The sequence below is a fragment of the Gymnoscopelus braueri genome (genome assembly GCF_963280865.1).
Source record: "Gymnoscopelus braueri genome assembly, chromosome: 19".
Lineage (NCBI taxonomy): Eukaryota > Metazoa > Chordata > Actinopteri > Myctophiformes > Myctophidae > Gymnoscopelus > Gymnoscopelus braueri.
This window is the reverse complement of record NC_137621.1, coordinates 7,321,606-7,437,449: the sequence shown is the minus strand read 5'-3', so window position 1 is coordinate 7,437,449 and position 115,844 is coordinate 7,321,606. Positions and strand designations below refer to the sequence as shown.

General features: G+C 40.9%; 5 protein-coding genes across 5 annotated transcripts; 4 read left to right on the top strand and 1 right to left on the bottom strand.

Moving 5' to 3' along the window:
* Positions 1 to 4,262: 4,262 nt before the first annotated feature.
* On the top strand, positions 4,263 to 16,636 carry LOC308074178 (extracellular calcium-sensing receptor-like; the record flags this gene model as incomplete). Its single annotated transcript, XM_080413510.1, has 7 exons — positions 4,263 to 4,365; positions 4,520 to 4,659; positions 8,459 to 8,545; positions 10,427 to 10,705; positions 13,221 to 13,448; positions 14,549 to 14,672; positions 15,723 to 16,636. The coding sequence occupies 7 exons, from the start codon at positions 4,263 to 4,265 to the stop codon at positions 16,634 to 16,636; spliced, it is 1,875 nt and encodes a 624-aa protein (XP_080269636.1).
* A 1,641-nt stretch (positions 16,637 to 18,277) lies between these two features.
* LOC308074177 (extracellular calcium-sensing receptor-like) lies at positions 18,278 to 31,334 on the top strand (the record flags this gene model as incomplete). Its single annotated transcript, XM_080413509.1, has 6 exons — positions 18,278 to 18,380; positions 18,535 to 18,752; positions 20,348 to 20,434; positions 22,827 to 23,105; positions 30,207 to 30,330; positions 30,421 to 31,334. The coding sequence occupies 6 exons, from the start codon at positions 18,278 to 18,280 to the stop codon at positions 31,332 to 31,334; spliced, it is 1,725 nt and encodes a 574-aa protein (XP_080269635.1).
* Positions 31,335 to 38,066: 6,732 nt separating this feature from the next.
* On the top strand, positions 38,067 to 49,107 carry LOC308074176 (extracellular calcium-sensing receptor-like; the record flags this gene model as incomplete). Its single annotated transcript, XM_080413508.1, has 7 exons — positions 38,067 to 38,169; positions 38,324 to 38,592; positions 39,514 to 39,600; positions 40,516 to 40,794; positions 45,818 to 46,042; positions 47,980 to 48,103; positions 48,194 to 49,107. 7 exons carry the CDS (start codon positions 38,067 to 38,069, stop codon positions 49,105 to 49,107), a joined length of 2,001 nt encoding a protein of 666 aa, XP_080269634.1.
* Positions 49,108 to 55,190: 6,083 nt separating this feature from the next.
* Positions 55,191 to 81,678, top strand: LOC308074175 (extracellular calcium-sensing receptor-like; the record flags this gene model as incomplete). The annotated part of the gene is made up of 14 exons (XM_080413507.1): positions 55,191 to 55,307; positions 59,005 to 59,127; positions 60,183 to 60,269; positions 60,998 to 61,276; positions 69,538 to 69,648; positions 71,992 to 72,122; positions 72,358 to 72,538; positions 73,773 to 73,859; positions 74,366 to 74,551; positions 79,076 to 79,131; positions 79,213 to 79,345; positions 79,609 to 79,836; positions 80,551 to 80,674; positions 80,765 to 81,678. The coding sequence occupies 14 exons, from the start codon at positions 55,191 to 55,193 to the stop codon at positions 81,676 to 81,678; spliced, it is 2,757 nt and encodes a 918-aa protein (XP_080269633.1).
* Positions 81,679 to 91,607: 9,929 nt separating this feature from the next.
* On the bottom strand, positions 91,608 to 105,515 carry dcp2 (decapping mRNA 2). The gene is made up of 11 exons (XM_080414066.1): positions 105,246 to 105,515; positions 101,206 to 101,357; positions 100,728 to 100,855; positions 99,791 to 99,889; positions 98,815 to 98,967; positions 98,224 to 98,336; positions 96,796 to 96,900; positions 95,813 to 95,939; positions 95,026 to 95,097; positions 93,866 to 93,917; positions 91,608 to 92,517 (listed from the first exon to the last, which is right to left on the bottom strand). The coding sequence occupies exons 1-11, from the start codon at positions 105,296 to 105,298 to the stop codon at positions 92,384 to 92,386; spliced, it is 1,188 nt and encodes a 395-aa protein (XP_080270192.1). The 5' UTR covers positions 105,299 to 105,515; the 3' UTR covers positions 91,608 to 92,383.
* Between the last annotated feature and the right edge of the window lie 10,329 nt (positions 105,516 to 115,844).

The following is a 115,844-nucleotide window of genomic DNA, read 5'->3' as shown; positions in this document are numbered from 1 at the left end:
ATAGGTTAGGCTAGGTATGGGTTTAAAAGTATAGGTTTAGCTTGTTATATTTATTCATTGTTTTGCGCTGGGGTTACTTTTCCTGTTAATATAAGTTAAGTTTAATGCATGTACAAATGTAAAACATTTCATTATTCCTGTCCATTCTGAAAGAAACCAAAAGAACTAAGGTCAATAATAAAACTACATCTCACTTGTCAACATTATGTCACGGACCTTTCATTACCCCTAGACGGGATCGTAACAGAACAGAGACCACGGCGACCCGGCGACCTTCTGACCAGTCTCTCCACTCAGACACATAGAAATATATGGCAGGGATGTCAGTTCCTTCTGTCTTTTTCTCAGCTGTAGAAGTCTTGTCAGATGATTTGTCAGAAAGGGTCTTTCCAGGTTCCCATGCTTTGCTGTTGTTGTTCATGACACAAATATATTTTACGTTCGACATCGACATGGTGACAAAATTATTCTCTTCCCGTTCTATGTGGACTGTATGTCTTTTTGTATGTGTTCTTGTGTTTCATATAATCACCATTTCATATTCATTGTTACTCCCTTTCTCTCTCTCTCAAACAAACACAAACACAGCAGTTGCTCAGGAAGCAGAGTGGCCCTCTGGGAGCTACACATTTCCCAGTTCACTCCCTGTGTGTGTGTGTGTGTGTGTGTGTGTGTGTGTGTGTGTGTGTGTGTGTGTGTGTGTGTGTGTGTGTGTGTGTGTGTGTGTGTGTGTGTGTGTGTGTGTGTGTGTGTGTGTGTGTGTGTGTGTGTGTGTGTGTGTGTGCGTGCGTGCGTGCGTGCGTGCGTGCGTGCGTGCGTGCGTGCGTGCGTGCGTGCGTGCGTGCGTGCGTGCGTGCGTGCGTGCGTGCGTGCGTAAATGACCAAGATGAGTTTATGCCTTGGGCTTTTAAAAATGGTTTGGTTTTTGTGTGTGTGGGGGGAGGGTCAAAGGTTATGTCAAAGGATAGGAACTATCAAATATCAACCAATCAGAACGGGCGGATCTAAGTAACACCAATGAAGGACAAGGACTCTAAACCAAGTCCAATGAAGCAACTCACAAGTGGCTGTGACATGCAGGTCAAAGGTTATGGCAAAAGAAACAGTTCTGGTATGGAGGACTCCTTTCACACCGTTTCACAAATCACAGACTGGTACGGCCAAACAAAGATTTGGAATCAAAGAAATATCGTTACCTGTAGCAGTAACAGCGTAGCAAAAACATGATTATGCTATTAGCAGTTATAATAGCAGCAGTTGTAGTAGCATTAAAGGTTGTAACAAATGGCAGTAGCAAGCCATAGTAGAAGAACTATATCTGTTTAAAGCAGGGCCAGCCTAGGCAGCCATTGTTGCATCCAGGAGATGTGAGGGCAACTGCTTGAAAAGCTACAGAATCAGGCTGATTCTTTTTATAATTTATTTCAACCTAATACTGTAATAACAGTGTCATTACAGAATACCACACCAAACTGAGGAAAATACGTTAGCAAAGACATGCAATCGGACAGGTGTTACGACATCACAGAAAATACAGATATCGTTATATTGTCGGAATAAACCAGTGATATTACATACAGCCTCCATTTAAGACTATCAGAGTCAGTGTCCGTCCGATATTGTACAGGTTTTATTCCAAAATCGTCAAAAGTATTGTCAATTGATCGACCATCATTACCCCTCCTGCTTAACTGCCCCGCAATCTCCCTGTGGAGGGGGTGTGAGTGGTTTGCCATGATAACATCCAACTTCCTCACTACACACGCTTCCGCCACCTTCTCCACCTCATCCAAAGTAGCTCCAATGATGGAGTCAGCCTTCCTAACCAGCCACTGCAGGTTGCTTGTGTTCCCGGGATTAATAATGTTGGGGACCGGTGGTACAGGTACCGGTAGTCAGCAAGTGACAGCACAGTGCCCAGGGGAGCAACTACAGTATGTTGGTCACTAGCACTTCTGACTGACATATCTGCAGTCTCCCGTGCTGCTGTCTACCTGTAGGATAGTCTGTAATCCATGCCATCATACAATGGCGCTAAATAGCTCATTTCATATTTTAGGCCTAAAGGTCCTTACACACCGGGGCGAATTCTTCATGCGAATAAATACGTTTTTTTTTTAAACCTTATAATGTCAATGCAAGCGTCCACATCAGTTTCGCGAAATGAAAAAGTGTCTTTTAATTATTCGGAACGAGTCCCAATTTTGCGTATATTCGCCGGTGTGTAAGGACCAGGCATCGATAATTTTTCCTCAGATTTCTTACAGTGGTAGAAAACGCACCCCCAACATCCACCTTATGACAGGTTCACGCTGCACAATCTTTGCCCCGATTAAGCTGTCGCCGACCTATTTTGGCCTCTTGTCTGTCTGTCTCTCTCAATAGATGGATATCAATCCATATAGAATCTATAATGGAATAAAGGTCTATCTATATTATAGATAAACCTCAATTATGTGGGTAAATTCAGGTGTCATATTGGTGTCTCACTTGATTATATTGATAAAACCTTGTGCGTTTTTGTGAGCAGACGTTGCTAAAGCGAAAGTAATATAGTAGAATAGGAAAGAATAGAAATACTTTATTGACCCCTGAGGGAAATTGCCGTTGCCCTCATCAAGTAGAACAAACATGAAGACAATAAGTAAAACAAAATAAAATGACTTGGAATAAAACAAAATGCATTGGGTCTGGATCGCATCCTGGTGAAATCTTGCAGTGTGTGATCCCTTGTCGGCGATCAATCATATAATGTGAAAACCAAAACGATATTACGACAGCCAATTTGAAGAAAGAGAGTTGTATAGTGTGAAATGCATAAGGATCTGATGACTACCGGACGACTTTAAAGACGTCTATGGGAATTCAGAACGGGGGTGGAAAACCGCGAACCAGGTAGGATGTGTAAATTACGTCAGACTTCGGTGCTCTATAGCAACAGAAAGCTGTCAGTCGGCTTCAATTTCCTAATGGCAGGTACACACTGTACTTTTAACAAATTCCACGCCACAGACAAAGTTAAATCCGCTAAAATCGTGCATTCAACTCTTTGTAAAAACACAAGCGATCCGTCCGAGAGCAGTGAAGACCGCATGAAAATCCCATCCGCCATCTTGTAGTTAGAACGGTTTATGTTAAACAGCGATCAGCGAAGAGAAAAACTGGCAGATTGGTGTCAGATTTAGAATGGAAGTGGATGAGATCGGAAAAAACGGATCCCGGATAATTCCGTTTCCGGTGGTGCTACAATGAAATGTGACGTATCAAACGAGGCCAAAGATTCAAAAAAAAAATGCAGTTGGCGTAGGTCTACGCGACTGGCACGTGGCGGCTTTAAATAGGCTCGCGTAGATATACGTGACTGGCAATCAATGTGTTAATATCGTGTCAAAGAAGAACTGTGTTCCAAAAATAAACAAATGACCCCGGCGGTTTGACTCTTATGGATATGAAGCATCAACTGACGGTGAGAAAACGATAAAGTTGCTTCCGCCGAATTAGTTACATTTTTGCCAGAAACAGACTGTATCAAATATAAGTGACTGACTATCACAAACGATACAGAACCTCCTCCCTGACAATATCGCAGAGACAGTTTGTTTATTTTTGGACCACAATTCTTATATGAGACGATTCTAAGATGACCCAATGTTATTCTCCATAGAGAAATTACTTTACGAACCAGGGGATGAATGAGTGACTGGACTTCTGTATTCTATGGCTTAATGTGGATATTGCTTGGCCCCCTGTATTGCTGCTTGCAGCTATATTCATTATTATTAATAATGTTATTGTGAATATTGCTTGGCCCCTTGCCCCTTGCTGCTTGCCGCTATATTCATTATTACCATTAAGAATAATAATTTATTGTCATTATTATTATTGTTGCTATGTATTCATTTCATGACCTCAGTGGACGAAGCATTGCCCCAATGTAGCCCTGGTGAGGTATAGTGTCATGACACACAAACATTATTTTGATAGGACTGGATTGCTCATGTATGTTAAGCCCTGCCTCTGCCACATATGTTGTTGTGAAACATTACGTAGTGTGCTATGTTGACACAGGGGATGGCATAGCACTGTCTATAAAACATAGCAAAGGAGTGGTCAGACAGAGGAGGGCAGTCATGAGGGCTTCTCTAGACATACACCTGCTTTCATACCTGTACTTGACCTTGATATTGTTCTCTTCATATTCTGCTTTGACTTCCTCACCTTCCTCTTCTTGTGAGTTACAGGTACAGTTTAATCTCAGCAGAATGTATAAGGCTGGAGACATTGTTCTGGGTGGCTTGTTTCCCATCTACCACCAGCCTGTCTACCATGAGTCGTCTTTCACCTCCGAGCCACAGTACCCCGCTTGTAAAGGGTGAGTATCACACATACAATAGCAAGCATGAGAACAGGGAACTTGTTTAGATATGTAGTACCACATAGGATTAGTTGATGTGTATTTATACAAAGATAAATATTTAAAGTTACAGTAATATTTTGTGTGTTAGTTTTCTCATTCAAGGGTTCACATGGTCCCAGACCGTGGCTTTTGCCATTACTGAGATCAACAGAAACCCCAGTCTTCTACCCAACGTGACTCTGGGATATAGTCTCTATGACAGCTGTTACCCATTTGGAGCTGTCCCTGCAGCATTGAAATTGGTCAGTGGGAGAGAGAAGGTGTTTCAACTGAATGAGAGCTGTACTGGGTCCCCTCCAATGCTGGGCATGTTGTGTGGAGTAGGTTCTATTCACATCTCTAGAATATTAGGTTTGTACAGAGTGCCCATGGTAAGTTATCTACTTGAACCCACCTTTATCATCACCAATTTTATATATGTTCAATTTATGTTATTTGATTATTTACCACAATAAAATATCATCGATGTAGGACAGAAAACTTGTATTTCCATTGTTCATCTTTTTATGTGTGTTTTCTTTTCAAATGCCCTAATGTATTTTGTCCAATGCGATTCGACAGTTTGTGAGCTTGCAGATAATCTTTTATTTTATTTTATTATAACTGAATTGAACACAACTATTTTCCATTTGCTGAAAAGTAAAGTTGACTCGGACTTGGAAGGTAAAAGACCAACGAGACTTGAGACTCGACTCGGACTTGCTAGCCAATGACTCCCGACTCGACTCGAGACAAGATGACTCGTTTTGTTTTTTCCCCTATGAATGATCTGTGTGTGAAATGCGCTCTCTCTTTATACAAACCCATGCTCACTCTATCGCAAATGCCTCTCTCTCTTTATACAACCCCATGCTCACTCTACCGCAAATGTGCTCTCTCTCTTTATATAAACCCATGCTCACTCTACCGCAAATGCGCTATCTCTCTTTATACAAACCCATGCTCACTCTACCGCAAATGCGCTTTCTCTCTTTATACAAACCCATGCTCACTCTACCGCAAACGCCACCGCCACCCCCAGCGGGGTCATTTTGATTCTACGACGGCTGCCGTCTAGTTATCATCAGTGCCAGTGCAACCAGGTCTAGGAAAACCAGCCCAAAAGAAGCGAGTCAAGCGACTATGGGCCACATGAGCACTCTAACATATACATCAGCTATTTGAAAATAGCAGATCTACAAGCTCACAACGCCTCGCGATGCAACTATAGTCGTTCGTGTTTTGTTTATGACCCCAGCCAGCCACCACCCCAACAACAACAGTAGCACCAGCCAGCGAGATATACGTACTTGTAAACATGAAAGTCACTCACCACTGTCGAATTTACTTTATCCATGGTAACAGCAATAAAGTCTGTACGTAATCCATCACTTTCTCACGTTGCCACTTTTCCATTCGTCCGCAGGTTTAATAACTTTAACTTCACCAAATCACTCCCACCAAACTTGAATTCCATCCTTATTTTTTTCCACCATAAGTTTCTCTCTGCTATATATATAAGCTTAAAGGAGATGCCTTTATTCCACTGTGTTTTATTTTTTTTTATTTTTTTTACCAAGGAGTCAAGGACCCCTTTGCAAAAACAAAATAAAGACACGTGTAGTGTTGCCAGATCTGCTTATTATGCCAGATCTGCTTATCATTTCCCCGCAAGATTTTATTTGAAAATAGCAGATCTACAAGCTCACAACGCGTCGCGAGCTTGTAGATCTACTATTTTCAAATAGCTGATGTATATGTTAAAGTGCTCATGTGGCCCATAGTCGCTTCTTTTGGGGTGATTTTGGGCTGGTTTTCATAGACCTGGTTGCTTGTTTCTCTCACAGAATCTGGCAACACTACATGTGTCCTGTAGTAGTACTAGATGGCTGAACTGTGCCTGATGGAAAATAACGTAATATTAAAATACTACAAAACAAACACAGACACGTCAGGATTATAGGCCTAATAGGCCTATAGATAAATGCCATTAATGTATTTCTTTTCCTGCATCATTTCACCCACAGTTTATCCAATATTCATTAATAATTAATATAATTATAGGCTATTTGTCTTTGATTGACCCAACTGCACCCAAACTGCAAAATGTACTGTCAGTAAATTATAATTAATTGTGTGTGTGTGTGTGTGTGTGTGTGTGTGTGTGTGTGTGTGTGTGTGCGCGCGTGTGCGTGTGCGTGTGTGTGTGTGCATGCAGTTTTATGTCTGCTACACAGAAATGTCACACACCAACTACTCAGAAAGGCAGTGCCAGTTTGAGCCTGCCAAATGTTAAAAAATAAACAATTTTGTATCAAACATGCCATTTCTTTAGTGTAATTTAGCCTTTCCCTAGTTCTAACTAAATGATCAGACATGTAATGTTGTAATGGATAAATGCACAGCTTTATGCTGGTTTAATTCTTGACTTTAAGATACAGTTTCTCTCTTCAAGATATAAACCTGAGTGCTTTGTGGGTGGGCTGGGGAACAATAGTAGTGAGGGACTTGACACAACCTTGTGACTCGACTTGACAACCTTGTGACTCGACTTGTGACTCGGCTTGACTTGCCCACAACAGAAAGACTTGGGACTCGACTTGGACTTGGGACCAAATGACTTGGGACTCGACTTGGACTCGGACCGGAGGGTTGGAATCACTTGGGACTCGACTTGGACTTGGGACCAAATGACTTGGGACTCGACTTGGGACTCGGACCTGAGGGTTGGATTGACTTGGGACTCGACTTGGACTTGGGACCAAATGACTTGGGACTCGACTTGGACTTGGGACCAAACGACTTGGGACTCGACTTGGACTTGGGACCAAATGACTTGGGACTCGACTTGGACTCGGACCGGAGCGACTTGAACAATTGTCTACTATATAGTATTTTTCTACAGCTTGAAATACCTATTTATTGTAGGCATGTGAGCAGAGTGGTGTGGGCAGGTTTTCAACAGGTCTATGTTAGAGGTTTGATTCTTTGCCTAGAATTGGAGTCAAGGCCCAGAGTCGGGCCAGACTCGTGGTCAGATATAATATGTGTGTTTTATTGAATTTTTATTGAACGTTTTTTTTGTTATTTTTTTTATGAATGGGTTCGTAAGTAAGCTATTTGGTTTGATATATAGAATGTTGTATTTATTATATTGTAATATTTGAGACTAGGTCAATTGTTATGTTTTAATATGTGTGTTTTATTGAATTTTTATTGAACGGTTTTTTTGTTATTTTTTTTATGAATGGGTTCGTAAGTAAGCTATTTGGTTTGATATATAGAATGTTGTATTTATTATATTGTAATATTTGAGACTAGGTCAATTGTTATCGCCAGTGTTTGCAGTAAGACACAACACAGCTTATAATTTTTTTCTTCTCTTTTTCTCTCCCCGTTCTGCTCTGCTCACATGTTCTGCTTGTAGGGAACTGCTCACTCACTCCCAATGTTCTGCCGTAATCTGACGTCTCACTGCACTCCTTCTTCAGACTCTGTGTACTCCTTGCATTGGTGTGTCGCCCAGGTTGCACCTAAACCCTAACCTTTCACTTCACAAAAACTATGCCTAAACCTAACCTTATCCCTAACCCTAACCTCACAAACAATATGCCTAACCCTAACCTCACAAACACTATGCCTAACCTTATAAATGTTGCCTAAAAACCACGTTGACCTTGACGAAGCACCGGGAAAATAGAGAGTCCGACTCCATCTCTACCCCTAGCACTTCACTCTCCCTGACAACTTCTCTCGATTGATTCTATAGCGACCAAGATTGGGCTACTATGCACACATATCTTGGTCACAGTAAAAAGTTTCATGTTTTGTTTCTTAGATTATTTTTTTTCTTTACACAGATGCTAGGTTTATGGTTTACCTGGGATCCTAGTTTCCTGAGGCACTACAACACTGTCTCTCTGCATTCTATGTTGTGATTATTTACCTTGCTTATTGTAAGTCACTCTGGATAAGAGCATCTGCTAAATGCCTTGTAAATTAGGGACGTTTTCTCAAAACAATGTGGTATATTATAGAACAGATGTTTTGTGTCTCTGGCAGATCAGTTATATTGACACCTGCTCCTGTCTGAGTGAGAGAAACCAGTTCCCGTCATTCTTTAGAACAATCCCAAGTGATGCCTTCCAGGTGACATTTTCACAAAATATGTTGTTATCAAGTAATTCATGTTCCAGTTCCACACACTAGAGAAATACCTCCCTCTAGACACTAGGTAATACTGATTACACTCATTACTGTCTAGTGAGTGTAATCAATATTACATATTAACAGATGTGGGTAGTAATGAGTTATACATATATAAATTGTACTTGTAAGATATGTTTTAGTTCAGTATATTTTGTGAAGGAAATAAAATGCTTATATTACTTTACATTTTTGCCCAATGTAAAGGTGTTAAAGTAAAGATTTGCTAACAATTTATATACATTTTTCACAATTGTTACTAGCAGCAATAATATTTCTCTTTGGCTATTTTTAAGTAATACGTCTGTGTAAATTAAGCATGCACATCTTACCCTGTTATTATGCATTTGTATAACCGAAAAATAGGTGAAATTAAAAGAATAGTGTTGTTAGTAATAATAGTCCATAATTGTTATTGCTGCAGGAACAATTAATCACATTTGATTAGTATGTATGGGCTGTAGTGATATGTGGAATTCTGGGTAACAAAATAGTCATTCAGTGTAATGCCAGTATTTAAATAACAATAATAATACACTAAAATACAATAACTTTGTTCTGTTGACTAAGATGGACAAAAACAAATCACAAAGGTGGAGTTTTTTTTCCAGGTTTTGTCAGTGTAAGGGAGGACAAACAAAAAAAAACCTTCAACAACGTGTGTGTTGTACTAGTGACACATCAAATATGTGGTATTCAAAATAGAAAAAAAACATAAGTTATACAATTTCTGACTGAGTCTAAGCATTGATATACAACCTTGTGATTGTGAAAAAGGGGCATCATATTATTTGATTTAATTTAAACACACTGAATGACATTTTATGGGGTACATTTACATGAATGACAATAAAATAGAATTGCTGGCTTCATAAATATTATTAGGGAATAGGTGACACTCCAATAAACATACAAATAACTCATTTAGGGAATTGTAATTGCTGTTTAAAGGTTTTGATACCTAGAAAACATTATACATCTTTTACCCATACTTTTTACATACCTTTTTTAATTAAATGCACATTGTTTATTTAATTCTCCCAGAGATTTGCACATGGCTATGTTAGTTTATTTCTATTGCACAAGCACATATAATTTAAGTTCTGATTATTTCAAAAATCAGATTTTTTAAAAATAAATCAGTAGTATCTTTATTAGAAACGTTTGTACTTGTAATTACTTTGATGACTATATTTACTTGCAATTGCATATTTAATATTTTAAGGTAACAATACCTTTACTTGAGCACAGTTATTGACTACTCTACCCACCTCTACATATCACCTCTATTCACTTGTGAGCATTACTGCTGGAGCTGAAGGTCTTTGTATCAAAAGATAATGATTAAACCTTTTCATTGTGGAATCTGTGTAGCCTACATACATTTACTCAAATGCTGTACTTAAATATAACGTTGATGTACTTTTAATTTATTTGAGAATGTTTTGTTTTAATATGTTTTACTTACACCACTAACATTATATGTTTTAATCCACCACAATTATTTAACATCTTTAGTTACTTTAAAGATTTAGATTATCATATAACATGCATTAAGCACTTAAGCTCTATTGTATACATCATCTAATTGAAAATAGCCAATCTACAAACTCAGATTGCATCTAATCGAGACTTGTGAGCTCGTAGATCTGCTATTTTCAAAAGGTTTGTCAAATATCGAAGAATGTTAACCACTTTAAGTCTACATTGATGCTAATGCGCCGTTTACTTGTGACGGAGTGTTTTTATTTTGTGGTATTGCTGCATTTACTTAAGTAAAAAAGTATGAGTACTTCTTCCACCACTGCTTATCACTCCAATCAGGTGAGAGCTGTCATCCAGATTCTGAGACGGTTTAGATGGACCTGGATAGGATTGCTGTTTGTTGATGGTGAAAGTGCCAAAAGAATTGCCCAGTCCTTCCAGTCTGAGCTGGCTCAGTCTGGTGTGGGTTGTGTGGCCTATGTGGAGGCTTTGTCATATGACCTAAAGGAGAGTGACCCAGCTGACCTTCAGAGGACTGTCACTGTGATGAAGAAATCCACAGCTCGTGTGGTCGTTGCATTTGTAAATGGGTACCATATGTTTAAGCTCATGGACGAGGTTGGTGTCATGGTTCATGTTCATTTTGGGAGATATATTGAAGTGAAGAATATATAAAAAATAGAAATGTAATGCAATTATATTACTTTCTTAGGCTCATGAATTGAAATGCTTTTGTATTTAATTTTGTATAGAGTATTTTTACTTTTTCTTTGATCACAGTACTATATATATATATATATATATATATATATATATATATATATATATATATATATATATATATATATATATATATATATATACACACGCATACACATTTGACAGGTGGTAAAACAGAATGTGACAGGTCTGCAATGGATAGCCCCTTGGCACTGGGCAACCATGGTTAAGGTAATGCCTCCTCACTACATGCCGTACCTGAGAGGCACCCTGGGTTTTGCCATACGTCGTGGAGAGATACCAGGTCTCAATGACTATTTGTTAAATATACATCCTGACTACAGACAAGAAAATAACATGGTATGTGCTGTAGTATTTAAGCTGGAACTTTAGATTTTTAACCACTTGTGTCAGGTTCACTTGTAGGACAGATGACAGCCAGGTTTCACAATCACAAAGTTCTCTTCATTTTCACACAAAGCCATACAGGATCACATGCTGCTTGCCATGCTGTGGTTCTAGGTCTTGCGATCCTGTAGCTACAAAATAACTTCTACACAAGAAAGCAGATGGTAACCCTTCTGTCCGTACAGTGGTTCTCCCTGAATGTTTGTGGAGATGACTGATTAATCCTGTTGTGCCTCGATTTCCTCAATGCACAACAGGTGCGCAGCCACACCCAGCTCTTGGTCTTTTATCTTGTGCAAAGTATGTACTGTATGAATTGATCTTTAGTCTTGATGGTGTTTCGTCAGGTGAGGCAGTTTTGGGAGCACACTTTTCAGTGCAAATTTGCACCCCTTCCGTCAGAGTGGGTGGATGCTGGTGGACGGGTGTGTACTGGACAAGAGGACCTAGGAACAGTACCTGCCCTTTCGGCGACTCTTTTTGCCGATCCAAGAATCATCTATAATGTGTACAAGGTTGTGTATGCCCTGGCCCATGCCCTCCATGACATGTTGCAATGTGTGCCAGGAAGAGGGCCTTTCATTGGGCAGAGCTGTGCCAGTTTGCAGACAATACAGCCATGGCAGGTGGGATATTCATTCATAGTTTACCTGTTAATGTTCCTAGTTGGATTCAAATTTAGAATAATAAAGAATGTGTAAATATGACATTGGTAAAAAGAATAGGAAAATGGCATTCTGTATTAGGATTATAGTCTATGGGCCCTATTTTTGGCGGTGCCTTACCCGCACCCGCTGCCCATGAATTACGCACAAGGGAGCGGGCACTGTCCTTAAACGATATCTTGCGGCCACTATACTGCTATTCAATATGCCGACTTCGTTATTTGCGCCTGGCGGTGTGCCCATGTTGGTGTTCTTTCCCTAAAATGTCCATCTTGCCCAAACACGTTTGGGAAAGAGCATAATGGATTCTAAAACCACCCGCTGTGCCAAATTTGTTTGGTAGAGTGAGCGCCTGCAATGGACATGACGGTGCTGGGCACACAACAGCACAACATTCAGAGGTCTCCTTCTCTCCTAATTCTCCATGTATATATGTAATTCTCTCCTAATTCTCCATGTATATATGTAAAATGTTCCTATAATCAGCAGTGAGTATCAATTCCTTGTGTCAATTGTGTTTATATAAGATGCTAGTCTATCCTCTCAAAATACGGGTCGCGACCCAAAGTGGGGTCACGGGAAGGTGCTGTTGGGGTCGCGCGTTGGAATTCATTTCTTTTTTGTAAACAAAGAAAGCGGTGGACAAACGGAGAGACAGGGGATTTGTGACCAACGTAAGGGACGTCACCTCACGCCTTGATTCATGCAACTGACAAACCCCCAAAACTATAATACCTTATGTATAAATTGGCTTACGGGAGGACCGGCCGCTCATGTCACTGACTCAGCCATAACCATAAGTTCCGTCCGAAAACTCACAAATACATTGAGACCAATAATAAATAGCTTGAGAATATTTAATTTTTTAAATGTAAATACAAGTGTGAATATTATATTTGATCTTGATGTTCAGGCTCTGCTTATACATTACTCCCTGCCCAGCAGATTAGCAGACAGCCATTTAAGAGAAGGGAGGTATACTGTATACATCTACAAGCTCATAACATGTTGCATTCTGATGAGATGTGAGCTTGTATTTCAGCTATTTTCGCCATGAGATTTTGACTTACCCATGGCTGTGCCTTGGACACAAAATGTTTGAAAACATCTGGTCCCTGTTAGGACTTTGCACACAGTGCCCCGTGATGTGATTTTTATTATTGTTTTGTCCGTTTTTTTTAATATCTGAAAAAATTAAATAAAATAAAACATACAGGAATCAAACTGGGTTGAAAAAACTAAAAACACCACACACCAGTGGAGGGGCCTTATCTTGTTAGAATATGTATTGTATGCAGTAGTATCTTGCTCTTCATAACTTTGCTCATCACCATTTCTAGCTTATGTATTACATGGAAAAGGTCAACTTCACCACCTCATTTGGTGATGAAGTATCATTTGATGAGAATGGTGATGCTTATCCAATCTATGATGTCGTGAACTGGGCATTGCTCCCTGATGGAAGCACAAAGTCTCAGGATGTAGGTGTGTTCAAGAAGTCAGCCTCCGCGGGTGAACAACTCATCCTTGATGAAGACAGAATCTTCTGGAACTTTGAATCCACAAAGGTAACTTTTAATTTCTACAAGAGCTAATGTTGAACTGATGTAAACTCAATTAATTATCTCTGCTAGGCCACCAGACCACCGGGCGGGGGGTTATGTTTTCACCTCTGTCCTTGTGCGTGTCTGTCTGTTTGAGTGTGTGCAGCTAATCTTGGAAACTACTGAACCGATCTTTGTCAAACTTAGCACACATACTCCCAGTATTTTTCAAATAACCCTCTTGGTGGCGCTATAACATGCCACTTAATTTTGGCATATAACTTTTGAGCTGTAGGTCGTACAGTCAAATGTTGGAAATCTTGGATCATGCCGCAACTGCCCATATAGGCCCTTCCTCTTCGCCTTGCCTACTTGTTAACTAGTTAGTACGAACTCTGTTTTATTGTTGTATTGTTTTATTGGATCTTGTTTAGTCGATACACTTATTTGTTTTAGCTCTTGCTCATTTGTTTTCGCTATTTGTCTCATCTGTTTAAGAAAGTAGGTAGCTGATATATTGCACTTTTACCTTAGCGCTAGGTATACTCTTGGTAGCTTGTTCTTGCAGAAAATGCATTTAAGACTTCTCGTGATTAGTAGTTTTGTTCCCTACCTATGTTGAATGCACTTATTGTAAGTCGCTTTGGATAAAAGCGTCTGCTAAATGACTGTAATGTAATTTCTGCCCAACTCGATTTTCCAACATTTTTTATTTTCTTTAAAGCACACTTGTTGCTACTACTAGGAGGTTTAATTTTTTTGTCACATCATTTCTGGAGTCATGTAATAAAGATCAATCTATCAGATTATTACATCCCGACTGAATATGATTGCTTTTACAAAAACATTTGAGATGAAAAAAAGAATAAGGACCCAAAACATATTTGCTCAAATGTCACTGATTGTTAAAGAAACAAGATTATTTAAGAATATTTGCATGTAATTGGCTTCAAAGATTATTGGGAGGAGCCTATTTCTTACCGAAATGCCATTTATCATGAACACTGGAATCATTGTGAAAGGCCTCTATAGAGCTTTTTCACTTTTGCCCATAAGGGATGTAATAATAACATAACGTTGCACCATATGTTATAGAAATGCTACTCTGTTGCTTTCCTCTGTAGCCTCCTCGGTCAGTGTGCAGTGAGAGTTGTTCCCCTGGAACCCGTCTGGCCAGAAGGAAAGGGGAACCTGTCTGCTGCTTTGACTGCATTGCTTGTTCTGAGGGAGAGATCAGCAATGAGACTGGTAGGTCCAGTGGTGTAAATGGCGTTGCACGCTTGGGAACGGCGTTCCCATAGCAACCGTTGCGGGGGAACGGTGTGAACACGTGTGGGAACGCTCTTCAGAGTGTCCAACTTTTTTTCTTTTTTTTTTAAATAATCGCTTATGAGGTTTAGCACTGTTTTCCTAAATCGTCCATAAGTCTATATATTAATATTTTGATTAATGTATTTATTTTTGATAATAAATCAGTAAAATCAGGCAAAAATGAGAATTAAATAACATAACCCTAACCTAACCCTAACCCTAAAACTGAAATAAAGTAAAAGAAGAACCACTTTGAAACTGAAGATGATGGCCAATGTTGATGATAATTGATAACAATATATATATATATATATATATATATATATATATATTAAAACAATTAAATAAGCCCCCCCTGCAACGTTTCCTTTTTGCCACACATATACACTTCATGGAGTACATTTTATTCCCCTTTTATTTTCCGTTTTTTATTACTTTAATTCGGTTAATTTGGTACAAAAAAATTTACAAAAGAAAAAAATATATCCGCGTTTTTCGCGGTTATTCCCCTTTTATTTCGCGGTTTTTCGCGGTTATTCCCCTTTTATTTCCGTTTTTTATTACTTTAATTCGGTTAATTCGGTACAAAAAATGTACTCCATGAAGTGTATATGTGTGTACTCCATGAAGTGTATACATATATATATATTAAAACAATTGAATAAGCCCCCCCTGCAACGTTTCCTTTTTGCCACACATATACACTTCATGGAGTACATTTTTTTGTACCGAATTAACCGAATTAAAGTAATAAAAAACGGAAATAAAAGGGGAATAACCGCGAAAAATCGCGAAATAAAGGGGGAATAACCGTGAAAAAAGCGGAAGAAATCGCGCGTGTGTGCATGTGTGACCAGTAGGGTTCCCAAAGCGAATCCAGGCCATTTACACCACTGGGTAGATCTACATTATGTAGCTATGTACAGTAGGTCATCTTTAGGGCGATGATGTACTTGTCTGTCCATTTAACCTTGCCCTCCTTGTTAGACTCTACAGAGTGCGCCACTTGTCCAGAAGGCTTCTGGTCCAATCCCCAGCGTGACCACTGTATCCCTAAGGTCGTGGAGTTCCTCTCCTTCCAGGAGACCCTGGGTATCACCTTGACAACCATTTCATTGCTAGGCACACTTATGTGTACCATTGTCCTGGTAATCTTCATCTATCATCGAGACACACCCATGGTACGCGCCAACAACTCAGAACTCAGCTTTCAACTTTTATTGTCACTGAAATTATGTTTCATGTGTTCACTTCTATTTATTGGCCATCCCAGACTCTGGACTTGTCAGCTGAGGCATGCAGCATTTGGGATCAGCTTTGTGCTGTGTGTCTCGTGTATCCTGGTAAAGACTATGGTGGTGTTGGCTGTGTTCAAGGCCTCCACTCCTGGGGGTGCAGACATTATGAAGTTGTTTGGTGCAATGCAGCAGAGAGGAACAGTTCTGGTTCTTACTTTTATCCAGGCAATAATCTGCATAGCCTGGCTTGTGTCTGCCTCACCAACTCCTCATAAAAACACACAATACCACAGTGATAAGATAGTCTATGAGTGTGAAGTGGGATCAACAGTTGGTTTTGCGGTGTTACTAGGTTATATTGGTTTACTGGCACTCCTCAGCTTCATCCTAGCATTCATGGCAAGAAATCTACCAGACAACTTCAATGAAGCCAAGTTGATCACTTTCAGCATGTTGATCTTCTGTGCCGTGTGGATAGCCTTCATCCCAGCATATATCAGCTCTCCAGGCAAATATGCAAATGTAGTGGAGGTATTTGCTATTTTAGCATCTAGTTTTGGTCTATTGTTGGCATTGTTTGGTCCAAAGTGTTATACCATCCTGCTGAGACCTGAACTAAACACCAAGAAGTCCATCATGGGTCGAGGCTCCACCAAGACATAGCAGCAGTCAAGTAACATTAATTATTTCAAAAACTTTAAAAACAACACAGAATCAAACTTGGTCCAGGAAAGAGAAATAAAAGTTGACGCTCTTGTTATAATTAAAAGTTCTCTATAATCTGTGTTTAAAGTGTAATAAAAGCATTTATGTACATTTGGTGTTTTTATTATCCCTCTATCAAATGCTATTAAGCAAAAAGTAAGTGTCGGGAGGCGAGCAGAGCCTGATAGGCAGCCAAAGCTCTACTCACTACAAATCCATCCAATCTGACAGACACATGTTCCACTCACAATTTAGGTGGCAATTCAATAACGTATTCCTTCATTAATCCAAAAAAAGGACCCTGAACCAGATCCAGTGAGGTCTCATGACTCTGTACGACAAACCGTTCAAAAGTTATGGCAAAAGATAGGAACTCTACAATATCAACCAATCAGAACAATGGGTGGATCTAAGTAACACCAATGAAGGACAGGTAATTTAAACCGAGTCCAATGAAGCTACTCACATGTGGCTATGACAAGCAGGTAAAGTTATGTCAAAGGATAGGAACTATCAAATATCGACCGATCAGAACGGGGCGGATCTAAGTAACGCCAATGAAGGACAAGGACTCTAAACCAAGTCCAAAGAAGAAACTCATATGTGGCTATGATAAGCAGGTCAAAGGTTATGGCAAAATAAACAGCTCTGGTATGGAGGACTAGTTTCACACCGTTTCACTAATCACCGACTGGGAAGGCCAAACAAAGATTTTGAATCAAAGAAATATCGTTACCTGTAGCAGTAACAGCATAGCAAAGTCATGGTTATGCTATTAGCAGTCATAATAGCAGCAGTTGTAGTAGCATTAAAGGTTGTAACAAATGGCAGTAGCAAGCAATAGTAGAAGAACTATATCTGTTTAAAGCAGGGCCAGCCTAAGCAGCCATTGTTGCATCCAAGAGATGTGAGGGCAGCTGCTTGAAAAGCTACAGAATCAAGCAGATTCTTTTTATAATTTATTTCAACCTAATACTGTAATCAAAGTGTCATTACATAATACCACCCCATTCTGTTGCTATGGCTTAATGTGGATATTGCTTGCCCCCCTGTATTGCTGCTTACAGCTATATTTATTATTATTATTAATAATAATGTTATTGTGAATATTGCTTGGACCCCTGTATAATTGCTTGCAGCTATATTTATTATTATTATTAATAATGTTACTGTGAATATTGCTTGGCCCCCTGTATTGTTGCTTGCCACTATATTCATTATTACCATTCAGAATAATAATTATTGTCATTGTTATTGTTATTATTATTGTTGCGTGAGATAGTGTCATTGACAAACAAACATTATTTTGATAGGACTGGATTGCTCATGTATGTTAAGCCCTGCCTCTGCCACAGATGGTGTTGTGAAAAATTACGTAGTGCGCTATGTTGACACAGGGGATGGCATAGCACTGTCTATAAAACATAGCAACTGGACAAAGGAGTGGTCAGACAGAGGAGGGCAGTCATGAGGGCTTCTCTAGACATACACCTGCTTTCATACCTGTACTTGACCTTGATATTGTTCTCTTCATATTCTGCTTTGACTTCCTCACCTTCCTCTTCTTGCGAGTTACAGGTACAGTTTAATCTCAGCAGAATGTATAAGGCTGGAGACATTGTTCTGGGTGGCTTGTTTCCCATCTACCACCAGCCTGTCTACCATGAGTCGTCTTTCACCTCCGAGCCACAGTACCCCACTTGTAAAGGGTGAGTATCACACATACAATAGCAAGCATGAGAACAGGGAACTTGTTTAGATATGTAGTACCACATAGGATTAGTTGATGTGTATTTATACAAAGATAAATATTTAAAGTTACAGTAATATTTTGTGTGTTAGTTTTCTCATTCAAGGGTTCACATGGTCCCAGACCGTGGCTTTTGCCATTACTGAGATCAACAGAACCCCCAGTCTTCTACCCAATGTGACTCTGGGATATAGTCTCTATGACAGCTGTTTCCCATTTGGAGCTGTCCCTGCAGCATTGAAATTGGTCAGTGGGAGAGAGAAGGTGTTTCAACTGAATGAGAGCTGTGCTGGGTCCCCTCCAATGCTGGGCATGTTGTGTGGAGTAGGTTCTATTCACATCTCTAGAATATTAGGTTTGTACAGAGTGCCCATGGTAAGTCTACTTGAACTCACCTTTATCATCACCAATTTTATATATGTTCAATTTAGGTTATTTGATTATTTACAAATATAAAATATCATCGCTGTAGGACAGAAAACTTGTATTTCCATTGTTCATCTTTTTATGTGTGTTTTCTTTTCAAATGCCCTAATATATTGTGTCCAATGCGATTCGACAGTTTGTGAGCTTGCAGATAATCTCTTATTTATTTTTTTCTTTTGCAGGGGGTGGGGGTTGTTTTATTTTTATGTTTAAGAATCTTCACTTACAATGACCAGGTTGATAGTGGTTAATTCTGTATGTGGGTTTAAGTTTGTGGTGTGTCGCCCAGGGGTCGCCTAAACCCTAACCTTTCACTTCACAATAACTATGCCTAAACCTGACCTTAACCCTAAACCTCACAAACACTATGCCTAACCGTAACCTCACAAATACTATGCTTAAAGGAGAATACCGGACAAATTAAGTGTTGTCTTTGATGTCTCGTTACTCACCTATCGACGTGAAAAGTGGCGTTCTTTTTTTCCATAGATTCCCCTGTCGTCATTTTTTAAACCCCCTCCGTTGTCATAATGGGAGCGCGTGGGTTAGGGAGATTCGTCTATTATAACCAATGCAAAGTAGTTTTTTTCTCTACTGCTAGTCATTGTGGAGTCTCATGATAGTCAAACATGCGCTGAAATTTCCTGCTAGGCCACCGTTAATGGCGAACGATTTAACACTGGATGCTTGTTTCTTTCCAGAACCTGGCAACTCGTGTTGCCAGGTTCTGGAAACAAGCAACCAGTGTTAAGTCGTTCGCCATTAACGGTGGCCTAGCAGGAAATTTCAGCGCATGGTTGACTATCATGAGACTCCACAATGACTAGCAGTAGAGAAAAAAACAACTTTGCATTGGTTATAATAGACGAATCTCCCTAACCCACGCGCTCCCATTATGACAACGGAGGGGGTTTAAAAAATGACGACAGGGGAATCTATGGAAAAAAAGAACGCCACTTTTCACGTCGATAGGTGAGTAACGAGACATCAAAGACAACACTTAATTTGTCCGGTATTCTCCTTTAACCTTATGAATGTTGCCTAAAAACCACGTTGACCTTGACGAGGCACCGGGGAAAGAAAGAGTACGACTCCATCTCTCCCCCTCCACTTCACTCTCCCTGTACCACTTCTTGCCAACTTCTCTCGATTGATTCTATAGCGACCAAGATATGGCTACTATGCACACATATCTTGGTCACAGCAAAAAAGTTTTTGTTTTGTTTCTTAGATTTTTTTTTTTCTTGACCACAAATGTTAAGTATGTTATTCATATAGCATACCGTTTACACAGATGCTAGGTTTAGGGTTTACCTGGGATCCTAGTTTCCTGAGGCACTACAACACTGTCTCTCTGCATTCTATGTTGTGTTTATTTACCTTGCTTATTGTAAGTCACTCTGGATAAGAGCATCTGCTAAATGCCTTGTAAATTAGGGACGTTTCTCAAAACAGTGGTGTATTATAGAACAGATGTTTTGTGTCTTTGGCAGATCAGTTATCTTGACACCTGCTCCTGTCTGAGTGAGAGGAACCAGTTCCCGTCATTCTTTAGAACAATCCCAAATGATGCCTTCCAGGTGAGATCTTCACAAAATATGTTGTTATCAAGTAATTCATGTTCCAGTTCCACACGCTAAAGAAATACCTCCCTCTAGACACTAGGTAATACTGATTACACTCATTGCTGTCTAGTGAGTGTAATCAATATTACATATTAACAGATGTGGGTAGTAATGAGTTACATGTACTTAATATATATGTTACAGGTAAATTGGCATTCCAGGTAAATTGGAAAAGAAGCGCTTGTTTTCACCGCCCCCTGCAGGCAATTCTGTAGAATCAACGCTAGAGGGCAATGCAAGCCAGACATGAGCCCCACACCACACACGCACACATGCACACGCGCACAAACGAGCACGCACACACGCATGCGCACAGCACACACACACACACACACACACACACACACACACACCCGCGAACAGCCTTATTCCATGCAGTTGACGCACAAGGGGGCGGTGCTGGCGGGCTATGTTAGTGCAGTGAGTGGCAGTTGGGGCAAACGCAGTCCCCACAACATCATTTACGATTCTGTGCCTATCGGTACATAACTCGGACGGCGCTTTAGTCGACTAGCAGACCATCGGCCGGTCGTCGCGGGCACTCGCGCCTGGAGGCGCTCGGGCGCGACTCCTCGGCCTCAAGGTCTGCTGAGTCGGCGCGCCTCCGTCATGGTCCAAAAGAAAACTATACTTTATCAGCGAAAAAAAGTAGTCCGCGGTTGTTTGAAAAAGTATTGTCCCAAGCGGGAGTCAAACCCAGACTCCCAGTGGTAGTGGATGGGGAGTCCAATGATTATCGAAGTGCGCCACTGAAGCTGGTGCTTGAATTTCCTGGTTGCTATTTTGTTCTTGTCGTCCTCGCATCAAAGCCTCGCCTCGCAGCCCCGCGTCTAAAAACAAGCGCTCCAATTCCAATTTACCTGGAATGCCAATTTACCTGTGACATATATACTAGGTAACTTTTTCAAAAAAACTAAAGTTAAACAATCTTTTGTGAGTGGCAAATGTTTCACAACACCCATTCCATGAATATCAACCCCGAAAGCCTTTTATAAACTATTTTCTATTGAAACGGTGGCGGGGGCGTCCTTCCCGCGAAAATTACGTCATCCAGCCGGGAAACGGAAACAGAAATGCACCGGTTTCCTGTTTGGCCAGGAACTACCGCACCGGTTTCCTGTTTTATATATTTTAATTAGGGCCGGGACTTTATCGCGTTAATTTCGATCAATTAATTACAGAAAAATTATCTCGTTAAAAAAATTTACGCATTTTAATCGCACCTATTTTTGCACCACGGAACGTTTCTCACTGGACGAGTTTCAGACGGACCGATAATAGCAGCGCACCAACAGACGGTGGTTCTCACTTCTCAGACATGACAACAAAGTTGAGAGCCAAGTTACTGCAGCCAGCACAGTGCATGAAAACATGATGCCTGCTTGATAATGTTGGCTGGGCAAATCAGAATCTGTAATGGATGCTCCCCCCCCCTACGCGCGCGTTTGTCCCGTTTAGGGGGGGCGGCGGTGCGCTGGTGGGGGGGGGGGGGGTCCACGATGCGGTGCGGATCACATGCGCGCGATTTTTTAAAATAATTAATTAAACTACTATAAAACATCAGTAACAACAACACACTCTACCAGCCTCAATGGTGGAAAATAGCAGATCTACAAGCTCACAATGCCTTGCGCTTGTAGATCTGCTATTTTCACATGGTTACTGTAATGTTTTATAATAATAATCGAAATCTACAAAGTAACTAGTAACTAAAGTTTTCAAATAATTGTAGTGGAGTAAAAAGTACAATATTTGCCTCTGAGATATAGTGGAGTTACTGGAGTAGAAGTAAAAGTATTAGAAATTGGAAATACTCGAGAGTCAAGTGCAAATACCTCAAAATTATACTTAAGTACAGTTCTTGAGCACATGTACTTAAAGAAGTATGCCAAAATCCATTTGAAAAAAATGCTTTTCACTGTTCTCAGGTCAAATATTGATATGCGATTAAAATGCGATTAATTGCGATTAATTAATTACAAAGCCTCTAATTAATTAGATTATTTTTTTTAATCGAGTCCCAGCCCTAGTTTTAATCCACCACAATTATTTGACATCTTTAGTTACTTTAAACATTTTGGTTATCACAAAACATGCATTAAGCACTTAAACTCTATTGTATACATCATCTAATTGAGAACAGCCAATCTACAAACTCAGATTGCGTCTAATCAAGACCTGTGAGCTCGTAGATCTGCTATTTTCAAAAGGTTCAAAGTCTTTAAGTAAGTAATTGATGCTAATGCGCCTTTCACTTGTGACAGAGTATTTTTATTTTGTGGTATTGCTGCATTTACTTAAGTAAAGAAGTATGACTTCTTCCACCACTGCTTATCACTCCAATCAGGTGAGAGCTGTAATCCAGATTCTGAGAAGGTTTGGATGGACCTGGATAGGATTGCTGTTTGTTGATGTTTATAGTAGCAAAAAACTTGCCCAGTCCTTCCAGTCTGAGCTGGCCCAGTCTGGTGTGGGTTGTGTGGCCTATGTGGAGGCTTTGTCATATGACGTAAAGGAGAGTGACCCAGCTGACCTTCAGAGGACTGTCACTGTGATGAAGAAATCCGCAGCTCGTGTGGTCGTTACATTTGTGGGTATTTACCATATGTTTAAGCTCATCGACGAGGTTGGTGTCATGATTCATGTTCATTTTGGGAGATACATTTAAGTGAAGAATATATAAAAAATAGAAATGTAATGTAATTGTATTACTTTCTTAGGCTCATGAAATTAAATGCTTTTGTATTTAATTTTGTATGGAGTATTTTAACTTTTTCTTTGATCACTGTACTAGTAATGCGCATTCACAGATCTCTGCAATAACTAACTGTTATGTTTTTTTCTTAATCGTTTTTAGAACTGTATATATATACACACACACACAGAGTGTGCGTGTGCGCGTGCGTGCGTGCGTGCGTGCGTGCGTGCGTGCGTGCGTGCGTGCGTGCGTGCGTGCGTGCGTGCGTGCATGCGTGCGTGCGTGCGTGCGATTTGACAGGTGGTAAAGCAGAATGTGACAGGTCTACAATGGATAGCCCCTTGGTACTGGGCAACCACAATTACGTTAATGCCTCCTCACTACATGCCGTACCTGAGAGGCACCCTGGGTTTTGCCACGCGTCGTGGAGAGATACCAGGTCTCAAGGACCATATGTTAAATATACATCCTGACTACAGACAAGAACATAACATGGTATGTGCTGTAGTATTTAAGCTGCAACTTTTGCTTTTTAACCACTTGTGTCAGGTTCACTTGTTAGTAGAGGACCTGGCTAAGAATTATATGCACTTCATTTAGGAGAGAATATCTCAACAGTTTTTGGCTAATATTACCCCAGGGAACAACTTAGGAACTATGAGAAATTCTCTATCCGGTGCGAAATACCTGAAAATGACCACGCCCTTTTTAAAATGACCACACTTCCAACATGGCGCTATCTTCTAAACCGTTGGAGCTACAGATTTTCTGAGGTGCTCAACATTTTCAGAATACTCATGTTTGGGAAACCCGTGCCCGAGCCAGCAACCCTACAGGTCATCATAGAGGCCAAATCCAATATGGCCGCCACCTGAAAAGGTTTTGTCTATAACTTTTGAACCAGATGAGCTATGAATGCAAACTTGGTGTCTAAATCATGTTTTTTGACAATTGGAAACATGTTGGAATGCTTATCTTTATGACTGGGTGTGGCTGGACCTCTATTTTGCATATTTCAAAGATGGCGACTATCTGACAGTTAGTTTTACTTCCCTTAATCCTTGTCATTTTTGCAAACTTGGTGTCTATTTTATGCTTTTTGAGCATTAAAAACACATTAGAATGCTCATATTATTGATTGAAGCCATCTAGAGCACTCTGATTTGCTTATTACAAATATGGCCTATATCAAAAATGTTATGTAACAAAGTTTCATCCAGATTTGAGTGTAGAGTTGTTGGAATGATCAAACTGAAGAAAAGAAACAACCTGTGTACAGATGTTCAAACAATAGAATAATATGAGTTGAACCCAAATTATACAGCAACAGCCAGTACAGCATATGCAGAGCAATGCTCAGTATAAATTGAATAATATCATACTAGTCAAAGGTGTATAGAATTTTAACAATATTATGTTTAAATTAGAATCACAGATTTGCTTTGTTCTAATCATACAACTTCTATATCGAGGTGCAAAAGACTCTAGCTTCGCATAGTTTGCTTTATGTCCATAAAGCACCTTAGTTGGAGCCTGAAAAGATCAACTCCGATTTCCATGTCCAAAGATTGGAGTATATGGTCATCATCATATGCAGCAAGAGCAGGGTAGATGAAGGCTTTTCTCAAATGGTACCAAGTAGTGCTGCACGATTCTTGCTCAAATGTGAATCACGATTTTCCTCCATAAGTATTGAGATCACGATTCTCACACGATTCTCTTGTAAATATAAAACAAGGGAACCTGGTACTGCCAGACCCCTAGTGGTTGAATTCTGAATGGCCGGAAATCTGAATGGTTTCTAAACTACGTCACGCTAAGCTTGGCCAATCAAAAAGAGGGACATGTAAGAAAACGTTTTCGTCCATATCCATATATGGACGAAAAGGAGGGCAAAAGGGGACCGACAAAGCCTCATGTAGGCCTGACCCCCTGGGTCTGGCAAATATTAGCAACAAATAAATAAATAATAATAATTGAAAAAAAAATTGCCATAATTTAAAAATGAGATTGCATAGGTGTCTGAATCGAGATCACGATCTTTTTTCGATTAATTGTGCAGCACTAGTACCAAGTCCCTCTAGGATGTTCCTCCCGCCCAAGCTGCACTGATTCAGCATGTAAAAAAGGGCACTGCTGTAGACCAGATTCTATTGGAATCAGGCAACCTCCATCCAACAAAATATCCTAGTTTTCAGTATGTTGGGCTAGTACTGTGACTCTAGGACTAAGACTTGGGAACCTTACTGGACTCATCTTGCAGATGCCAGTGCAGCTTGCGCCATCCTCCTCCACTGTGGCTGCAAAAGGTCATGTAGTGGTGCCTACATATTGTAGGCACCACTTTTTATATTTTTATGATTGATGTTTTTTGCTTGTGTGTGTAGTACTTTATGTATCAGTTCTGTTGCTGTTTTGCCAAGACAATAATGTACAATGTATAATAATATATATTGTTCAAATTCTATACATCCTATGATAGGATTACATTTATGCTGTGCATTGTTGCACATACTGTACTAGCTGTAGCTGTATACTTAGGAATGAGTTATACTCTAAATCATTCTATTGTTTCAATAAAATTACATCTGTAAGATACATTGGTTGTTTCATAACATAGTGGCCATATATGTGATATGCACATTAGAGTCCTCTAGATAGATTAAATCATTAAGATAAGCATTCCACCATGTTTCTAATGGTCAAAAAACATGATTTAGACACCAAGTTTTCATTTGTAGCTCATCTGGTTCAAACATTGCCAAAACCTTTTTCAGGTGGCGGCAATATTGGATTTGGCCACTATGATCATAGACGTGTAAAGGTAGATGCCTCCTCCGGCTCTGAGGCATCTGTATCTCGAGCGTGCTTCCGCTTCCGCAGGGCAAGCTGAAAACTTCCGCGTACGCCACAGAAGGGGACGTCCGGTAGGCCAATCAGAGGCAGGTGGGGGCGGGTCCTGGAAAAGACGCGCTGTGATTGGCCAGTAGTCAACACGCTGTGATTGGCCAGTAGTCACTTTGAGTAGCAGCTTGCCCTGCGGAAGAGCCTTGTATTCGATACAGGTCGCTCCAATGAACTGCAGAGGCGAATGAGGTATCTAGGTTTCTATATCTACGACTATGATGATCCCGAAGGTTGCTGGCTCGGGCACCCTTGCTACATCATCAGAGCATGCCCTGGGTTATATCTGGGACACATTTGGTGCTTTTAGATTGATTCACGCAAAGATATTCTTATGGCCCTGGACTGTAATAAGTTGACCGTTTTTAGCCGTTTGTTTTAGCTGCCCAGTGAGCCATAGTCGTCTATTAGACCTCCGTCTAAAACTAGGTTATAATTGGTCTAAAAGTGAAAGTTTTTTCAACGTCTATTCTTAGCCTAGACGTTGATTAGCTGTTTTTTAAGCGTCTATATTTAGACCGTCTATATTATAGACGTCATTTCAACGACTATGATATAGACGGTCTATATATAGACGCTTAAAAAACAGCTAATCAACGTCTAGGCTAAGAATAGACGTTGAAAAAACTTTCACTTTTAGACCAATTATAACCCGGTTTTAGCCTAGACCTTAGACGTTTTTTAAACGTCTAATAGCCCGAAAAATGCTCAGTGGGTGTTATGTAATCAAATATAACATTTTACACTTTTCTAAATTTCACTAAACATGAGTATTGTGAACATTTTGAGCACCTCAGAAAATCTGTAGGTCCAACGGTTTAGAAGATAGAGCCATGTTTGAAGTAGCGGTCATTTTAAAGGGAGCGTGGTCATTTCCGAGTATTTCGCCCTGGATAAAGAATTTCTCATAGTTCCTAAATTGTTCCTTGATGTCATATTAGCCAAGAACAGTTGAGATAATCTCTCCTAAATTAAGTGCATACATATCTTAGCCAGGTCCTACCTAGACTATGTAGGACAGATGACAGCCAGGTTTCACAATCACAAAGTTCTCTTCATTTTCACACAAAGCCATACAGGATCGCATGCTGCTTGCCATGCTGTGGTTCTAGGTCTTGCGATATTGTAGCTACAAAATAACTTTTACACAAGAAAGCAGATGGTAACCCTTCTGTCCGTACATTTGTTCTCCCTGAATGTTTGTGGAGATGACTGATTAATCCTGTTGCGCCTCAATTTCCTCAATGCACAACAGGTGCGCAGCCACACCCAGCTCTTGGTCTTTTATCTTGTGCAAAGTATGTACTGTATAAACTGATCTTTAGTCTTGATGGTGTTTCGTCAGGTGAGGCAGTTTTGGGAACACACTTTTCAGTGCAAATTTGCACCCCTTCCGTCAGAGTGGGTGGATGCTGGTGGACGGGTGTGTACTGGAAAAGAGGACCTAGCAACAGTACCTGCCCTTTTGGGGCCTCATTCAAGAATCATCTATAATGTGTACAAGGCTGTGTATGCCCTGGCCCATGCCCTCCATGACATGTTGCAATGTGTGCAAGGAAGAGGGCCTTTCATTGGGCAGAGCTGTGCCAGTTTGCAGACAATACAGCCATGGCAGGTGGGATATTAATTCACAGTTTACCTGTTAATGTTCCTAGTTGGATTCAAATTTAAAATAATAAAGAATGTGTGAATATGACATTTGTAAAAAGAATAGGAAAAGGGCATTCTGTATTAGGACTTATAGCCTATGGGGCCCTATCTTTGGTGGTGCCTTACCCGCACCCGCTACCCATGAATTACGCATAAGGGAGCGGGCACTGTCCCTAAACGATATCTTGGGGTCGCGCGTTGGCAATTTTTTATTTTTTTTGTAAACAAAGAAAGCGGTGAACGGAAGGACAGACAGGGGATTTGTGACCAACGTGAAGAGGACGTCACCTCACGTCTTGATTCATGCAACTCCAACACACACACACAAACACACACACACACACACACACACACACACACACACACACACACACACACGCCCTTGAAGAGGAATACAAGAACTGATTTGAACTCCTCATAAACTATGTAGCCTAGTTATTTAGCAGGAATTACGTTCGGGTGACTCTTAAAACAGCTGGCTTACGGGCCCATTTGGTTCCATTTGTACCCTCTCAGAGTAAAATTAACAGCGCCAAATTCTGACAAACCCCCAAAACTATAATATCTTATATATAAATTGGCTTACGGGAGGACCGGCCGCTCATGTCACTGGCTCAGCCATTACCATAAATTCAGTCAGAAAACTCACAAATACATTGAGACCAATAATAAATACCTTGAGAACATTTTATTTTTTTAATGTAAATACAAGTGTGAATATTATATTTGATCTTGGTGTTCAGGCTCTGCTTATACATTACTCCCTGCCCAGCAGATTAGCAGACAGCCATTTAAGAGAAGGGAGGTATACTGTATACATCTACAAGCTCATAACATGTTGCATTCTGATGAGATGTGAGCTTGTATTTCATCTATTTTCGCCATGAGATTTTGACTTACCCATGGCTGTGCCATGGACACAAAATGTTTGAAAACATCTGGTCCCTGTCAGGACTTTGCACAATGAGCCCCGTGATGTGATTATTATTATTCTTTGTCCATTTCTTTTTACATGTGAAAAAAACAACAAAAAAAACATGATAATACATGAATCAAACTGGGTTGAAAAAAATAATAACACCACACACCAGTGGAAGGGCCTTATCTTGTTAGTATATTGTATGCAGTAGTATCTTGCTCTTCATAACTTTGCTCATCACCATTTCTAGCTTATGTATTACATGGAAAAGGTCAACTTCACCACATCATTTGGTGATGAAGTATCATTTGATGAGAATGGTGATGCTTATCCAATCTATGATGTCGTGAACTGGGCATTGCTCCCTGATGGAAGCACAAAGTCTCAGGATGTAGGTGTGTTCAAGAAGTCAGCCTCCGCGGGTGAACAACTCATCCTTGATGAAGACAGAATCTTCTGGAACTTTAAATCCACAAAGGTAACTTTTAATTTCTACAAGAGCTAATGTTGAACTGATGTAAACTCAATTAATTATCTCTGCTAGGCCACCAGACCACCGGGGGGGGTTATGTTTTCACCTCTGTCCTTGTGCGTGTCTGTCTGTCTGAGTGTGTGCAGCTAATCTTGGAAACTACTGAACCGATCTTTGTCAAACTTAGCACACATACTCCCAGTATTTTTCAAATAACCCTCTTGGTGGCGCTATAACATGCCACTTAATTTTGGCTTATAACTTTTGAGCTGTAGGTCGTACAGTCAAATGTTGGAAATCTTGGATCATGCCGCAACTGCCCATATAGGCCCTTCCTCTTCGCCTTGCCTACTTGTTAACTAGTTGTACGAACTCTGTTTTATTGTTGTATTGTTTTATTGGATCTTGTTTAGTCGATACACTTATTTGTTTTAGCTCTTGCTCATTTGTTTTTGCTATTTGTCTCATCTGTTTAAGAAAGTAGGTAGCTGATATATTGCACTTTTACCTTAGCGCTAGGTATACTCTTGGTAGCTTGTTTTTGCAGAAAATGCACTTAAGACTTCTCGTGATTAGTAGTTTTGTTCCCTACCTATGTTGAATGCACTTAAGTCGCTTTGGATAAAAGCGTCTGCTAAATGACTGTAATGTAATTTCTGCCCAACTCGATTTTCCAACATTTTCTATTTTCTTTAAAGCACACTTTTTGCTACTACTAGGAGGTTTAATTTTTTTAATCATTTCTGGAGTCATTTAATAAAGATCAATCTATCAGATTATTACATCCCGACTGGCTATGATTGCTTTTACAAAACCATTTGAGATGAAAAAAAGAATAAGGACCCAAAACAGATTTGCTCAAATGTCACTGATTGTTAAATAAACAAGATTATTTAAGAATATTTGGCTTCAAAGATTATTGGGAGGAGCCTATTTCTTACCAAAATGCCATTTATCATGAACACTGGAATCATTGTGAAAGGCCTCTATAGAGCTTTTTCACTTTTGCCCATAAGGGATGTAATAATAACATAAAGTTGCACCATATGTTATAGAAATGCTACTCTGTTGCTTTCCTCTGTAGCCTCCTCGGTCAGTGTGCAGTGAGAGTTGTTCCCCTGGAACCCGTCTGGCCAGAAGGAAAGGGGAACCTGTCTGCTGCTTTGACTGCATTGCTTGTTCTGAGGGAGAGATCAGCAATGAGACTGGTAGGTCTACATTATGTAGCTATGTACAGTAGGTCATCTTTAGGGCGATGCTGTACTTGTCTGTCCATTTAACCTTGCCCTCCTTGTTAGACTCTACAGAGTGCGCCACTTGTCCAGAAGGCTTCTGGTCCAATCCCCAGCGTGACCACTGTATCCCTAAGGTCGTGGAGTTCCTCTCCTTCCACGAGGCCCTGGGTATCACCTTGACAACCATTTCATTGCTAGGCACACTTATGTGTACCATTGTCCTGGTAATCTTCATCTATCATCGAGACACACCCATGGTACGCGCCAACAACTCAGAACTCAGCTTTCAACTTTTATTGTCACTGAAATTATGTTTCATGTGTTCACTTCTATTTATTGGCCGTCCCAGACCCTGGACTTGTCAGCTGAGGCATGCAGCATTTGGGATCAGCTTTGTGCTGTGTGTCTCGTGTATCCTGGTAAAGACTATGGTGGTGTTGGCTGTGTTCAAGGCCTCCACTCCTGGGGGTGCAGACATTATGAAGTTGTTTGGTGCAATGCAGCAGAGAGGAACAGTTCTGGTTCTTACTTTTATCCAGGCAATAATCTGCATAGCCTGGCTTGTGTCTGCCTCACCAACTCCTCATAAAAACACACAATACCACAGTGATAAGATAGTCTATGAGTGTGAAGTGGGCTCAACAGTTGGTTTTGCGGTGTTACTAGGTTATATTGGTTTACTGGCACTCCTCAGCTTCGGCCTAGCTTTCATGGCAAGAAATCTCCCAGACAACTTCAATGAAGCCAAGTTCATCACTTTCAGCATGTTGATCTTCTGTGCCGTGTGGATAGCCTTCATCCCAGCATATATCAGCTCTCCCGGCAAATATGCAAATGTAGTGGAGGTATTTGCTATTTTAGCATCTAGTTTTGGTCTACTGGTGGCATTGTTTGGCCCAAAGTGTTATACCATCCTGCTGAGACCTGAACTAAACACCAAGAAGTCCATCATGGGTCGAGGCTCCACCAAGACATAAGTAACAATTATTTAAAAAAATATATATATATATATTTTAATGTAATCAACACAGAATCATAAGTGCACCAGGAAAGATAAATGTTGTTATGCCAAAAGTGTGTAATGTTATGGTTATGTATGTAGTCAATGGGGATCTGATTGGGCTGAAACCTTGTACTGAAACTTATATGTTTTAATGTTTTACAACATTCCACTATTGAACCAAAGTGTATAAAGGCAATTACAGCAAATAAAAGAACTAACAACACAAATGGACAAACAAAACGGGACATTTCTCTTACACACAACTCAAATGTTTTCAAATGTCATCCCTTCATCAACAACTGTGCTATACAGTCAGTTAGCTCAGTGGTTCTCAAACGTTTTTGTGCCAAGGACCCCCAAATTGATATGTATTTGGCTGCGGACCCCCATCTGAAAATGTTTTTTTGACAGGAACCCCCAGAAGAGAAGATTTATGTTGAAAAAATTCAAGAGTTTCCTATCATTTTCGATATTTTTCAGAAATCTTCAAAAATAGCAGATGTACTAAGCTCGCAGCGCGGCACAAAGTGACACTCTGCAAGCTTTTAGATGTGCTATTGTTGAATAGCCAACGTATAAATGGATCAGGTGGTTAAAATGATTGTTATGCTACATTAACTACTTTTGCTGGGGACCCCCTGGAACCCCCCCAAGGACCCCTGGGGGTCCCCGGACCCCACTTTGAGAACCAATGCAGTAGCTTACACAATCTGCACTAATAGGATGGGGATCATTTATAATCTACTTATAAATTACACATAGCACTTGATTTGGAAACCTAGGATTGAGTCGACATTGAGTCGACATGATCTGGAAACGTTGATGGGGACTGTTACATATCTCTGTATTTGAGAAGGGTTTTATTGTCTCCGCCAGGCCGAAAGGCATGGCAAGAGAGTATGTTTTACCCTCCGTCCGTTTGTCCGTCCGTCCGTCCGTCCGTCCGTCCGTCCGTGACCAGCTAATCTCCGGCACCGTTGGCTTGATCGCAGCAAAACTGTGCACACATACTCCCTGGATGCCAATTCCAAACTTCTGCCCCAAATTTCCTCCAGGAGCCACCAGGAGGCCGCTTTGTGCAAAACATATTTTTTGACAGTACTCCTACAGATTTTGCCCAAAAATCTCGCAAATCGATACACAGTATCTATATAGTCATTACACGAAAAGGTCTTTCAGATTTTTCATATTCCATCTTGATTGGATAAAAATGGCTTCCAAAGTTTGTAGGAGTAATACGTTTTGAACAAAATACCTCAAATCATGAACACAGCATGCAATTTCCATGACATTTTGCACGCACATTCCCATTAGGCCGAGGAAGAAATGCCACTTGACATTTTTCAAATCAGCCTCATGGTGGCGCTATAACAGGCCCATTTGTGTTTTTACCTATAACTGCACCGATCTGTGTAAAACTCTGTATGCGCACTCCCTACAGGTCAAGGAAAAACCTTTGCCCTGCATTTTTCAATTCTGCCTTTTATAGCGCCACCAGGAGGCCGACTTATGTAAAACACATTTTTGGATATTACTCCTTCCAATTTTATCCAAATTTCACTCAAAGCGGTACACATGATCTCCATAGTCATGTGATCAAGACGGATGTGTTTGATTTTTCATATTCCATCCTCATTGGCTAAGATTGACATCTAAAGTATGCTGTAGTGGCTTGTTTAGAACAAAATTCCGCAAATCATGAACGCACCGTCCGATTGCGGTCAAACTTTGCACGCACATTCACACTATGTTGGGAACTAATGCCACCCTTTTAACATTGGCCTGTTATAGCGCCACCAGCAGGTCTAATTTAGCAAAACTTTTTTTTGCACAAAATGCCTCAAACCATGAATGCAGTGTCCGATTGCCGCGCAAAGCCCAAGAACAAATGGCACCCTTTAAACATTGGCCTATTATAGCGCCACCAGGAGGCCACAATAACCTACCTGACCTGGCGGAGACCTGTGCTCCGAGGAGCACTTTTTCGAGTTTATTATAATATTTACTGCACAGTGCTGGGTAGTCCTACCGACTCTGCTCATTCAGCTCAAGTCCTGCGTGGGAGCTGGGAGGAGACCTGGCTGGGAGGAGACCGTCCATCAGGAGCTGGACCAATCAGGAGGACGCCTTCCCACTATTTAAGAGCTGTCAGCAGCTGTGTTCAGTGGCAGTGTGTTACATGCTGCCCATGGTGTAACATGCTGTCCAAGAGTCCTACACGTTGGGTGCTGAACGTTCAGTGAACCCTTCGTGCTTTATGCCCTCTGTTTGAGTTTAAACCCGCTAAAGTAGGGTTGACCATACATGAGTTTCTAAGCAGTTTGCTAAAGGAATTGTACCTGATTTGATCACTCTAAAACCAACCACAACCCTGTTGTGGATCTTGTTTGTGACCACCAGCGCCAGCTTTTTGTGAGACTAACAACCTTTTCATTTAGATTAGAGAAATTAGACTAGATTAGTGAACTATTGTCATTTTGATTTGGTTTAGGTTAGGCTAGGTAGGGGTTTAAAAGTATAGGTTTAGCTTGTTATATTTATTCATTGTTTTGCGCTGGGGTTACTTTTCCTGTTAATATAAGTTAAGTTTAATGCATGTACAAATTTAAAACATTTCATTATTCCTGTCCATTCTGAAAGAAACCAAAAGAACTAAGGTCAATAATAAAACTACATCTCACTTGTCAACATTATGTCACGGACCTTTCATTACCCCTAGACGGGATCGTAACAGAACAGAGACCACGGCGACCCGGAGACCTTCTGACCAGTCTCTCCACTCAGCCACATAGAAATAAATATATGGCAGGGATGTCAGTTCCTTCTGTCTTTTTCTCAGCTGTAGAAGTCTTGTCAGATGATTTGTGGTTTGTCAGAAAGGGTCTTTCCAGGTTCCCATGCTTTGCTGTTGTTGTTCATGACACAAATATATTTTACGTTCGACATGGTGACAAAATTATTCTCTTCCCGTTCTATGTGGACTGTATGTCTTTTTGTATGTGTTCTTGTGTTTCATATAATCACCATTTCATATTCATTGTTACTCCCTTTCTCTCTCTCAAACAAACACAAACACAGCAGTTGCTCAGGAAGCAGAGTGGCCCTCTGGGAGCTACACATTTCCCAGTTCACTCCGTGTGTGTGTGTGTGTGTGTGTGTGGCCTTCTGTTGCTCTCTTGTTTTGATCTCCTTCCCACTTGCCCCCCACCCCCTCTTCTTCTCCCCCCCCCCCTCTTCTTTCTATGGAAACTAACGTTGCGATGGGAACGATGTACAAAAACGAATTTCACCCACTTTTTTACCTTGTAAACCTTCGATGTGACAATAAAACTGATTCTGTGTGTGTGTGTGTGTGTGTGTGTGTGTGTGTGTGTGTGCGTGCGTAAATGACCAAGATGAGTTTATGCCTTGGGCTTTTAAAAATGGTTTGGTTTTTGTGTGTGTGGGGGGGGGGGGGTCAAAGGTTATGTCAAAGGATAGGAACTATCAAATATCAACCAATCATAACGGGCGGATCTAAGTAACACCAATGAAGGACAAGGACTCTAAACCAAGTCCAATGAAGCAACTCACAAGTGGCTGTGACATGCAGGTCAAAGGTTATGGCAAAAGAAACAGTTCTGGTATGGAGGACTCCTTTCACACCGTTTCACAAATCACAGACTGGTACGGCCAAACAAAGATTTGGAATCAAAGAAATATCGTTACCTGTAGCAGTAACAGCGTAGCAAAAACATGATTATGCTATTAGCAGTTATAATAGCAGCAGTTGTAGTAGCATTAAAGGTTGTAACAAATGGCAGTAGCAAGCCATAGTAGAAGAACTATATCTGTTTAAAGCAGGGCCAGCCAAGGCAGCCATTGTTGCATCCAGGAGATGTGAGGGCAACTGCTTGAAAAGCTACAGAATCAGGCTGATTATTTTTATAATTTATTTCAACCTAATACTGTAATAACAGTGTCATTACAGAATACCACACCAAACTGAGGAAAATACGTTAGCAAAGACATGCAATCGGACAGGTGTTACGACATCACAGAAAATACAGATATCGTTATATTGTCGGAATAAACCAGTGATATTACATACAGCCTCCATGCAAGACTATCAGAGTCAGTGTCCGTCCGATATTGTACAGGTTTTATTCCAAAATCGTCAAAAGTATTGTCAATTGATCGACCAACATTACCCCTCCTGCTTAACTGCCCCACAATCTCCCTGTGGAGGGGGTGTGAGTGGTTTGCCATGATAACATCCAGCTTCCTCACTACACACGCTTCCGCCACCTTCTCCACCTCATCCAAAGTAGCTCCAATGATGGAGTCAGCCTTCCTAACCAGCCACTGCAGGTTGGTTGTGTTCCCGGGATTAATAATGTTGGGGACCGGTGGTACAGGTACCGGTAGTCAGCAAGTGACAGCACAGTGCCCAGGGGAGCAACTACAGTATGTTGGTCACTAGCACTTCTGACTGTCATACCTGCAGTCTCCTGTGCTGCGGTCTACCTGTAGGATAGTCTGTAATCCATGCCATCATACAATGGCGCTAAATAGCTCATTTCATATTTTAGGCCTAAAGGCATCTATTATTTTTCCTCAGATTTCTTACAGTGGTAGAAAACGCACCCCCAACATCCACCTTACGACAGGTTCACGCTGCACAATCTTTGCCCCGATTAAGCTGTCGCCTACCTATTTTGGCCTCTTGTCTGTCTGTCTCTCTCAATAGATGGATATCAATCCATATAGAATCTATAATGGAATAAAGGTCCATCTATATTATAGATAAACCTCAATTATGTGGGTAAATTCAGGTGTCATATTGGTGTCTCACTTGATTATATTGATAAAACCTTGTGCGTTTTTGTGAACAGACGTTGCTAAAGCGAAAAGAATATAGTAGAATAGGAAAGAATAGAAATACGTTATTGACCATGAGGGAAATTGCAGTTGCCCTCATCAAGTAGAACAAACATGAAGACAATAAGTAAAACAAAATAAAATGACTTGGAATAAAACAAAATGCATTGGGTCTGGATCGCATCCTGGTGAAATCTTGCAGTGTGTGATCCCTTGTCAGAGATCAATCATATAATGTGAAAACCAAAACGATATTACGGCAGCCAATTTGAAGAAAGAGTTGTATAGTGTGAAATGCATAAGGATCTGATGAGTACCGGACGACTTTAACACATTGATTGCCAGTCGTGTATATCTATGCGAACCTATTTAAAGCCGCCACGTGCCAGTCGCGTAGACCTACGCCAACTGGTCTTTTTTTTTTTTTTTTTTTTTTGTAAGTTCACATTGCATTTTTGGCCTCGTTCGATACGTCACATTTCATTGTAGCACCACCGGAAACGGAATTATCCGGGATCCGTTTTTTCCGATCTCATCCACTTCCATTCTAAATCTGACACCAATCCGCCATTTTCTCGGTTGTAGTTTTTCTCGTCGCTGATCGCTGTTTAACATAAACCGTTGTAACTACAAGATGGCGGATGGGATTTTCATGCGGTCTTCACTGCTCTACTCGGACGGATCGCTTGTGTTTTTACAAAGAGTTGAATGCACGATTTTAGCGGATTTAACTTTGTCTGTGGCGAAAACAAAAAAACAACAATAAAACGCTGGCACTGGTGAGTACATTATGAGATTAAACTCTGGCGTGGAATGTGTTAAAAGTACAGTGTGTACCTGCCATTAGCAAATTGAAGCCGACTGACAGCTTTCTGTTGCTATAGAGCACCAAAGTCTGACGTAATTTACACATCCTACCTGGTTCGCGGTTTTCCACCCCCGTTCTGAATTCCCATAGACGTCTTTAATATCGTGTCAAATAAGAACTGTGTTCCAAAAATAAACAAATGACCCCGGCGGTTTGACTCTTATGGATATGAAGCATCAACTGACGGTGAGAAAACGATAAAGTTACTTCCGCCGAATTAGTTACATTTTTGCCAGAAACAGACTCAAATATAAGTGACTGACTATCATAAACGATACAGAACCTCCTCCCTGACAATATCGCAGAGACGGTTTGTTTATTTTTGGACCACAATTCTTATATGAGACGATTCTAAGATGACCCAATGTTATTCTCCATAGAGAAATTACTTTACGAACGAGGGGATGAATGAGTGACTGGACTTCTGTATTCTATGGCTTAATGTGGATATTGCTTGGCCCCCTGTATTGCTGCTTGCAGCTATATTCATTATTATTAATAATGTTATTGTGAATATTGCTTGGCCCCTTGCCCCTTGCTGCTTGCCTCTATATTCATTATTACCATTAAGAATAATAATTTATTGTCATTATTATTATTGTTGCTATGTATTCATTTCATGACCTCAGTGGACGAAGCATTGCCCCAATGTAGCCCTGGTGAGGTATAGTGTCATGACACACAAACATTATTTTGATAGGACTGGATTGCTCATGTATGTTAAGCCCTGCCTCTGCCACATATGTTGTTGTGAAACATTACGTAGTGTGCTATGTTGACACAGGGGATGGCATAGCACTGTCTATAAAACATAGCAAAGGAGTGGTCAGACAGAGGAGGGCAGTCATGAGGGCTTCTCTAGACATACACCTTCTTTCATACCTGTACTTGACCTTGATATTGTTCTCTTCATATTCTGCTTTGACTTCCTCACCTTCCTCTTCTTGTGAGTTACAGGTACAGTTTAATCTCAGCAGAATGTATAAGGCTGGAGACATTGTTCTGGGTGGCTTGTTTCCCATCTACCACCAGCCTGTCTACCATGAGTCGTCTTTCACCTCCGAGCCACAGTACCCCACTTGTAAAGGGTGAGTATCACACATACAATAGCAAGCATGAGAACAGGGAACTTGTTTAGATATGTAGGACCACATAGGATTAGTTGATGTGTATTTATACAAAGATAAATATTTAAAGTTACAGTAATATTTTGTGTGTTAGTTTTCTCATTCAAGGGTTCACATGGTCCCAGACCGTGGCTTTTGCCATTACTGAGATCAACAGAAACCCCAGTCTTCTACCCAACGTGACTCTGGGATATAGTCTCTATGACAGCTGTTACCCATTTGGAGCTGTCCCTGCAGCATTGAAATTGGTCAGTGGGAGAGAGAAGGTGTTTCAACTGAATGAGAGCTGTGCTGGGTCCCCTCCAATGCTGGGCATGTTGTGTGAAGCAGGTTCTATTCACATCTCTAGAATATTAGGTTTGTACAGAGTGCCCATGGTAAGTCTACTTGAACCCACCTTTATCATCACCAATTTTATATATGTTCAATTTAGGTTATTTCATTATTTACAAATATAAAATATCATCGCTGTAGGACAGAAAACTTGTATTTCCATTGTTCATCTTTTTATGTGTGTTTTCTTTTCAAATGCCCTAATATATTGTGTCCAATGCGATTCGACAGTTTGTGAGCTTGCAGATAATCTTTTATTTATTTTTTTCTTTTGCAGGGGGTGGGGGTTGTTTTATTTTTATGTTTAAGAATCTTCACTTACAATGACCAGGTTGATAGTGGTTAATTCTGTATGTGGGTTTAAGTTTGTGGTGTGTCGCCCAGGGGTCGCCTAAACCCTAACCTTTCACTTCACAATAACTATGCCTAAACCTGACCTTAACCCTAAACCTCACAAACACTATGCCTAACCGTAACCTCACAAATACTATGCCTAACCTTATGAATGTTGCCTAAAAACCACGTTGACCTTGACGAGGCACCGGGGAAAGAGAGAGTCCGACTCCATCTCTCCCCCTCCACTTCACTCTCCCTGTACCACTTCTTGCCAACTTCTCTCGATTGATTCTATAGCGACCAAGATATGGCCACTATGCACACATATCTTGGTCACAGTAAAAAAGTTTTTATGTTTTGTTTCTTAGATTTTTTTTTTCTTGACCACAAATGTTAAGTATGTTATTCATATAGCATACCGTTTACACAGATGCTAGGTTTATGGTTTACCTGGGATCCTAGTTTCCTGAGGCACTACAACACTGTCTCTCTGCATTCTATGTTGTGATTATTTACCTTGCTTATTGTAAGTCACTCTGGATAAGAGCATCTGCTAAATGCCTTGTAAATTAGGGACGTTTCTCAAAACAGTGGTCTATTATAGAACAGATGTTTTGTGTCTTTGGCAGATCAGTTATCTTGACACCTGCTCCTGTCTGAGTGAGAGGAACCAGTTCCCGTCATTCTTTAGAACAATCCCAAATAATGCCTTCCAGGTGAGATCTTCACAAAATATGTTGTTATCAAGTAATTCATGTTCCAGTTCCACACGCTAAAGAAATACCTCCCTCTAGACACTAGGTAATACTGATTACACTCATTACTGTCTAGTGAGTGTAATCAATATTACATATTACCAGATGTGGGTAGTAATGAGTTACATGTACTTAATATATATAATAGGTAACTTTAAACAAAAAAACTAAAGTTAAATTGTATATCTTTTGTGAGTGGCAAATGTTTCACAACACCCATTCCATGAATTTCACCCCCGAAATCTTTAGTTACTTTAAAGATTTTTGTTATCACAAAACATGCATTAAGCACTTAAGCTCTATTGTATACATCATCTAATTGAGAACAGCCAATCTACAAACTCAGATTGCGTCTAATCAAGACCTGTGAGCTTGTAGATCTGCTATTTTCAAAAGGTTTGTCAAATTTCGAAGAATGTTAACCACTTTAAGTCTTTAAGTAAGTAATTGATGCTAATGCGCATTTCACTTGTGACAGAGTATTTTTATTTTGTGGTATTGCTGCATTTACTTAACACATTGACTGCCAGAATTATTTCAGATTTTTAGCTGTAGCCTGCCAGAGATTTTTCATTGAAAAAAAAAGTACTCAGGAGCCGAGATACAGAATTTTTAAGTTAACAAGGAAGTGGATAGGAGTCTAAATCTTCGAACAATCATATCTCCTTGGTATTTGGGTCAAATTAAAAAAAAAAAACGAAAAAAAAAATTAAAAAAAAACTTTATTTTTTATTTTTTTAAATAGAACGCAGATCTGCGTTCTTGGCAGCCAACGTATTTATTAAAAATAGAACGCAGATCTGCGTTTTTGGCAGCCAATGTGTTAAGTAAAAAAGTAGGAGTACTTCTTCCACCACTGCTTATCACTCCGATCAGGTGAGAGCTGTAATCCAGATTCTGAGAAGGTTTGGATGGACCTGGATAGGATTGCTGTTTGTTGATGTTGATAGTAGCAAAAAACTTGCCCAGTCCTTCCAGTCTGAGCTGGCCCAGTCTGGTGTGGGTTGTGTGGCCTATGTGGAGGCTTTGTCATATGACGTAAAGGAGAGTGACCCAGCTGACCTTCAGAGGACTGTCACTGTGATGAAGAAATCCACAGCTCGCGTGGTCGTTACATTTGTAGCTATTTACCAAATGTTTAAGCTCATGGACGAGGTTGGTGTCATGATTCATGTTCATTTTGGGAGATATATTTAAGTGAAGAATATATAAAAAATAGAAATGTAATGTAATTGTATTACTTTCTTAGGCTCATGAAATTAAATGCTTTTGTATTTAATTTTGTATGGAGTTTTTTTACTTTTTCTTTGATCACTGTACTAGTAATGCGCATTCATAGATCTCTGCAATAACTAACTGTTATGTTTTTGTCTTAATAGTTCTTAGAACTGTATATATACACACACACACACACCTGTGTGTGTGTGTGTGTGTGTGTGTGTGTGTGTGTGTGTGTGTGTGTGTGTGTGTGTGTGTGTGTGTGTGTGTGTGTGTGCGCGCGTGCGTGTGCGCGTGCGTGTGATTTGACAGGTGGTAAAGCAGAATGTGACAGGTCTACAATGGATAGCCCCTTGGTACTGGGCAACCACAATTACGTTAATGCCTCCTCACTACATGCCGTACCTGAGAGGCACCCTGGGTTTTGCCACGCGTCGTGGAGAGATACCAGGTCTCAAGGACCATATGTTAAAGATACATCCTGACTACAGACAAGAACATAACATGGTATGTGCTGTAGTATTTAAGCTGCAACTTTTGCTTTTTAACCACTTGTGTCAGGTTCACTTGTTAGTAGAGGACCTGGCTAAGATATGTATGCACTTCATTTAGGAGAGAATATCTCAACTGTTTTTGGCTAATATTACACCAGGGAACAACTTAGTAACTATGAGAAATTCTCTATCCGGTGCGAAATACCTGAAAATGACCACGCCCTTTTTAAAATGACCACGCTCTTTTTAAAATGACCACACTTCCAACATGGCGCTATCTTCTAAACCGTTGGAGCTACAGATTTTCTGAGGTGCTCAAAATGTTCAGAATACTCATGTTTGGGAAACCCGTGCCCGAGCCAGCAACAGGTCATCATAGAGGCCAAATCCAATATGGCCGCCACCTGAAAAGGTTTTGTCTATAACTTTTGAACCAGATGAGCTATGAATGCAAACTTGGTGTCTAAATCATGTTTTTCGACAATTGGAAACATGTTGGAATGCTTATCTTTATGACTGGGTGTGGCTGGACCTCTATTTTGCATATTTCAAAGATGGCGACTATCTGACAGTTAGTTTTACTTCCCTTAATTTTTGCAAACTTGGTGTCTATTTTATGCTTTTTGAGCATTAAAAACACATTAGAATGTTCATATTATTGATTGAAGCCATCTAGAGCACTCTGATTTGCTTATTACAAATATGGCCTATATCAAAAATGTTATGTAACATAAAGTTTCATCCAGATTTGAGTGTAGAGTTGTTGGAATGATCAAACTGAAGAAAAGAAACAACCTGTGTACAGATGTTGAAACAAATGAGTTGAACCCAAATTATACAGCAACAGCCAGTACAGCATATGCAGAGCAATGCTCAGTATAAATTGAATAATATCATACTAGTCAAAGGTGTATAGAATTTTAACAATATTATGTTTAAATTAGAATCACAGATTTTTTTTGTTCTAATCATACAACTTCTATATCGAGGTGCAAAAGACTCCAGCTTCGCATAGTTTGCTTTATGTCCATAAAGCACCTTAGCCTGAAAAGATCAACTCCGATTTCCATGTCCAAAGATTGGAGTATATGGTCATCATCATATGCAGCAAGAGCTGTGGCCATAGCAGAGTAGATGAAGGCTTTTCTCAAATGGTACCAAGTCCCTCTAGGACGTTCCTCCCACCCAAGCTGCACTGATTCAACATGTAAATAAGGGCACTGCTGTAGACCAGATTCTATTGGAATCAGGCAACCTCCATCCAACAAAATATCCTAGTTTTCAATATGTTGGGCTAGTACTGTGACTCTAGGACTAAGACTTGGGAACCTTACTGGACTCATCTTGCAGATGCCAGTGCAGCTTGCGCCATCCTCCTCCACTGTGGCTGCAAAAGGTCATGTAGTGGTGCCTACATATTGTACGAACCACTTTTTATATTTTTATGATTGATGTTTTTTGCTTGTGTGTGTAGTACTTTATGTATCAGTTCTGTTGCTGTTTTGCCAAGACAATAATGTACAATGTATAATAATATATATTGTTCAAATTCTATACATCCTATGATAGGATTACATTTATGCTGTGCATTGTTGCATATACTGTACTAGCTGTAGCTGTATACTTAGGAATGAATCATTCTATTGTTTCAATAAAATTACATCTGTAAGATACATTGGTTGTTTCATAACATAGTGGCCATATATGTGATATGCACATTAGAGTCCTCTAGATAGATTAAATCATTAAGATAATCATTCCACCATGTTTCTAATGGTCAAAAAACATGATTTAGACACCAAGTTTGCATTTGTATCTCATCTGGTTCAAACATAGCCAAAACCTTTTTCAGGTGGCGGCCATATTGGATTTGGCCACTATGATCATAGACATATAAAGGTAGACGCCTCCTCTGGCTCTGAGGCATCTGTATCTCGAGCGTGCTTCCGCTTCCGCAGGGCAAGCTGAAAACTTCCGTGTGCGCTACAGATGGGGACGTCCGGTAGGCCAATCAGAGGCAGGTGGGGGCGGGACAACTAGATTCTGACAAGTCTTGGAAAAGACACGCTGTGATTGGCCAGTATTCAACACGCTGTGATGGGCCAGTAGTCACTTTGAGTAGCAGCTTGCCCTGCGGAAGAGCCTTGTATTCGATACAGGTCGCTCCAATGAACTGCAGAGGCGAATGAGGTATCTAGGTTTCTATATCTACGACTATGATGATCCCGAAGGTTGCTGGCTCGGGCCCCCTTGCTACATCATCAGAGGATGCCCTGGCTTATATCTGGGACACATTTGGTGCTTTTAGATTGATTCACGCAAAGATATTCTTATGGCCCTGGACTGTAATAAGTTGACCGTTTTTAGCCGTTTATTTTAGCTGTTCTGTAATCAAATATAAAATTTGACATTTTACACTTTTCTATTTTTCACTAAACATGAGTATTGTGAACATGTTGAGCACCTCAGAAAATCTGTAGCTCCAACGGTTTAGAAGATAGAGCCATGTTTGAAGTAGCGGTCATTTTAAAGCGGGCGTGGTCATTTCCGAGTATTTCGCCCTGGATAAAGAATTTCTCAAAGTTCCTAAGTTGTTCCTTGATGTCATATTAGCCAAGAACAGTTGAGATAATCTCTCCTAAATTAAGTGCATACATATCTTAGCCAGGTCCTACCTAGACTATGTAGGACAGATGACAGCCAGGTTTCACAATCACAAAGTTCTCTTCATTTTCACACAAAGCCATACAGGATCGCATGCTGCTTGCCATGCTGTGGTTCTAGGTCTTGCGATATTGTAGCTACAAAATAACTTTTACACAAGAAAGCAGATGGTAACCCTTCTGTCCGTACAGTGGTTATCCCTGAATGTTTGTGGAGATGACTGATTAATCCTGTTGCGCCTCGATTTCCTCAATGCACAACAGGTGCGCAGCCACACCCAGCTCTTGGTCATTTATCTTGTGCAAAGTATGTACTGTGTGAACTGATCTTCAGTCTTGATGGTGTTTCGTCAGGTGAGGCAGTTTTGGGAACACACTTTTCAGTGCAAATTTGCACCCGTTCCGTCAGAGTGGGTGGATGCTGGTGGACGGGTGTGTACTGGACAAGAGGACCTAGGAACAGTACCTGCCCTTTCGGCGACTCTTTTTGCCGATCCAAGAATCATCTATAATGTGTACAAGGCTGTGTATGCCCTGGCCCATGCCCTCCATGACATGTTGCAATGTGTGCCAGGAAGAGGGCCTTTCATTGGGCAGAGCTGTGCCAGTTTGCAGACAATACAGCCATGGCAGGTGGGATATTAATTCACAGTTTACCTGTTAATGTTCCTAGTTGGATTCAAATTTAGAATAATAAAGAATGTGTGAATATGACATTTGTAAAAAGAATAGGAAAAGGGCATTCTGTATTAGGATTATAGCCTATGGGGCCCTATTTTTGGTGGTGCCTTACCCGCACCCCGCTACCCATGAATTACGCATAAGGGAGCGGGCACTGTCCCTAAACAATATCTTGGGGTCGCGCGTTGGCAATTTCTTTTTTTTTTGTAAACAAAGAAAGCGGTGAACGGAAGGACAGACAGGGGATTTGTGACCAACGTGAAGAGGACGTCACTTCACGTCTTGATTCATGCAACTCCAACACACACAAACACACTCACACACACACACACACGCCCTTGAAGAGGAATACAAGAACTGATTTGTGTAGCCTAGTAGCCTAGTTATTGTAGCCTAGTTATTTAGCAGGAATTACGTTCGGGTGACTCTTAAAACAGCGGGCCCATTTGGTTCCATTTGTACCCTCTCAGAGTAAAATTAACAGCGCCAAATTCTGACAAACCCCCAAAACTATAATATCTTATATATAAATTGGCTTACGGGAGGACCGGCCGCTCATGTCACTGGCTCAGCCATAACCATAAGTTCAGTCAGAAAACTCACAAATACATTGAGACCAATAATAAATACCTTGAGAACGTTTAATATTTTAAATGTAAATACAAGTGTGAATATTATATTTGATCTTGGTGTTCAGGCTCTACTTATACATTACTCCCTGCCCAGCAGATTAGCAGACAACCATTTAAGAGAAGGGAGGTATACTGTATACATCTACAAGCTCATAACATGTTGCATTCTGATGAGATGTGAGCTTGTATTTCATCTATTTTCGCCATGAGATTTTGACTTACCCATGGCTGTGCCTTGGACACAAAATGTTTGAAAACATCTGGTCCCTGTCAGGACTTTGCACACAGAGCCCCATGATGTGATTATTATTATTTTTTTGTCCATTTCTTTTTACATCTGAAAAAAAAAAAAAAAAACATGATAATACATGAATCAAACTGGGTTGAAAAAACTAATAACACCACACACCAGTGGAAGGGCCTTATCTTGTTAGTATATTGTATGCAGTAATATCTTGCTCTTCATAACTTTGCTCATCACCATTTCTAGCTTATGTATTACATGGAAAAGGTCAACTTCACCACCTCATTTGGTGATGAAGTATCATTTGATGAGAATGGTGATGCTTATCCAATCTATGATGTCGTGAACTGGGCATTGCTCCCTGATGGAAGCACAAAGTCTCAGGATGTAGGTGTGTTCAAGAAGTCAGCCTCCGCAGGTGAACAACTCATCCTTGATGAAGACAGAATCTTCTGGAACTTTGAATCCACGGTAATAATGGAGTTGTTTTCTCCCTATGACCCACACAAAGTACAGATACTTGTATAACGAGGCAATAAGGAAGAAACCAGACTCAGAACAGGCAGCCATGGGTATAATGAAACATCTTTGTATTCAGATCAGAGAGAAATAGAAGGTTACAGTATCACAGGTATAGGCATCATCGGTCGTCCATTTCTCTGTAGTGTAACAGAGAAAGCACGAGGCTTTTGATTGATTGATTGAATATTTTATTAGGCAAAAAATGTAAAACAGCACAGTTACATTTAAAATACTTTGTCTAACAGGTCCGTTCATAAAAGTCCTTGCGGACTTGTTTCCAATGAGGGCCTTTAACAGTGTCCAGTAACATAAACATATGACATCATAGGATGTGACATAGATGAGGTTCCGGGCGAAGGTGGACTTCTCGGATTGGATGAGAGTGATGATTACGTCGTCGTCAGATGAGGATGATGATGGTAGATGATGAAGATGGTGATGATGGTGTGACAGTTTATCTCTGGACAACAGCGTCCACATGTCTGGGTCATCACATTTGACATTTGCTCTGACCTGTCACTGGTCAGAGATGGCTTGGTGACACTAAAGGAAGACAGCTGTAGAAAAGAGCATTCTAGATACAGTGTTCTCAAAACATAGATAACCACAGAGAAAGCCTGCAGCAGGGGTTTGACCTTGGCTGGCAGACAGAGAGACTGGTAGTAGAGAGTACATTTAACATGACTGAAGTACAGGCCCATATGGAACCATTATATTAATAGGACATTTTAACCAGGTTAATGGCACTAGACAAATTAGGATCAATCAAGATAAGAGATTAACTCTATCAGGTAACTTTTAATTTCTACAAGAGCTAATGTTGAACTGATGTAAACTCAATTAATTATCTCTGCTAGGCCACCAGACCACCGGGGGGGGTTATGTTTTCACCTCTGTCCTTGTGCGTGTCTGTCTGTCTGAGTGTGTGCAGCTAATCTTGGAAACTACTTAACCGATCTTTGTCAAACTTAGCACACATACTCCCAGTATTTTTCAAATAACCCTCTTGGTGGCGCTATAACATGCCACTTAATTTTGGCTTATAACTTTTGAGCTGTAGGTCGTACAGTCAAATTGGATCATGCCGGATCATGCCGCAACTGCCCATATAGGCCCTTCCTCTTCGCCTTGCCTACTTGTTGTTAACTAGTTGTACAAACTCTGTTTTATTGTTGTATTGTTTTATTGGATCTTGTTTAGTCGATACACTTATTTGTTTTAGCTCTTGCTCATTTGTTTTTGCTATTTGTCTCATCTGTTTAAGAAAGTAGGTAGCTGATATATTGCACTTTTACCTTAGCGCTAGGTATACTCTTGGTAGCTTGTTTTTGCAGAAAATGCACTTAAGACTTCTCGTGATTAGTAGTTTTGTTCCCTACCTATGTTGAATGCACTTATTGTAAGTCGCTTTGGATAAAAGCGTCTGCTAAATGACTGTAATGTAATTTCTGCCCAACTCGATTTTCCAACATTTTCTATTTTCTTTAAAGCACACTTTTTGCTACTACTAGGAGGTTTAATTTTTTTAATCATTTCTGGAGTCATGTAATAAAGATCAATCTATCAGATTATTACATCCCGACTGGCTATGATTGCTTTTACAAAAACATTTGAGATGAAAAAAAGAATAAGGACCCAAAACAGATTTGCTCAAATGTCACTGATTGTTAAAGAAACAAGATTATTTAAGAATATTTGCATGTAATTGGCTTCAAAGATTATTGGGAGGAGCCTATTTCTTACCAAAATGCCATTTATCATGAACACTGGAATCATTGTGAAAGGCCTCTATAGAGCTTTTTCACTTTTGCCCATAAGGGATGTAATAATAACATAAAGTTGCACCATATGTTATAGAAATGCTACTCTGTTGCTTTCCTCTGTAGCCTCCTCGGTCAGTGTGCAGTGAGAGTTGTTCCCCTGGAACCCGTCTGGCCAGAAGGAAAGGGGAACCTGTCTGCTGCTTTGACTGCATTGCTTGTTCTGAGGGAGAGATCAGCAATGAGACTGGTAGGTCTACATTATGTAGCTATGTACAGTAGGTCATCTTTAGGGCGATGCTGTACTTGTCTGTCCATTTAACCTTGCCCTCCTTGTTAGACTCTACAGAGTGCGCCACTTGTCCAGAAGGCTTCTGGTCCAATCCCCAGCGTGACCACTGTATCCCTAAGGTCGTGGAGTTCCTCTCCTTCCAGGAGACCCTGGGTATCACCTTGACAACCATTTCATTGCTAGGCACACTTATGTGTACCATTGTCCTGGTAATCTTCATCTATCATCGAGACACACCCATGGTACGCGCCAACAACTCAGAACTCAGCTTTCAACTTTTATTGTCACTGAAATTATGTTTCATGTGTTCACTTCTATTTATTGGCCGTCCCAGACTCTGGACTTGTCAGCTGAGGCATGCAGCATTTGGGATCAGCTTTGTGCTGTGTGTCTCGTGTATCCTGGTAAAGACTATGGTGGTGTTGGCTGTGTTCAAGGCCTCCACTCCTGGGGGTGCAGACATTATGAAGTTGTTTGGTGCAATGCAGCAGAGAGGAACAGTTATGGTTCTTACGTTCATCCAGGCAATAATCTGCATAGCCTGGCTTGTGTCTGCCTCACCAACTCCTCATAAAAACACACAATACCACAGTGATAAGATAGTCTATGAGTGTGCTGTAGGATCAACAGTTGGTTTTGCGGTGTTACTAGGTTATATTGGTTTACTGGCAGTCCTCAGCTTCGTCCTAGCTTTCATGGCAAGAAATCTCCCAGACAACTTCAATGAAGCCAAGTTCATCACTTTCAGCATGTTGATCTTCTGTGCCGTGTGGATAGCCTTCATCCCAGCATATATCAGCTCTCCCGGCAAATATGCAAATGTAGTGGAGGTATTTGCTATTTTAGCGTCTAGTTTTGGTCTACTGGTGGCATTGTTTGGCCCAAAGTGTTATACCATGCTGCTGAGACCTGAACTAAACACCAAGAAGTCTATCATGGGTCGAGGCTCCACCAAGACATAAGTAACAATTATTTAAAAATAATTGTTACTTACTTACTTATATATATACATAAGTGCACCAGGAAAGATAAATGTTGTTATGCCAAAAGTGTGTAATGTTATGGTTATGTATGTAGTCAATGGGGATCTGATTGGGCTGAAACCTTGTACTGAAACTTATATTTTTTAATGTTTTACAACATTCCACTATTGAACCAAAGTTTATGAAGGCAATTACAGCAAATAAAACAACACAAATGGACAAACAAAACGGGACATTTCTCTTACACACAACTCAAATGTTTTCAAATGTCATCCCTTCATCAACAACTGTGCTATACAGTCAGTTAGCTCAGTGGTTCTCAAACGTTTTTGTGCCAAGGACCCCCAAATGGATATGTATTTGGCTGCGGACCCCCATCTGAAAATGTTTTTTTGACAGGAACCCCCAGAAGAGAAGATTTATGTTGAAAAAAATCAAGAGTTTCCAATCATTTTCGATATTTTTCAGAAATCTTCAAAAATAGCAGATGTACTAAGCTCGCAGCGCGGCACAAAGTGACACGCTGCGAGCTTTTAGATGTGCTTTTGTTGAATAGCCAACGTATAAATGGATCAGGTGGTTAAAATGATTGTTATGCTACATTAACTACTTTTACTGGGGACCCCCTGGAACCCCCCCAAGAACCCCTGGGGGTCCCCGGACCCCACTTTGAGAACCAATGCAGTAGCTTACACAATCTGCACTGATAGGATGGGGATCATTTATAATCTACTTATAAATTGCACCTAGCACTTGATTTGGAAACCTAGGATTGAGTCGACATGATCTGGAAACGTTGATGGGGACTGTTACATATCTCTGTATTTGAGAAGGGTTTCATTTATTATAATATTTACTGCACAGTGCTGGGTAGTCCTACCGACTCTGCTCATTCAGCTCAAGTCCTGCGTGGGAGCTGGGAGGAGACCTGGCTGGGATGAGACCGTCCATCAGGAGCTGGACCAATCAGGAGGACGCCTTCCCACTATTTAAGAGCTGTCAGCAGCTGTGTTCATTGGCAGTGTGTTACATGCTGCCCATGGTGTAACATGCTGTCCAAGAGTCCTACACGTTGGGTGCTGAAAGTTCAGCGAACCCTCCGTGCTTTATGCCCTCTGTTTGAGTTTAAACCCACTAAAGTAGGGTTGACCATAAATGAGTTTCTGAGCAGTTTGCTAAAGGAATTGTACCTGATTTGATCACCCTAAAACCAACCACAACCCTGTTGTGGATCTTGTTTGTGACCACCAGCGCCAGCTTTTTGTGAGACTAACAACCTTTTGATTTAGATTAGACTAGGGAAGTTAGACTAGATCAGTGAACTATTGTCATTTTGATTTGGTATAGGTTAGGCTAGGTAGGGGTTTAAAAGTATAGGTTTAGCTTGTTATATTTATTCTTTGTTTTGCGCTGGGGTTACTTTTCCTGTTAATATAAGTTAAGTTTAATGCATGTACAAATTTAAAACATTTCATTATTCCTGTCCATTCTGAAAGAAACCAAAAGAACTAAGGTCAATAATAAAACTACATCTCACTTGTCAACATTATGTCACGGACCTTTCATTACCCCTAGACGGGATCGTAACAGAACAGAGACCACGGCGACCCGGTGACCTTCTGACCAGTCTCTCCACTCAGCCACATAGAAATAAATATATGGCAGGGATGTCAGTTCCTTCTGTCTTTTTCTCAGCTGTAGAAGTCTTGTCAGATGATTTGTGGTTTGTCAGAAAGGGTCTTTCCAGGTTCGCATTCTTTGCTGTTGTTGTTCATGACACAAATATATTTTACGTTCGACATGGTGACAAAATTATTCTCTTCCCGTTCTATGTGGACTGTATGTCTTTTTGTATGTGTTCTTGTGTTTCATATGATCACCATTTCATATTCATTGTTACTCCCTTTCTCTCTCTCTCAAACAAACACAAACACAGCAGTTGCTCAGGAAGCAGAGTGGCCCTCTGGGAGCTATTTCCCAGTTCACTCCCTGGCTGTGTGCGTGCGTGCGTGCGTGCGTGCGTGCGTGCGTGCGTGCGTGCTTGCGTGCGTGCGTGCGTGCGTGTGTCATTACTAGCACCGGGAACTTGTTGGGAGGGGCAGCATCCACCGTACAGTTCCAAGGAGTGATCTCTCAAAACAGAATCTGCTAATCTGTCAGCACCACTGCCTTAAACATGTAGTATTGTTGTTAGTAGGAATAAAGAGAGAAGCACCCGGGAGGAAGTGGACTAAGAAAGGGGAGGAGCCAAACCGAGTTCCAATTTCTACAGAAAAAAGGTGGCAAAAACAAAGGGGGGGGAAGGGGGGGGGGGGAGATTGCCACAATTGTTTTTCTCCCCTTCAATAATACCAATTGGTATTAGTAGCAACACTGCCACCCATGGAAAGATGGTGTTCCGTTACACAGAGTGGCAGCATTATTTGCTAACACTAATTTGACAACGCCCCAAGAAGACTGGTTCCTCACCCCTGCTTCACTGAGGAATCATAGGCTTTCTTCCAGAGATGTACAGGCATGATTTGCACAACGGTATCACAGACAGACTCTGTCAAAGTTGCAGGACCCATGCTCAGGTACCAGCACAAAGATCGTTCAAAACAAGAGTGACTATTTTGACACAAGCTTTGAGGGGCACTACCCACACGTTTAGCTGTGTTGCTCATTCCACGACTGCACGATCCTTGCAAGTTATACCTAGTTTTTGACTAATCAATGATAACAACGATATAAAACACAATACCAAATGGTATTATTGAAGGGGATAAATAATAGATCGAAGTTAAGTTTACAAACTTTTTTTTATGAGTTTATACCTTGGGCTTTGAAAAATTGTGTGTTTTCTGTGTGTGTGGGGGGGGGGGGTCAAAGGTTATGTCAAAGGATAGGAACTATCAAATATCAACCACTCAGAACGGGCGGATCTAAGTAACACCAATGAAGGACTAGGACTCTAAACCAAGTCCAATGAAGCAACTCACAAGTGGCTGTGACATGCAGGTCAAAGGTTATGGCAAAAGAAACAGCTCTGGTATGGAGGACTCCTTTCACACCGTTTCACAAATCACAGACTGGGACGGCCAAACAAAGATTTGGAATCAAAGAAATATCGTTACCTGTAGCAGTAACAGCGTAGCAAAAACATGCTTATGCTATTAGCAGTTATAATAACAGCAGTTGTAGTAGCATTAAAGGTTGTAACAAATGGCAGTAGCAAGCCATAGTAGAAGAACTATATCTGTTTAAAGAAGGGCCAGCCTAGGCAGCCATTGTTGCATCCAGGAGATGTGAGGGCAACTGCTTGAAAAGCTACAGAATCAGGCTGATTCTTTTTATAATTTATTTCAACCTAATACTGTAATACTGAGGAAAATACGTTAGCAAAGACATGCAATCGGACAGGTGTTACGACATCACTGAAAATACAGATATCGTTATATTGTCGGAATAAACCAGTGATATTACATACAGCCTCCATGCAAGACTATCAGAGTCAGTGTCCGTCCGATATTGTACAGGTTTTATTCCAAAATCGTCAAAAGTATTGTCAATTGATCGACCATCATTACCCCTCCTGCTTAACTATCCCACAATCTCCCTGTGGAGGGGGTGTGAGTGGTTTGCCATGATAACAACCAGCTTCCTCACTACACATGCTTCCGCCACCTTCTCCACCTCATCCAAAGTAGCTCCAATGATGGAGTCAGCCTTCCTAACCAGCCACTGCAGGTTGCTTGTGTTCCCGGGATTAATAATGTTGGGGACCGGTGGTACAGGTACCGGTAGTCAGCAAGTGACAGCACAGTGCCCAGGGGAGCAACTACAGTATGTTGGTCACTAGCACTTCTGACTGACATACCTGCAGTCTCCTGTGCTGCGGTCTACCTGTAGGATAGTCTGTAATCCATGCCATCATACAATGGCGCTAAATAGCTCATTTCATATTTTAGGCCTAAAGGCATCGATTATTTTTCCTCAGATTTCTTACAGTGGTAGAAAACGCACCCCCAACATCCACCTTATGACAGGTTCACGCTGCACAATCTTTGCCCCGATTAAGCTGTCGCCGACCTATTTTGGCCTCTGTCTGTCTGTCTGTCTCTCTCAATAGATGGATATCAATCCATATAGAATCTATAATGGAATAAAGGTCTATCTATATTATAGATAAACCTCAATTATGTGGGTAAATTCAGGTGTCATATTGGTGTCTCACTTGATTATATTGATAAAACCTTGTGCGTTTTTGTGAACTGACGTTGCTAAAGCGAAAGGAATATAGTAGAATAGGAAAGAATAGAAATACTTTATTGACCCCTGAGGGAAATTGCAGTTGCCCTCATCAAGTAGAACAAACATGAAGACAATAAGTAAAACAAAATAAAATGACTTGGAATAAAACAAAATGCATTGGGTCTGGATCGCAGCCTGGTGAAATCTTGCAGTGTGTGATCCCTTGTCGGCGATCAATCATATAATGGGAAAACCAAAACGATATTACGACAATTTGAAGAAAGAGAGTTGTATAGTGTGAAATGCATAAGGATCTGAAGACTACCGGACGACTTTAACACATTGATTGCCAGTCGCGTATACAGTATCTACGCGAACCTATTTAAAGCCGCCAGTAAACCTACGCCAACTTGTCTTTTTTTTTAAGTTCACATTGGATTTTTGGCCTCGTTCGATACGTCACATTTCATTGTAGCACCACCGGAAACGGAATTATCCGGGATCCGGTTTTTCCGATCTCATCCACTTCCATTTTAAATCTGACACCAATCCGCCATTTTCTCGGTTGTAGTTTTTCTCGTCGCTGATCGCTGTTTAACATAAACAGTTATAACTACAAGATGGCGGATGGGATTTTCATGCGGTCTTCACTGCTCTACTCGGACGGATCGCTTGTGTTTTTACAAAGAGTTGAATGCACGATTTTAGCGGATTTAACTTTGTCTGTGGCGAAAACAAAAAAACAACAATAAAACGCTGGCACTGGTGAGTACATTATGAGATTAAACTCTGGCGTGGAATGTGTTAAAAGTACAGTGTGTACCTGCCATTAGGAAATTGAAGCCGACTGACAGCTTTCTGTTGATCTAGAGCACCGAAGTCTGACGTAATTTACACATCCTACCTGGTTCGCGGTTTTCCACCCCCGTTCTGAATTCCCATAGACGTCTTTAATATCGTGTCAAATAAGAACTGTGTTCCAAAAATAAACAAATGACCCCGGCGGTTTGACTCTTATGGATATGAAGCATCAACTGACGGTGAGAAAACGATAAAGTTACTTCCTCAGAATTAGTAAAATTTTCGCCAGAAACAGACTGTATCAAATATAAGTGACTGACTATCACAAACGATACAGAACCTCCTCCCTGACAATATCGCAGAGACAGTTCGTTTATTTTTGGACCACAATTCTTATATAAGACGATTCTAAGATGACCCAATGTTATTCTCCATAGAGAAATTACTTTACGAGCCAGGGGATGAATGAGTGACAGGACTTCTGTATTCTATGGCTTAATGTGGATATTGCTTGGCCCCCTGTATTGCTGCTTGCAGCTATATTCATTATTATTAATAATGTTAATGTGAATATTTCTTGGCCCCTTGCTGCTTGCCGCTATATTAATTATTACCATTAAGAATAATAATTTATTGTCATTATTATTATTGTTGCTATGTATTCATTTCATGACCTCAGTGGACGAAGCATTGCCCCAATGTAGCCCTGGTGAGGTATAGTGTCATGACACACAAACATTATTTTGATAGGACTGGATTGCTCATGTATGTTAAGCCCTGCCTCTGCCACATATGTTGTTGTGAAACATTACGTAGTGCGCTATGTTGACACAGGGGATGGCATAGCACTGTCTATAAAACATAGCAAAGGAGTGGTCAGACAGAGGAGGGCAGTCATGAGGGCTTCTCTAGACATACACCTGCTTTCATACCTGTACTTGACCTTGATATTGTTCTCTTCATATTCTGCTTTGTCTTCCTCACCTTCCTCTTCTTGTGAGTTACAGGTACAGTTTAATCTCAGCAGAATGTATAAGGCTGGAGACATTGTTCTGGGTGGCTTGTTTCCCATCTACCACCAGCCTGTCTACCATGAGTCGTCTTTCACCTCCGAGCCACAGTACCCCACTTTAGTAGAGCGGATAGTAGGAACAATCGTTCACTTTGTGATACAAGCGTGAAAATTGGCATGAACATTCCTTTAGGTCAACTCTTTGACTTTTTTAATCGAGCCACTCAAAAATCCAAGATGGCGGCCATTTTTCAAGATGGCCGATACCTTAGTGGGCAGTTAAGTGATATGATGGTTTATTTGGTGATACAAGCATGAAAATTGGCATGAGCAGTCTCTGTGGGTCACTTGACAATACGCCACCCACAGCTACTTGAAATTTCAAGATGGCGGCCATTTTTCAAGATGGCCAACACTTTAGAGGAGCATTTAAGTTATATAATGGTTCATTTGGTGATACAAGCATGAAAATTGGCATGAGCAGTCTCTGTGGGTCACTTGACAATAAGCCACCCACAGCTACTTGAAATGTCAAGATGGCGGCCATTTTTCAAGATGGCCACCACCTTAGTGGACTAGTTAAGCTTAAGAAATCATTTAGTTGGTGATACAAGCATGAAAATTGCCATGAGCCGTCTCAAAAGGTCATTTGACAAGAAACCGCCCACAGCCACTTGAAATTTCAAGATGTCAATCTTTAAATGATACCTTTTCTCATAGAAATGTATTGGGTTCCTCAAAAAGCTCTGTCAAGAGAGGTTGTTTGACTGTGTTTTGTTTGACTCCTCGCCCACGACCTGTCCAGTTTGGTAAGACCTGTCAGGAGTTGCCTCCCACCGGCATAGCTCTCAGGGTTCACTGAGGTAGGCCTAAACAAGCTCCCTTACCACGACAAGGTAACAGTCACAAGGGAGGATATATATATATATATATATATATATATATATTGTTTTTTTTAAACTACTAACTAAAATACTAAGGGGTGGGGAAACAAAAAATAAGATGAATAAATTAGCACAGTTGTGGTGCTGATAAGCACAGTTGTGGTGCTGAACGGACAGTGCTCCAAAATTATGAGTAATGGCTAATACTGAATGGCAATAGCCACGGAACCATGACAAACGATACTAAGGAACTAAACTGAAAATGTGCTTCACTGTTAGATATGGCAGTGGAAGGCAGTGGAAGCAATGTTACAAAGTAACAACTGAAAATTACACAGTAATAGACTAGATAAAAAGTAAAACATGATGCGTCGATGTGACGAGGGGAAGCCGAGCCATAGGCCTCCACTTGAAAACACAGAGGACAACAGGGAATAACTCTGGCAAAATAAACATGCAAATAGGTTCTAGCAGGGGCAACTACATAGGCATGTGAAACTGAGTCCATATCTGAAGCAGTTACACCTTCCAGTACATGCCTTGGAGCACCCACATTTGGTCAACTCCCAACAACTCTCCGCAATAGGTGGAAGTGGAGTCCAGAAGACTTTCCACTTCTCGTCCTGTTCCACCCATCCCCAGTCAGATGGGCTCTGCATTTGTGGATGTCGCTTCAATGCCTGTCCCCACACGTATCCAGCCTCATAAGAAGCATGTTTGGCATGCTCTTTGAGTGCTGCTTGAGTTGGTGGGATCAAGTCATATTGTCTTTGCTTTCTGGCAAAGAGATCAAGCCTGGCCTCGTTCACAGTTGTGACATCGCTGGACCGGTCATACATTAGATCTTCTTGGCCTCTTGACATGGATATCTTTGGTATCTTCAGTGTCTTCAGCAGATGTAGATGCTCTCTTTTGGGCCCTTTCCAGCTCTGTGTTGTTGAACCTAAGTTTACAGCTTGAATTATATTTTGCTCTGTTTCTTGTCGATGTGCTTTCTATGCCATCACCTTCATCTAGTCGGGTTGGACTAAGTAAGATAGGCAGAGCATTGATCTTATGAAATAATGGAACATTTCTTGCAATGGTATCATAACCAGTACGATCGTGCTCTCTGTTGAATAAACTCGGCTGAATGAGTTTTTCCTTGGTGACCTGCTGACAAATTAAACATCTGTCCCAGTTAGTTTTCACAACTGTTATGATGGCTTCTGCCATGTCTGCAGCATAGGCAGAGGCCGAGGGTTTATCCTTTTACCACCTTTTACCAAGCACTTTGATGTATGGGATACAACTAAGTTCGTGCCTTAACCCTACACTTAGTTCGATCGTTCATCCAATGCCATTTAAATCCTGAGCGATCTGTACACCATCCGGTTAACTAAAACCCCATTAACCTTGGCTCGGCTCTCCCGTGCTGGCACAACCTGTCAATTCAGGTGCGGCTATCTAACTGTTTTGGGGTAAATTAGACAGCATTTGGGATACCAACTTTCAATTAGCTGACATTGAACCCCACTCTGAGTTTAACAGCAGTGATATATCACCAGTGTGCCCTGGTAGTGCAGATATTCACTCTTATCTAATCTATCTATGATCAACAAATCAACACAACTATATTGTGATGTGTTAAAAGTTGTTCTTTAGCATAATAATAATAATCGTATAATCGTCCTTAAAGAAAAAAAAACATAAATTTCTATGAGAAAATGTATCTTTTGAGGATCCAGGGGGCGGCCATCTTGAAAATAGAAATGTAAAGTGGCTGGGAGTGTTTTCTTGTCAAGCAACCCTTAGAGACTGCTCATGCCAAATTTAATGCTTGTATCACCAAATAAACCATTATATAACTTAATTGCTCCACTAAAGTGTTGGCCATCTTGAAAAATGGCCGCCATCTTGAAATTTCAAGTAGCTGTGGGTGGCCTATTGTCAAGTGACCCACAGAGACTGCTCATGCCAATGTTCATGCTTGTATCACCAAATAAACCATTATATAACTTAATTGCTCCACTAAAGTGTTGGCCATCTTGAAAAATGGCCGCCATCTTGAAATTTCAAGTAGCTGTGGGTGGCCTATTGTCAAGTGACCCACAGAGACTGCTCATGCCAATGTTCATGCTTGTATCACCAAATAAACCATTATATAACTTAATTGCTCCACTAAAGTGTTGGCCATCTTGAAAAATGGCCGCCATCTTGAAATTTCAAGTAGCTGTGGGTGGCCTATTGTCAAGTGACCCACAGAGACTGCTCATGCCAATGTTCATGCTTGTATCACCAAATAAACCATTATATAACTTAATTGCTCCACTAAAGTGTTGGCCATCTTGAAAAATGGCCGCCATCTTGAAATTTCAAGTAGCTGTGGGTGGCCTATTGTCAAGTGACCCACAGAGACTGCTCATGCCAATGTTCATGCTTGTATCACCAAATAAACCATTATATAACTTAATTGCTCCACTAAAGTGTTGGCCATCTTGAAAAATGGCCGCCATCTTGAAATTTCAAGTAGCTGTGGGTGGCCTATTGTCAAGTGACCCACAGAGACTGCTCATGCCAATTTTCATGCTTGTATCACCAAATAAACCATCATATCACTTAACTGCCCACTAAGATGTCGGCCATCTTGAAAAATGGCCGCCATCTTTGATTTTCAAGTGGCTCGATTAAAAAAATCGATAAATGACCTCTAAAGATGATCTGTACCAAGTTTCACGCTTGTATCACCAAGTGAACGATTCTCCCTAAATATTGCTTTTATCCGCTCTACTACTTGCAAAGGGTGAGTATCACACATACAATAGCAAGCATGAGAACAGGGAACTTGTTTAGATATGTAGGACCACATAGGATTTGTTGATGTGTATTTATACAAAGATAAATATTTAAAGTTACAGTAATATTTTGTGCGTTAGTTTTCTCATTCAAGGGTTCACATGGTCCCAGACCGTGGCTTTTGCCATTACTGAGATCAACAGAAACCCCAGTCTTCTACCCAACGTGACTCTGGGATATAGTCTCTATGACAGCTGTTTCCCATTTGGAGCTGTCCCTGCAGCATTGAAATTGGTCAGTGGGAGAGAGAAGGTGTTTCAACTGAATGAGAGCTGTGCTGGGTCCCCTCCAATGCTGGGAATGTTGTGTGGAGTAGGTTCTATTCAGATCTCTAGAATATTAGGTTTGTACAGAGTGCCCATGGTAAGTCTACTTGAACCCACCTTTATCATCACCAATTTTATATATGTTCGATTTAGGTTATTTGATTATTTACAAATATAAAATATCATCGCTCTAGGACAGAAAACTTGTATTTCCATTGTTCATCTTTTTATGTGTGTTTTCTTTTCAAATGCCCTAATATATTGTGTCCAATGCGATTCGACATTTTGTGAGCTTGCAGATAATCTTTTATTTATTGTTGTCTTTTGCAGGGGGTGGGGGTTGTTTTATTTTTATGTTTAAGAATCTTCACTTACAATGACCAGGTTGATAGTGGTTAATTCTGTATGTGGGTTTAAGTTTGTGGTGTGTCACCCAGGGGTCGCCTAAACCCTAACCTTTCACTTCACAATAACTATGCCTAAACCTGACCTTAACCCTAAACCTCACAAACACTATGCCTAACCCTAACCTCACAAACACTATGCCTAACCTTATGAATGTTGCCTAAAAACCACGTTGACCTTGACGAAGGATCGGGAAAAGAGAGAGTCTGACTCCATCTCTTCCCCTCCACTTCACTCTCCCTGTACCACTTCTTGCCAAATTCTCTAGATTGATTCTATAGCAACCAAGATATGGCTACTATGCACACATATCGTGGTCAGAGTAAAAAAGTTTTTATGTTTTGTTTCTTAGTTGTTTTTTTTCTTGACCACAAATGTAAATTTTGTTATTGATATACTGTAGCATACCGTTTACACAGATGCTAGGTTTATGGTTTACCTGGGATCCTAGTTTCCTGAGGCACTACAACACTGTCTCTCTGCATTCTATGTTGTGATTATTTACCTTGCTTATTGTAAGTCACTCTGGACAAGAGCATCTGCTAAATGCCTTGTAGATTAGGGACGTTTCTCAAAACAGTGGTCTATTATAGAACAGATGTTTTGTGTCTTTGGCAGATCAGTTATCTTGACACCTGCTCCTGTCTGAGTGAGAGGAACCAGTTCCCGTCATTCTTTAGAACAATCCCAAATGATGCCTTCCAGGTGAGATCTTCACAAAATATGTTGTTATCAAGTAATTCATGTTCCAGTTCCACATGCTAAAGAAATACCTCCCTCTAGACACTAGGTAATACTGATTACACTCATTACTGTCTAGTGAGTGTAATCAATATTACATATTACCAGATGTGGGTAGTAATGAGTTACATGTACTTAATATATATACTAGGTAACTTTAAACAAAAAAACTAAAGTTAAATTGTATATCTTTTGTGAGTGGCAAATAATTCACAACACCCATTCCATGAATTTCACCCCCGAAAACCTTTTATAAACTATTTTCTATTGAAACGGTGGCGGGGGCGTCCTTCCCGCGACATCATTACGTCATCCAGCCGGGAAAAAGAAACAGAAATGCACCGGTTTCCTGTTTGGCCAGGAACTACCGCACCGGTTTCCTGTTTTATATGTTTTAATCCACCACAATTATTTGACATCTTTAGTTACTTTAAAGATTTTGGTTATCACAAAACATGCATTAAGCAAACTCAGATTGCGTCTAATCAAGACCTGTGAGCTCGTAGATCTGCTATTTTCAAAAGGTTTGTCAAATTTCGAAGAATGTTAACCACTTTAAGTCTTTAAGTAAGTAATTGATGCTAATGCGCATTTCACTTGTGATAGAGTATTTTTATTTTGTGGTATTGCTGCATTTACTTAAGTAAAAAAGTATGAGTACTTCTTCCACCACTGCTCATCTCTCCAATCAGGTGAGAGCTGTAATCCAGATTCTGAGAAGGTTTGGATGGACCTGGATAGGATTGCTGTTTGTTGATGTTTATAGTAGCAAAAAACTTGCCCAGTCCTTCCAGTCTGAGCTGGCCCAGTCTGGTGTGGGTTGTGTGGCCTATGTGGAGGCTTTGTCATATGACGTAAAGGAGAGTGACCCAGCTGACCTTCAGAGGACTGTCACTGTGATGAAGAAATCGACAGCTCGAGTGGTCGTTACATTTGTAGCTATGTACCATATGTTTAAGCTCATGGACGAGGTTGGTGTCATGATTCATGTTCATTTTGGGAGATATATTTAAGTGAAGAATATATAAAAAATAGAAATGTAATGTAATTGTATTATTTTCTTAGGCTCATGAATTTAAATGCTTTTGTATTTAAATTTGTATGGAGTATTTTTTCTTTTTCTTTGATCACTGTACTAGTAATGCGCATTCATAGATCTCTGCAATAACTAACTGTTATGTTTTTGTCTTAATAGTTCTTAGAACTGTATATATACACACACACCTGTGTGTGTGTGTGTGTGTGTGTGTGTGTGTGTGTGTGTGTGTGTGTGTGTGTGTGTGTGCGTGCGTGCGTGCGTGCGTGCGTGCGTGCGTGCGTGCGTGCGTGCGTGCGTGCGTGCGTGCGTGCGTGCGTGCGTGCGTGCGTGCGTGCGTGCGTGCGTGCGATTTGACAGGTGGTAAAGCAGAATGTGACAGGTCTACAATGGATAGCCCCTTGGTACTGGGCAACCACAATTACGTTAATGCCTCCTCACTACATGCCGTACCTGAGAGGCACCCTGGGTTTTGCCACGCGTCGTGGAGAGATACCAGGTCTCAAGGACCATATGTTAAAGATACATCCTGACTACAGACAAGAACATAACATGGTATGTGCTGTAGTATTTAAGCTGCAACTTTTGCTTTTTAACCACTTGTGTCAGGTTCACTTGTTAGTAGAGGACCTGGCTAAGATATGTATGCACTTCATTTAGGAGAGAATATCTCAAATGTTTTTGGCTAATATTACCCCAGGGAACAACTTAGGAACTATGAGAAATTCTCTATCCGGTGCGAAATACCTGAAAATGACCACGCCCTTTTTAAAATGACCACACTTCCAACATGGCGCTATCTTCTAAACCGTTGGAGCTACAGATTTTCTGAGGTGCTCAAAATGTTCAGAATACTCATGTTTGGGAAACCCGTGCCCGAGCCAGCAACAGGTCATCATAGAGGCCAAATCCAATATGGCCGCCACCTGAAAAGGTTTTGTCTATAACTTTTGAACCAGATGAGCTATGAATGCAAACTTGGTGTCTAAATCATGTTTTTTGACAATTTGAAACATGTTGGAATGCTTATCTTTATGACTGGGTGTGGCTGGACCTCTATTTTGCATATTTCAAAGATGGCGACTATCTGACAGTTAGTTTTACTTCCCTTAATCCTTGTCATTTTTGCAAACTTGGTGTCTATTTTATGCTTTTTGAGCATTAAAAACAAATAAGAATGTTCATATTATTGATTGAAGCCATCTAGAGCACTCTGATTTGCTTATTACAAATATGGCCTATATCAAAAATGTTATGTAACATAAAGTTTCATCCAGATTTGAGTGTAGAGTTGTTGGAATGATCAAACTGAAGAAAATAAACAACCTGTGTACAGATGTTGAAACAAATGAGTTGAACCCAAATTATACAGCAACAGCCAGTACAGCATATGCAGAGCAATGCTCAGTATACATTGAATAATACCATACTAGTCAAAGGTGTATAGAATTTTAACAATATTATGTTTAAATTAGAATAACAGATTTTTTTTGTTCTAATCATACAACTTCTATATCGAGGTGCAAAAGACTCCAGCTTTGCATAGTTTGCTTTATGTCCATAAAGCACCTTAGTTGGAGCCTGAAAAGATCAACTCCGATTTCCATGTCCAAAGATTGGAGTATATGGTCATCATCATATGCAGCAAGAGCTGTGGCCATAGCAGAGTAGATGAAGGCTTTTCTCAAATGGTACCAAGTCCCTCTAGGACGTTCCTCCCACCCAAGCTGCACTGATTCAGCATGTAAAAAAGGGCACTGCTGTAGACCAGATTCTATTGGAATCAGGCAACCTCCATCCAACAAAATATCCTAGTTTTCAGTATGTTGGGCTAGTACTGTGACTCTAGGACTAAGACTTGGGAACCTTACTGGACTCATCTTGCAGATGCCAGTGCAGCTTGCGCCATCCTCCTCCACTGTGGCTGCAAAAGGTCATGTAGTTTTTTTATATTTTTATGATTGATGTTTTTTTGCTTGTGTGTGTAGTACTTTATGTATCAGTTCTGTTGCTGTTTTGCCAAGACAATAATGTACAATGTATAATAATATATATTGTTCAAATTCTATACATCCTATGATAGGATTACATTTATGCTGTGCATTGTTGCATATACTGTACTAGATGTAGCTGTATACTTAGGAATGAGTTATACTCTAAATCATTCTATTGTTTCAATAAAAATTACATCTGTAAGATACATTGGTTGTTTCATAACATATTGGCCATATATGTGATATGCACATTAGAGTCCTCTAGATAGATTAAATCATTAAGATAAGCATTCCACCATGTTTCTAATGGTCAAAAAACATGATTTAGACACCAAGTTTGCATTTGTATCTCATCTGGTTCAAACATAGCCAAAACCTTTTTCAGGTGGCGGCCATATTGGATTTGGCCACTATGATCATAGACATATAAAGGTAGACGCCTCCTCTGGCTCTGAGGTATCTGTATCTCGAGCGTGCTTCCGCTTCCGCAGGGCAAGCTGAAAACTTCCGCGTGCGCCACAGAAGGGGACGTCCGGTAGGCCAATCAGAGGCAGGTGGGGGCGGGACAACTAGATTCTGACAAGTCTTGGAAAAGACGCTCTGTGATTGGCCAGTATTCAACATGCTGTGATGGGCCAGTAGTCACTTTGAGTAGCAGCTTGCCCTGCGGAAGAGCCTTGTATTCGATACAGGTCGCTCCAATGAACTGCAGGGGCGAATGAGGTATCTAGGTTTCTATATCTACGACTATGATGATCCCGAAGGTTGCTGGCTCGGGCACCCTTGCTACATCATCAGAGGATGCCCTGGGTTATATCTGGGACATTTGGTGCTTTTAGATTGATTCACGCAAAGATATTCTTATGGCCCTGGACTGTAATAAGTTGACCGTTTTTAGCCGTTTATTTTAGCTGTTCTGTAATCAAATATAAAATTTGACATTTTACACATTTCTATTTTTCACTAAACATGAGTATTGTGAACATTTTGAGCACCTCATAAAATCTGTAGCTCCAACGGTTTAGAAGATAGAGCCATGTTTGAAGTAGCGGTCATTTTAAAGCGGGCGTGGTCATTTCCGAGTATTTCGCCCTGGATAAAGAATTTCTCAAAGTTCCTAAGTTGTTCCTTGATGTCATATTAGCCAAGAACAGTTGAGATAATCTCTCCTAAATTAAGTGCATACATATCTTAGCCAGGTCTTACCTAGACTATGTAGGACAGATGACAGCCAGGTTTCACAATCACAAAGTTCTCTTCATTTTCACACAAAGCCATACAGGATCGCATGCTGTTTGCCATGCTGTGGTTCTAGGTCTTGCGATATTGTAGCTACAAAATAACTTTTACGCAAGAAAGCAGATGGTAACCCTTCTGTCTGTACAGTGGTTCTCCCTGAATGTTTGTGGAGGTGACTGATTAATCCTGTTGCGCCTCGATTTCCTCAATGCACAACAGGTGCGCAGCCACACCCAGCTCTTGGTCATTTATCTTGTGCAAAGTATGTACTGTGTGAACTGATCTTCAGTCTTGATGGTGTTTCGTCAGGTGAGGCAGTTTTGGGAACACACTTTTCAGTGCAAATTTGCACCCCTTCCGTCAGAGTGGGTGGATGCTGGTGGACGGGTGTGTACTGGACAAGAGGACCTAGGAACAGTACCTGCCCTTTCGGCGACTCTTTTTGCCGATCCAAGAATCATCTATAATGTGTACAAGGCTGTGTATGCCCTGGCCCATGCCCTCCATGACATGTTGCAATGTGTGCCAGGAAGAGGGCCTTTCATTGGGCAGAGCTGTGCCAGTTTGCAGACAATACAGCCATGGCAGGTGGGATATTAATTCACAGTTTACCTGTTAATGTTCCTAGTTGGATTCAAATTTAGAATAATAAAGAATGTGTGAATATGATATTTGTAAAAAGAATAGGAAAAGGGAATTCTGTATTAGGATTATAGCCTATGGGGCCCTATTTTTGGTGGTGCCTTACCCGCACCCCGCTACCCATGAATTACGCATAAGGGAGCGGGCACTGTCCCTAAACGATATCTTGGGGTCGCGCGTAAACAAAGAAAGCGGTGAACGGAAGGACAGACAGGGGATTTGTGACCAACGTGAAGAGGACGTCACTTCACGTCTTGATTCATGCAACTCCAACACACACAAACACACTCACACACACACACACACACACACACACACACACAGGCTGGTGTTCAGGCTCTGCTTATACATTACTCCCTGCCCAGCAGATTAGCAGACAACCATTTAAGAGAAGGGAGGTATACTGTATACATCTACAAGCTCATAACATGTTGCATTCTGATGAGATGTGAGCTTGTATTTCATCTATTTTCGCCATGAGATTTTGACTTACCCATGGCTGTGCCTTGGACAAAATGTTTGAAAACATCTGGTCCCTGTCAGGACTTTGCACACAGAGCCCCATGATGTGATTATTATAATTTTTTTGTCCATTTCTTTTTACATCTGAAAAAAAAACAAAAAACATGATAATACATGAATCAAACTGGGTTGAAAAAACGAATAACACCACACACCAGTGGAAGGGCCTTATCTTGTTAGTATATTGTATGCAGTAATATCTTGCTCTTCATAACTTTGCTCATCACCATTTCTAGCTTATGTATTACATGGAAAAGGTCAACTTCACCACATCATTTGGTGATGAAGTATCATTTGATGAGAATGGTGATGCTTATCCAATCTATGATGTCGTGAACTGGGCATTGCTCCCTGATGGAAGCACAAAGTCTCAGGATGTAGGTGTGTTCAAGAAGTCAGCCTCCGCAGGTGAACAACTCATCCTTGATGAAGACAGAATCTTCTGGAACTTTGAATCCACAAAGGTAACTTTTAATTTCTACAAGAGCTAATGTTGAACTGATGTAAACTCAATTAATTATCTCTGCTAGGCCACCAGACCGGGGGGGGGGTTATGTTTTCACCTCTGTCCTTGTGCGTGTCTGTCTGTCTGAGTGTGTGCAGCTAATCTTGGAAACTACTGAACCGATCTTTGTCAAACTTAGCACACATACTCCCAGTATTTTTCAAATAACCCTCTTGGTGGCGCTATAACATGCCACTTAATTTTGGCTTACAACTTTTGAGCTGTAGGTCGTACAGTCAAATGTTGGAAATCTTGGATCATGCCGCAACTGCCCATATAGGCCCTTCCTCTTCGCCTTGCCTACTTGTTGTTAACTAGTTGTACGAACTCTGTTTTATTGTTGTATTGTTTTTAGGGCTGACCTTCGATTATAATTTTGGAAATCGAAGTTGTAGGCCAAAAAACTATCAAACTTTGAATAACCGCTGTTTAAAAAAATAAAAAAAAACGAAATTTAGTAGCAGGGCTGCTAAAGGAGCGCTAAGACATTGAAACGCGGAGCACCCCCCCCCACCGAACCGGGTCCGCGCTGAAAACACCCACCCAAAACGGTGCTGGGGGGCACCGAACCAGGTCCAAGCACCGGCCACCACGAAGGTGCCCGGTGCTCCGTTAGTGATCTATTAAGATCGGCTGTAGAATGCTGCTCCACGACCCACTGAATGTAACCCGACACCCAATGAGCTATACTAGTTGTGTGTCGGTGTCGTGCGCAGTAAATAGCAGATCTAAAAGCTCACAACGTTTCACGAATAGGATGCGTTGTGAGCTTGTAGATCTGCTATTTACGGCATGCTACACCAGTGTGCAATTAAGTATGTTGTGCTCCGTTCCCCCTCTCATTAATGTATGACTTAAAGTAGCACGGATTTACCACTGTGAAGTTATGGAAGGTGGAACGTTTCCAATAGTCGTAGTATGTATTTTATCGAGTCGTCGTGACCTTTATTTTCGTATCTACGAGAGTCTTAGCGACTACCCCCCCAGTTCGCCCTGGAATGTCACCAGTAAAGCCTGTATTTCTCCAAACAAGTACAAATGGACAATATAAGGTGCTTACCCGCTTGCCTCAAATGTTAACTAGGTGTCCGGAGTATTTGTGCAATATATTAGTCCATACTTTTCAATTAAGAAGTGTTTAAATCTCGTCTGAGAAGTTCCCAATGGGCGGTAGTGACGGGGCGCGTCCGGTGAAAGCCGGAATTACACTCAATGTAAACAGGAATTAAACGAGGGGGGGAAATGGCGTTCGTCCACAGACGGGATTAAAACACTTCTTTATTCAAAAATATGGACTAATACATTGCAAAAATACTCCGGACACCTAGTCAACATGTGGGGCAAGCGGGTAAGCACCTTATATTTTGCATTTGTACATGTTTGTGTTGAACCCCTGAAACAGGGGAGTATATATATATATATATAAAGAAACAATACACAGACGTCTTCTCTCATTCACATATACTGTGAATGAGATACAGATACATCTTTCACCATCATAGAACCAGGCATGCGTAAGGTAATCATTAACATTATTCAGCATAGTTAACTTTTCAAATAAGTCAAATGTTAATTGAACAAACAAAACTGAACCATGAGCAGCTCTTGAGTTATGTTATGGATAAACCGTTATGCTATTGAGGTACTGTCTGCACTGTTTTATCACAGATATGGCGCCCAAAAACAAACATGTTGGCTGTAAAGTAATATTTATATTAACCATTTTTAACTGCTTTCATTCAATGCATTTTAATCAACACTTTTAACTCAATGCAACGTTTCCCATTTCTTATCCTTTCTCCCATACATTAGCATATCACACCAATGAACTAATAGTGTGGTTTTAACAAACACAAATGCAGACAACAACATGCAGACGCAGCTTGTGCTACGTTAGCTTAGCTTAGCTCATGTAGCTATTTTAGCTCAGTAAAACCCCTTCAAACACTAAGAACGTTGTTCATTCCTCACAACACATAAAGCACAGAGTGCAGGCCTCGCATGACACAATCTGTATCCATCGGATAACATTTAGCTCATATAGTTACCTGAAACAGGGGAGTATATATATATATATATATATAAAGAAACAATACACAGACGTCTTCTCTCATTCACATGTTGTATATTGAATGGAGGACGTGGGCTGTGGCTCCCCCTACAGGCCTACTCAGGCATGAGCAATCGATCTCAGAGCAGAGCAGGAGCAACAACAGACAATACTAGCCGATTATCACTTTAGAAATACTATGCAATTCGAATCATGTGCCATCGAACGAAGCTTCGAATATTCGAGTTATTTGGGTCAGCCCTAATTGTTTTATTGGATCTTGTTTAGTCGATACACTTATTTGTTTTAGCTCATGCTCATTTGTTTTTGCTATTTGTCTCATCTGTTTAAGAAAGTAGGTAGCTGATATATTGCACTTTTACCTTAGCGCTAGGTATACTCTTGGTAGCTTGTTTTTGCAGAAAATGCACTTAAGACTTCTCGTGATTAGTAGTTTTGTTCCCTACCTATGTTGAATCCACTCATTGTAAGTCGCTTTGGATAAAAGCGTCTGCTAAATGACTGTTATGTAATTTCTGCCCAACTCGATTTTCCAACATTTTCTATTTTCTTTAAAGCACACTTTTTGCTACTACTAGGAGGTTTAATTTTTTTGGCACATTTTTCTGGAGTCATGTAATAAAGATCAATCTATCAGATTATTACATCCCGACTGGCTATGATTGCTTTTACAAAAACATTTGAGATGAAAAAAAGAATAAGGACCCAAAACAGATTTGCTCAAATGTCACTGATTGATAAATAAACAAGATTATTTAAGAATATTTGCATGTAATTGGCTTCAAAGATTATTGGGAGGAGCCTATTTCTTACCAAAATGCCATTTATCATGAACACTGGAATCATTGTGAAAGGCCTCTATAGAGCTTTTTCACTTTTGCCCATAAGGGATGTAATAATAACATAAAGTTGCACCATATGTTATAGAAATGCTACTCTGTTGCTTTCCTCTGTAGCCTCCTCGGTCAGTGTGCAGTGAGAGTTGTTCCCCTGGAACCCGTCTGGCCAGAAGGAAAGGGGAACCTGTATGCTGCTTTGACTGCATTGCTTGTTCTGAGGGAAAGATCAGCAATGAGACTGGTAGGTCTACATTATGTAGCTATGTACAGTAGGTCATCTTTAGGGCGATGATGTACTTGTCTGTCCATTTAACCTTGCCCGCCTCCTTGTTAGACTCTACAGAGTGCGCCACTTGTCCAGAAGGCTTCTGGTCCAATCCCCAGCGTGACCACTGTATCGCTAAGGTCGTGGAGTTCCTCTCCTTCCACGAGGCCCTGGGTATCACCTTGACAACCATTTCATTGCTAGGCACACTTATGTGTACCATTGTCCTGGTAATCTTCATCTATCATCGAGACACACCCATGGTACGCGCCAACAACTCAGAACTCAGCTTTCAACTTTTATTGTCACTGAAATTATGTTTCATGATTTCACTTCTATTTATTGGCCGTCCCAGACTCTGGACTTGTCAGCTGAGGCATGCAGCATTTGGGATCAGCTTTGTGCTGTGTGTCTCGTGTATCCTGGTAAAGACTATGGTGGTGTTGGCTGTGTTCAAGGCCTCCACTCCTGGGGGTGCAGACATTATGAAGTTGTTTGGTGCAATGCAGCAGAGAGGAACAGTTCTGGTTCTTACTTTTATCCAGGCAATAATCTGCATAGCCTGGCTTGTGTCTGCCTCACCAACTCCTCATAAAAACACACAATACCACAGTGATAAGATAGTCTATGAGTGTGAAGTGGGATCAACAGTTGGTTTTGCGGTGTTACTAGGTTATATTGGTTTACTGGCACTCCTCAGCTTCATCCTAGCATTCATGGCAAGAAATCTACCAGACAACTTCAATGAAGCCAAGTTGATCACTTTCAGCATGTTGATCTTCTGTGCCGTGTGGATAGCCTTCATCCCAGCATATATCAGCTCTCCTGGCAAATATGCAAATGTAGTGGAGGTATTTGCTATTTTAGCATCTAGTTTTGGTCTATTGTTGGCATTGTTTGGCCCAAAGTGTTATACCATCCTGCTGAGACCTGAACTAAACACCAAGAAGTCCATCATGGGTCGAGGCTCCACCAAGACATAGCAGCAGTCAAGTAACATTCATTATTTCAAAAACTCTAAAAACAACACAGATTCAAACTTGGTCCAGGAAAGAGAAATAAAAGTTGACGCTCTTGTTATAATTAAAAGTTCTCTATAATCTGTGTTTAAAGTGTAATAAAAGCATTTATGTACATTTGGTGTTTTTATTATCCCTCTATCAAATGATATGAAGCAAAAAGTAAGTGTCGGGAGGTGAGCAGAGCCTGATAGGCAGCCAAAGCTCTACTCACTACAAATCCATCCAATCTGACAGACACATGTTCCACTCACAATTTAGGTGGCAATTCAATAACGTATTCCTTCATTAATCCAAAAAAAGGACCCTGAACCAGATCCAGTGAGGTCTCATGACTCTGTACGACAAACCGTTCAAAAGTTATGGCAAAAGATAGGAACTCTACAATATCGACCAATCAGAACACTGGGTGGATCTAAGTAACACCAATGAAGGACAGGTAATTTTCCAATGAAGCTACTCCCATGTGGCTATGACAAGCAGGTAAAGTTATGTCAAAGGATAAGAAATATCAAATATCGACCGATCAGAACGGGCGGATCTAAGTAACGCCAATGAAGGACAAGGACTCTAAACCAAGTCCAAAGAAGAAACGCATATGTGGCTATGATAAGCAGGTCAAAGGTTATCCAAAATAAACAGCTCTGGTATGGAGGACTCCTTTCACACCGTTTCACTAATCACCGACTGGGAAGGCCAAACAAAGATTTTGAATCAAAGAAATATCGTTACCTGTAGCAGTAACAGCATAGCAAAATCATGGTTATGCTATTAGCAGTCATAATAGCAGCAGTTGTAGTAGTATTAAAGGTTGTAACAAACAGTAGCAAGCCATAGTAGAAGAACTATATCTGTTTCAAGCAGGGCCAGCCTAGGCAGCCATTGTTGCATCCAGGAGATGTGAGGGCAGCTGCTTGAAAAATTGAGAATCAAGCATATTATTTTTATAATTTATTTCAACCTAATACTGTAATCACAGTGTCATTACAGAATACCACCCCATTCTGTTGCTATGGCTTAATGTGGATATTGCTTGCCCCCTGTATTGCTGCTTGCAGCTATATTTATTATTATTATTAATAATAATGTTATTGTGAATATTGCTTGGACCCCTGTATAATTGCTTGCAGCTATATTTATTATTATTATTAATAATGTTACTGTGAATATTGCTTGGCCCCCTGTATAGTTGCTTACCACTATATTCATTATTACCATTCACAATAATAATTATTGTCATTGTTATTATTATTGTTGCGTGAGATAGTGCATTGACACACAAACATTATTTTGATAGGACTGGATTGCTCATGTATGTTAAGCCCTGCCTCTGCCACATATGTTGTTGTGAAACATTACGTAGTGCGCTATGTTGACACAGGGGATGGCATAGCACTGTCTATAAAACATAGCAAAGGAGTGGTCAGACAGAGGAGGGCAGTCATGAGGGCTTCTCTAGACATACACCTTCTTTCATACCTGTACTTGACCTTGATATTGTTCTCTTCATATTCTGCTTTGTCTTCCTCACCTTCCTCTTCTTGTGAGTTACAGGTACAGTTTAATCTCAGCAGAATGTATAAGGCTGGAGACATTGTTCTGGGTGGCTTGTTTCCCATCTACCACCAGCCTGTCTACCATGAGTCGTCTTTCACCTCCGAGCCACAGTACCCCACTTGTAAAGGGTGAGTATCACACATACAATAGCAAGCATGAGAACAGGGAACTTGTTTAGATATGTAGTACCACATAGGATTAGTTGATGTGTATTTATACAAAGATAAATATTTAAAGTTACAGTATTATTTTGTGTGTTAGTTTTCTCATTCAAGGGTTCACATGGTCCCAGACCGTGGCTTTTGCCATTACTGAGATCAACAGAAACCCCAGTCTTCTACCCAATGTGACTCTGGGATATAGTCTCTATGACAGCTGTTACCCATTTGGAGCTGTCCCTGCAGCATTGAAATTGGTCAGTGGGAGAGAGAAGGTGTTTCAACTGAATGAGAGCTGTGCTGGGTCCCCTCCAATGCTGGGCATGTTGTGTGGAGTAGGTTCTATTCAGATCTCTAGAATATTAGGTTTGTACAGAGTGCCCATGGTAAGTTATCTACTTGAACTCACCTTTATCATCACCAATTTTATATGTTCAAATTAGGTTTAGGTTTGTGATTAAATTATAACTACATTGAACACAATTATTTCCCACTTCCCACTAAATTTGACTATTTACAATTTAATAATTTTCTAATCTAAAATTGTATAAGCAATGTACAGTATATAGTATTTTTCTATAGCTTGAAATACCTATTTATTGTAGGCATGTGAGCAGAGTGGAGTGGGCAGGTCTATGTTAGAGGTTTGATTATTTGCCTAGACCTGAGAGTTGGAATCCTAAGGCCCCGAGTCGGGCCAGACTTGTGGTCAGATATAATGTGTTTTATTTCATTTGTATGAATGTTTTCTTATGAATGGGTTCAGAAGTAAGCTATTTGGTTTGATATATAGAATGTTGTATTTACCATATTGTAATATTTGAGACTAGGTTATTGCCAGTGTTTGCAGCAAAACACAGCATAGCTTCTTTTTCTCTTTCTTCTCTTTTTCTCTCCCCACTCTGCTCTGCTCACATGTTCTGCTTGTAGGGAACTGCAGACTCACTCCCAACGTTCTACCGTAATCTGAAGACTCACCTCTTCAGACTCTGTGTAGGGACGCCTTCTTTCATTGGTGTGTCGCCCACGTTGCGCCTAAACCCTAACCTTTCACTTCACAAAAACTATGTCTAAACCTAACCATAAACCTAACAGTAACCTCACAAACACTATGCCTAACCCTAACCTCACAAACACTATGCCTAACCTTAACCTCACATAAATGTTGCCTAAACGTAACCTCAAAACCACGTCGACCTTGACGAAGCACCGGGAAAAGAGAGAGTCCGACTCCATCTCACCCCCTAGCACTTCACTCTCCCTGTACCACTTCTTGCCAACTTCTCTCGATTTATTCTATAGCGACCAAGATATGGCTACTATGCACATGTTGGTCACATTCAAAAGTTTCTGTTTCTTAGTTGTTTTTTTGACCACAAAATGTTAAGAATGTAATTCATATAGCATACCGTTTTACACAGATGCTAGGTTTATGGTTTACATGGGATCCTAGTTTCCTGAGGCACTACAACACTGTCTCTCTGCATTCTATGTTGTGATTATTTACCTTGCTTATTGTAAGTCACTCTGGATAAGAGCATCTGCTAAATGCCTTGTAAATTAGGGACATTTCTCAAAACAGTGGTCTATTATAGAACAGATGTTTTGTGTCTTTGGCAGATCAGTTATCTTGACACCTGCTCCTGTCTGAGTGAGAGGAACCAGTTCCCGTCATTCTTTAGAACAATCCCAAATGATGCCTTCCAGGTGACATTTTCACAAAATATTTAGCTATCAAGTAGTTCAGGCTCCAGTTCCATACACTAGAGAAACAACTCCCTCTAGTAACTAGGTAATACTGATTAAACTCACTACTTTAAAGATTTAGATTATCACAAGACTTGCATTTAAGTACTTAAGCTCTAGTCTATTGTATACGTCATCTACTGTAAAATATCTACAAACTCAGATTGCGTCTAATCAAGCGGTGTGAACTCGTAGATCTGCTATTTTCAAAAACATTTGTCCAATTTGGAAGAATGTTTGCCACTTAAAATCTATATTGATGCTAATATGTTTGTACTTTTACTAATGTAAAAGGCCTTTTTTTTGTTGGTATTGCTGCATATACTTGAGCTAAGTAAAGTACTTCTTCCACCACTGCTTATCACTGCAATCAGGTGAGAGCTGTAATCCAGATTCTGAGACGGTTTGGATGGACCTGGATAGGATTGCTGTTTGCTGTTGATGATATTAGCAAAAAACTTGTCCAGTCCTTCCAGTCTGAGCTGGCCCAGTCTGGTGGGGGTTGTGTGGCCTATGTGGAGGCTTTGTCATATGACCTAAAGGAGAGTGACCCAGCTGACCTTCAGAGGACTGTCACTGTGATGAAGAAATCCACAGCTCGTGTGGTCGTTCCATTTGTACCTGGATACCATATGTTTAAGCTCATGGACGAGGTCGGTGTCATGATTAATGTTAATATATATAAACAGAAATGTAATGTAATTTTAATACTTTCTTAGGATCATGAATTTAAATGTTTTTGTATTTAATTTTGTATAGAATATTTATACTTTTTTCTTTGATCACAGTACTACACTGCTCAAAAAAATTAAGGGAACACTTTGATCCCTTAATTGTTTTGAGCAGTTTTTGTTAGCGGTATATTTACACAGTTCATGAAAACTCAAAAGAATTAAGGGATCAAAGTGTTTTTTTGAGCAGTGTAGTAATACGCATTCACAGATCTCTGCTATGACTAACTGTTATGTTTTTGTCTTAATAGTTTTAGAACACAATATTTCACATTAACACACACATACAGTGTGTGTGTATGTGTGTGTGTACATGTGTGTGTGTGTGTGTGTGTGTATATATATATATATATATATATATATATATATATATATATATATATATATATATATATATATATATATATATATATATATATATATATATACACACACACACACACACTCACAAACACATTTGACAGGTGGTAAAGCAGAATGTGACAGGTCTGCAATGGATAGCCCCTTGGTACTGGTCAACCATGGTTAAGGTAATGCCTCCTCACTACATGCCGTACCTGAGAGGCACCCTGGGTTTTGCCATGCGTCGTGGAGAGATACCAGGTCTCAAGGACTATTTTTTAAATATACATCCTGACTACAGACAAGAAAATAACATGGTATGTGCTGTAGTATTTAAGCTGCAGCTTTTGCTTTTTAACCACTTGTGTCAGGTTCACTTGTAGGACAGACGACAGCCAGGTTCCACAATCACAAAGTTCTCTTTATATTCACACAAAGCCATACAGGATCACATGCTGCTTGCCATGCTGTGGTTCTAGGTCTTGCGATCATGTAGCTACAAAATAACTTTTACACAAGAAAGCAGATGGTAACTCATGTGTCCAGACTAGCCTGCCCCAGCGCGTCTGATATCTGGTCTAGAGGGGCGGATTCAAAATCTTCGGTGAAAACAACCGGTGAAAACAATTGGTTCACGATCTGTGAGCCCGCGCCCCTCCTCCTCCCCCAATGTGCAGCATTGAGAGCCCTGACGTCACAACATTTGGAGCGACGCCCACTGCACTCTGGTTGGTTGGGGAAGTGAAAGGTTGACTCTCACTTCCTATGCCAGAAACGTCAACAGCTTGGTCCAGGCTTTCTTTTTGAGTAAAACGCGAGGTAAAATAAAAGCCCGGAGATCGAGGCTAGTCCGGACAGTGGGTCTCCCTGAATGTTTGTGGAGATGACTGATTTATCCTGTTGTGCCTCGATTTCCTCAATGCACAACAGGTGTGCAGCCACACCCATCTCTGAGTCCAGTTATAGTTTGACCTAGGCCACGGTCTGTGACTGCTTAAATCGGTCATCCTCCATCCCCATCGCCAAACTGAGGCTGGGGAGAATCCCCCTCAATTTATCCTTTGCATGACAAGTTTTGAATGACACGTGGCATGACGAAAGTGAGGTAAATATTACAAAAATGTGTCACGTACCTCTGGAACAATTAGGGGTCACGTAATCTGGTTGGTTGGGACAACTTTTAAGCTCCTTTACCACGGAGATCATATTCAATTATAGAGGTGTGCATTGGCAATGGCCTCACGATTCGATTCGATTACTTTAACTATTAGATTCGATTTGATTATACAATGCATCTAAATCTTGTACATTTTTCTAGCATGTATTATGAACTCGTATTTTATTTATAAAGTGCTGTAACATGTTATGGCCTAATCACTGTCATTCAAGCATAGATGTCTTCACATTAAATTAAATTAAAAGTAAGTAAATGGTATAGGACTAGCCTACCTATTGTGAGAATGTTCAGTTTTCAATAACAAAACATAAATCCTTCTGGAGTGAATTACAACATTGGAATTGTGCTGAATTCAAGATTCAAGTTTCAAGAAGCTTTATTTGTTACTGACATAAAGATACAAGCAGCAAAATGTTGTTGGAACTTGTACAGTACCACAGATTGTTCTACATATAAATGATATAATGAAGAAAAGAAAATATTGAGCCTACAGATATACAGTTATAGGAATACTCTAATACTTAGGAACTTGTCTTAGACAGGCATGTCATCACAGCTTCTCACTGAGGTTTTTACACACAGGAAAAACCTCAGTGTTAATTTAACTCTGACTCAGAGTGAAATTAACACTGAGGTTACTGAGAGTGTACAAGTGAATCGGGAGAGGGGAGACGCGATGTCTATTGTGATGAGCATGTAGAACGAAACGCTCGGTAGAACGGCTGTTGTAAATCACAGAAGTAGAATCTCCGCTTTGAAAACTGGGCGACTTTTTATGACTTTATGACTCTCAGCCCCTCACTCTGTCCTTCCGAGGCAGAGGGAACGGCACTATTGCGTTAGCATGTAGCGAACACATCATCACAGACTGTTTAATGCAACGTTGCCTTCAGAGGGAAATCAACAACAAACATATCTACTCTTATAAAGGGGAGATTGCTACTTCCGCGGCTGACGCCCTCAGCAATTCCATAGCAATTCCATTCATTTGCACCTCTCGCCTGCTGACGCCATACCCACAGCATTGATTTCGACTAAACACAACAACTACATCGGACCTCTCAACACAAAACCAGCCACAACGTGCACGCTGAATTTACTGGTGGCGTAGGGCACCTCTCATTGCTCACTACATATTTTCCACCTCGCAACATAATTAATTCCACTCACCACATTACGAGCACAACGGAAGGGAAACAGTTTTGCACCGTTTACCGTGCGCACCACCGAACGCCAACGGCCACAGCCGAAACAACACGAAGCAGCGGCCATTGAAATCAGCCGTCTTCGCTCGCAAAAGTATGTAAGGGATAATGCATGGGGACGTAGTCATTATTCACATTTAAAGCCCTTCAGGGCGATTAACCACCATTATCCCGCTTATTACACGGCTACTTAATAAATACATACATAAATTTACCCAAAAGTAACAACAAAACCAAGTATTTCCTTGCTTACGGCAATGAAAGTATTCCATAACTATTGGGCTGGGCGGACACGTTTGCCTCGGAAAACAAATGACACAATGAAAAAGAAATCGCCCCAAAACACAGTCGCCCCGGGCCAAATCCGGCGGTATTACAGGCAAATCGCCAGTATATACACTGGGGGGCGACTGTGTTTTGGGGCATTTTTTTTTTCATTTCCTCATTTGTTTTCCGAGGCGATTGCATCGTCTATTTCTCACTTCAAATGTTTTCCAAAACATTCTTGAGAGCAACGTTTAGTTGTAAATGACATTGGTTGTTTGTTTACATGGCTGTCATGTTGGATAAAGCATAAAACCAAACAGCGCAGGTTCAATCTCTCTGCATCGCCACAACAACAACAACAGAAGCACGTCCTTCGCTTCACCCCCCCCCCCTCCTCCCCCCTCTTGCTTACCTTTCTGTTCGAACCACGCCGTTGCTTTCCACACTCACGCTAATATGTCCGTAATTCACGTGCCATGTACATCCCAAAGACAACCTACTACGATCTACACCAGACTTTTCAAAGCGCGCGTATGCGTGGCGCGTACAGCGCGTTTCTTCAGATCCAATTGATCTCAATGATAGCGGCTACACCAGGCGCGTGGATACGCGAGTCCCGCATTAAAATAGGACTGGATGTAAAAGTGCGTGTGTGCGTGTGTGCGTATATGCGCGTGTGTGCGAAAAAAAGGCTGGTGTGTTTCCACAGCTTACTGTGTGTGTGTGTGTGTGTAAGCACCGCAGGTTACATCTCCGCACAGACATCCTTCCACTATGATCGTCACCCAGCCAGCAACAACAACAAAACAATCTTATGGCCTACCTTTCCTTGAGGTCAACTGTGAAGAATAACATTGCAAAAATAGTTCCAATACAGTGCGTAACACACAAAAAAAAACACCTAATTTTGAGCCACGAGCGCCGTGAAGAAAAAATCCTGGCTTTTAATGTGTGTGCGACATGTGTCAGTTTGTGTGTGTGTGTGTGTGTGTTGTTGTCACGTGACCACTACTAGCCAACCAACAGCCTGGACTACATTCAGTGTTGCCAGATTGTGCGCGAGAAACAAGCTACTGTACCATCCATGTTTATGCACAAACAACAGACAAAGACGGCGACGCGACCGAACGTGTGCGGTGGGGGGGGGGGGGGGACGACGACGTAGGCCTAGTAATAGAGCCCCGTGCGCGGCTAGCGGGCCGGCCGCCCGTAGGGCGGACGGACCTCTAGTAGGCTATAATCGATTATGTCGCGTCACTTTATCAATGCAGGCTGGCGCACAGCCGCATCGCGATGCACCGTAGCATCGATTAATTTCCACACCACTATTCAATTACATTTTGTTATGTATGAATGCTGAAAACTCGTTTCGGGACAGGTGCGATGTTCTGTTGGTCTTTTATCTTGTGCAAAGTACGTAAAAATTTATCTTCAGTCTTGATGGTGTTTCATCAGGTGAGGCAGTTTTGGGAGCACACTTTTGAGTGCAGATTTGCACCCTTTCCGTCAGAGTGGGTGGATGCTGGTGGACGGGTGTGTACTGGACAAGAGGACCTAGGAACAGTACCTGCCCTTTTGGCGACTCATCCAAGAATCATCTATAATGTGTACAAGGCTGTGTATGGCCTGGCCCATGCCCTCCATGACATGTTGCAATGTGTGCAAGGAAGAGGGCCTTTCATTGGGCAGAGCTGTGCCAGTTTGCAAACAATACAGCCATGGCAGGTGGGATATTAATTCACAGTTTACCTGTTAATGTTCAAAAAATAATTCCATGAATTCAAGTCTCCATGGGTTGACTAATAGGAAAGGGAAAAAAAAAAATTTGGGTGAAATATCCCTTTAAGTAGACCGCTAATTGATCAGCAACTTGACACGTCACATACAGTACATCTCGTTAACAGAGCTGCACATGCATGTAAACCTCTCGAGTATATTGTATGCAGTAGTATCTTGCTCTTCATAACTTTGCTCATCACCATTTCTAGCTTATGTATTACATGGAAAAGGTCAACTTCACCACATCATTTGGTGATGATGTATCATTTGATGAGAATGGTGACGCTTACCCAATCTATGATGTCGTAAACTGGACGTGGCTCCCTGATGGAAGCACAAAGTCTCAGAATGTAGGCGTGTTCAAGAAGTCAGCCTCCGCAGGTGAACAACTCATCCTTGATGAAGGCAGAATCTTCTGGAACTTTGAATCCACAAAGGTAACTTTTAATTTCTACAAGAGCTAATGTTGAGCTAATGATGTAAACGCAATTAATTATCTCTGCTAGGCCACCAGACCGCTAGGCCACCTCTGTCCTTGTGTGTGTCTGTCCGTCTGTGTGCAGCTAATATTGGAGACTGCTGATCGATCTTTGTCAAACTTAGCACACATACTCCCAGTACGCCAATGAAATAGGCCTCTTGGTGGCGCTATAACATGCCACCTAATTTTGGCCTATAACTTTTGAGTTGTAGGTCGTCCAGTCAAATTTTCTTGGATCATGCTGCAACTGCCCGTATAGGCCCACGCCCATTTCTGCCTAACTAGATTTTCCAACATGTTCTATTTTCTTTAAAACACACTTTTTGTTACTACTAGGATCTCAAAACATTTGAGATGAAAAGAAAAGCCCCAGAAACGCAGCATCCAATCTACCCCAAATTTGAATGAAGGCCTTCTAAATAACTCAGAGCTGAAGGATAGATTTGTACAAATCACTGATTGTTGAAGAAACAAGATTATTTGAGAATGTTTGCGTGTAATTGGTTTTAAAAAAATATTGAGAGGAGCCTATTTCTTACCGAAATAAACGCAACATCCAATCAATTCCAAATAGGAATCATTGTGAAAGGCCTCTATAGAGCTTTTACTAATTACATAAAGTTGCACCATACGTATGTTATAGAAATGCTACTGTTGCTTTCCTCTGTAGCCTCCTCGGTCAGTGTGCAGTGAGAGTTGTTCCCCTGGAACCCGTCTGGCCAGAAGGAAAGGAGAACCTGTCTGCTGCTTTGACTGCATTGCTTGTTCTGAGGGAGAGATCAGCAATGAGACTGGTAGGTCTACATTATGTAGCTATGTACAGTAGGTCATCTTTAGGGCGATGATGTACTTGTCTGTCCATTTAACCTTGCCCTCCTTTTTAGACTCTACAGAGTGCACCACTTGTCCAGAAGGCTTCTGGTCCAATCCCCAGCGTGACCACTGTATCCCTAAGGTCGTGGAGTTCCTCTCCTTCCACGAGGCCCTGGGTATCACCTTGACAACCATCTCATTGCTAGGCACACTTATGTGTGCCATTGTCCTGGGAATCTTCATCTATCATCGAGACACACCCATGGTACGCGCCAACAACTCAGAACTCAGCTTTCAACTTTTATTGTCACTCAAACTATGTTTCATGTGTTCACTTCTATTTATTGGCCGTCCCAGACTCTGGACTTGTCAGCTGAGGCATGCAGCATTTGGGATCAGCTTTGTGCTGTGTGTCTCGTGTATCCTGGTAAAGACTATGGTGGTGTTGGCTGTGTTCAAGGCCTCCACTCCTGGGGGTGCAGACATTATGAGGTTGTTTGGTGCAATGCAGCAGAGAGGAACAGTTCTGGTTCTTACTTTTATCCAGGCAATAATCTGCACGGCCTGGCTTGTGTTTGCCTCACCAACTCCTCATAAAAACACACAATACCACAACGATAAGATAGTCTATGAGTGTGCTGTAGGATCAACAGTTGGTTTTGCGGTGTTACTAGGTTATATTGGTTTACTGGCACTCCTCAGCTTTGTCCTAGCTTTCATGGCAAGGAATCTTCCAGACAACTTCAATGAAGCCAAGTTGATCACTTTCAGCATGTTGATCTTCTGTGCCGTGTGGATAGCCTTCATCCCAGCATATATCAGCTCTCCTGGCAAATATGCAAATGTAGTGGAGGTATTTGCTATTTTAGCGTCTAGTTTTGGTCTACTGGTGGCATTGTTTGGCCCAAAGTGTTATACCATCCTTCTGAGACCTGAGAGAAACACGAAGAGGTCCATCATGGGTCGAGGCTCGACCAAGACATAGCAGCAGTATATATAGTAGCATCAATTTTTTTAATTACATTTTAATGTAATCAACACAAAATCAAACTTGCACCAGGAGAGAGAAATACAATTTGACAGCCAGTCATGTATTGTAAAACTGGTATCCCTGTGTCTTTTTCAGGTTGCTGAGGTTAACAACACTTAACATTCTAATGTTCACAATGGCTACTGCCTGGCTATTGGCCTACAGACTGCTAGAAGAATGATGGATTTATATTTAGAGTTTACAAGGTGCTCATCATTTAGGAAGTAATTATTACTTCAGCATGGATGAAGGCAGCATAAAAACAAGTCATCGAGTAAAATCTTGGTTAAGACAAGCCTGATATATAAACCTAGTGGTATATATATATATTATAATTAAGTTGTGTTGTGTTGTGATGCGATGTAATGTTGTTATGTTGTGATCTGTTCTTGCTTGTGCTGGTTTGTTGTAATGTGTCATTTTGTTGTGTTGTGTCATGAAAATAATACATGCAACTTATATAGTGCTTTTCTAAAAAAAAAACTCAAAGTTGCTTTAAAAAACAGATACTAAAATAAAAACGTTTTAAGTTCAAAAGGTTAAGAAACTACTCTAAGCAACAAAAAAATGTTAAAATCTAAGAGGTAAAAAAGGGGAATTTTAATTAGTTATGTTACATTATATGGTATGCACTATTGAACCAAAGTGTTTCAAGTCAATTAAAGTAAAGACAAGAACTAACAACACAAATGGCCAAAAGACACAGAATAAAAGGGATATTAATTTCTCTTAGACACAAGTCAAAAGTTTTCAATTGTAGTTGTGGCTCTTTCGGAGCGGGAACTTTGTGGGGGTGGTGGGAGGGGGGTGGGAGGGGTAACATACACTATTTTTGTATGCTTTATGTTATTGACCTGTATGTGAAAATATAAAATAAACAAACCTTGAACAACAAGTAAGACGCGCGAACGCGGGAAGCGAACGCAGCCCTTCTTTTTTAAATTGTTATGTTGTGTATTTACGGACTTGTAATCCGTGTTATTTCACTGTGATGGGGAGAGCGTAGAGAGAAAGTCACGTGACTGCCTCCGCCTCGTATTGAAGTTAATGGGGGGGATATGGTTCTCCTATGCACGGAGTTTCTGAGTTCCTAGTCATCTATGCACGGAATTGCCGTTTGTCAATCCGTGCTATTTCACCGTGTTTGGGGGGCGATCGGGTTGGTTTCATAGTAAGCTCCACTCTGAGATCTGTCAGTAGCCAATGAGAGTGTGAGTGACATGGCGGCGCGGCTGCACACAGGCAGCGCCACAGACAGACGGAGACACAGATGGAGACACACATGGAGACACACACGGTTTCATAGTAAGCTCCACTTGGGCGGAGGCGCGCTTCGCGCGCCTACTTCCGCGTTCGCAAAAAAAAAAAGTTTTCAAATGTCATCCCTTCATCAACATATGTCCTATAGCTTACACAACCTGCACTGACAGGATGGTAATGATTTAAAATGTAGGATTGCGTCGACATGATCCACATCTAGAAACGTTGATATTCAACGTGTGTTTGGTTCAGAAATGTCAACAACATTCAACGTATCTTGCAAAGTTTGCAGAAATGTGCAATGCCAACATTTTCTCTGGTGACCAGGCTGCACACACAGGGTCAAAAACTAAATCTCCTGCCCTGCATTCGACCTGGTGAGGACAACAAGTGACATACTGTACATTACATTCATCTCAAAATAATGTATAGAGCTAGGAGGATGTTTGTGTGCATATCAATGATCATGGGTGAATGGTCATTCATTTCATGTTAAGTAGGGCTAACACACCTGATGTTCAACTGGTCGCCCATGGGCCAAATCCGGCCCCTGGGGAACTTTTCTGTGGCCCGTGGCACACATTCAATATCAATGTAAAATACATGTTAAAAAATAACATAATTTGATGGTTGGTTGTACAAAAACAATGGCAAGGGGATAACCATTTTCTATTCTTTTTTTTCATAACCGTTAAACAAAACTAATTAACAGTTAATTAACACATTAATCTATACAAATAAAATGTAGTCTACTCTTTAGAATAGAGGAATGGATGAGACTCACTCAGGGTCGCAAATTAACATCCGCCAGGACTGTGTTTACAGTCGTGAAACTGCTGAACCCAGTATGACCAAATGCAGGTAAATGTAACCCTTGATGAGTAAATTATGGAGACAATCCTCCACTCTGGCTGGTAGGAGAAATGTATTTCCTAATCTACAACTGTAGATGCTTGTGATCATGCGTAGTGCGTAATTGCCTCGGTCGGTCAAACAGCAAGATATGTTATTGATACAAAGCTAAAATACTGATTCAGGTCATCATTTTATTTATCACCAAACAAATTCCTCAGTCAGATCACTTTTTATTTTCTAACCATCATATGTGTTTTACTGCACCAAACCTCACTTCACAATCAACCGACATAACCCAACACCAGAGCTAGAAACAGTCACTGCCTGAAAATTGAGCAACAGCTTGAATTACATACACAACATACAGCACAACATGACAGCAATAGAGCAACAGAGAGAGAGAGAGAGAGAGAGAGAGAGAGAGAGAGAGAGAGAGAGAGAGAGAGAGAGAGAGAGAGAGAGAGAGAGAGAGAGAGAAAGAAAGAAAGAAAGAAAGAAAGAAAGAAAGAAAGAAAGAAAGTGAATGCATGCATGAAGGCCATCAGGAATAGACAGGAGTAGACAGGCTTTGCCACCAAGCCAGTCATGAACCAATAGCAACCCTGTCAAAACCCACAATCTTCATCAGCCACAACAACACATCAACAGACACACGCTGTAGATCCACATCAGACTTGGCTGTTATGTCAAAAGGCCCAAAACCTCGAGCTTGAGCTTAAAAGGAAATAGCAAACTCATTCATAGCCTATATAGGATTATTGAAATGACCAAAGACCCACACACACACACACACACACACACACACACATACTGTTCCCTGTTGCAACTCTTCAACGGCAGACACAACGCAACAGACACACTGTAGATTCACATCAGCATTCAATTCCACAGCCAGAAACAGTCACTGAACATGTTTCATTGCCACCCAGTCATTGGGTCGCAAAATGACAGCAACAGTACACCAGCTTGAATCACATTAGTATCCACACAGCATACAACACAAGCAGCAAAGCGAAAAACATAAGGCTCCTACCTTGAGCCGTCTTCTACTTGACTTGACTTCTCTCTAGTTCAGGATGACCCCTCCAGCGGCGTCTCCAGTCACCTCCATACATCTGGCTAGCTCGCCAGTACGTTCCTCCCCTGCTGGGAGCTCCCGGTATCACGGCACCGACCAGCCTCATTGTCCCGGCTGCCATCTTCTCACTCAGCCTTGGTATCCCCCCATACTGATGCTCGTTGGCAACATGTTCATCCTGGTTGATGTGTAATACTGCACATAGCATTCTGGTGTAGTACAGTAGTCAGGGACTTAGGCCAGGCTCTAGGGTCCAGAATGTCACGGGAGAGAACTCTACAAGCGCTGAGAAGAAGCTGAGCTTGATACGGTGGGGGAGATTGGACTTCCACTCCCTCGCCATGCCACCCAGAGCCCTCCATTGCAAGAGATTGCCTCACTTTGAAGGTCGCGTTGACCAGCAGTTTAAAGTCAATAACCTCTTTCAGTGCATTGCCTCCCGTTTGTTGTCGTTAGAAGTGGATGGTCCAGGAGGGTGTTATGATAACCTACGTTTTCTTGTCATTTATCACAAGACCAACCTTGGCACACTCTGTCTCCACTCTGGTCAGGAGCACCTGTGCCTGCTCCACATGGTCAGATAGCAGGCAGATATCTGCACAGTCTAAGTCTGTTAAGAGTAATAGTGAAGCCAAGGTCTTGCTCCCCTCCACTGATGGTCTGTGTAACTGCATAGTCCAGGACTATAATGAAGAGAAAGGGGGCAACGGTCCTGCCAGGATGTCAGACTCCTCACTGTTCCCGTCTGGGGTCTGGGGTCATCACCTTGGCTCTTGTACCTGTGGAGCAGGCGGGGAGAGACCATAAGCTTTGAGTATAAGTAAGTAAGTACGTAAAAAGAAACAAGCAAAGAAACAAACAAGCCTACTGTACTCAACTCGTTACCAACAGCAGCCACAACATACACAGCCCAGTATACGTATACTATACCTAGTATAGACAGTGCGCACTTACATACTCTGTATTTTTTTTTTCACCTTTAAGCTGTTTGTACGATGTTCTGCATAGTAGTTTTAGCACTTTAACACTTCTCCATGAATTGAGTACGTGAGGATCCCATTTGAAACAAGCCATTGCGGCTTTCCTGGGCAATCCATTTTAGTTGACCTTGTATTGTAAGCTGTACTTCCATGTGCTTTTTCTCTGCAAACTTCTAAATAAAGTATTCAATCAATCAATCAATCACACAAGGCACAGCAGTGATACCATTGATCATTTCATTTCATTTATCAACATAGCTCTTAATATTAATTCATGTTCTACGTTCTTCTACACTTCCAAAACGTCGGCTGTGTGTGGATCCCCTGGAATTCCCACTGTCCTGTCAAGTTTAGTGTTGCTGATTAAATGTCTGATGATATTCTCTGCTCTCTAGTGACATCATTGTGTGCATGGTAACATGTACAATGACATATGCTCTCTAATTAGTCATCTTTAAAGTAGCCCGACATTGTTAAAGCAAACAATGTGCCCAAAACTAACTAACTAACCAACTAACAGCATGGGACAAAAACACAACATTCATCTAAATCCATTTCAATGTAATGGTGTGTTAATGTTTACAGCCCTTGCAAAGATCTGACTCTGATCTGTTTTTTTATTCAACAGTCTCTGTCGCCCTCATGTGGACAAAATGAATAAATACAAGTGGAAGGCATCAATAAATCCAGTGTTCACTCAGCTATTAAAATATGACATACTGTCAGTGGTGGAAAGTAACTAAGTACATTTACTTAAGTACTGTACTTAAGTACAATTTTGAGGTAGTTGTACTTTACTTGAGTATTTCCAATTTCCAATACTTTTACTTCTACTCAACTACATCTCGGATCCAAATATTGTACTTTTACTCCACTACATGTATTTGAAAACTTTAGTGTCTAATTACTTTGTAGATTTTGATTATTATTACAAAAACCTACATTAGCCACTTCAGCTGTGTATACATTTCGGCCATTTGAAAATAGACGATCTACAAGCTCACAATGGGAGCTTGTAGATCGGCTATTTTCAAAATTTTTTTTATACATTTGAAAATTTGAAAACTTGAAATGGGACATTCTGCATAATGAGTACTTTTACTTTTGGTACTTTAAGTACATTTTGATGCCAATATTGTTGTACTTTTACTCAAGTAAATTTAGAATTCTGTAATACATTACAGTAGGCCTATATGTGACATACAGTACAGTATATAAGTCTTGAATATAAAATAACACAAGCAGTTACCAATCCTCACACATTCCTACTGAGAAATAGCCAGGTTCATTTCAAAACACCAACATTTCAATGCATGAAGAAAAGCCAACACAACCCATAACATTCATTCATTGTTCCACCTGTTTCTGCCTCAAAATGACTTGATTTCATTCTTTGAGGGTTATATTTGAAACATTAATAACCCACCCAACATACAGTTGTAATACCTGGTTGGGGTATGGTATGGATTAGTTAAGAAAATGAAATGGAAATGAATCATATTTTTCTTTACATATATAACAAAAATGAATTAAATTATAATAATAATAATATATATAATGCGTTCATTTGCTGTACGGTGGTAACTTCGAATAGGTGCATGCATCAACCACTAGTGCACCATATGCCACATATACAGTATAATCATGCATGCACGCGCGCGCGCGCGCGCACACACACACACACACACACACACACACACACACACACACACATGCCAATTTAACCACAACTGAAATAACACACAGCATTCATTACCTTTATGTGCCATGTTGTTGTTGTCAATACTACAACAACATTCACTTCAGGCTATATCTTTATCCTGGCTTGTTTGTGCTTTTAATACCAAGTAAAATAATAAAGTGACAACAACACAACACGCTACCTGCAAATAATGTTAATAATGCTTAACGGTGGAAACACACCAGACTTTTTTCGCGCACACACGCATATACGCACACACGCACATACGCACTTTTAGATCCAGTCCTATTTTAAAGCCTGCGTATGCGGGACTCGCGTATCCGCGCGCCTGGTGTAGCCGCTATCATTGATATCAATTGGATCTAAACAAACGCGCTCTACGCACCACGCATACGCGTGCTTTAAAAAGTCTGGTGTAGATCGGCCGTAAAGCAGCTATAACTGCAGGTAGCTTAATAACTCACCATGGACAATAAACACAAGTTGGAAACAAAACGAGTGACGCAGTTGTTTTAACACGACGGACCGACAATAATTAGTCAGTCAAACACACTTGTGTTGTTGTGACTTGACTAGTTTTAAACAACCCAGACAACACCACTCATACCTCCATATGGTGTAAAGTTATATTATATAGGTTGTTTATTTCACTCTTTTTAGTTTTACTATCAAACAAAACAGAGCTCGAGCTCGTGTCTGTCTGTCTGTTTGCAGCAGCAGGAGTGTGTGTGTGTGTGTGTGTGTGTGTGGGGGGCTGAGGGGCGGGGCTACTGGAGGGTTTTAAAACATCCCGCTTGAAGCCTGCTTAGGGAGGGAGTGTCCAGAGCCATATAAGGATAGGCTCTGGGAGTGTCGAGAGCCATATAAGGCTCTGGGAGTGTCCAGACTCCAGAGGCTGTGGGAGTGTCTACGTCCGACTATCAATAACCTGCATTCACTGAGTGTTTTAGTAGCCTCGGTCCCAGCCTCACTTATCTGCGAAAAGAAGGACTTTCTAGGGAGTAGCTAGTTTTTGACAATAACACATCATTGTGTGTCTCCATTCGCAAAGCACACTTAGCTTTGATTCCTACATGTTTATAACATTTTACCAAACAAAGAGAGTACAGTCAAAGTATAGCCACTTAATCACACAAGTCAGTGGAACAGTAGGTCTGCTATTAGGCCTACTTTATATTATGTTAGATAGCTGTAACTTTGTTTCAACAGGATATACTGTAGGCTATGTGCTGTGTTAATAATGTAATGCATTAATTATTGTATTTATTTATTGACACATGTGAGTGTTTGGGTTCTATTACTCTTCTTCCAATTAAGAATTATATCAATGGTATGACATGACTTCAACTTTATTATTTCATATTCTTATTATATCAGAATCTGATCCCACATCCCCTCTTTAGGCTTAGTGGAGTAGGCGGCCTGGCACAAGTATAATAGCTAAAGTGTAATGAATTGTTTTAAATGATTCTCAAACGTGCATTCTTCTTTTTTAGTAAATCTATTTCTTTCAATTTGAGGACAGTGAAACTTTACACTCATTCAGCAATCAGCATGTCAATCTAATGAGCACAGGCAGTGTGTTTGTCCATAATGTCTGTTTGAGCACGGCAACACCAGCTGCAGCCACACAGCGGTGCTGTTGAACAGCCTTGAAATGAATTCCCAGGGATTTAACATTGTTCCTCTGGTAGTTCATATAGCTTAAAGGGTTAGTTCAGATTTTTTGAGTATTTTCTGTAGGAAATACTTACAATTAATGTAGTGGTTGCAAAGGTATTAATTGATTGCCCGAGTCCCGTGGTCAGAGTTATGGTCCGGTTCTGATAAATATGAAGTAGTTCCGGACAGATTAGTAGATTTGGTGGGGGCCGCTCATTAAAAATAAAAAAATAAAAAAAACTAGTGTAATTTGTATTGTTGACCTATTTCTACCATATAGAGCAGGTTTCATTCAATTTCGACCCCTCTGTCACATGGTACTAATGTTTGTGTCCAGAATCACTGCGTCGCGGCAACCTACTCACTCACAAAATATGACACAAAAAATAGTACCATGTGACAGAGGGGAATATGGTAGAAATAGGTCAACAATACAAATGACGCTAGTTTTTTAAAATGTATTTATTTTTAATGAGCGGCCCCCACCAAATCTACCGGAACTACTTCATATTCATCAGAACCGGACCATAACTCTGACCACGGGACTTGGGCAATCAATTAATACCTTTGCAACCACTACATTAATGGTAAGTATTTCCTACAGAAAATACTCAAAAAATCTGAACTAATGAAATTAAGTCAAAAGATCAAAGGCACCGCTCACTTCACACTGGGTGTGATTTTTTAATACATTATTGCAGGTTCGTACAATGCATGTAATTCATTTCATCCATAATATCTTACAAGTTTTCTTCACTTGTTTAATTCATCCTGCATGTGTGGTGATTTCTTTAGCTTGCATTGTATTTCAAGTTGAGCATAAACACAGCAGCTTACCTGATAAAATAACTTTTAGCTTGCGTGCTTTTACCTTTGAATGAAATGTGGAATGACTTGTTTTAGTTCTACTGGATCTCTTCTCCACTAATAATAATAATAATAATAATAATAATAATAATGAATTGCATTTATATGGCGCTTTTCTAAGTACTCAAACTTACTCAAAGCGCTTTACAATGGTTCATTCATTCATACAGGAGGGGGGATTGGGAGGTGGAGCGGCGAACAGTCGACGCCAGCGTCCCCACTTTTCCCACATTCACACACCAATGGTGGCAAGCTAGCGCCGACGGAATCATTGGAGGCAATGTAGGGTTCAGTGTCTTGCCCAAGGACACTTCGACATGTGGACAGGAGGAGTTGGGATTCGAACCGCCGACCCACGGATCAATGGACGACCTGCTCTACCTCCTGAGCCACAGCCGCCCACTAGTCCCTCCCTGACATTTTAGTCTAGTTTTTGTGTGTTGACAAAATCGTCAATATTATTATTTAGTCATAGTTTTAGTCATCATAGCGGATGACTAAAATACATGGTGGCAGAAATTGAATTCAGGCCATGTTTGCTTGCACACAAACACATGAGCTGGTTCATAAACGTAGCCAGTGGAGTAAAGTAACAAAGTACATTTACTCAAGTACTGTACTTAAGTACGTACAATATTGAGGTACTTTTATTTTACTGGAGTATTTCCAATTGTCTATACTTTTACTTCTACTCCACTACATCTCATAGGCAAATATTGTACTTTTACTTCACTACAATTATTTGAAAACTTTAGTTACAAGTTACTTTGCAGATATAAATGATTACATTATAAAACATACATTAAGAACTTTAGCCCTATTTTATACATAGGCTATTGAAAATAGCAGATCTACAAGCTCACAACAGATCTGCTATTTTCAAACATTTTAGTACTTTTACTTTTGGTACTTTAAGTACATTTTGACGCCAATACTTTTGCACTTTTAATTTTTAATTCCGGACTGTTACTTGTAACAGACTACTTCTGCATTGCAGTATTGATACCTTTACTTAAGTAAAACATTTGAGTACTTTTTCCACCACTGAACGTAGCCTACAGAAAATAAATATAGTTCATTTGCAAAATGAGAAGTAAAGACCCCTGCTATGGATAGTGTTTGTTCTTTTAACAGGGGTCTTCCAAGTCTGTCCAGCTCTTTAGTAAACAGAGAATGCATTTGCTCAGGTCAGGATATCAATGCCATCCAATCAGAAGAGAGAACTCATACAGGATGGATACAGGTGAAACTGGAAGTGATGACACACATTAGTGAACATACTCAAATAATCTGATAGATGAGCACTCGCTCCTGATTGGCTGAAATTGGCAACCCACCTGAAAATGAATTTTCTGTTTACTAACACTCTATAGCAATGATTTCTATCAGAATATAGTGCATTAACATGAGCTCAAAAATATGACTTACACCACCTTTAAACATAAGTGGTACCTGACAGAGTAGGAGTCAGTCAACATCATGTGTTTTTGTATCGTTTTATTTCTGTCGTTGTTCATTCATTATTGTTTGTTTTTGTGGTGGTTCTTATTGTCGTTATGTGTGATGCATTATCTCAATCATTATTATGTCCGGCGTACAAAAATAACATTTTCAATAAAAATACAAATCATTAAAAAAAGAAAACAAGACGAGGTCTAACAACGGCATGGCTTCTCTGACGTCATACTGATGAGGTCATGTTAATCATGTCAGGCTTGCCTAAATATGGAGTGAAGGCGGGACAGTGGATCTTACATTATGAATTCTGAAAATGTGAAGAAAAAAAAAAATCATTCACACACACGATATATGAAAAACATTCAGAAAAGTGGTTTGCGAGATTAGCTGGAACAGACAGATTTACAAACAGACCCTCTTCTAGATCAACGGTTCTCAACTTTGGGTCCGGGGACCACCGGAGGTCCAAATGGACGTTTACGGGTCTGTAACTGTAAGAGTGTGCAAATGTAACGGGTCCATTTGGTTACATTTGCACACTCTCAGAGTTACAATAACCCTGAAGATTTTACATTGTAGATTGAAGGGGTTCCAGAGATTAAAAATAATCATCGAATGGGGGTCTGTGGCCCGCCTGATGCATATTAAACTGGGGGTCTTTGAAATCTGAAGAAAAAAAAAGTTGAGAATCCCTGTTCTAGATGGCCCCGCCTCCTCAGAGCCACGGCGTAAAAAACAAAAGCCGCCGCGGACGCTGATCAAGCTAGCGCTAACGTTCCATCGGCGGTGCGGCGGTCATCACGGGTCAAAACATTTCAGAACGGCTTCCCAGTCGAACTTGAAGTTGAGGAACGACCGGGACGAGAACACCTGCTCGCAGTCTCTGTTGTACAGCGCCAGGTGGCCGTTGGTGGGACTGCAGATAACCGCCTCTGTGGGAGAGAACAGGAGATTAACCCATTAAGACCTGAAGCCGATTCTACAAAGGTCATCTAAATCCCAACAGTTTTCTAAAAAAAACGCATGTTGCTATATCAGTGTTTCTCAAACTTTTCCATAATTGTCAAGGATTTGAGTTAAAAGATGTTAGCTTTAAAATGATTACAAAATTAACCAAATGAATTTGTTACAGCATGACAAACAAGAATTCTACATTCTGAATCTCAGTTAACTATTATTATCAGTACTATGTTATCAGTAGATTCTTTGTAAATTATAATGGAAAACTTTGATCCCTGTCAACGTTAGATCGTTGGTCCTATAATTTGTCACAAAATGGCTGCGGAATTTGGCGACAGAAATAAGGAACACAATGGAAACCGTGTGTAACCGTGCCATCTGTAGCTACCAAATTATCTGAATTCACGTTTTGACTACAATTATATTGTGAATATTCTAGGGGCGCAACAGTTTATCGAACAAATCAATTTAATCTCCATCTCGGTCAACTAAGTATACTGGTTTTAACCACTTAAGCCCTAGCCTATAAAGTACTTTGTTGTAAAACAAATAATGAAAATAGCCAATCTACAAGCTCAATCGGCTATTTCCCCTATTGTGGATTTTGTCAAATATATATACACATCAGGGTGCTCGGGTGGAGCAGTGGTAAAGCCCACCACAACGGAGGCTGTGGGTTCGAATCCACTGAAGTGCAACTGGCTTTGTCGATTGGTTCGTGTCCGGGGGAGGGAAGCCGGGCGGGGAGAGTGATATTTGTCAATGTACGTAATCCTACAGCTGCGGCGGCATCTGTCAGCAGGGAGTGTTGGGCGGGAGGAGTAGGAGGAAGGCCCTAAATCCTCCCGGTGGGGGCTCCTCACTGGCAGGTGAGTCAGTAGGATACAACCGCAGTGACAACACACACATGTGTGTGGGGAGGAATTAATTGGGGAGAAAATGGGTAATATCTAAATATATATATTTTTTTCTTCTGCTTTTTTTTCTTCCCCAAAACAGAGAAGCCAGGGTTAATGTGGTCGTCCGAGAGGAACTGGCAGTAGCGATTCCATTCAATCTCAGTAGTCATTATTTAAAATAATCTCAAATTATGTTTGTAACAATTGTGTAAAATGTGATTTTGAGCTCCGTTTCGCCATACAATGAGAGTGAATCACTACTTGTGGTTCCTCCATCACAGAGCACAAAGGCAACAGATAAAGATAATGGACAATATTTGGACTTCTACCAGGGTCAGGCAGGCAGCAACACAGCCCAAGGTTCTACCAAAGCTCATCGTCACTTCCAAACAAAAGTTTTCCTCTCAACTGATGAATGTACCTTTGTCAAAGTTGTCTTGTAGTCTTCTGGGTTGAAATTTGCGCTCTTCTTTCTGTGGGAGCAAAACAGAGCTGTTACATCAAGGAACTACTTTCATAAGAGCCTCATCACACCACATGACATTTAAAGAGCTCAAGGTTTCGTCGTGCGATGCCGATCCCCATTTTAGTGAGTCCTAGACTCACTAATTAACACTATTGATGTTTTGACCGACCGCCAAGAAGTGCAAAGTAGTAAGTTAGTACATTTCTATTTGAAAATATTTAAATAAGCAAAAAAACTTTGAATTATATTCAATGATAATTTTTAAAAAATAGATTAAAAAAATGTGGCACTTTTGGACAAAGTATAAGTTAAAATCCAATCCAATCCAATCCACTCCACTTTATTTATAGAGCACATTTAAAAACAACAGTGTTGAACCAAAGTGCTGTACACTCAGTAAAATACTAAAATAAACAAGAGAACACACACAATGAACAAGACAACGATTGACACAATGCCTGGGGGAAGCAGCAGCTTCTCAATCTGAACTTTCAAACGCCAAGGAGAACAAGTGAGTTTTCAAACGTGATTTAAACACAGGCAGGGTTTGAGACACTCTAACATGGGGTGGCAGCTTGTTCCACAATGTGGGCGCTATGGAGGAAAATGATCTATCTCCCTGTGTTTTCAACTTTGTTGCTGGGACCTTAAGGAGTGACTGGTCAGTAGACCTCAAGACCCTTGTACCATTATTGGGAGGTAGAAGTTTGGATATGTATAATGGTGCCAGCCCATTTAAAGACTTAAAGACAAACATTAAAGTCTTAAACTGAATCCTGTAACGAACAGGGAGCCAGTGTAGGGAGGCAAGAATAGGGGAGATGTGATCATATTTCCGTGCCCCTGTTAAGAGGCGAGCGGCCGCATTTTGGACTGTGACAAGCAGGCTAACACTAACAAAACATCAGTAATCGATGGTCTAGGAATCACCAAAATCGGGATTGGACCCAGAAATCTGGCATTGGTCGGGCCCTAGTGTCAGCCATACATCAGTATGCATTAGTACCATGTGTCGTTGCCGTTTGGATGATGCGACAGCCCCGAGCCGATGAGCATGATTTAACACCTTTCTGGAGCTACTAAGAAACTCAGCCTGAGGCTAAGTATGTTCTCACCCCGTTGCCATTGGCTCCTTTCTTCAGGCTCAGAGAATCTTGGGACTTGCGACTGCCTTTCATGTTTGGAGTCTATGGGGGAAAAAAAGAGGAACGTTACTTTACGTTGCACTTGAAACTTGCTTTAAGATATGTCGTCCAACGCGCTGGATATCAATGTCATTTCTTCTAGTGTTATATTGTTATCAGAAAATTCCTGATGAAGATCTGGTGATCGAAACATTGAGAGCACAATAAAACGAAGTGGAGCAGCATATTTAACAAGTTTTTATGTGTTAACACAGTCTGTGGAGCATGTCACACCAACATTTCAACATGAGTGAGTGACAAATGAACCCCTTTGCATCTTTGATTTGAGGCATGCTTTATAAAAAGGTGAAGAAGCTCCCTTGCAGTATTCACTTTGTCCACAGGAGGGCGACAAAGACCGCAGAATGAGAACCGACAGTCAGTCAGACAAAGCTTCACACTCAACATCTAGCTGCTTGTATTTGTGAATGAGGGACGATGAATCCCTTTGAATCTCTAATCATCTCTAACTCCTAAAGCTTCAGGCGTGGCCTGAAGCTTTAGGAGTGTAGAGAGGCCATCTGGTAATCAGAAGCTCACCGGTTCGCCTCCCATTCTGCCCATTAAAACATGACGAGGTGTCCCTGAGCGAGACACTTACTAAGCCCTAACTGCTTCCCCCTGAGGGCTCATACAGTACTACAAACATATACTTCTTTGAACGATGGTGTCGGGCAAAAATAGCCGATCTGCAAGCTGCCTGTTGAAGGATTCTGACCTTGGCTTTCATGCATTCGTTCAGCTCGTACTGGCTGAGCTGTCCCAGGGGCTTCTGCGGCGGCCTGGCTTTCCCCCACACATCTCCGAACAACGCATCCGTAACCTGTGGCCGTCTGTGCTTGGACCTACGTGGGGACATGAGAACAAAATATTAAGTTACATTTCCCAAAAGTCACTCAACTTGTTTAGAGTGGTGGCGATCTCCACCATGTATTCTGGTGGGCGAAAAGTGACTCCGCCAGCTCAATGATCAGCAAAACCACACAAAACGCGTTCTTTTCAAACCTGCGACCAAGATATTCCAAGTACCGGTTTGTTTCGGCTCCCACTCAAACAAACTTTGAAATAATCAAAATCGATCAATCTAATAATGGTGTGATCCATTCCCAACTGTACAAAAAAAAAAACAAAAAAAACAAGTGTAATAAAAACAGTGTACAGGGTCCCCACACATTTTTAGCAATGAATTTCCAAAACTTTTCCAAAACTTTTCCAGAATATTTAGCCCAATTTCCAGGCCTATATAACAATCATTCAGCACAATAATGTGTCTCTTACTCCTATGTAGAATGCCCAAAGATAGGCAGTGTAGCAAAAATAAAGCATAGAATATAGAATAGTACAATTTCATTCAAAATTTCGTGCAAAATTAGGGCATAGCTCACTGGAAGACTCATTATGGCATCCGTATGACTTATTTTATTTAAATAATATATGCCATCACACAGCCCGTTCGGCGAAAAACTACTTATGTTACATATTTCGTGTAATGTTATACATGTTTATGAAAATGTTTTGTATTAACAAAATCAATAGCCAAAAACAATGCATAGCCAAATATTTTTCCAGGACCCTTGATAAATTCCAGGACCTTTGATCAATTCCCAAACTTTTCCAGTACTGGATTATTTTTTTTTTCAATTTCAAAATATTTCCAGGAATTTCATGACCGTGGGGACCCTGAGTGTAATAAACAGTTACCGGGCTTTGTCCGAAGGCTTGCAGGAAGCGCCGGCGCTGCCAGGGAAGTCGTCGTCGCTGTCGGTGGACTCGCCCTTCAGCCTGGCGATCCACTCCCTCAGCGGCCTGCGGATCATCGTGCAGGCGACACGTTACCATCGGTTTGACACACTTTTCACGTTTTTCTTTTTAGGAAAACGTATATTCATTAGAGTTGTTCCGATACCAGTATGGGAAAAGCTGCCAACACTGCCTAAAATGCTGGTATCGGCGAGTATGCCAGTCTATGCCAGTCCGATACCATGTAATGGGCAACTGGCGGCGCGGGGGCCACATTCGGCCCCCACCTGCACTTAATGCGTTACAATTCCAAACATGCAAACATGACCCGCTTTAATTACTAAAGTCTATATTAGTTTAATTATTAGCTTAATGACTAATATCAAAATTCTATTGTCTTTTTTATATCCAATGTATTTGTATTTAAGTTCATAAAGTTAACATAAGTATAACTAAATGCATTTCAAATTAAATACAAATTTAACTTTTCAGGATTCCAATTCAAAAAGAGCACAAAAAAGAAATCTGGATTCCAATTCAAAATTAGCAGATCTACAAGCTCAAAACGACGCGTTTTGGCTTGTAGATCGGCTACTTTTTAGCTTGTAAATCGTCTACTTCAAGGACCAACATAACTCTGAGAGTATACAAATGGAACCAAATGGACTCTTACCATAGAGTTAAAAATAATAGAGAGGGCACCGGATATCGCCTCCCATCCACTTGCATTGAGTTGCTCACCCAGCGCATGGGCCCAATTGAACCCTTCTTCCGGGTTGGAAACGTATTGGAAAATGTGATGGGCGCGGCCTATTTGGGTCCTCAGTGACGACACTGGAGCACCATGGGCTCGTACATATACATTGGCCACACCTGCAATACCTCAAATGGCCAGCATGTCCATTTGGCTTCAATGAAACCACTGGGTTCTGGGGGCTTGACTCTTACGGGTCCATTTGGTTCCACTTGTACACTCTCAGAGTTACAGACCCTGTAAGGGTCCATTTGGAACCCCCTCAAGGAACACTGAGGGTCCCTGGAATGCCACTTAGAGAACCACTGTCCTAGATTTTAAATGACACACTGGTACTCGATATGACCGATACGTTTGGGTAGTTTGGGTATCGGCATCGGGAAGGAAAAACTGGTATCGATACATCTCTATATATTTATGTCAGACTCAGGTTTTAATAGGTTAAAGCAGTGCTTCTCAAACTTTTTCATGCCAGGGATTAATACTTTTCATGGGTTCAATATGTATAACCCCAATACACACTTCACCACTTTCACACATAAAAATACACACATTGAAATATGGAGATGCAAAGTTTCTGCCCAACAGGAACGATATCCGAAGCACACGGCCCCTAATATGCAAAGGCCTCTCACCTTATGAAGGGAATGGCCATGAAGAACTTGTTAGGGGGCAATCCCAGCTTGGACTTGGGCGTCATGTCGTTCCGGTGACAAGGCAGCTGCTCGATGGGGAACCACTCGATGTTCTGCAAGAGAACAACACCAACACAGTGAAAGCTCATTTGTTTTTGTTTTTAAAGTAGTTAATCAAACTCGATTACAAAAATTATCGTTTTTAATCGATCAATTTTCGAACATAGCAGATCTACAAGGTATTTCGTTTTTTACTCAGGGATGCAATAGTTAATGGAACTAATAGGTTTAATTGATTATAAGAATAATCAATTTTAATCAATAAATGTTCCTATCTAAGAATATATATTTTCTGTATGTTTGAACCACACCATTGTACGACAAAGTATAAAGGCTTATACTAACCGATTATAAAAATCTAATGGATATATATATATTTTTGTCAATTATGGTTATTCAACTAATCAAGAAAATAATAGATAGAATGATGACTAAGAAAAAGATCGTTAGTTGCCAGCCTTAATGAAAACTTCCAGCATTAGGCAGAAGGCGGGGTGGATGGGTGGATGGGTGGAAGACGTGGTTATGTACCCTGATCTCCTTGCGGGTTCTGGGGTTGAACTTGGTGTCCCTGGCCACTCCGGGTATGATGTAGAGGCGGGCCAGCTGGTCAGTGATTTTATGTTCGATGAACACGTCCTTGGAGATACGATCTTTGATGTCGAAGCTCGTCTCCTCCAGAACCTGTAAGGTGCACAAAGTCACAGAGAAAAGTAATTCAGTTGAGTTATACACACATGCACACTCTGTTGACTGATTGCTGCTGACTGATTGCTGTCAACATGCAACTGTTTTAACTGTTTGTTGTCACAGTATCGTTTTTCTTGTTGTTCTTATATATATATATATATATATATATATATATATATATATATATATATATATATATATATATATATATATGTGTGTGTAATCTCGGCATCATTGTAAATGAGGGTCTCCCTCAATAATCTCTCCGAGATCTCTTAAGTAAAAGGTTGAATGTTGTTTCACACAGAACATTCTTTTACCTGGCATGCATCTATTGGGGCTGTCAAGGCAATGACATTTTAGATGACAATTAACTGGCTGGCATACAAAATAATTGTGATTAATGACTAAATTGTGATTTTGTCTTTAGACAATGTTTGCCTTTAGGCTTTGTGAACAAAAATTACACAGGGCAGATATGACAAATGACTTATATATACATACAAAGAAATGACTGACAATGACTGGGACCAATAATAATAGTAATAAATAATGCACTATGGCCAAAACAGGCCAATATACTTAACCATTTTATAACTTTCAATATTTTTCAGAAATGGCAGATCTACAAGATCACAACGTGTAGATCGGCTATTTCCGCAATTTCTCCAACAGATGAATCCATACAGATTAAGAAACAAGATACAGAAACAATTCTGACAATCATACAAAATAATAGCGATCAGGCAATGTAATTGTGACAGGCCGCCACGCATTACTTTTCAATGGAATATTAACAGAAGGGCGTTGGACTCACTTCTCGTACAGCGCAGTCGTGAGGCGCCTCGTCCTCGTTGACTTTTCCCTTGGGGAATCCCCACCCTGACTTTGCCAAGTAACCCTGAACCAGCAAACACTACAATGGGATGACATCATAGTTAGTAGTAGGAGTGACATCATATGGCTCTTCTCGACTACAAAGGGTAACCGAGAACATTTCAGAACCTGAGAAGTTTGTCATGTTTTTTTTTTGTTTTGGTTTCCACTATAAGTAGAACAATTAAAATTGATCGTTTGGGTCCACACAGAAGTGGAAATGGTCCATTAGTCCTGTAAGACCGGGAAAGCTCGGTGTAATTTTTAGATACACAAGCTCTACAAGTTCATACGGTAGCGCGAGCTAGGAGCTTGTAGATCTGCTATTTTTAGAAAAATCGTGAACATTTGTGCAAATCTTTCAATATGTTTCAAATCCAACATTTTTAACTCAAATCTTTGCTTCTGGGGATTCTACAAATTCTGGGGATTCTACAAATGTCTTCAAATAACAGTTTTTTTTGTACTTATGTTGCTATAATATCAGTGGTTCTCAAACTATTTTCATGTCAAGGACCCCCAAAATGTATTTGTCCGCGGACCCCCTCCCATCTCAAAATATTTTGTTCCAGGGACCCCCAGAAGCAAAGATTTGAGTTAAAAATGTATGTAAAATGTGGAAAAATGTTCACGATTTTTCAAAAACAGCAGATCTACAAGCTCATAGCTTGTAGATCTGCTGTTTTCAAATTGCCAAAGAAATCTTAAAATGACACAGATGCGTTCCCGGAGTGAATGGGTTAGGTTCCATTTGTACACTCTCAAGAGTCACAGACCCATAAGGGTCATAATAAGTATCAATCATTTGACTGGGAACCCCTGGGGGTCCCCAGCGGACACCACCATCGAGAGCCAGTGCTAGTGATGCAATTACTCACGTTTTCTAGCGTTTCGTCTAGAATAATGGCGCCGTAGGTGGGGACACCCATCTTGTATTCCTTCCACTCTTCAATGACCTTCTGGACATCTTGCCCACGAGGCAACAGGAACGGACAGTGTTGGAAAAGTACATTTCTGTCAAGGAGGAACACTAGCAATACTGGACAACAGGGACGATGGAAGACGGCAGATCTTCTTCCATTTTCTCCTCTTCTGCACTGTAACTGTATCTGTTTTTTTTAACTTATTTTGTTTTGTGCATCCTAATGTCATGGTATAATTGCGTTTCCTTTGCTTTATGTTCTATGTTGTAAAGCACATTGAATTGCCTTGTTATTGAAATGTGCTGTACAAATAAAACTGCCTTGCCTATCTGCACTTTACTTTATTTGTATGACAATGAATCGTCAAGAAAAAAGAATCTATATTGTGCTGACAACCCTCCTCACTCACTCATTCACTCAGATGGAAGGATATCAGCCTTGGCGAAGTCCCGGATGCCACACTGAGGTAAGCCCGGTGTGTTCAGCATGCAGAAGTCCAGGTAGAACCAGTGGGCCAGCTCGATCTGGAAGCACACCCTGATGGCATTGTCCCTCTCCTCACTGGGGATGTGCAGGATGAACCGACTGGATCACAACACACGTACAAACAACAACAACAAACAAAAACATGGGAACAAAAAATAAGAAATGGAACAGACAAGTGACTCTCATTATATGTTCATGTGAATGACTCCTCTGTGCACATTTGATTTAACACTAGGGCTGGGCAACGTTCAATGTTTTCCTGCTATCGATACCGGTTCTCGAACGCTACTTTTACTTTTTTAAGGAAAAGTACATTACACATTGAAATTTCTATACAAATTATAAATAAACCTGGTGTATTTAATACAACTTTAACCCATCTGTAACTTAACTAACAAAATACATTTTAGTCCAAACACAAGAAATAAAATAGTGTATATATTTAAAAAAAAGAATTGTGCAAATGGTTTCGACACCACCTTAGGTGTCGATACAGAGTAGTATGGATACTTTAATTTTGATGCCAAGTAAATGTGATACCCAGCCCTATTGAACACGGCTACCATTGATTAGATATATTGTAACTGCACATTATACCAGCACATTTTCAAAACCGCTGCTAAACGATAAGCTATTGTACCTGTCTAGGACAAGAACCCAACCCTAACTATTCTTTACATTACATTATTAATATACATTATCAAGTATTGTATCATTATTATATATGTTTCATGCATGCACCTCATGGCAGTATAGCACCACAAAGGCTTTATAAACAAAGCTTCAGACCTCTACAAAACAAACTGGTCAGGTTATTGGCCTTACACACAGAACTCTCCTAACCCCTGTTCATTATGCTAGGGTGGGATGGCTCAGGGTAGAGGACAGCAACTTACAATGGGCCTGGTCTACAAGATACTCAAGACTACAGAGAGACACCCATGTACCGGTCTGACTACTTCAATAACGTGGGAGACAGACAAACACAGGCACAACACCAGAGGGAGCTGCACTGATCTAGCCTGGTAAACCCTCCCTCCGGAAATCTCAATTCTATTTGATTCCTGGAGTGAGTCTGGCATGAACCGCCTCTCTGCAATATTGGCTGTGTATATGCCAAACGGCCGCGCCTATCAGCGTCGTCGCTCATTGTTCTGTGATTGACAGCTTACGTTGGCCAATCAGGTGGCGAGTTCGAGTGAGCCCAAAACACGAACGGCAGCCATCTTTTTCTTGTGCGGCCAATTCTCCGCTATTTTTTGACTTCAAAAAGCTCTCTAACTTCTATTTTGAGGCACGGAATTTACTTATAAGATATCGTTTGGATAGAATTTTGTTGTTTAACTTCATATATGTGGTCAATTAATCATGACAAAGCCTATTTAAAAAAAAAATATTAGAGAACCGGTAGGGGCGGGCAGTGACACCATTGTACCCGAAAAAGGCAACCCATTTTGGGTATGGCTGTCTCAAAAGTCCCGTCGCGTCACATTAAGACTGGTGAACTGCTGATTGGCTGAAGGGGAAAAATTATCATTGGCTGAAGGGGTTGTCAGTCAACGGTATTACTCCCGCCCAACTCCAGCACAGCCAATATTGCAGACAGGCGGATCATGCCAGACTCACTCCTGGAATCAAATAGAATTGAGATTTCCGGAGGGAGGGTTTACCAGGCTAGCACTGATCTAGTTCAACCCAGATTCGGCACAAACATGGGGTTTGGGGCGTTCTACTGCTATGCCACCAAAATGTGGAATCCAGCCATCAACAAGTGTGACTCCCTAGTCCCTACCCTCCTTCAAAACCACCATAAAAGAGCACCTCCTGTCTGCAATGTGTAACTGGTCCCAGACAAGTCTTCTAAGCTTAACACCAGAAATAATAATGAATTGCATTTTTATGGCGCTTTTCTAAGTACTCAAACTTACTCAAAGCGCTTTACAATGGTTCATTCATTCATACAGGGGGGGGGGGGGGGGGGGACATTGGGAGGTGGAGCGGCAAACAGTCGACGCCAGCGTCCCCACTTTTCCCACATTCACACTCCAATGGTGGCAAGCTAGCGCCGACCGACTCATTGGAGGCAATGTAGGGTTCAGTGTCTTGCCCAAGGACACTTCGACATGTGGAAAGGAGGAGCCGGGATTCGAACCGCTGACCCTCGGATTATTGGACGACCTGCTCTACCCTCCTGAGCCACAGCCGCCCGCATAGTTTTCTGTACATCAGTGGTTCTCAAACTTTTTCAAGTCAAGGACCCCCAAAATGATATGTATTTGGCTGCGGACCCCCATCTGTAAAACATTTTGCGTCAGGGATTTTTCAAAAATAGCAGATCTACAAGCTCATAGCGTGGCACTCGGTGCCACGCTATGAGCTTTCTGGGGACCCCCTGGTACCTTCCCCCCCCCCCCCCCCAAGGACCCCTGGGGGTCCCCGAAACCCACTTTGAGAACTAATGCTGTACATACACGTTTACTGCTACTAGTGTTGATGTTGTCTTGACTTGTATATTATTGTATGTCTTTAAATGTCTTGATGAATTGAATACACAGGATCAAGTAAACGAGCCCTTAGGACTTTTTTGTGTTATCATTTCAGCATCATTGTATAATCGTACCACAAACTGTTAATAAAGTATTCAATCAATCACAAAAAGATATAGGGGCTTCAAACGAGGAATTGCAGTAGGGCGGGGGAGAAGTGAAGACATGCAGTATGACACACAGAAATGTCAGAATCGATCAGAAGATTGATTGATTGATTGAATACTTTATTAGCAGTTTGCACAAAAAGCACAGGGATGTACAGTTCAATACACGGTCTGCTAAGAGGATTTTAAACCAGAGAAAGCACAATGGCTTAATTGTTTCCATTGGGGTCCTTTCGTACTCAATTCATAGAAATAAGTCATCTCTGACATCATGGTCCATATAGGCTTCATCAGAAGCAGGATGATTTGGAGCCCGGGTTTCTGGAACAACCAGGGTTTCTGGAACAGGTTTTATCACACTGACACAGGAGCTGGTAGTATGTGGACTTCAGTCTCAAAACGTTTTTTAAAGGACCAGGACCACCATAACTGAGTCTGCAAATTGGTCCATTTCCAGGGGCTCCAGACCCGGAAATGGAACCAAATGGACCCATAAGGGTCCATTCGTAGACAAGAGTTACAGACCTACGGGTCCATTTGGAACCCCCTGATCGTTAAAATCGAAAAAGGATCCAAACCCTATTCGGAACAGGGAGGCGTTATTATTATTATGATGATGTGTGGATGGTTTACCTGCAGAGGTACCTAAGAGGTTAGGGTAGCTGTAGAATACAACTCTCGTAGACGTATTTATGATTCTGACGTTTTCAATCTACGAGAGTTGTAGCCAGGGTTCACCCCCCATGGACACAGGGACTTTCTGCACTATGCCCCGTAGACACTCCAAACATGTACAAATTGAAAATAAAGGTGCTTACCCCCACGCCCCAAATGTTAACTCTCACTACGGGGTAGTAGTTTAATGTAATAATACATATATTTCAATAAAGAAGTGTTTTAATGCCGTCTGTGGCCGAACGCCATTTTTTCACCCTCGTTTACTTCCTGTTTACATTGAGTGTAATTTCGGGTTTCACCAGGTGGGGCGCGTCACTACCACCCATTGGGAACTTCCGACAGAATCGGCCACAGACGGCATCAAAACACTTCTTTATTGAAAGATATGTATTATTACATTAAACTACTAACCCGTAGCGAGAGTTAACATTTGGGGCTTGGGGGGTAAGCACCTTTATTTTCAATTTGTACATGTTTGGAGTGTCTACGGGGCATAGTGCAGAAAGTCCCTGTGTCCATGGGGGGTGAACCCTACAACTCTCGTAGATTGAAAACGTCAGAATCATAAATACGTCTACGAGAGTTGTATTCTACAGCTAGGGTTTTAGGGTTAAGAATTAAAAGGTTAAGATTTAAGGTTATGATGAATGGTTTACCTGCAGAGGTCGTCCAGAACCCCAGAAGGAATCTCGACCCGTTTGGATTCCATGGAGTTTATTTACTATTATCTATATTAAAAACATCAGCAGCAGAACCGGCTGGCTGGATGGGGGAGCAGAGAGAAACCACACTCACACACTGTCACACACTGTCACACACAAACACAGACACACACCGCTCCAGAACCCGGGTATAAACAAGTTATTGATCAATGATCGGCTGTAGATGGAAAAACAACCGCCATCATCATCAAACAGCGTCGCGTCGTCGCCTCAAAGTCAGCCGCAGTGGCGATGAAACAGAAGCTTCCGGTTGCTACCTTCAAAATAAAAGCTGTGATGGCAGTGGTGGAGAAAAGTACTCACATGTTTTACTTAAGTAAAAGTATCAATACTGCAATGTAGAAGTACTCCGTTACAAGTAATAGTCCGGAATTCAAAATTTCCTTGAGTAAAATTACAAACGTTTTGGTATAAAAATGTACTTAAAAGTAGCAAAAGTAAAAGTACTAAAATGTTTGAAAATAGATCTACAAGCTCACTACGGGCTATTTGAAAATAGCCGATAAAACATAGGGCTAAAGTGGTTAATGTATGTTTTATAATGTAATAATTTATATCTGCAAAGTAGTAACTAAAGTTTTCAAATAATTGTAGAAGAGTAAAAGTACCTGCCTTTGAGAAGTAGTGGAGTAGAAAAAGTATAGACAATTGGAAATACTCCAGTAAAGTAAAAGTACCTCAAAATTGTACTTAAGTTAGGCTACTTTATACCACTGCGTGTACTCACAGTCACACAAGACAAGATGGTCCATCATCACCTTAACGCAAGGGTCTTCAACAGGGGGTCCGGGACCCCTAGGGGGTCCTCAGAGTTACTACAGGGGGTCCCCCAAATCTTTGTGTGATATGATTATTTTGTTTTACATTAACCACTTGAACCCTAGTATCCCTTTTCTGAGATCTTTTTTAGCCAAAAAATAGCAGATCTACAAGCTCACAACGCCTAGCGCTGCGAGGCGCTGTGAGCTTGTAGATCTGCTATTTTAAGCAAAGAGTTATATATGTAGATAGTCAGGGGATATTAGCAGAATATTTTCCAATCTTGGAATAAATTCCTTACCAAAAAAAATCTTCGCCAATGTGTTTGTAAAGGTGTCTAGTAACACATCTCACAAAGACTGAAATGCAGTCCCCCTAGGAGAATTTTTGACAGCTCCTTAAAGTTGCGGTACCCAACTTACCTTACGGTACCTTGGTTAAAAATAATCACAAAAAAAAAATCTAAATTTAATTCTGTTTTAAGTAGCATGTGAGGGGTCAAACTAGGGTGTTTTTATGATTCTGAATCCATTGCAAGCATTTGTTTTGCACCAAAACCACTCCTTGGGCTAAAAACGGCCATAGCCATCCTTTTCCAGGTATACTTTTTGTGTAAAAAGCCCATTGAGATTGGGCCGTTTTTAGCCCAAGGAGTGGTTTTGGTGCAAAACAAATGCTTGCAATGGATTCAGAATCATAAAAACAACCTAGTTTGACACCTCACATGCTACTTAAAACAGAATTAAATTTAGATTTTTTTTTTTTTTTTTTAACCAAGGTTATGGTGGGTACCCCAACTTTAAGGAGCTGTCAAAAATTCTCCTAGGGGGACTGCATTTCAGTCTTTGTGAGATGTGTTACTAGACACCTTTACAAACACATTGGTGAAGATTTTTTTTGGTAAGGAATTTATTCCAAGATTTTTTTAATATCCCCTGACTAAGAGGGAAAAAAAGAGCAGCAAAAGTTTATCTGAAACACAATTTTATACAATATAGAGGAGGGGGTCCCTGCTTCATCTCTCTCTCAGCTAGGGGGTCCTTGGCCTGAAAACGTTGAAGACCCCTGCCTTAACGTATGGATGCCATACTGTTGCATGACCGCCATCTACTGGCGTTAAGGTGATAATGGACTATCTTGAGTTGTGTGTGACTGTGTGTACACAGTGGATTATTATGTGAAACATTCTGTTTTCTTTGCCCTGCAGGGGGGTGTAGTTCTCAAACTGGCAGGGGGGGTCCCCAAATTATTTTGGGGGGGGCCCCCAGATGATTAGCTCAATGTGTAACATTGTTTTCTTACTAAACAGTAAACAAACCAACAGTATACGTGTAGAGTATCTGCACATTTATAAAGTTACAATTTAAGGACTTTCAAGACCTTATTAATACCAAATTGGCCAAATTGTTAAATATTACGTAAGAAAGAGGCAAACATTATGAAAATAGCCGATCTACAAGCTCACAACTTTTGATACTTTTGTGCAGTGGTGTAAAGTAACTAAGTACATTTACTCAAGTACAGTACTTAAGTAACATTTTGAGGTACTTTTACTTTACTGGAGTTTTTCCAATTTTCGATACTTTTACTTATACTCCACTACATCTCAGAGGCAAATATTGTACTTTTACTCCACTACAATTATTTAAAAACTTTTGTTACTTTGTAGATTTAGATTATTATAAAAAAAATAAACATACAGTACATTAAACCACTTCAGCCCTATATACTTTGGCTATTTGAAAATAGCCGATCTACAAGCTCACAACGCGTCGCAAAGCGATCCCCATTAGATCAGCTATATAAGCAACTTGACATACAAAACTGTCACATGACAGAGTACTGTGTTGAAACAATTTGTCATCAGAACATGCTGTGCAATTTACAAAAAAACATATCCTCAAAGCTGCGTGTAGGAGTTAACATTTCTATACAAACTGCATGATTATAGTTAAATGTGTCTTGTCAACAGAGGTGCATAATGACAGGTATAACACCAAGACAGTTTGCCTTCTGTTGTTGTTGTTCTGTTCTGCGTTTAGGTGGTTTGGTAGAGGGTTGGACGGGGATCTCGTCACTGGGTGGGCCCACAGCCTGGGATGCAGAGGGTGGGACACTGGCAGGTCGGCCGTTGCATACGGCATTGATGTCTCGGACAGCAATGTCCGTGTGTTTCCTGTAAATGTGTAACTTCATGTTTTTTGTAAGCATCTCTACATTGCAGTATTGACAAATGCTACTGTGTGTCCGTGATTTTGCCCGCTGCACTATGGGGGGAGGGTTGTCCAGGGCTGCAGTCCTCCTGTCCGCTGCGGTCGTCCTCCTGTCCGCTGCGGTCGTCCTCTTGTCCGCTGCAGTCGTCCTCCTGTCTGCTGCAGTTGTCGGATGCGACCTCCTGTCCGCTGCGGTCGTCCTCACCGCCAGGGATGGGATCACTCAGCTTTTTGTTTTTTTTAGGTCTCTCTTCTACCTGAGACAAAAACAGTCAAAAAGGTTTAAACTCTAACAAGGGTTTTCAATGCACACTTGAACAGGCAACGCCAAAAATGTACTTTTCAAAATTAAGCTACTAAAAAGGGGGGAAAAATTCTACTTTCAATAATAATTCCTTTTAACTAATCATGAATATTGAATATCTGGTATATGTACATTTACACAATAGATTTTTATGTAATGTCAAGGTGCAATCTTTTTTTTATGTGTATAGTACATTGGTTCGACCCTTAACCCTCGTTAATGCAACTTTTGTGTCAGCACAGTGTGTTTTAGACGTACTGCAGGAGCTGAGCTTGAACATCTAACATTAAAGAAAATGCACCATCTTGTCAAAATGGATTGGACACAGCCAAATGATCAACACAATAAGTGAGTAGTGTGGGAAATAAACACCCAGCTGTGCCAGAGGGGTTAATATGCACCTGGGAAACAGACAGTGTCCAGCACGTTTCCAAGTGCCTCTGTGCATCCTCCCTTCTGATTACTGTTTTACAGCAGAAAGCGCAGTGGAAATGGCCACATGTTCCAGTCCTGCAGGCCTGATGGCATTTTGTTATGTAGAAATCTATAAAGAGACTAAAAGGATGATGTCCAACATTGTGTGATTTCCCTATGAAAACAGACTAGACAAGGTCTAGGGATTTAAGTGCTTATTGTGTCACAACAAGACCTAACCTGGAGTGTGTATATAGAGGTGAAAACAAAGGAAAGAAACAAAAGGAGATGGACTGGCCTCTCAAAAACTGAGACATTGTTTGGAGCCCATATTCAGTTACTATTTTTTAGACCAGCAGCTAAAAATGAGGAAGTGAATGTCAGACAGAAGTCTTTTAAAGTGAAAGGCCCCTTTTAAGTTTAGTTTAGCTTAGATAGTTTCACTATACATCATTCTAATTGTGTTTACTTTAATTTGGCATAATAGGGTGCTATACATTATGAATTGTTTGGTTGTTGAATTTACAGTAAATGCAACTAACATGGTTAAAATGGAGTTTGAAGTTACAATGGGTTTGTATAGGAAGGGGGCGTGTCTGATAAAATGAATATCAAATATCTAAATACTGAATCAAGCAACTTAAAAACTGTCCAGGGTGCTCCCAAAAGCCTGAGTAGACGATAAAATGACCAAATTTTTGGGGGCAAGTGAAATATCCCTTTAAGTTGCTTGTATTTAGTATTTAGATATTTGATATTCATTTTATCTGCCACGCCCCCCGAAATGTCCATATATAGGCATTATGGATATCCAGTTGTCCAGAATTTCCGATCTAACTTTTATGCCTGTATATGGGCATGACAATTTATGGGTATATACTGATGACATCAGGCATCTCCAATCTCCATATATAGGCTTAAAAGGTACATGGACTGACAGATACAGAGATCTCCATATATGGGCATAAAAGGGACACATACTTTATTACATTTCTTTTTTATTATTTCGTATTTGATTTTACATTTATATCTTATAAAAGAGGGGACAAATACATTTCAAACTAGAAGATGTGCTCCTCGGAGCACAGGTCTCCGCCAGGTCAGGTTGCAGCACGTCCTGCAAAGCTTTAGCCTGGTAAACCCTCCCTCCGGAAATCTCATTTGTAATTTATTTCAGGAGTGAGTCTGGCATGATCGCCCATTCTGCAATTTTGGCTGTGGGCTGGAGTTGGGCGGGAGTAATACCGTTGACTGACAACCCCTTCAGCCAATCAGCAGTGTCCCACTTCAGCCAGTGCATTTTTACCACTTCCAGACTATGTGACGCAACGGGACTTTTGAGACGGCCATGCCCAAAATAGGTTGCCTTATTCGGATACATGCGTGTCACTGCCCGCCCGTGCCGGTTCTCTACATTTTTATTTTTAAATAGGCTCTGTCATGATTAATTGACCACATATATGAAGTTAAACAACTACATTCTATCCAAACGATATCTTATAAGTAAATTCCGTGTCTCAAAATAGAAGTTTGAGAGCTTTCTGAAGTTTAAAAACTGTGGAGAAAATAGCGCACAGAAAGGATGGCTGCCGTTCGTGTTTTGTCGGCTGCATTCAGGCTGCACTCGGTGCCATTCGGGCTCACTCGAACTCGCCACCTGATTGGCCAACTTTCGCTGTCAATCACAGAACGATGAGCGACAACGCTGATAGGCTCGGCTTTTTGGTAATGCGCTAGAAATGCCCATACAAGCCTTCAGGCCAGACTCCTTCCTGAAATCAAATGGAAATGAGATTCTCTGGGGGGAGGGTTTACCAGGCTAGCAAAGCTTAGCCTACGGGCGGTCGGAGATTAGCTGGTGACAGACGGACACACACACACACACACACACACACACACACACACACACGGACGGACGGACGGACGGACAGGGGGTAAAACATACTCTCCACCATACCTTCGGCCTGGCGGAGACAATGACATTATATAAAAACAGGTGGAGGGTGTCACCTCATGTTCCTGTCAAAGTAACAAACATTACATATACTGGCACCAAGAGACAGACAGAGAGACTGACAGACAGACAGACAGACAGGCTGTGGCAGGACTCGGAGCGGGGGGGGGGCACTGGGGGGCTACATCCTCCCGGTGGGGGCTCCTTACTGGCAGGTGAGCCAGTAGGGTACAACGGCAGTGTGCCCTACACAGAAATGTGTGAGGAGGAATTAATTGGCGTATTTACAAAATTGGTATGAGGGGGGGGGGGACCCCATGCCTCCCTGCTTGGCACTCAGTTACCATGTGCTCATGTTTGAAATAATACCACATCAGCATCAAGGGTTGGATTGGGCGCCTCGCGCTACATAAACAGGAGAGAGACTCCTGCCCTATGGGCCACAGATAAGAAGATAGACAGAGGGAGGAGGGAGAGTGCTAGGAGAGGGTGAGGCCTGCTGTCTCTTCCTCTTCCCGGAGGTGGTTGCAAGAGAGGGCATCATCACACGTTCCTGTCCAAGTGACACATATTAAATATATACACAAAAAGACTGACAGAGGAAAATACAGAGAGACTCACCTCATCCTTCTCTTCCTCTGGAGCTGACTGCTTCCCCTTAGAGGTGGTCGGGGCTGATGTGGAGGACGTCTCAACGTGTTCCTGTCAGTGACAAATATTAACCACTTAAACACTCTTTACTTAGTAAACTAATATACAGTAGTGTTTTTTTTTCTTCTGTTCTTTTCATCGTTTGCCCCCTTTTGCTCCCCGATTTTAGTTGTGCCAATTAATTCCTCCCACTGCTTGCCAGCCTGGGACCAGACCAATCTGCAAGTGCAAAAAGAATTTGCACTCTGTGATTTGGGTCTGGCACCGCTCCATAGAGAATCCATTTCCTGCTCCAGAAGACGTGTGTGACCAATCAGGGCCCAGTATTCGAATATGGGAGACTGTAATTGGTAGTTGGTTGTAGGTCTAACCAATTGCGTCGAGGGCCATTGTTTTGATCCCGCCCCTTGGGAAAAAAAACGTCCTTATGGAAGCACCAGACTCATATCCACACAGTGATATAGTCTGGCTACGCCAGGCTAACTGCTTGCCACTGTTGTATTTGATCAGATTTTGGTAAAATAAATACAAGTAATCACAATATAACTTAAACCCAGGATATACACATAAAAGCGTAAATAAAACACTTATTTCCAATCTGGTCCTGCAACATAAAATCTAAATAAATTGTCCAATGAAATGTACCATACTGGCTCACCTGCTGGCTCACCGGATCTACTATTTCATAGCTAGTAGATTGGCTATTATTGGCGAATGTTCCCCCAGAATAGCTTGAGGTTCAAGTGGTTAAATGAATGCACCTGGGTGTATGAACCCTGTCTGCAGAAGTATCTGCACTGCAGCCAACTCCATACGTTGACCTTCGTTACAAGGAACCTTTTGCGTCTGTTGCGCCAAGGACAGCCCGACTTAATGATAACTGTGTCTCCATATCGGTATGCAAATAAAACGGTGCCGAGTTGACAGATGTGGGTGTGAGAGTGAGAGTGCTCGCTTGGGTGGTGAGTTGGTGACTCGCTCAGGCACACCTGGCAGAGATAAAGTCCACTTCTGACGGAGTGCCTGCCTTGTAACTTGTTTTTGATTTTTGTTAAAATAAGTGTTAAATAGCTCTGTATTCTAATAGTAATCATTGCTACTGTATGGAGTGTTCAGCAACAGGGGTCTCCCCGTCTCTGCAGCTCGTTAGTAAACAGAAAATGCATTTTCAGGTTGGGATACCAATTCAACCAATTCATCAGTATAGAGAACTCATAGGAAAACAAGTGAAATTTGAAGAGATGAAACAAAAACAAGGGAACCTGGTACTGCCAGACCCCTAGTGGTTGAAATCTGAATGGCCGGAAATCTGAATGGTTTCTAAACTACGTCACGCTAAGTTTGGCCAATCAAAAAGAGGGACATGTAAGAAAACGTTTTCGTCCATATATGGACGAAAACGATAGCAAAAGGGGACCGACAAAGCCACATGTAGGCCTGACCCCCTGGGTCTGGCAAATAACAAAAAAAGAAAAACACTATAAAATTGAAGCTGATACATGGATAGGCTCTCCTGATTGAAAAAAAGAGAAAGTATTTTCTGTTTACTGACGTGCAGGAAAGACGAGGAGACCGCTGTTACTGAACAAACACAAGCATAAAAGGAGAGACTCACCCCTTCCTGTTCTTTCGTTCGGGCGGCACTGCATTCCTCCTTGAACCGGTCGTTCACCTTCATCAGCGATTCTCTGTCCATCGTACAGAACAACTCCCTGCAGTCGAGGCAGTTAGACAGCGGTCAGTTATTGAGCTCAGCGGTCATTATTCAGAAATAACACAGCTGAATTCAGTGATTGACCAATCAGGATCAAGTATTCAACCAAGCAGTGTAATAAACCTTTGTATTCTACAAGTTCTCAAATCTAATTTTACAAGTTCTCAACTCTACTTTCTCTGGCATTTTGCAACCCATTTACCTTAGATTAAAGTGAGGTCAAAGCTGACTGATCTTCCCAGGTCTTCTCCCACACATCGCTGCCTTCACTGTCACATTCAGAACAGTGTGGAGAGAGGAGGTGGACAATGACATCATTGGATGGTTGTGAAGGTCCACAGTACTGGACCAGCATTAGACCAGCCTGTGTGTTCATGATGTGTTCAGATGAGGTGCTGGCTTGAGCCTCACTGTTCTCCCACTCATCACTGTCATCAGTCACGTCAGGTTCACACAGTGTGCAGAGAGGAAGTGGACATCACTAGCTCCACAGTCCTCTAGATCGGCTTGTGTTTTCATGTGTTCAGTTGAGGTGCTGGCTAGAGGCCCTGTCTCTCTCTTGTCATCATCATCTTTCTTCTGTATTAGTAATGCCTGTGTTGACAGTGACACACCAGTCTCCTCTGTCCTTTGAAGTAGCTCCTTCTGTTCCTCTTTAACCAGCGGAGGCTGAGGTTCCTCCTTGACCTGGACCAGACCAGGGCTCCTCTCCTGCAGCTCAGGAGAATCCTCTTGGCACACAGTAACGACCAGGATATCTAGAGGAGAGAGAAGAGTACTTTCTGATTGGATCAGATTTACAACTCATACACAAATGTTGCATTTTTAAAGTATCCCTGTTTCCAGATAAGAATGATTTGTCAAGTTACTAGACTTCATGGTTCTGTACATTACGAGTTAAAGGAACAATGAGGATTGTGTATTCAGAGTTTGTGAAGCGCCGTCTTGGAGCTGCCGTGTGAAAATCTTATTTCTGTATGTTTATATTACAGGCAGCACACTAGTAAAGTTATAGTGAACTACAGAAGAATCCATATTTTATTTTTGAGGATTTAATATTTTCACCATACACACCAGTATATGGCGTGGCCCTTCATTTATTACATTTAATTTAATGTTATGTTGAATAAGTGGTTGTACAAAAATCACGTTTAAGCACTTTCAAAAAGAAAAGAAAAGCTGAGTTTATATTATGAATCTGATTGCCTGTATTTACTAATGAAAAAGTAGCCTTGTGCAACAAGACAATTGAGATGCATCATATCATCAAATTGAATCGTTATCGTTAGCAGGTGAATCGTAATAAAATCAAATCATGAGGCCAGTGAAGATTCACAGCTCTAGCAGGAGCATGACGCAAGACTGCATAAAGTGATAAAAGATGACAGATAGAAGTGTATTAACAAAAGATGATAGACAACAAACAGAAAGAGAAAAAAATAGAAAAAGTGCTCCTCGGAGCACAGGTCTCCGCCAGGTCAGGTAGGTTGTTGTGGGCCAGCAATGTTCGGAATTCGCCAATCAATATGGAATAGGAAAAATCGGACGGAACCATCTTGATCACTTGACTACAGAGATGATATGTACCGATTTGCATGATGTTTGGACAAAATCTGTTGGAGTAATATAAAAAAGTAAAATGTGTTGCAAAAATCTGTCTCCTGGTGGCGCTATAATAAGGCAATGTTAAAAGGGTGGCATTTGTTCCTCAACAAAGTGCGAATGTGTGTGCAAAGTTTCACCGCAATCGGACGCTGGGTTCATGATTTGCAGCATTTTGTTCAAACCGGGCCACTCCTGCAAAGTTTAGATGTCAATCTTAGCCAATCAGGATGTAATATGAGAAATCAAAGAGATCCGTCTTGATGACATGACTATAGAGATCATGTGTACCGATTTGCGTGAAATTTGGATAAAATCTGAAGGCTTAATATCAAAAAATGTATTTTACATTAGACGGCCTCCTGGTGGCGCTATAAAAGGCAAATGTGAAAAATGCAGGGCAAATGTTTTTCCTTGGCCTCTAGAGAGTGTGCAAACAAAGTTTTACACAGATCGGTGCAGTTATTGGTAAAAACATGAATCGGCCTGTTAAAGCGCCACCATGAGGCAGGTTTGAAAAAAAAATTGAGGCATTTCTTCCTCGGCCTAATGGGAATGTGCGTGTGAAATTTCACGGAAATTGCAAGCTGCGTTCATGATTTGAGGCATTTTGTTCAAAACGGACCAATCCTGCAAACTTTGGAGGCCAACCTTAGCCAATGAGGATGGAATCTGGGAAATCGGACAGATCCGGGTTGATCACATGACTATAGAGATACTGGCCCTCATTTATCAATGCGGTGCAGACCAAATAATGGGCGTACGGCGAGATCACCGCACCTTTCGGCATTTATCAATATATCCTGACGTTGGATTCATCCTACCGTAAGCTGAGATCTCACGTCTGGTAGAGACCAGTTGTTGACGTTGGCTGCACCCATTTATTCCATCCTAGACCAGCGGATCAGCATTGTCTGACTGT

Excerpts from the sequence above, each read along its gene's own strand:
- dcp2 (XM_080414066.1), bottom strand. The coding sequence starts at position 105,298 with ATGGAATCCAAACGGGTCGAGATTCCTTCTGGGGTTCTGGACGACCTC. Across the intron at positions 101,358-105,245 it reads GTTCTGGACGACCTCTGCAG|TCGGTTCATCCTGCACATCC; the intron begins GTAAACCATTCA and ends GTTGTGATCCAG. Across the intron at positions 92,518-93,865 it reads ACAAGACAACTTTGACAAAG|AGGCGGTTATCTGCAGTCCC; the intron begins GTACATTCATCA and ends TCTCTCCCACAG.